Source organism: Nicotiana sylvestris, chromosome 3, assembly GCF_000393655.2.
Source record: "Nicotiana sylvestris chromosome 3, ASM39365v2, whole genome shotgun sequence".
NCBI lineage: Eukaryota > Viridiplantae > Streptophyta > Magnoliopsida > Solanales > Solanaceae > Nicotiana > Nicotiana sylvestris.
The window spans coordinates 15,194,699-15,338,877 of NC_091059.1; the positions used below are offsets into that span (position 1 = coordinate 15,194,699).

At 39.1% G+C, this 144,179-nt stretch overlaps 4 protein-coding genes across 4 annotated transcripts; 2 read left to right on the forward strand and 2 right to left on the reverse strand.

The window, feature by feature from the left end:
* Positions 1-67,047: 67,047 nt before the first annotated feature.
* On the forward strand, positions 67,048-67,932 carry LOC138887074 (uncharacterized). Its single transcript, XM_070168787.1, has one exon. The coding sequence runs from the start codon at positions 67,048-67,050 to the stop codon at positions 67,930-67,932; it is 885 nt and encodes a 294-aa protein (XP_070024888.1).
* A 900-nt stretch (positions 67,933-68,832) lies between these two features.
* On the forward strand, positions 68,833-69,775 carry LOC138887075 (uncharacterized). The gene is made up of 5 exons (XM_070168788.1): positions 68,833-68,923; positions 69,049-69,231; positions 69,326-69,469; positions 69,554-69,700; positions 69,768-69,775. Exons 1-5 carry the CDS (start codon positions 68,833-68,835, stop codon positions 69,773-69,775), a joined length of 573 nt encoding a protein of 190 aa, XP_070024889.1.
* A 2,898-nt stretch (positions 69,776-72,673) lies between these two features.
* On the reverse strand, positions 72,674-87,109 carry LOC104219304 (uncharacterized). Its single transcript, XM_070168542.1, has 3 exons — positions 86,966-87,109; positions 73,311-74,052; positions 72,674-73,227 (listed from the first exon to the last, which is right to left on the reverse strand). Exons 2-3 carry the CDS (start codon positions 73,620-73,622, stop codon positions 72,766-72,768), a joined length of 774 nt encoding a protein of 257 aa, XP_070024643.1. The 5' UTR covers positions 73,623-74,052; positions 86,966-87,109; the 3' UTR covers positions 72,674-72,765.
* Positions 87,110-89,745: 2,636 nt separating this feature from the next.
* On the reverse strand, positions 89,746-95,541 carry LOC104212829 (disease resistance protein RPV1-like). The gene is made up of 5 exons (XM_009762186.2): positions 94,608-95,541; positions 92,697-93,804; positions 91,993-92,268; positions 90,828-91,883; positions 89,746-90,482 (listed from the first exon to the last, which is right to left on the reverse strand). The coding sequence occupies exons 1-5, from the start codon at positions 95,117-95,119 to the stop codon at positions 90,024-90,026; spliced, it is 3,411 nt and encodes a 1,136-aa protein (XP_009760488.1). The 5' UTR covers positions 95,120-95,541; the 3' UTR covers positions 89,746-90,023.
* Positions 95,542-144,179: the final 48,638 nt, after the last annotated feature.

Genomic DNA, 144,179 nt, shown 5'->3' on the forward strand with positions numbered 1-144,179 from the left:
AGAACTTATTAGCAATGCATTCATCATCTCCTTCAATGTTCGATTCTTCCTCTCCGCAATTCCATTAGATTGTGGAGAGTAAGGGGCAGTTGTTTGGTGAATAATGCCATTTTCCAAACAAATTTCTTCAAAAGGAGATTCATATTCGCCACCCCTATCACTTCTTATCATTTTGATCTTTTTGTTTAGTTGCATTTCAACTTCACTCTTGTATTGCTTGAAAGCATCAATTGCCTCATCTTTACTATTAAGTAAATAAACATAGCAAAGTAATAAAATACTTTTTTCCACCGCGAGATGGTGTTGACTTCATGTCGCAAATATCTGTGTGAATTAAGTCTAAAGGACTTGAATTCCTTTCAACGGACTTATAAGGATGCTTAGCATACTTTGATTCCACACATATTTGACATTTGGAATTAATGCAATCAAATTTTGGCAATACTTCTAGATTTATCATCTTCCGCAATGTTTTGAAGTTTACGTGACCTAAACGCGAATGCCATAAAGTGTTTGACTCAAGTAAGTAAGAAGAAACATTCACTTTATTGATAGGAACTGCTATTACATTTAGCTTAAAAAGGCCCTCATTTAGGTAACCTTTTCCTACATATACATCGTTCTTACTAAGTACAACACTATTAGAAACAAAAATACATTTGAATCCATTATTGACAAGAAGTTAGGTAGACACAAGATTCTTGTGAATTTCTGGAACATGGAGGACTTGGTTTAGAGTCACTATTTTTCCCGACGTCATCTTCAACGCAATCTTGCCAACTCCTTCAATTTTGGCCGTAGATGAATTTCCCATGAAGATTGTCTCGTCAGGTCCTGCGGGGGCATAAGAAGAAAATAACTCCTTGTTAGCACAAATATGGCGGGTGGCTCCAGAATTTATCCACCATTCTTTTGGATTTCCTACCAAGTTGCATTCAGATAACATGGCACATAAGTCCTCCATTTCATCTTCAACCATGTTAGCTTGATTCTTTTTCTTCTTATCATTCTTTGGCGCACGACAATCCAAGGCCTTATGCCCAGATTTTTCACAGTTGTGGCAATTACCCTTGAACTTTTTCTTGCTTGGGTAATTCTTTGGTCCAGAAGCCTTCTTCCTCTTCTTATTTTGTGGCGCCTCCTCAACAACGTTTGCCCCCATTATTGTCGAGTTTCCACGTGACTTCTTTTCAGCATTTTTGTTGTCTTCTTCTATCCTCAAACGAACAATAAAATCTTCTTGTGTCATCTCCTTCCGCTTGTGTTTAAGATAGTTCTTAAAATCCTTCCACAACGGAGGTAACTTTTCAATGAAAGCGGCAACTTGAAAGGCCTCATTTATGACCATACCTTCAATAATAAATTCACAATTAATAACACGAAAAATCTTATTAATAAAATTATTGATTCGGGTCATACCTTCAGCAAGGAGATCATGCACAATGACTTGTAATTCTTGGACTTGAGTTATGACCGACCTAGTGTCAATCATCTTGAAATCCAAAAACCTTGCAGCCACAAATTTCTTTAGTCCGACATCCTCAGTCTTGTACTTCTTCTCAAGTGCATTCCATAATGCTTTTGAAGTTTCCATGACACTATAGACATTGTACAAGCTATCTTCCAAACAACTCAAAATGTAGTTTTTGCACAAGAAATCAGAATGTTTCCATGCTTCACTTACCACAAATCATTCGTCATCCGGAGTGCCTTCAGCCAGGACCGGAGGATCCTCCTTGATGAATCGCTGTAAACTCAACGTAGTTAGATAGAAGATCATCTTCATTTGCCAACGTTTGAAGTTAATACCGGAAAATTTTTCGGGTTTTTCTGCTGGTGCCATAGCATGAACATGAGTTGAACGACTTGACGAGGCAACAACACTCGTTACAGTAGCACCGGTTCCCGCAACATTTACATTAGTTTGGTTTTCATTCGACATGTTTCTGTAGAGTTGGAAACAAAACAGAACTTTGTTAAATCAGTGAAGTTTTGATATCTTCAAACTGAATACCAAACCAAACACACAACACGTAACAATGGTGAAGTTTTTATATACTTCAAACCCGTACGTTTCTTATTCTGGTAAAGTTTTGTTATACTTTAAACCGGACAGAACAATTATTGGAGTAGAAAGCACGAAGGCTTTAGTCTCCAAACTAGTATACAAAATATAGATAACAGTTTAATATATATATTTCAACACAGAATTGTTAGATTTTTTAAAATTCCTTAAGCTTGTTAACAGTCCTGTGTGGAAACACAAAATTAGGAGGAAACTAAAGAAAAACTGTTAAAAGGAAAAACTGGAACAAAAAACAGTAAACAATAAGAAATATTCCGAGTCCACAATTTTTTTGTGCGTCCTTAAGGAATTTTAACCCCCTCACACGTTGCCAAGGTAATGGATTAAATCCTCCCAGGATAAAACGGAATAAACCTTCCTGCAATAGTGGCAATACAAACTGCAGGATACCAACGAACTCAAAGAACGGAGTAAAATCACACTTACGAATTTGAGAGAGAGAGACTGCGAATTAGGATGCCGTGTATTCAGAAAGAAAGAAGTTTTGGAGTGTTTTTCGTATTGAAAATGGAGCCTTGCCTCAGAATTTATAGGCAATTATCAGAAGAGGTGTCTGGAAAATGTGCCTTTTCAGAAGAATACACTGCCTGTCGTGGTTCTACCGCGACCGCGACAGAACCGCGGTCAGAGAGCCTCTCTGAATCTGCCTGCCGCGGTTCCATCGCGGCCAGAGAGACCCTCTGAATCTTCAGCAGGATTCTGGCATTTTTTCAGCAGTGATTTGGCATTTAATTAATTATTAAATAATTAAATAAATTTTGTCCAAAAAATAATCTTATCGATCGATCCAAAGCCAAAGCCAAAGCCGAGCCGAACGAGCGACGACGACGACGGCGTGAGGGTTCATTCTCTTCAACTCCTTTTAAGAGCTTTAAGAAGTGATTCTATATATAAGCACACAAATGTGGTTGTCCCTCACCAATGAGGGACAAAGTGCAAGACAAAAGTTCACTTCTTCAAATTTTTTATTTTCCCTCTATTTTATTTCCCTCCATTTCCAATTCACATTTCTTCTACTTTAAAGCCCAATGGCTTAATGTCCAACAAGTATGTCGATAAATATGTTCAACCAGTTTGATCAAAAATAATAATTTGGAAGCTCTCTTCACTAAGGCACCACCGACCTCTATATTTAAGGAGCTGTTATACAAGATAAAAATGTGTCGCCTTAGGGAGAGTTGCTACTTCTTCGAATCATGTAGAGATAATAACCATTCATGCAATTCGGGAATGTGTTTGGTTGAAATAAATAATTAAACATATCTAGAAAATATGTGGACTTCCACTACAAAGGGATATTCCAATAATATCATACGAAGACAATGTTGCATATAGCCCAACTGAAAGAAGGATACATCTTGAGAGAACAAAGCACATTTCACCAAAATTCTTTTTCGCATATGATCTTCAACATAATAATGAAATAGATGTTCAACAAATTCATGGAAGCGATAATTTGATAGATTTGTTCACCAAGACATTGCCGACATTAACATTTGAGAAGTTGAGATTCAAGATTGCAATGCGTCATCTTCGAGATATCAAGTAAAGTTTTCATCAGGGAGAGAAATACACGTTATACTCTCTTTTTTTTTAAATCATGATTTTGTCCCAAATGGGTTTTCCTCGTAAGATTTTTAATGAGGCGGCTCTCTATGCGTATTACTAGAAGTGTGTTCTCTTTTTCCTTCACTAGGATTTTTGATAATAGGATATATTCATGTAGTTTAGCGACCATTTATGCCCAACTTAGCTATACTTTAATGTTATATGAAGGTTAAATGACAACAAATGGCTCTAATTATGAATTTTGTGTTTTGCAGGAGCAAGTCCTGATTATAGGATATTAAACAGTGTTTGGAGTTAATTTGGAGCAAGAAAGGCCAACCGGAGGTGAGTGCCCGTGAAAGAAGAAGGAAAAAAACGGAAGACAGTTGAGCTCCATGAGCGTGGGCCAACCGTGGCCGCGCTCAAACCGCACTTGTCAGGCAGAAAAGAACGCAATATGCGCGGTCCCGCTCGTCACTGCGAGGAACTTTATTTCAGGAGTAAATTTGTAAGTTCGGGGGCAACTCTCCTTAACCTATAAGAATCCCAGCTCGCCAAAAAAAGAAGGCATCAAAGTTTTTGAAGGATTATTGAAGGCAAGAAGAGGCAAGACGGAAGATTCAACTTAGAGTTTTACCTTTCTTCCTCTTGTTTTGATCATTAATGATGAATTCTACTGTTATGATTGTGAAAACGATTATGCGTAGCTAAACTCTTAATCTAGGGTTTTGATGGAACCTCTTGGAGGATAAATTTCTTGATATGTTAATATAGATTTGCCTTAATATTTTCTCCGTTTGTTCAACTATATTGTTATTGTTGTTGATTGAAGGGCCCTCAATCAGCTGTGCCTATTTAGTATGCCTTACTTGGGAGAGAGTGTATATTTAGGTAGTTGTTGAGAAACAACACTCCTAACATATATGAGGGATCAATACGAAGGGTTTAAAGGTGAGATTAGGGATAACGAAACCTTAAGTGCGATCTAAGTGAGCTGTAACTAAGGCCAGCTAGTGTAATTCGGGAGAATATGTCTAGTATATTGTTGTAATTACTCGGGAGAGAGTTACGACAGTCAGAGTGCTCATGATCGATAGAGAAGACTTAGGCAAATTTATAGCAAACATAGCGGAAAAGATTCCAATAAGAGGGAAAATCAGAACCTTAGACCATTCTCATTCTTGCTTACAACCAGTTATAGCTAGTTCTTAATTACTGCATTTTTATTACATAATATTTAGTTAATAAACACCCAATTTGTTACTCAAATATCTCTGAAGATTGAATACGTGAATTTCTGTGAGTCCAATAGTTGTGATCGATAGGTTAATTTTCTGTGGGATTTGACTCCGGACTTGTTAACCGGAATATATTTGTAGCTACCGCTTAGTCCTTTTTATAAGGCATAGTTGGGCGTGATCACTTTTTTCCACATATTTTTCCTAGTAAAACTTTAATGAGACACATTTTCTATTAAAGGACATTCAAAGTGGAGTGTTATAAATAATATTAAGAGTGAATGTTCATGTATTATAAAATATAAATTATATTATACTTGGAAAACAAGTTTTGGTTGGAGACCAATATAACTAGAAGACAACCTAATTACTATAGGACTAATCTATATTATATTAAAAGGATAGTAGTTTGCAATGTGGTTAAGCCAAGTGGCTTATTGAGAAAATGCCACTTGGCACTTTTAAGACAAAATCAAAATAGATTTTAAGACAAAATCTAATATAGATTGACAAGATTAGGATAAAAATAATATGAAATATGGTATATTTAGGAACATTATGCTTATTAGAAGAATACCAAATCTGTAAATTGTTCAAGAAATTTTTATGTAGTAAATATTTTTATTTAAGGAAGATTCTTTCTTTAATTTTGGTCAAAGTGAAAAACGAAAGGATTGAATTTGGACTGATTTTCCTTCATGATACATTTCCAACTAAAATTTAGGTGATATTATTTTTTTAATTTAGGTACATATTAACAAAATATTTAGTTTGATAAATATGATATGAAATGTCATAATTAATCTCTCTCTCTCTCTCACACACACACCCTCTCTCTCTCTCTCTCTCTCTCTTTATATATATATATCTCTATATATATATATTAAAGGAATAAAGTTTGCATTGTAATTAAGTCAAGGGGAAAACTACTATAAAGTCACTTGGCAATTTAGGATAATATTATAATAATATATAAATTAAATTTAAGAGTAAAATTATTTTTTGAATTTAAATGAAAAAATATTAAATAAGATTCTTTTGAATCTTAATGGAAAGAAAGTTAATATTTTTCTAAGATACAACCTACTATCTTATCTTTACTGATAAGATTTTAAAAAAGATAAAAATAATAACTACAAGTAAGAATAAAAATAATCTATATCTATTCTGTTAATTTATTTTCTTAAACTGAATCAACTCAATTCTTTTTCAAGCTTTTGAATTGAAAAACATATAAATCAGATAATATCCAAGTTTTTGAATACGAAAAGAAAACTTCAAGGATGAAAAAATATGAGCAGATACTCTTCTATTTTTTAATATATTATTGACTTAAATACTAAATAGAATAACTTTATAAAATTTATAGTAGGGAAAATAATAAAAGAAGAGTAGTTTGCAATGTGGTTAAGTCAAGTGGCTAAGCCAAGTGGTTTATTGAGAAAATGTCACTTGGCATTTTTAAGACAAAATCAAAATAGATTTTAGGACAAAATCTAATATAGATTGACAAGATTAGGATAAAAATAATATGAAATATGGTATATTTAAGAACATTATGCTTATTAGAGGAATACCAAATCTGTAAATTGTTCAAAAAAATTTTATGTAGTAAATATTTTTATTTAAGGAAGATTCTTTCTTTAATTTTGGTCAAAGTGAAAAACGAAAGGATTGAATTTGGACTGATTTTCCTTCATGGTACATTTCCAACTAAAATTTAGGTGATATTATTTTTTTTAATTTAGGTACATATTAACAAAATATTTAGTTTGACAAATATGATATGAAATGTCATAATTAATCTCTCTCTCTCACACACACACACCCTCTTTCTTCTCTCTCTCTCTCTCTCTCTCTCTCTCTCTCTCTCTCTATATATATATATATATATATATATATATATATATATATATATATATATATATATATATATAAGGAATAAAGTTTGTATTGTAATTAAGTCAAGGGGAAAACTACTATAAAGTCACTTGACAATTTAGGATAATATTATAATAATATTTAAATTAAATTTAAGAGTAAAATTATTTTTTGAATTTAAATTAAAAAAATATTAAATAAGATTCTTTTGAATCTTAATGGAAAGAAAGTTAATATTTTTCTAAGATACAACCTACTATCTTATCTTTACTGATAAGATTTTAAAAAAGATAAAAATAATAACTACAAGTAAGAATAAAAATAATCTATATCTATTCTGTTAATTTATTTTCTTAAACTGTATCAACTCAATTCTTTTTCAAGCTTTTGAATTGAAAAACATATAAATCGGATCATATCCAAGTTTTTGAATATGAAAAGAAAACTTCCAGGATGTAAAAATATGAACAAATACTCTTCTATTTTTTTAATATATTATTGACTTAAATACTAAATAGAATAACTTTATAAAATTTATAGTAGGAAAAATAATAAAAGAAGAGGGGGCGGAGATAGTGTATGAAAATTTATAATTTACATTTACATAATAAATAAAATAAAAATAATAAATAATACTAAATAATATTATTAATAAATTTAAATATTAATCTAAGTAGTAGAATAAAAGTTAACAAAAAAATTTATTACAGTAAAAAGAAAAACTAAATTCATCCATAATATATTATAATCTATTTATATTATATTAAAAGGAGGGTAGTATGCATCTGTATCTTCTATATTATCTTCTATATTTGCTTATTGCATGTAGTACAAAAATAATAATTGTTAAAAATAAATAACTTAATCGTAAAGATCACATTCAAATTCACAATTTAACACTGAATATTGATAGGTGAAATTCTAAGTGAGACTAATCAATTAAAACATCATATAAAAATGTACAAAGTGAAGGATAGAGACAATTTGTTGATATTTATAATATTTATTAATTTATAATAACTTTAGAGTTTTGAAGATGAACGTAACAATGGAAAAAAGGTTTCGAGAAAAAATTTTAGGAATAAGAAAATAGATATTTATGTTATATTAAAAGGAGAGCAATTGAGAAAAATATTAAGTCAAGTGACAAGCTAATAAAACGTAATGAGATAATATTAAGTATAGCAGATTATGTAATAAAGTAAAATAATGAACTGAAAGTAATTCGATGACTATATGAATCCTTTTATAATTTTATAAGATTCTTTTATTGGATATGTTTCCTTGGGTAACAAGAAGGTAATTTGAATTTGATTCAAACAATATGATATAATTCACATTCTTTAATATTATCTGCACACCGCACGAATACTAATACTAGTATAGTTAGGATCTAACAAGTTACTTGGTGATCAAATATTTTAATTCCTATAAATAGGAATGTTCTCTTATCATTTGGGAGATGAAGAAAAGTTTATTAATTATCTCTCTCTAAATTTTTCTTATTTTACTTTGTTTCATATTATTTCATAACAGTGGTTATATTACACATTGCATGAAGATCAAAATTTTGCTCCCGTAGGGTGGGGTTTTCTGAAAATTTTGCGTGTCAATTTCACTATAAAGATCCAAATTTAAGACTCAAAATTGTACTATAAAAGAAACTTTTGCATTGACGTACTATTTTCTACCAAGAAATTTCCTTTTGGTTTCGTTGGTGGGGTCTTATTAGTCTTTGCAAATTGCATGGAAACTGGGACATGTTTTTGCAAACGTACTTTTTTCAGTTACAATGACCCCTCCATTTGCCCTCACATGCAATGAACTAATATTGGTTGGGGATAGGATGCAAAATAGTACATAAGTTACTTTTTTCCATATTCTAATTGGACAATCCAACTATCGAGATTCAATTGGTAGGCCTTGCTTTCATTGGCTATACCCTTTTAACAACGAGCTTTGCTCAATACAACGGTGGGAAGAGGGGTTGCGATGGTAAGCCACCTCCACTTCCAACTAAGAGGTTGTGAGTTCGAGTCTCCCCAAGAGCAAGGTAAGAAGTGTTTGGAGGGAAGGATGCCGAGGGTCTATTTGGAAACAGCCTCTCTACCTCAGGATAAGGGTAAGGTCTGCGTATACACGACCCTCCCCAGACCCCACTAAATGGGATTATACTGGATTGTTGTTGTTGTTGTTTGCTCAATACTATCATCATCTTTCATTTTCTTTCTGAAAATTCATTTGAAATCCAACGGTTTATACGCCGGAAGATCAACTAGCTTTCAAGTATAATTGTTTAATATGAATTTATATCTCACTATTGATTGTCTCTTTTTAAAATTGTGCTTCTGAGGAAGAAATAATTTTGTTAAAAGGATTCAACTTAAATAGGAGAACTGTATATTTACTGTATTTCCACCTACAAATTTCATTTCGGGATTCCACGGTGGCGTCTTATTTTCTTTTTAGAGTCCTTGCAAGCCAATTGAGATGTTTTGCCAGTGTCCTTTTTCGGCTCCATATCCCCCCTCCATATCATCCCCCCAAATTACCCTCACATGCCATCAACTAAGTTTTGCACGCGATACGATGGTGAGGGACAAAAGACAGTAGCGCACGAAATGTTAAGTAAACTGTATTTGTAAAATAATTGTGGAGAAAATAAAATAATATAAACAGAAATATAAACAAAACAAAAATTAATTCGAGCTCACTGAATTTACAGTGTTTCCTTAAGGAATTTAATCCCCTCCTAGTACCCAAGATTATGGATTATTTCTTCCCATGATAGAACGAATTATACACGGGTGTAGTGGTACTTCAAACCCCAGTGTTTCAGCGAACACAAAGTTCGGTAGCAAACCATACTTACTGTTGCTTTCTTTGAAGTTAAAACAATGCAGAAGAAGGAGGAGAAACTCAGAAAATCGTATGGAAAATCTGAGAGAATGAACTTGTATTTATAACAAATGTTGGGCTGAAATCTGAAGAGGTGCAACTCTTCAGAATGGATTTTTATGCAAAACGGCCATAGCATAAATGCCATAACATAAATGGCTATTTACTCAACAATAAAGAGGGAAAATTGAAGAGAGTAGTTAATTTTCTGTTACAAAAACAGAAAACGGAAAAATGGAAACCGTTGGATTTTAATATTAATATTTTTGGATTTAATATTAATATTGTGTTATTAAAACGAATATTTAATAATATTTATGTTAATATTTACTATTAACAAACAAATTTGGTCCAAAAAATTAATCAATCGATCGATCATTTGACCAAATCCAAATCCGAATCCGAAACCGAAGCCGAGACGAGACAAGACGAGACGAGCCGAGCGACGACGACGACGACGCGAGGCTTGCCTTCTTCTCAACTTTTTAAGAGCTAGAAGAAGAGTAATTGCTTATATACCCATTAAATCTTTCTCTAGGGGGGAGGGGAGGGGGGAACTTCAAATTTCACTTTAAAATTTCATTTCCCTCCATTGTCGATTCACCCTCTTTTAAGCTATATTAATGCTTAAAACCCGACAATCCCCCACATGAATGAGGAATGGCTATATCACGGAAATATGTATGAAAACCTGTGTGATTCGCAAGCAAGGATTAATTGCATCTTGATAAGTAGGTTTCCCTTTGAACTTTTCGTAGTGAACTTATGTCGGATATACTCGGTCAATCGGTAGATTTGATATCTTTGAACCGTCGAACTTTGGTGTATACCTAGACAACCATAAGTCACACAACCTAGATTTGATATTTTTGAACCGTCGAACTTTAGTGTATACTTAGACAACCATAAGTCACACAACCTAGATTTGATATCTTTGAACCGTCGAACTTTAGTGTATACCTAGACAACCATAAGTCACACAACCAACCGTTCACTCTCTTTGGTTCTCATTGTTGTGTTCGTTTCAGCCATGAATACCGTCTGGTTTCATAAGTGCGTAGAGAACTGGTCTTACAAAATTCTCCTTGAAGCGGCTAACACTTCACACTTACAAAGGTGATTCCTAACGTGTCATCCCATAGATACACTATTTGATATAGCTCGTATTAAATTTAGAAATAATTAAAAAGCCTTAATGCTTTATCCTTGGTATTGAACATTGTCTCATCACGAGAATGGACCAAAATTTTAGTTGACAATGTTGAACCGTCATTAATGACTTTGTTTGATCTCCTTGAACCTAGATCTTGGGATCTCCAGTCTTCTAGGTAGAGTTACCACCACAATAACTTGTTCTCGGCCATAGTCTCATTCCCCTTGATGATTTCTCAACTACCTCTCTAGTTAGGCCTTTTTGTAAGTGGGTCTGACACATTATCACTTGACTTTACATAGTCTATCGTGATAATTCCTCTAGAGAGTAATTGCTTAACGGTTTTATGTCTTCGTCGTATATGACGAGATTTACCATTATACATAATGCTTCCAGCCCTTCAAATTGCCGCTTGACTATCACAATATATGCATATTGGTGCCAATGGTTTGGGCCAAAATGGAATATCTTCCATGAAATTTCGGAGCCATTCAGCTTCTTCACCGGTTTTATCTAAGGTTATGAATTCATCCTCCATTGTAGAGCGGGCAATACAAGTTTGTTTGGATGACTTTCAAGATACCGCTCCTCCACCAATAGTAAATACATATCCATTTGTGGACTTTGAATAAGCTGAACCGGTGATCCAATTTGCATCACAGTATCCCTCAATCACCGTAGGATATTTACTGTAGTGCAAAGCAAAGCCCTAGGTATGTTCTAAATATCCCAAAGCTCATTTCATTGCCATCCAATGAGATTGACCTGGATTGCTCGTGTATCGACTCAATTTACTTATAGCACAAGTTATATCTGGTCGTGTACAATTCATGATATACATTAGGCATCCCAACACACGAGCATAATCCAATTGTGATATTCTTTGGCCTTTGTTCTTTGCTAATGTAAGATTCACGTCAATTGGAGTCTTTACAACTTTAAACTCTAAGTGCTTGAATTTTTCAAGTATTGCCTTAATATAATGAGATTGTGACAATGTCAGACCTTGAGGAGTCTTATGGATCTTAATCCCCAGAATTAAATCAGCAACTCTCAAGTCCTTCATATCAAACTTGCTAGTTAACATACACTTAGTAGCATTTATATTGGCAATGTCATTATTCATTATCAACATATCATCCACATATAAGCAAACAATGACTATGCGATTTGGAACAATTTTTAATGTACACACATTTATCACATTCATTTATCTTAAAATTATTTGACAACATTGTTTGGTCAAATTTCGCATGCCATTATTTGGGTGCTTGTTTTAGTTCGTAAAAGGGACTTAACAAGTCTACAAACCTTCTTTTCTTTACCTGGAACTACAAACCCTTCAGGTTGTTCCATGTAGATTTCTTCCTCCAAATCTCCATTCAAGAAGGCCGTCTTAACGTCTATTTGATGAATTTCAAGACCATACACCGCAGCTAATGCTACTAACATCCGTATGGACGTAATTCTTGTAACTGGAGAGTATGTATCAAAGTAGTGAAGACCTTCTCGTTGTCTATACCCTTTGACTACAAGTCTTGCCTTAAATTTATCAATAGTACCATCATCTTTCATTTTTCTCTTAAAAATTCATTTAGAACCCAAAGATTTATTTCTCGGAGGAAGATCAGCCAATTCCCATGTATGGTTGTTTAATATGAATTCTATTTCACTATTGACTGCCTCTTTCCAAAATAATAATTCCAAAGAAGACATGGCTTTTTTAAATGTTGAAGGCTCATTTTCCAACAAGAAAGTCACAAAATCTGGTCCAAATAAAGTAGACGTTCTTTGACGTTTACTACGTCTTGGATCCTCCTGATTAAATGTACTTTCTTTTATTTTTTCCTGAGGTCGTTTAGATCCTTCACCAATCGACTTGCATTCATTTTTATACGGATATATATTTTCAAAGAACTCAACAATATCTGATTCTATAAATGTATTATAATGAATGTCGGGATTTTCTAATTTATGTAACAGAAATCGATATGCTTTACTATTGGTCGCATATCCTATGAAAACACAATCAACGATTTTCGGTCCTATTTTTACCCTTTTGGGTTTAGGTACTTGCACTTTTACCAAACACCCCCACACTTTAAAATAATTCAACCTGGGCTTCCTTCCTTTCCATTTTTCATATGGAATGGATTGTGTTTTTCTATTGGGTACTCGATTTAGTATTCGATTAGCCGTAAGAACGGCTTCCCCCCACAAGTTCTGTGGTAAACCGGAACTTATCAATAATGCGTTCATCATCTCCTTTAATGAACGATTTTTTCTTTCTACAATCCCATTGGATTGGGGCTTGTAAGGGGACGTTGGTTGATGAATAATTCCATATTCTAAACATATTTGTTCAAAAGGAGATTCATATTCACCATCACTATCACTTCTTATCATTTTGATTTTCTTGTTAAGTTGCGTTTCAACTTCATTTTTGTATTGCTTGAATGCGTCTGTTGCTTCATCTTTATTATTAAGTAAGTAAACATAGCAATATCGAGTACTATCATTAATAAAAGTTATGAAATACTTCTTTCCACCGCGAGATGGTATTGACTTCATGTCGCAAATATTTGTGTGAATTAAGTTTAAAGAATTTGAATTCCTTTCAACTGATTTATAAGTATGTTTAACATACTTAGATTCCACACATATTTGACATTTTGATTTGTCGCATTCAAATTTAGGCAATACTTCTAAGTTAATCATTTTCCGCAAGGTTTTATAATTGACATGACCCAAACGTATATGCCATAATTCATTTGACTCAAGTAAGTAAGACGAAACTGAAATTTTATTATTACTCTCAAGAACCATTACATTTAGCTTGAAAAGTCTCTTAGTGAGGTAACTTTTTCCTACAAATATTTTGTTCTTACTTATTACAACCTTATCGGAAACAAAAACAGACTTAAAACCTTTCTTAACAAGAAGTCCAACAGAGACTAAATTCTTCCTAATCTCTAGAACATGAAGGACGTTGTTCAAAGTCACCACCTTGCCAAAAGTCATCTTCAGAAAGATCTTCCCACATCCTTCAATCTCGGCGGTTGCAGCATTTCCCATAGAAAGAGTCTCTTCGGGTCCAACATAAGCATATGTTGCAAAGGCTTCCCTAATAGCACAAACATGACGAGTGGCTCCAGAATCAATCCACCACTCCTTAAGATTTCCCACCAGGTTGCATTTAGAAAGCATAGTACACAAGTCATCAACATCTTCATGCTTTTCAACCATATTTACTTGACCCTTCTTCTTGTCTTTCTTCGGAGCACAGAACTCCTTAGATTTGTGCCCAGCTTTCTCATAGTTGTAGCAATTTCCGTTGAACAGCTTCTTGCTTGGGTTGCTTTTCGGTCTAGAAGCCTGCTTCCTCTTTCTCTTATTTTGATAAGTATCCTCAACAATGTTTGCTCCCATTATTGTTAAGGTTCCACAACCTCTCTTTTCAGCAGCTTTGTTGTCCTCTTCGATTCTCAACCGAACAATGAGATCTTCAAGGGACATCTCCTTGCGTTTGTGTTTCAAGTAGTTTTTGAAGTCCTTCCACAAATGGGACAACTTCTCAATCATCGCTGCTATTTGGAATGCTTCATTGATGACAAGACCTTCAATGAAAATTCTGTTAGTAATAATACTAAAATTACTACTTTCAACATCAATATTAATTTGATTTATACCTTCAGCAAGGAGATCATGAATAATCACTTGCAATTTCTGGAATTGGGTAATAACAGACTTGCTATCTACCATTTTGTAGTCCAAAAATTCAGCGGCAACGAATTTCTTCAACTCGGCATCTTTAGTTTTATATTTCTTTTCAAGCGCTGTCCACAATTCTTTTGATGTCTCCACGCCACTGTAGATATTATACAAATCATCCTCCAGTCCGCTAAAAATATAATTCTTGCACAAAAAATCAGAATGCTTCCACGTCTCAATCACGAGAAAGCGTTCATACTCTGAAGTTTCTTCGGGCATAATAGGAACATCTTCCTTAATGAAATTATGCAGACTAAAAGTAGTCAAGTAGAAGAACATCTTCTGCTGCCACCATTTGAAATTTAACCCGATTTTTTTTTTGGGTTTCTCCGTTGGTGCCAATGTCGGTGTTCGGCTTGCCGACGCATTGGCAGTCACCATCGAAATAACTTGGTTTCTGTTATCATTAGTCATTCTGTAAAAGAATGACACAAGCAAACGTTAAAATCACGCAGATTTTAATCTCCAACGGAGTAGAAAACCACAAAGGTTTTAATCTCCAGAACAGTGAATATAATACAAATACAGAAAATTATTAAATTCCTTAAGCTTGTTAGTAAACTGTATTTGTAAAATAATTCTGGAGAAAATAAAATAACATAAACAAAAATATAAATGAAACAAAAATTAATCAGAGCCCACTAAATTCACAGTGTTTCCTTAAGGAATTTAACCCCCTCCTATTACCCAAGGTTATGAATTATTTCCTCCCAGGATAGAATGAATTACACATTGGTGTAGTGGTACTTCAAACCCCTGTGTTTCAGCAAACACAAAGTTCGGTAGAAAATCACACTTACTGTTGCTTTCTTTGAAGTTAAAACAACGCAGAAGAAGGAGGAGAAACTCAGAGAATCGTACTAAAAATTTGAGAGAATGGACTTGTATTTATAGCCAATATTGAGCTGAAATCTGAAGAGGTGCAACTCTTCAGAATGACTGTTTATGCAAAACGGCCATAACATAAATGCCATAACATAAATGACTATTTACTCAACAATAAAGAGGAAAAATTGAAGAGGGTAGTTAATTTTCTATTACAAAAACAGAAAACGGAAAAATGGAAACGGTTGGATTTTAATATTAATATTTTTGGATTTAATATTAATTAATCAATCGATCGATCATTTGATCCGAAGCCGAAGCCGAGCCGAGCGAGCGATGACGACGGCGCGAGGCTTGCCTTCTTCTCAACTCTTTAAGAGCTAGAAGAAGAGCAATTGCTTATATACCCATTAAAAACCTCTTCCTCTTCCAATATGGAAAAATGTCCCTGTGTGTGTGTGTGGGGGGGAGGGGGAACTTAAAATTTCACTTAAAATTTTCATTTCTCTCCATTTCTCATTCACCCTCTTTTAAGCCATATTAATGCTTAAAACCCAACACAAAATATTCTGTATTCATGCAGGGTTCGGGAAAGAGCCGCACCTTAAGAGGTATGATGTAGACAGTCTACCCTAATGCATGTATTTATGGCTGCTTCCATGGCTCGAACCGTGATCATAGGTCACACGAAGATAACTTTACCATTGTTGCGAGTGTTGCAACATAGTACATGAAAAATTTATTTTATCATTGTGATACGTACTATTTCATCATAAACTAGAGGTCTCGAGTTTGAACCATTGAAGTAAAATTATCTTTAGTAGGCATTGGTTTGCCCCCTCCCTTTAAATGAGATTTTCTGATGCGAATCTAAATTTTATTATACTAAAGCGAATATCCAACACTGAACAAAAAATGCAGATTCATTTCACTTTTTCTTTAGTTCCAGGTGAAAGAAGTTTTCACGACTTAAAGCTGTGACAATTTTTAACAGCAGTATTACGAGTTCTAGTTCAATAATCAAAAGTAATTTGTATGTGATACCTATTAACTTTGTCAGAAAATAAATATTATACGAAAATGGAACTCTACCCTAACTTCTCTCCCCTTGCCCTAATGGCCACTCTCAACTAGCTTTTCAAATACTCTCTCAACTTGTCCCCTAACCTTAACACTTCGCAAAAATTAAGGTATGGATAATGGATATTACAAGTTTGAAATGCGGAGAAAATTGAGACCATGGTTCGATGAAAATATTAATTTGGAAAAGAATAAACAAATCATACTACAAAAAAATAGAAATTAATCATAGAGTTCTTTTCTTTGAAAAGAAAATACGAGGAGGAAATAAAATATAATAGAACTCAACGTATCGTCTGAGTTAGTTTAAGTGAAAATATGAAAATTAATCTAATCAAATAGTTCTTGAATTGAAATTCCCTTTTCTTATCAAACAGTTCAAATAAAAGAAAGTCGGAATTTTTGTCATAGATTGATTAATCCATCGTGTTTAAATGACCAACCCGAGTCAACCGAGATAGGAGACTGCCTTAATGATTGTTCGTGATGAGCCTGTTCGCTTCTTATTCTTACTCCCTCCATTCCAAAATAAATGATATATTATTTGAAAATAATTTAAATTTAAACTCTTCATTTTAACCATTTATCCTTAATGAGAAATTTTTATAACTATACAGATGTTATGGTCCCACAGAGCTTTTACCCCTTAGTTTTAATTCCATAAGTTTTAAAAGTCTCTTTCTGTTTTCTTAAATTCCGTGTCAAGTCAAAGTACCTCATCTAACTTAAAACTAAATAACTCTTATTCAAGCAAGTTATTTTATTCGGATACACGCTTATTGTCTTCCCCCTCTCTTTTCTATCTTAATAGATGACAATTCTTTTTAATACCACCTTTCATTTTTATTTTTTCAAAAGACTTGTAGGCCAGTTGAAGATCGACTTACGTAAATCTGATAATAGCAACTGTTCAAATTAGGAACTCTTCAAATCCTTCTTTTATTTTGCACTTTATTGTATTTTTCTAAATTTTGCAATTAAAAAAAGAAGAAGAAGGTTTTGGCATATTTATGGAGTCGGAACCAAAATATGGTATTTTTAGATTCAAAGTACAAAAATAGGTGAAAAAATAACCTGTGACCATTTTATGTATAGCGCATGCAACCCATGCGCTATATTTGAATTTTAAATGTCCGTCAAAATATTAGTATAGCGCATATACGAGATGCGCTATACCTGAAGTTAAAAAGACAGGTAGGTATAGCGCATCGCATATATGCATTATATTTATATTAAAAATGGCTTAGCCATCTTCCTCGCGACAGCCATACTTATATTTGTTTTCAATTTTCTCGCACGCAACATCCATCTACAACCTTGAAACCATCTATGACAAATAACGTTATATACTTCCGGATATTACTCATGAACCTCGATCTCACGACACTTTTCTATGTTGTACATTCGAACCGCCCTGCTAAGGCGAGCTTTATCAGCAAAAAGCATATTCTTTGACAGCACAATTGGTCTGGATTCATCCCACATTACTGTCCGAATGTCATCAGGATCCCTTGTGCGGGCATCCACATCCGGCATACTGAGCAACTGATCGTGTTAGGGAATCACCCTTAAATAAAAGGACAACTGGACTCGTATACTCTGGGTCTAACGGGAGGTGTAGTATGCATATATGGAGCATGCTCATTGGTGGCATCATGGTCTCTCGACAAATCAGGTTGCTCATTCTCAAAGCGCATTTTCTCATCTTCATCGCCCTCATCTGGAAAGGGTGTATCATCTCCAGACTCATCAACATTGTTGTCATAATCACTATCATCTTTCTAACACTGTGCATATGCCAAATCCTGATTAAATATATCGTCTTCGGGCAACTGAGTAATGACATGACCTTCAAGTTGCTCGTTTTCACTGCACAACCAATAAAATAATGAGTTTCTCAAATCCAACCCAACATTATATATTAACTTTATCTCTTAACTTACAATTCATAATCTGTTGATATCCCATTATGCACATTATCGAGCTGCTGATGACTCCCGGATAGACCATTATGATCCAAAATACCAAAATTGGGCATATTCCAACTGCCCGTTAGTTCATATCTGCTCGGTACCCCCTTTCGAATATATGAGTGTTAGTACGAATATGATACATAAAAAAACTAATATTAAGACAAGGGAAAAATTGAAATTTGCCACTCGACGTGTGGATTATGTAAACTTGGGGAGAAATTATGTCCCCGCTCCTCATTTGCCCGTGGAGATAAGTTTAGATCTGGCCAAACTCTTTCAAACGGAGCCTGTTCGGCTACAACTGTTCCAAAAACACCACCCAATGATTGAGGGTTATCCCTATTTTGCGGAACCTCAATATTGTAAATGTCTTTAGGTTTGACGTACATTTGCAACATTTTTTATCACAAGAAGTTTCTGGTATTCATTCGGAGTCTTCAAAAAATCTTTCAGAATTTCATCGTCTTCGATGTTAAGCTCAGCATAACAAGCAACCCCTTGCGGAGTAAGAGAATATGGATATCTTCTGATTACTTTAATATTAACCGAAGGTGTACTCACACTCATTCTTTTACATATCAACGATACCAATCTATCGTACTCCACTATAAGTGGAAACTTAACAATACACTATGTAGAACAACTATAACGTACTAAGTTTTTATCCACGACAACCTCACCCCCCAATATAATGCAACCCTAATTTTTCGCTCTTCAGACATTATAGAAAAATGCTGAAAAAGTTAAGTAAACAAATATTTTGGAAGAGATTTTTGTAGAAATAATGAAGCTCCTTAAATAAGCAAAAATGTTGTGCGAAGGGTACAATAATGGGAGGTATAGCGTATTAATTAAACACACTATATTTATAGCGCAGTAAAGCTATGCGCTATACACATCAATTATTGTGGGTGAGTCAATTAAGAAGTATGGTGCATGCAATGGATAAACGTACCGTTAAAGTATAACGCATGCAACCCATGCGCTATACATAAAATGGTCACATATTTTTTCCACCTATTTTTGTACTTTGAGCCAAAAAATATCACACTTTGGTTCCGAACTCCATATTTATGTCGTCTTTCAAGTTTCAATTTCTATTTCAGTTTTAGGGTTATCTCGTGATTTCTCTTAATTTAGCTATGTTAGGCTTTTTAGCTATTGAAGTAGCTCGCCATAAATATTCATGCCCATTTATTTGTATCAAAATCTTAAGTTTGATAGAATTGGCCATTTCGCATTGTGTTTGCTCTTTGTTTAGGTGCGACTCAGTGATATTTGAGGTCTAAAGCCGAATGTCAGTGAGGCGCTCTAAGCTTTTTTGTATTTAAAGAAAATTCATATAGTATACGTTTATTTGAACTTTATTTAGTTATTTGAGATGAAAAATTATTAAGAATTTATTAATAATCGATTATTTTAATAACTTTTCAATTAATAATATAGCTAATCTATTTAATCTCACTTGAGACATTATTGATCTTAAATATGATTGAATTAAATTTAAATCTTGAAAAACTTCTTTTCGCTGAGTCAATTGTTAGAGGAGATGTTAATATTATTTTATAAATAGTATAGGAATTTTAAAAAGAATTATTTTTTTTTATTTGATTGAGTATAACGATCTGAGTTTTCTAAATATACTATTTTTCTTAATACTTTCAATTCAAAAAGTAAGTCTAAACCAGCAATATTAGAATGATTATTATATTTGATAAAACATTCAAGATTAAGGCAATACATTTTCAAATTTCACCATCTAGAGATCTCATTTTTTTTTTACTAAATAGGTAATTAAAGATATTTTATACACTTTAAATTGTTAAATCTATTTTGAAGTAAAAAGATGACTTGGTCTACTATTTGTCACACCTCCTTTTTCCTACACTCCCCCGGAAGGAGTGTATGAGGGAGTTTTTCCAATTAAAGGACAATCGAAACAAGATTATTTACATTAAATTTAGAGTCGCCACTTGGGAGATTTATGGTGTCCCAAGTCACCGGTTTAAAATCCCGAATCGAGGAACGGTTGAATCTGTAATACAGTCCGCGAATCAAAAATCCTGGTAAGGAATTCTGTTAACCCGGGAGAAGGTGTTAAGCATTCCCGGGATCCGTGGTTCTAGCACGGTCGCCCAACTGTCATAAATGGACTAATTATCTGATTTAAAACATTTTGAACATATGTGCAATTTTAACTTTTTGACCGCTTTATTTAATTAATTAAAGGAAGATTTAACGTCATTTAAAATATGTTTCAAACCACGTTGCATAAATGCACCCACAGTCCGCAACACATTTTATCTAATGTTGAGATTTGGATTTGGGTCACATAAATGCGCACCCGAGTTTAGGAAGGTAATATTATTAAAATAACGCGCCTAAAGCAACTACGCGTTTATAAGGTTGCGAGGGCCATGGAAATTTATTAAATGGCACGCCTTGAATTCTAAGGATTTTAAAAGAAATAATTAAATGAGGGCCATGCATTGGAGATTTTATTTGGCTCGACACACTCAATTCCAATTTTTAAAAAGGAATTCAAACTACATTTGGAGGGTCATAAACTATTTGTGTTATCTAATACGGCTTGCCTCTAATCTATTCTTAAAACCCAATTAATTAACTAAAGAAAGTTTGCAGGACTTCTACTTACATAAACAAAATCGCAATCCTACTAATTAGCAACTATCAAATTAAAGGGTCATATTTATTCGTCCAATTTGTATGGTAATCCATTTTAAAGAAACTAAACACAATTGATTTGTAACATTGGGGAACTGGGCCAGTCTTCAAACGAAATTATACCAACCCCGACTAATAGTGAAGAACCCTGTTTTGAAGCAAATATAAAAAAACTCATGCAGCATAGCCTATCACTTTCATTTCTCATTAATTTTAAAATTATGGGCCCAAATTGAGCCCAAGCAGAAGGCCCAAATTCTTTAAAGCCTCAGAACCGACACCAATTAGACTCGACATCGAGTCTGTATCGTGCTCAAGTGATGACTGAGCAGCAAAAGTTCAGAATGAACCTGAATAGCTAGTCACAAGATTAACATATACAAAACATACAAACAATGCTACGATTTTGATATAGAAAACAATTAAGGATCCAATTCTTGAGAAACTATACAACATATGATTCTAAATTTTTAAGGCCCTAAATTAACTTGAAATGTTGATATTTAAACCTTAATTAAAACTCACGTTGACAAAACTTGTAGAATTTAAAACCATGATCTTAAAACAACCAAATCTGCTCAATTGACATGCAAGCAACAGTAGACAACCAGTGAATCATTTTCAACATAACTAAACTAACTTGAATTTCTCCTAACACTGATAGTCACCAAACCAGTACATTAGAATCTGGTTCTCCCATGAATTCCAGAAAATCATACTAAAGCTTTCAATATAATCTTTGGACATTTTAAACTCATTTAGGAGCAAATGTAAACACAGAACATGCTTGCAAAATACTTCGAACCATACTGATCTCAAATAAGAATCATACGTACATGTCCAATTACCTATACATACAACTACTGAACATACACAACAGAATCATACATACATGTCCAATTACCCATACATATAACTACTGAATAAACACAACATTAAATGTACAAATGATAGCTTAGATAACATCTAAAACTACATATCTATTACAGAATATTAAAGCAATATGAGAAACAGGGGAAACTAAGTTCAAATGCAGCTTGTATTCAATTAATATTCCACCTGATTTACATGTTCAACAATCACTCATTATTCATGGGCTAAGAAGGTACCTGAGATTGAGGGGACAAAGAAATAAAGAAGGATCAGCAATTTTTAAACAGCAGAAATCGACAGCAGCAACAACACAGCCCAAATTCAGCAAATGAAACCAGAAAATTGATTTACAATCCAATGGAACAATAGTCTTTAACACAATTTGATCAAAACATTCCAAAAAACTAGTATCAAACCAATCAAATCCCATCACTGCATATTATTGTTTTCAGAATTTAAAAGAATCAGGAATTACTGAGGCTCAATGATACAGTAGAGAGTTTTCAGCCGATTTATTGGATTCTTATTTCTTAAAAAAAATCTGTATTTTTCAATACTTTCAGAATATATCTATGAACTCATTAAATAGGCAATGGGAATGCCCTTTGATTCACAAGATGGCCTTTCAACATTAAAAAATTGATTCCACTCAACCCCTATTGAATTAAATTTTCCAGTAGTAAAATCTAAACCCTACCACTATAGAAGCTTCTTAATTAGGTGACTACATTAAACTTATACTAATCAATTCTTACCAACATAATTAAACAAGAAGTTAAACCAAATTATTGAACTAATCCTAATTACTCTGACTAAGTGATTAAACGAGATACAATTTCACAGTCTTAAAACAAGCCGATATCCCAATTATACGAAACAAATCCACAAAACCAATCTTAAAGAAACAACAATGAATAGAAATAATTTATACCAAAGAATTGGTCGGGTTTTCAATTGAAATCGACCAGAGAAAAGAAAAAGAGATGGGGACGAACAATAGAATAATACTAATGAAAATAAACAAAAACTAGGAAAGAACTCACTGGACAGGCTCGAACTTGGATTTGGCACTCTGAATCAACCCAAAATAATACCAAACATTTGTTCTTGGTGCAGAACAAACGAGTGTTATTATTTTGTGATGAAACAAGCTTGAATAAGCCCAGAAATCTAGCCAAATGATCTTTCATGCACTGGTTAGAATTTTAGGGTTCTAAGGCTCGAACTCAGATTCGATATTTGAGGAGTTCTGGATACATTCAAGGGAAACTAATGATATATTGGGCATGAGGGGGTTGTGGAGTTTATGGGGTGTCAGTTTGGGGTCGATTGGGTAAATTAGGGTTCAGGTCCGATCTTTGATCTGAAATTTGAGGGATTCTAGGGATATTTGAGGGATAAGGTTTGTGGATTCGGAAAGAGGGGAGTGAGGGGATTCTATGGTGTAAAGATGGGGTGATTTGGGCTACCAGAACCGCCGTGAGGCAATTTTCGGTGGGCGGAAGGAGGCGGTTCATGGTGGCGTTACATTTGGTCTCTGATGAGAGATGGGGGATGAAATGGGAAGGGTCGGTTTTGGGGGGGGGGGGAGGTTTGATATATTAAATGTTTGATTTAATTAGGGCCGTTGGATGATTGGAATCCAACGACTCTGATTAAATCGTAAATGGGAAACGAGATCGTTTTGGTTTCATGGGGCAAGACCGATTTAGGGGCGGGTCAGGGTCGGATACGGGAGATGGGGCGAAGTTCTAGTCGTTGGATGTAGATGAATGGATGGTTGAGATCTGTTGAAATCAAAACGACGTAGTTCTGTCCCTATACTACGTCGTTTCGCTGGTCTCAGAGACCTGAAAGTTTGGACCGGGTATGGGGCGTGTTTTTTGGGCCTGCAGATTTGGGTTTAAAGAACAGCCAAAACTTTGATTTTTCATTTCTTTACTTTTCAAATTAATTCCTTCTTTTCTTGTTTTATTTTTTCAAAAATAAAAATCCTAAATTAAGTTATAAAACCAAAATTAATCTTAAAAATACTGATTCACTCCAAATTATAATTAACAAGAATAATTAAGCACTAAATTACAAGAAAAACACACAATTTGACTAAAAATATGTTATTATTATTATTTTTTTATTTTTGTAAAATTCCTAATTATTAATTAATCCAAAAAATATAAAATCAAATCCTAAATGCAGATACTATATTTTTTATATTTTTTAATGTGTTAATAAAATTAAACATGTACATAAACATATGCAAATAATCAGGAAAATAACGTAATAATTCCTAAAAATAACACATAATTAAAGAAAAGACCTAATTTTAGGAATTCTTTTGGAGTAATTCGTGTGAGGCAAAAATCACGTGCTCACAGCTGCCTCTCTTTGCCCGCTAACACGAAGAGTTTTCGTGCAAAGATAAAGTGAGCGGATACGAGCGATTTTTGCCCGTTTGAATACTCCGTGGGAAGCATTTTTTGAAAGATTTGACCGGATCTCTGCTTCAAAGGTTTCCTACACATCCTTGGCTATAAAGGAATCAGGTCAATGTAGTTCAGGAAGTTTCGGTAGCTGGGACTACTATGAAGCTGTGATTTCACTTTTACTGATGATGCTGCTGATACTGCTTACTGACCTCCTTATTACACCATGACAAAATGAAGAAGCTAGACTAAGCTATAATCTATGCTTTACAAAGATTTATTTTCAAACTTGGTCTTGTGACTGTTGTTGCCTTGTTGACTTGTATTTTCTTAAGAAGTTCCTTTGTTGCTGACTTGAATTGTATTTTTGAGATGCTTTCCCTCTCCTCTAGGCGGGTACCTGATTGCTGAACTTTTTAAATGTCTTCCTTTGACTATTGTTTCCTTTCCTCTGTTCTCCAGACGAGCACCTGATTACTTGAAATTTGAATTATATTCCCTTGCTCTCCAGGTGGGCGCTTGTTGTCGAAACTTGAAGTGTATTCCCTTGCTCTCCAGGTGGGCGCCTGATTGCTGAAGCTTGAATTGCATTCCCTTGTTCCTCAGGTGGGATCCTGACTGCTGAAACTTGAAATGTATTCCGTTGTTCTCCAGGTGGGCTCCTAATTTCAACAAAAATAGACAAAACAAAAAAAAAAAATCTGCCCCAGTTTGGTGGCTGGGCACATATGTGAGTATAAACTAAATCATGTTACCAAATATTAGTAAGAACTTGAAAGCTGAAACTTGAACTGTACTCCCTTGCTCTCCAGGTGGGCGCCTGATTGCTGAAACTTGAACTGTTGTTCCTTGTTCTCCAGGTGGACACCTGATTACTGATACTTCAACTGTTGTTCCTTGTTCTCCAGGTGGACTCCTGATTGATGATACTTCAACTGTTCTTCCTTCTTCTCTAGGTGGACGCCTGATTGCTGATACTTCAACTATTCTTCCTTGTTCTCCAGGTGGACGCCTGATTGCTGATACTTCAACTGTTCTTCCTTGTTCTCCAGGTGGACGCCTGATTGCTGATACTTCAACTGTTCTTCCTTGTTCTCCAGGTGGACGCCTGATTGCTGATACTTCAACTGTTCTTCCTTGTTCTCCAGGTGGACGCCTGATTGCTGATACTTCAACTGTTCTTCCTTGTTCTCCAGGTGGACGCCTGATTGCTGATACTTCAACTGTTCTTCCTTGTTCTCCAGGTGGACGCCTGATTGCTGATACTTCAACTGTTCTTCCTTGTTCTCCAGGTGGACGCCTGATTGCTGATACTTCAACTGTTCTTCCTTGTTCTCCAGGTGGACGCCTGATTGCTGATACTTCAACTGTTCTTCCTTGTTCTCCAGGTGGACGCCTGATTGCTGATACTTCAACTGTTCTTCCTTGTTCTCCAGGTGGACGCCTGATTGCTGATACTTCAACTGTTCTTCCTTGTTCTCCAGGTGGACGCCTGATTGCTGATACTTCAACTGTTCTTCCTTGTTCTCCAGGTGGACGCCTGATTGCTGATACTTCAACTGTTCTTCCTTGTTCTCCAGGTGGACGCCTGATTGCTGATACTTATCTAATGGAATGCTTAAAGTTACGTCCCGTTATTCGGGTGGGTCCTAAAAACTCTTATGCGAACTTTGAAGACAACTTATTCCTTTTGGTGCACATTTGTCCGGTATTCACTACTTATGTTTGTTTTGGATTTTAACCTAGGTCCCATTTTCCAGGAGGGTCCTGAGAATTTTGCGATCAAACCTGCATGGTACTTGTTTTCCTTATAGGGTGATTCCTGAAATAAATGCCATCTTTGCCCCTGTTTCAAATCAAAGAAAATCTTGTCAGTTTAAAATGTGGCAGTTAGTTGTGGCATTCTTGCTGGGGGTGGTTTTCTCTTTGCCATGCTTTGCTTCGTCCGACTGCCTTGAACTGGTCGAAAAGACTGTTTTGACCTTCTGACTGATCCTTGACTGCATGATCCCCCAACTGTTATTCTCCCCTCTTGACCTTTTTGCCTGAACCCGTATATCTCCCACGACATTACTGAACCATTCCACCGATATAACCTTTGCTTACACCCCATGTCCCACTTTTTATCATATTATCTCCGGCATGTTCTAGCTGCATTTTGCTTTGTGCAATTTCGAATCTGGTAGTACACTCTGACATTCCTTCTTATTTGTTGAAACAAGGCTAACCTTGGAAGAGCTTTAGAGGAGTAAAATTAACAGTAATGAAATGCAACGATTTTGAGAATTAAGAATAAAGAGGAAAATCCAAATTTGGATGACTGCTGGAGATAAGAAAAGAAACTTATCTGAGTGGATTCACTGGCACCAATGATCATGGTATGTATTTTGGATTAATCAGCCCAGTCTATTTAACCAATCTCCTTTCCAATTGTTTTAATTTGTTCTCCAAGATTTCCACAACCCAATTTTACTTTCCGCCAACTTACGGACCTTGTTCGACTTGCAGTGCCCTGAAGGGTTTTCACCGACAAACCTTTCTCATTTGTTTGTTCCTCAATTCCTTGTCACCTTATGGTGCCCGCGAAGGTTTTCACCAATAAGACTCTCTCATTTTTATTTTCTCTCGGCTTTCGTCGCCTCATGGTGCCTATGAGGGTTTTCGCCAATAAGACCCTCTCATTTTTTGATTTCTCTTGCTTAAACCGGAGTGTTGCCCCTGATATGAATTCTCTTTACATTGCTTGACTTGACATCTCTCGAAGACTGATCGGGAGGTCTTTCTTTGGACAGATGTGGGTTTTTGGAATATGTTTGGAAAGAAAAGGGTATAAAACGGGCTCAAAACAACTTCAAAAGGAGTTAGAATTACAACTTTTGGAATCACATTTCTTATTACAATCACAACTTCTGCCCCAGTTTCTTGCTTGGGGATCTTTTGATTTTTATTTTACTATGACCGAGCCGTGAGGTTGCCTACGTATTCTTAACAGGAATCAGGTCAAACGTAGTTCACAAATGAATTTCTTTGTTTTCTTGTACTTTCTCTTTTCACTTCTTTTCTTTTCTCTATTTTTTTCGTTATTGATTCCAAAAGAGGGGTATGAAAGAAATAAATAAGGCTAAAAAAAGGGGAACAAAGGGTAGAGTGTTTAGATAGCAGAACAAATTGCCTTCATCATTTCATTCTTCGAAACAATGCCAAGTGCAAACAATCAACAATTATAACAAAGAAATCATACATAATATCTCTTGACTACATCAGAACTTATAGCCATGTCTATGCATTTTCCTTCGATATTTGTTAAACATAAAGCACCATTGGACAATACTCTGGTCATAATGAATGGCCCTTGCCAATTCGGGGCAAACTTGCCTTTTGCTTCAGCCTGATGTGGAAGAATACGCTTCAGCACCTTCTTGTTGTATGCTCTTGCCATTCTCTTTTGATATAACTGGCCATGACACACTGCTGCCAATCTTTTATCATCAATCAAGTTCAACTGCTCTAAACGGGTTTTGACCCACTTATCATCATCAATCTTAGCCTCAGCGACAATCCGAAGGGAAGGGATTTCAACTTCTACAGGTATTACTGCTTCAATGCCATATACCAACAAATAAGTAGTTGCACCTACTGAAGTATGGATAGTAATGCGATAACCCAACAACACAAATGGTAATTTTTCGTGCCATTGCCTCGAACCTTCTACCATTTTTCGAAGTATCTTCTTTATGTTTTTATTGGCTGCCTCGACTGCTCCATTCGCCTTGGGACGATATGGGATAAAATTGCGATGTGTAATCTTAAACTATTGACATACCTCTTCCATCAAATTACTGTTAAGATTAGCACCATTATCTGTGATGATCACCTTTAGGATTCCGAATCGACAGATGATATTTGAGCGAACAAAATCGACCACTGCTTTCCAGGTCACCGATTTGAAAGTTTTGGCCTCAACCCACTTGGTGAAATAATTAATGGCTACCAGAATGAATCTATGCACATTGGATGCTGCTAGCTCAATTGGTCCAATGACATCCATTCCCCAAGCAACAAAGGGCCATGGTGTTGACATTGTGTGCAATTCCGAAGGTGGAGAATGAATCAAATCTCCATGTACTTGGCACTGATGACCTTTGCGCACAAAACTGATACAATTTCGCTCCATGGTGAGCCAATAATAACCTGCTCGGAGAATTTTCTTCGCCAGCACATATCCGCTCATATGTGGTTCGCAGACTCCCGAATGTATTTCGGACATGACAGCTGTAGCTTGTCTAGCATCTATGCATCTTAATAATCCAAGGTCTGGTGTTCTTTTATATAAAACTCCTCCACTTAAGAAGAATCCACTTGCCAACCGTCGAATTTTTCTCTTTTGATCCCCCGTGGCTTGCACTAGATATATCCCCATTCTGATGTACTCCTTGATATCATGGAACCATAGTTCGTCATCAAGTTCTTCTTCAATCATGTTACAATAAGCATGCTGATCTTGGACTTGAATATGCAGAGGATTGACATAAGCTTTGTCCGGGTGGTGCAACATTGACGCCAGGGTAGCCAAAGCATCGACGACCTCATTATGGACCCTTGGAATATGCCTAAACTCCACTGATCGAAACCATTGACAAAGATCATGCAAACATTGTCGGTACGGTATGAGCTTCAAATATCGCATTTCCCATTCTCCTTAAATTTGATGTACCAGAAGATCTGAGTCTCCCAAGACCAAGACTTCCTGGATATCCATGTCTGCAGCTAGCCTTAGACCCAAAATACAGGCCTCATACTCAGCCATATTGTTGGTGCAATAAAACCGAAGCTGAGCCATAACAGGATAGTGATGCCCTATTTCAGAAATAAGCACAACTCCTATTCCGACTCCTTTCATGTTGACAGCCCCATCAAAGAATAGTTTCCACCCTGGTTTTTCAATTTGCTCCAGTTCATCGATATGCATCACTTCTTCATCAGGAAAATAAGTTCTCAATGGCTCATAATCTTCATCGACCGGGTTCTCGGCCAAATGATCGGCCATTGCTTGGGCTTTCATCGCAGTCCGAGTCATATAGATGATGTCAAACTTTGTGAGCAAGATCTGCCACTTTGCAAGTCTTCCTGTCGGCATAGGCTTTTAAAAGATTTACTTCAACGGATCCAAGCGCGAAATGAGGTAAGTAGTGTAGGATGACAAATAATGTTTCAATTTCTGAGCCACCCAAGTTAGGGCGCAACATGTCCTTTCCAGATGAGTGTACTTAACCTCATAAGCCGTGAACTTCTTGCTAAGATAGTAGATGGCCTGTTCCTTTCTGCCGGTGATGTCATGCTGCCCCAGTACACAGCCAAATGAATTTGCCAGGACTATCAAGTAAAGAATCAAAGGTCTCCCTGGTTCTGGTGGAACCAGCACGGGTGGGTTTGACAAGTATCCTTTTATCATAACAAATGCTTCTTGACACTCATCAGTCTACTTGACCGTAGCATCCTTCTTCAGCAACTTGAAAATAGGCTCACAAATTATCGTGAGCTGAGCAACAAACCTATTGATGTAGTTCAACCTCCCTAACAGACTCATCACCTCAGTCTTGTTCCTCGGAGGCAGAAATTCTTGGATAGCTTTGATCTTTGACGGGTCCAACTCAATGTCTCGATGGCTGACTATGAATCCCAACAATTTTCCGGATGGAATACCAAATGCACACTTGGCAGGGTTGAGCATGAGGTTGTACCTGCGAAGCCTCTGGAAAAATTTCCTCAAATCCCCAACGTGGTCGGCCTGATGCTTTGAATTTATGATCACATCATCCATGTATACCTCAATTTCTTTGTGTATCATATCATGAAACACAGTAGTCATCGCTCTCATGTAAGTAGCCCTGGCGTTCTTAAAAAACCAAATGGCATTACCCAGTACCAATAAGTTCCCCATGGCGTGATGAATGCCATCTTTTCTGCATCTTCTTCATCCATTAGAATCTAATGATACCCGGTATATCAATCCACAAAAGATCCAATCTTACGCTTGGCACAATTATCGATCAAAATGTGGATATTGGGTAGTGGAAAGTTATCCTTCGGACTTGCTTTGTTGAGATTGCGGTAATCGACGCATACTCTGATCTTGCCATCCTTCTTTGGCACAAGCATGACATTAGCCAACCAAATAGGATATCGAGTGACCCGAATAACCTTTGCATCCAATTGCTTGGTGATTTCTTCTTTAATCTTCACACTCATATCAGTTTTGAATTTCCTCAACTTTTGCTTGACGGGAGGAAACGCTGGATCAGTGGGCAATTTGTGGACCACTAAATCGGTGCCCAAACCTGGCATGTCGTCATACGACCATGCAAAAATATCTTTGTATTCGATGAATGCTTTGATTAACTCTTCTCGGATCTTTGGCTTGAGATGGACACTTATTTTAGTCTCTCTGATATTATCTGTGTCCCCTAAATTGACGGCTTCTGTTTCATTCAGGTTGGGTTTGGGTTTTTCTTCGAAGTGAATTAACTCCTTACTAATTTCTTCGAAGACTTCATCTTCATCGTATTCTGATTCGTAGTCACAATCTACTTCTTGAACTATTATTTCGGAATCATACTGATTTTTAAGACTGGGCTGAGGATTCCTCATGCTTGCCATGTCATTAGAACCAGCGTAAAAAGAAAAACAAAAAACTATCAGGAATGATAAAGAAAAGGAAACTGCATTTCATTGAATGTTGAAAGATAACAAGGTTTGCACACTTTAAACAGACTGAAAGATAAAACAAATCTGGATTACAACCCTGAAATAACCTAGAAAAACTGAAGGAAACTCAAAATAAACTACCAAGACTCCTTCCAAGGGGGGAGAGGAGTAGCCTTCCAATTGTTAAACTTTGTTTTTAGCCCGACAAATTGCACTTCCGTGTTGCTAGAACCCTTTCCTATTTCCACCATGTTCACACTGTCGAACAATTTCTCAAATCTTTCAATTAACTCCTTGTCAGGATCAATCACAGAACTGGGAATTGCTGTTACTGGTCGACTTCTGGTACCGGACTTGACAAATAATTTGGAAAGACGTGGGACTGGCTTTGCAAGGACCCATGCCTTTTGTTTTAGCTTTCTGGCCTTTCTTATGTCTGCGGCAGTGGGCTTGAATCCCAGACCAAATGTTCCCAAGTTTTCAGGAAGGGACACCAGCTGTATGATGCCTTGCAAAGATGAGCCCAAACCTTTACCGAGTACAAAACCATTCTTCAACATCTCATAGGCTACCATGACTGATGCGGCGGTTATCTTTGGATTTGGAATGTATTTCCCCTCCGGAACTTTTTCTACCAACATCGTCAGAAACCTTGTAGACCCATGGTCCCTGGACATCTTCCACTTCAATGACCGGTACAATGGCATTGCTGCGAGCGCATAAACTGTCTTCCCCATGCATAACTATTTCTTGTCTATCCCATTCAAATTTGACTACCTGGTGTAGTGTTGATGGGACTGCTTTAGCAGCGTGGATCCATGGTCGACCCAACAACAAATTATAGGAAACAACTATATCCAGCACCTAAAACTCCATTGTGAACTCAATTGGCCATATCGTCAGCTCCATCACTATGTCCCCAACTGAATTTTTACTTCCGCCGTCAAATCCTCGCACGCAAATACTGTTCTTATGGATTCTCTCATCTTCTATTTTCAACTTGCTTAGAGTGGAGAGAGGACAGATGTTTGCGCTTGACCCGTTGTCAACCAATACCTGGGTCACCACAGAGTTCTCACATTTTACTGTGAGGTAAAGAGCTCTGTTGTGCTCAGTACCTTCTACAGGTAATTCATCATCGGAAAACGTGACTCTATTTGCTTCGAAGATTTTGTTGGCTATTTTTTCCAAGTGATTCACGGAGATCTTATCGGGAACGTGCGCCTCATTCAAGATCTTCATTAAAGCTTGACGGTGCTCATCCGAATGGATCAATAATGACAATAGGGAAATATGAGCAGGCGTCTTTCTTAATTGTTCCACGATAGAGTAGTCCTGTAGCTTCATCTTCCTCAAGAATTCTTCTGCTTCTTTTTTGGTTACGGCTTTCTTTACTAGCGCTGTATTATCTTTAGCTCTTCTTAAATCCTCGGGAGTAAAACACCTTTCTGAGCGAGTCAAATCCTGTACTTCACAGATTTCTTCTTTGACTTCCTTCCCTTTGTACATCACTGTTACCCGTTCGTAATTCCACAGAATAGACTTGTTGTTGATTATTGGTAACTGGGTTACCGACTTGATAATAACCCGATCTGCACGGGCACCTTCCATGATTATGACGGGTTTGCTGGCTGCTCCTGGTACAATCACCTTCACCCCTTCCTTTTTCATTGCAACTTTTCTTAAAGACCCCTTCTCAACTGCCACAGATGGCTCAACACTCTTTTTGCTCGGCTTGAGCACCAACTTCTCACCTGCTGATTGTTCATCTGTCTTGACTCCACTAGACCAAATCATCATGATAGTTTGTGATGGCTTCTTGGTCTCTCCCTCCGCATGCACTATTTCGATCATATTTGCCTCCTGGTGGGTTGGCATTGGATTCCTGTTAATATTGGGTGCCTCGGGAGCTTGAACTTCAATTCTATTGGTATCAATATAGCACTTTTCAAGTGCCAGCACTTTTCAAGTGCCAACACTTTTTTGTATCATGACCAGGAGTACCAGAACAATACTCACAGCTGACAGTATAGTCAAGATTCTTTGGAGGAGGATTTGGCAGTTTGGATTGTATCGGCCTTAGCATATCTAGCTGTTTTAGCCTGTGGAATAGACTAGTGTATGATTCTCCCAACGGAGTAAAAGTTTTCTTTTTTTGCAACCTTTCACCCTTGAATGCTTGACTAGGCCGGCAACTTGGTCCGGGAATGTTTTGGTAGGCTCATAGATGTGGGTAAGTATTTTGTGGAACGGGAGCACGCCATTGCGTGTGGGTGGGAGGTTGGTTGTATGCTTGTGCATGGTGAACGAAAAAATGAGGTTCTGGTGGGGGATAGTAGTGTTGGGGTAGATTGTGGTGATACGTTTGTTGGTGGGGTCGAGGTTGATTGTAGTGGTAAGGTGAACCTCTGGATCTGGACCAAGTTCCTGAATCAACCATTGCTGCTTCCTCTCTCTTCTTCTTCCCAATCCCTCCTATGCCGCCCTGAATAGCCTGAGTAGTCGCTTTGATAGCCGAATAGCTCATGATTTTATTCTACTTGAGGCCCTCTTCTACCATGCCCCCCACCTTTACCACTTCGTTGAATGACTTTCCCACGGCTGAGACCAAATGGCCATAGTAAGTAGGTTTCAAAACCTGTAGGAAGTAATCGACCATCTCACTTTCCTTCATTGAGGGATCTACTCTTGCTGCTTGCTCCCTCATTCGGAAACCATATTCTCTGAAGCTTTCACTATGCTTCTTCTCCAGTTTAGTAAAGGACAGTCGATCTAGAATGATCTCAAGATTGTATTAGAAGTGACAAGCAAATGCTTGCGCCAGATCATCCTATGTGTACCATCTTCCATGGTCTTGGCGGGCATACCATTCCAATGCTGATCCACTCAAACTCTGACTGAAGTAAGCCATTAACAACTCATCTTTTCCTCCCGCTCCCCTCATCTTGTTGCAAAAACCCCTCAAGTGGGCTACTGGATCACCGTGCCTGTTGTATAGATCGAACTTGGGCATCTTGAAACCTGCCGGTAATTGCACATTCGGGAACAGACATAGGTCCTTGTAGGCCACGCTTACTTGCCCTCCCAACCCCCGCATGTCTCTGAATGATTGTTCTAAGCTTTTAACTTTTCTGAACATCTCCTCCTGTTCAGTATTTTTGACTGGTTTATCAGCTTCTATCGGGAGGTCAAAGTGAGGAGTATAGTAATGGGTTTCTGGAGCTTTGAAAGTGGGCTCCGAGGGGTAGTAATGGTTGTCCTGGTCCTGGAACATAGGCTCGCTAGGAGATTTGTGGAGTGTAGCTGGTCGAGGTGCTACGAAGACAGGAGTTACTGGTGGAGGAGGGTATAGAATTGGTTTAGGGGTGGAGATTGTAGTGTATGAGAAGTGGTGCCCCAGTAGTGTTGGTAAATGGGAAAGCTCGGGGATAGATCGGTGGCAGGTTGATCCTGAGTTTGAGCAGGTGGTGGAGTGAAGGTAGGGTTAGTCGGGTAAGTGGATGGTGGTTGTCCTTTAGACCAGGCCTGATACATTTCGGCCATTTGTTGTTTTAATTTGTACATCTCTTCTTTCATGGCGTTAACGTCCAACTCTTCTCCTTCAATGACACTTGTGTCTACATCTGGGATAGACATGATTATTTCTCCTTTGGATCTGGTTTGGTATGGGTGGGTTTCCAGTATGCTTAGGTGAACTAATTGCTTGAATTCTGAAATAACAACCAAACTTGTTAGTAATTAGAGTTTTAACAAATAAGTAACCACACATAAGAATGCAATGCACCTAGGCAATTAGTCATTTCTATCATGTATTTGCTCGATTGCTTGTGTCATCTCGATTTTTCCTGACCTTTTCCTTTTATTGTTACTCACGCCTATCTTTGCCTACGTATCATGACCCCGCATGAATTATAACAAAACCTTTTTTTTGGGATGTTCGAATTTTCACAAAAAACAACTATTTTGATTATAACGACTCAAACTAATGGACTTTGATGAAAGGAAAAACAAGCCAACATATTACAATAGAAGAAAATACAGGTTTGAAAACAAACTGACAGACTCCAATAGAAAGAAAATATAGACTCAAGTGAAAATCACGAATACATCAGTGTCTCAACTGTTCTTGGGGTCTGCGGGACATCATTCGGTCTCGCCTCGGGCCGACGTGCTAAATCCCCTTGGAGGTGGTAGAGACTTTCCATTATCCGGTGGACAATGGTCATCACAGTGGCGAAAAACATAGATCTAGTCATATACTCACAACTACTGCACTTCATTGTGATGTAGTCGGCGATCTTTCTGACTCTATCTCTTATGATACCCTTTTCTTGCAACAAACACCCAATCTGCCGTGCCCTGGCTTCCAGAGTTTGTTCGGCTGCTTGATTTTGTTCTTGAAGTTGTTGCAAATCTCTTTCCAAATGTTTTCTTTCAGCCTTGAATTCTTTCGCCTGTTTGATCATTTTGTCCTCAATGGTGACAACCCTTTTCTTTAACCCCGCAACCTCATTGTCGTATCTTTCTTTTAATTGTTTAACCGAGCGTGCTTGTTCTTCCACAATTTTAGCCAATTGCTTTCGAGCTCTAGCTAGTTCACCTTCTGCTTTGTTCAGATCAAAACTATATTCACCCATTTTCTACCTCAGGTTATATATGAGATTTTCATCTTTGGCACTTCTGACAGGATTTTCTACCGCTATTTTCATTTTCTGAATCTGGGCTCGAAGGGCCTTAATTTCTTTGGCTATCCTTTTCTTTTCACCCTCATCCGCCGCTTCTTGTAAGCCATTCTCAATTGAAGGTCTTTGACTTGCTTTTCCAGCTTTCCTATTGTGGCTATGTACTCATTTTCTTTGGCCAACCAAGCCCACGGTTCTTGCGATGCCTCGACGAATTCCTGAATGTGCAGTTTTTTGGCCGGTCTTTCTAGTTCGGCCCTTGTAGTGTTCTTCTTTCTGTACCAGGAAAGATAGGCGGGTGAGACCTCGCCTCTAGATAGGTCCCGCACTCGAGTGTTCGCCGTTAAATACTGGCACTCGTTCCAAATAGAACGAACTATTTCTTCGTGAAATTGGCCGTCGGAGCTAATCTCAACCGCGTAAATACTGAGATCTTCATCTGGATGCATCACCTGACACCTTCCCAATTGTCTCATCACTCGGTAGGGAGCATAAGGCTGAATACCTCGAAGACCCATTAGGAGAAGTAAGGACCAGTGGCGGGTATATACGCAATTTGTTCAACAGGAAGCCAACCTAGTTTCCATTCTATTTGTCCCGTAGTGATGGCGCGAAAGCGGGCTATCCATTCTCCAAACCCCTCTGGTAACTTGAACCCTGAAATCCTTGTGTCGAACTCTTCAATGCAACTTTTCTCTGCAGACCCATAACTCATATACGGAGGGTGGTGACACAGGTGTTCGATCATCCACATTTATAGTAGCAAATTGCATCCCTCGAAGAAATCTGCCCCAGCTTTACAAGCTGTAAGAGCTCGGTATATCTCAGATATTATCATAGGGGCAAGGGTGTTCTTGGCATTGGTAATTAAGACTTTGACGACTCCAGCCACCCGCAGATCAATATTCCCATCTTTCTGGGGAAATACCACAAGGCCTAAGAAAGCTACCATGAAATCGAAACACCTATGTTCATCCCATTTTGCTTGGTTCCCTTTGTTATAAACCCCTATTTTTGGATCGTTGAACCCTCCTATATGCCCGTACCTCTGGTATATAAAATGTAGAGTGGAAAAACCACCCTCCAACTCGGAATATGGGACTTCCTTGCTTATTTTTAAAAAATTCATGAATTTGTGAGAGTTAACGACTCTTGGAGTGATCAGATACTTATGCCTCAGCCCTTCAGTACTTCCCATGTAACCTGCTATCTCTTCCAAGGTGGGTGTGAGTTCAAAATCCGAGAAATGCAAGACGTTGTGATCCGAGTCCCAAAATGTGACCAACGCCTTTATGATGTCTCCCCTAGGCCTTATCTTCATCAACCCGGTGAGACCTCCCAAATGCAGTTTGACCTTATCTTGCTCTGACTTGCCCAGATCTTTCCACCACATACGCAACTCTAAAGAGATTTTGTTCATAACTGTTGCAGGCAAATTCTGACTCGTGCTCATTCTGCATGTTTATTAGGGTGTTTAGGCAAAATTAAGACTTATTTGACTCAAAAATAAAATTAACACACATTTTTTTTTCAAAATAAAATAAAAACCCGATTTTGCAAATACAACCTTTCAGCATTTTGAGAACGAAGATTTTAAAGCTGCGTCGGCTAACCAGCCAAAACTTTGAAAAATGACCAAAGGTGGATGTTCTTGCAAAAGCAACCTTCCGGCGCCCTTTTGGGGACATTCGACTGTTTTTGACAAGAATGACATTACTTTAATTATTTTCAAATGAAAAATAAATTTTTTGTTCTTTTTGGGCTATTTTGCAAAAAAAGGCAGTTGGACCCGATGAGGGTTGCCTACGTATCCCACATCCGATGAGAATCAAACTGGCGTAGTTCGGGCAATTTTGACAAAACAAAAGACCAACTTTTTTTCTTGAAAACAATAAAAATTCTCTTTTTGTTTTTTTTTCTTTTCAAATTTTCGGCAGAGTTTCGGTATATTTCGGGATATAGGTTTTCAAAACAGGTAGTTACCTCCCTTATCCCTCACACTGCTAATTTCTTTTCCAAACTCTTTCCTTTTATTTAAAAGCCGGTCAACATGCAAATCCGAAGCAAATAAATGCACAAGTAGCAAGTAAGATGCATCAGGATGGTCTTTTTCATTTTTGGTACACCTGTCCTAGACAGACCCAACCCCTGTGTTGAGTCTCCAAAGTCAAAATGCACGTGATGCAAACAAACGTGCCTACTAAGGATCCGGCATGAGGTCTTGTTATACTAGGTTTAAAATCTGGGTTTATTTGTTCTAGACCTGGCTTACCCGAGCGGACAACTCGAGCCGGGGGGGTTGCGTACCGATAACTAAAAGATCATCCAGCTTTGCAACTCGTCCGAATCTCATTCTATTTGGAATAGGACACTAACAGAAAGAAGTCATGACTAGCCACTCCTCAGGAGAGAGAAGAGAGGGATTTCGTAGCAGTTTATATACATTTCAAATAATATCAAAGCGGTAAAAAGCAACATTTAGCACATTAGTCCCAAACATGTAACAAAATCAGATAAAGCCAAATATAACAATTTATATAAGCTCGAATTTTGAACCCTGAACCAGAGATTCTAGGTTCGCTCCCTAGTAGAGTCGCTAGAGCTGTCATACCTCCTTTTTCCTACACCCCCGGAAGGAGTGTATAAGGGAATTTTTCCAATTAAAGGACAATCGAAACGGGATTATTTACATTAAATTCAGAGTCGCCCCTTGGGATATTTATGGTGTCCCAAGTCACCGGTTTAAAATCCCGAATCGAGGAACGGTTGACTCTGTAATACAGTCCGCGAACCAGAAATTCGGGTAAGGAATTCTGTTAACCCGGGAGAAGGTGTTAGGCATTCCCGGGATCCACTGTTCAAGCACGGTCGCTCAACTGTCATAAATGGCCTAATTATCTGATTTAAAACATTTTGAACCTATGTGAAATTTTAACTTTTTGACCGCTTTATTTAATTAATTAAAGGAAGATTTTAACGTTATTTAAAATATATTTCAAACCTCGTCACATAAATGCATCCGCAGTCCGCAACACATTTTATCTAACGTTGAGATTTGGATTTGGGTCACATAAATACGCACCCGAGTTTGGGAAGGTAATATTATTAAAATAACGCGCCTAAAGCAACTACGCGTTTATAAGGTTGCGAGGGCCATGGAAATTTGTTAAATGGTACACCTTGAATTCTAAGGATTTTAAAAGAAATAATAAATGAGGGCCATGCATTTGAGATTTTATTTGGCGCGGCGCACTCAATTCTAATTTTTAGAAGGGAATTCAAACTACATTTGGAGGGTCATAAACTATTTGTGTTATCTAATACGGCTCGCCTCTAATCTATTCTTAAAACCCAATTAATTAACTAAAGAAAGTTTGCAGGACTTCTACTTACATAAACAAAATCGCAATCCTACTAATTAGCAACCATCAAATTAAAGGGCCATAATTATTCGCCCAATTGGTATGGTAATCCATTTTAAAGAAACTAAACACAATTGATTTGTAATATTGGGGAACTGGGCCAGTCTTAAAACGAAATTATACCAACCCCGACTAACAGTGAAGAACCCTGTTTTGAAGCAAATATAAAAAAACTCATGCAGCAGGCCTATCACTTTCATTTCTCATTAATTTTAAAATTCTGGGCCCAAATTGAGCCCAAGAAGAATGCCCAAATTCTTTAAAGCCTCAGAACCAACACCAATTAGACTCGACATCGAGTTTGTATCGTGCTCAAGTGATGGCTGAGCAGCAAAAGTTCAGAATGAACCTAAATAGCTAGTCTCAAGATTAACATATACAAAACATACAAACAATGCCACGATTTTGATATAGAAAACAATTAAGGATCCAATTCTTGAGAAACTATACAGCATATGATTCTAAATTTTTAAGGCCCTAAATTAACTTGAAATATTGATATTTAAACCTTAATTAAAACTCACGTTGACAAAACTTGTAGAATTTAAAACCATGATCTTAAAACAATCAAATCTACTCAATTGACATGCAAGCAATAGTAGACAGCCAGTGAATCATTTTCAACATAACTAAACTAACTTGAATTTCCCCTAACACTGATAGTCACCAAACCAGTACATTAGAATCTGGTTCTCCCATGAATTCCAGAAAATCATACTAAAGCTTTCAATATAATCCTTGGACATTTTAAACTCATTTAGGAGCAAATGTAAACACAGAACATGCTTGCAAAATACTTCGAACCATACTTGTGACGACCCAAGGGGTCATCACCGTAATTCTTCCTTGTTCCGTGCTCCCGAGGCCTTGAAAACCTCGCTTTTAGTTGCCTCGATTGGCGTGCATAGTTCAGGTGCGTAGCCGGAAAATTTTTATGTTAGAATATGTGAATTATGTGAAACATTTGATGAATTTTGGTATTAATATGCATAATGTTGACTTCGGTCAACATTTTAGGTAAACGAACCCGGACCTATGATTTGACGGTCCCGGAGGGTTTGTAGAAAAATATGGGACTTGGGCATGTGCTCAGAATCAAATTCTGAGGTCCCAAGCCCGAGAAATGAATTTTTGAAAGAAATTGTTTTTCTGAAATTTGATATGAAAATTTGAAATGAAAAGGAGTTAGAAAATATAGGTATCGGGCTCGTATTTTGGTTCCGATGTCCGGTACAAGTCTTAAATATGTGTTAAGCACTATCTATAAAGTTTGGCTAAAAACGGACGTCATATGACATGTTTCGGACTAAAAATGGAGAATTTGAGTTATGAAAGTTGAAGAAAAGAAAATCATGTGTTTGAGACTTGATCCTATGTATATGATGTTATTTTGGCGATTTGATCGCACGAGTAAGTCTGTAAGATGTTTTTAAGGTTGTGTGCATGTTTGGTTTGGAGCCCCGAGGGCTCGGGTGAGTTTTGAATGGGGCCTGGGAGGTCTTGGACTTAAGAAAATGCAGGTTCAGGTGTTGCAGACACCAGCGCGGCCGCGGTCATTTCCACGCGGTCCGCGCTGGAGCCGCGCGGCCGAGATGCATTTTTGTGCGGTCCGCGTGGCTAAGTCTGACGGCTAGGGTTTCAGGTTAGCCAACGCGGTCCGCGCTGGAAGGGTTCAGAGAAGCCCCACTTTTCTCCCACTCGGCGCGGCCGCAACACATTTTTGTGCGGTCCGCGCCAGGTCCTCAGAAAGGTATACAAGTTCGGAAAATCTCAGTCATTTTTCACTTTTCAAAAACCCAAAACCCTAAGAGGCGATTTTCCAAACAACCTTTTTTCTCCAAAACGATTGGTAAGTGATTTCTAACTTAATTTCTTTATTCCTTAACATCTTTTAACATAATTTCAACTTCAAATCAAAGATTTTCATGGGGAAAATTGGGTGTTTTGGGTAGAACCTAGGTTTTCTACAAATTGAGAAGTTGGACCTCAATTTGGGGTCCGATTTAAAAACAAATCATCTATTGGGATTCATGGGGGAATGGGTAACCGGGTTTTGGTCCGAACCTCGAGTTTCGACCACGTGGGTCCGGGGGTATTTTTGACCTTTTTGGGAAAAACCTTGAAAAATCTATTTTCATGCATTGGGGATGATTCATTTAGTAATTATTAATGTGATTAAGTAACTTATGACTAGATTCGAGCGGATTGGTGGTGGAATCAAGAGGTAAAGCTATACTAGAAGCGTGAGTTGAGTTTGGAGCATTCGAGGTAAGTGTTTGTTCTAACTTTGGCTTGAGGGAATAGGATTAGGATGATATTTGCTACTTGCTAATGTGGAGTACGGTGTATAGGCATGGTGACAGTTATCTATGCACCGGAGTCTAGCATGACCGTAGTCTTGATTGCTTTTAACTCGAATAATGTGACACAAGCTCCTTGTTTATTTGATAAGTTTCATATAATGTGAACAGTTGAGGAAGAATGATTTAAAAGGAGAATGTGTTGTGAATACTCCCTTGCCGGGATGTGTAGACTGATATATATATTCTCCCTTGTCGGGATATTTTGGGCTGCTAGCTGTACCCTTGCCGGGTTAAAGGTATTGAGTTGTTATTCTCCCCTGAAGGGGTCTACTATATGAAGTCAGATATTATGAACTATCATATAGGATCGTGTGGCACGCCGTCCACTTATATATGATATTATGGGATCGTGTGGCACGCCGTCCACTTATATATGATATTATGGGATCTTGTGGCACGCCGTCCACTTATATATGATATTATGGGTTCGTGTGGCATGCCGTCCACTTATATATGATATTATAGGATCGTGTGGCATGCCGTCCACTTATATATATATGATATTATGTGATCGTGTGGCACGCCGTCCACTTATATATGATATTATAGGATCGTATGGCACGCCGTCCACTTATATATGATATTATAGGATCGTATGGCACGCCGTCCACTTATATATGATATTATGGGATCGTGTGGCACGCCTTCCACTTATATATGATATTATGGGATCGTGTGGCACGCCGTCCACTTATATATGATATTATGGGATCGTGTGGCACGCCGTCCACTTATATATGATATTATGGGATCTTGTGGCACGCCGTCCACTTATATATGATATTATGGGTTCGTGTGGCATGCCGTCCACTTATATATGATATTATGGGATCATGTGGCACGCCGTCCACTTATATATGATATTATAGGATCGTGTGGCATGCCGTCCACTTATATATATATGATATTATGTGATCGTGTGGCACGCCGTCCACTTATATATGATATTATAGGATCGTATGGCACGCCGTCCACTTATATATGATATTATGGGATCGTGTGGCACGCCTTCCACTTATATATGATATTATGGGATCGTGTGGCACGCCGTCCACTTATATATGATATTATGGGATCGTGTGCCATGCCGTCCACTATATATATATATCATGGAAACCGGAGTTTCTTCTATTTATTTCAGATATTTCATTTTTATCTGTTACTCCCCGATAACATGTCCCTCCCAGTTTTACTTTTTATTATCTTTTTATTGTTTTCTTGCACTTGTTATATATATATATATATATATATATCTTGTTATTGTTTTCTTGCACTTGTTGTATATATATCTGTACAGGTTAATTGTGGTAGGTACTGTCTAGCCTCGTCACTACTTTGCCGGGGTTAGGCCAGACACTTACCAGCACATGGGGTCGGTTGTGCTGATGCTACACTCTGTGCATTTTTGGTGCACAGATCAGGGAGCAGCTTACGAACCGCAGCAGTAGGACTTTTGGGAGCTATCTTCAGTCCAGGGACTCTCGAGGTAGCCTAGCTAGGGTTCGCAGGCCGAAGTCCCTTTCCATGTTTTTTTTTGTTTATCTTGTATCAGACAAACATGATGTATTTTCCCTTCAGACATTGATTATGGTATTCTGTAGTAGTCCGTGAGCTAGTGACACCAAACTCTGAGTAGCATTTTGGTTCAAACTTCCGCACTTTTGGTTTTCAGTTGCTTTAGATTTAAAGTCTTCCGCTTAGATTTTGTCTCGTTTATTTTATTGTTTGAAAGAAAGCAGGAAAGGTGTTTTAAATATTTGGCTTGCCTAGCTCCGATAGTAGGCGCCATCACGACACCCGATGGCGGGAAATCCGGGTCGTGACAAGTTGGTATCAGAGCCCTAGGTTACGTAGGTCTCACAACTCACGGACAAGCTCTGTAGAGTATGAAGGATCGGTACGGAGACGTCTGTATTTATCCTGCAGAGGCTACTGAGTTAGGAAAACTTCACCTTGTTCATTCTTGTCGTGCGATTCTGTTTCTCAAGTACTGATTGTCTTTCCACTCTGTTCTTTTGCAGATGGCGAGGACACGTGCTTCCTCTTCTACCGCGCAACAGCCTGAGCCCCCAGCAGTAGCCCCTATTAGGGGCAGAGGGCGAGGCCGAGGCCGTGCCAGAGGCCGAGGCTAGGGCAGAGGTCAGCCCCGAGCAGCATTTCCAGCGACGGAGCCTCAGGTCGATTTTGAGGAGGAGGTTCTAGCCCCAGCTGTTCCAGTGGGCCCAGCTCAGGTCCCACAGGGTTTTATAGCCACTCCAGTGTCCAGGACGCTTTGCTCCGATTGGTAGGCTTTATGGAGGGCATTTCTAGAGCGTGTTTGCTTCCCGTAGCTCCAGCCACATCTCAGGATGGGGGAGGAATTCAGACTCCCGATACTCGTACTCCAGAGCCGGTAGCTCCTCAGGCTCAGGTTCCAGCAGTTCAGCCAGCCGTGGCAGTTCAGCCAGCTGTGGCAGCCCAGCCAGGTATTGTAGCTCAGTCCAGCGATGGTGCGGCTATATCCGCGGATGCTTTGTGGAGGCTTGATCGTTTCACCAAGCTCTTCACAACCACATATAGTGGCACACCCTTAGAGGATGCTCAGGATTTCATATTCATCTGTCATGAGGTTCTACGAACTATGGGCATTGTAGAGACCAATGGGGTCGACTTCGCCACTTTTCGCCTGGCAGGATCCGCCAAGACTTGGTGGAGGGATTTCTGTTTAGCCAGGCCAGCAGGGTCGCCATCATTGACCTGGGATCAGTTTTCAGAGTTATTTCTGGGGAAGTTCCTTCCAGTTACTCAGCGAGATGCTCTTTGCAGGCAGTTTGAGCATCTCCAGCAGGGTCCTATGACGGTCACCCAGTATGAGACCCGGTTCATTGATCTCGCTCGTCATGCCATTGTGATACTCCCCACCGAGAGAGAGGGTGCGGAGGTTTGTTGATGGGTTGGCCCAGCCGATCCGTGTTCAGATGGCCATGAGTGCCGGTAGTGAGATTTCATTTTAGGAGGCGGGAGATGGTGCCCGCCGGATAGAGATGGCACTTGCTCAGGGAGGTGGTCATGGGTCTGATAAGAGGCCCCGTCATTCTGGTAGATTCAGTGGTACCTCGTCTGGAGGTAGGGATTCTTATGGTAGAGGCCATCCTTCGAGGCCCTTTCAGTCAGCTCTCCAGGCTTCTCATGGTACACCAGGTGGTCGTGGTTCTCAGCCGCAGTATTCTGACCAACAGCTCTTTAGTTCTCCATTAGCACCTATCAGTGCACCACCACTTCGTTATTTTCAGCAGCCGAGGGCTTGTTATACTTGCGGCGATGTGAGTCACATTTCCAGATATTGCCCTCGAGTTTCCAGCAGCTCGCAGCAGCAGGGTTCTCGCCCGATGATCCAGGCACCAGTTGCCCCACAGCCTGCCCAGCCAGCTAGAGGCCCAGAGGACATAGAGGTGGAGGTAGAGGTTTTAGAGGTGGAGCTCAGACCGCTAGAGGTAGGGGTCAACCAGCAGCAGATCGTCCCAGGGATATGATTCAGGGAGGTGGGGCCCAGCCCCATTGTTATGCTTTGCCAGCCAGGACAGAGGCTGAGTCATCAGATGTTGTGATTACAGGTACTATTCTGGTCTGTGATAGGGATGCTTCTATGCTATATGATCCCGGATCTACGTATTCATATGTGTTGTCCTATTTTGCACCCTATTTGGTTATGCCTAGTGACTCGTTGAGTATTTCTGTTTATGTGTCAACACCGGTGGGTGACTCTATTGTGGTCGACCAAGTTCATCATTCTTGTATCGTAGTGTTTGGGGGTCTTGAGACCCGTGTTGATTTGTTGCTTTTGGACATGGTCGACTTTGATGTTATATTGGGGATGGATTGGTTATCCCCGTACCATGCTATCTTGGATTGCCATGCCAAGACCGTGACCTTAGCCTTACCGGATTTACCCCGTTTAGAGTGGAGAGGGACTTCTGGTCATTGTACCCGCAGTGTTATCTCGTATGTGAAAGCTCGGCGTATGGTCGAGAAGGGATGTTTGGCCTACTTGGCGTATGTTCGCGATTCTAGCGCGGAGGCCCCTTCTATTGATTCTGTGCCCGTTGTTCGGGAGTTTCCTGAGGTTTTCCCTTCAGACTTGCCGGGTATGCCGCCTGATAGGGATATCGACTTTTGTATTGATTTAGCCCCGGGCACTCAACCCATTTCTATCCCGCTATATCGTATGGCCCCGCCGGAGTTGAAAGAGTTAAAAGAACAACTGCAGGATTTGCTTGAGAAAGGTTTCATTAGACCCAGTGTTTCGCCTTGGGGTGCGCCGGTGTTGTTTGTTAAGAAAAAGGATGGTTCGATGAGAATGTGCATCGATTACCGGCAATTGAACAAGGTTACAATTAAGAATAAGTATCCACTGCCGAGGATCGACGATTTATTCGACCAGCTTCAGGGTGCGAGGGTGTTTTCAAAGATAGATTTGAGATCTGGCTACCACCAGTTGAGGATTAGGGCATCTGATGTCCCTAAGACAATATTTCGCACTCGGTATGAGCACTATGAGTTTTTGGTCATGTCATTTGGATTGACTAATGCCCCAGCAGCGTTCATGGAGTTGATGAACCGAGTGTTCAGACCTTATTTGGACTTGTTCGTGATAGTCTTTATTGACGATATTCTTATATACTCCCGCAGTCAGGAGGAGCATGAGCAGCACCTCAGAGTGGTCCTTCAGACCCTAAAGGATAGTCAGTTGTATGCTAAGTTCTCAAAGTGCGAGTTTTGGTTGAGTTCGGTCTCATTCCTGGGTCATGTCGTATCAGCAGCAGGTATTCAGGTAGACCCAAAGAAGATAGAGGCAGTCAAGAACTGGCCTCGACCAGCTTCAGCTACGGATATTCGGAGTTTCCTGGGGTTGGCAGGTTACTATCGTCGGTTTGTGGAGGGGTTTTCATCCATTGCAGCCCCTATGACCAAATTGACCCAGAAGGGTGTCCAGTTCAGGTGGTCAGACGAGTGTGAGGCGAGCTTTTAGAAGCTCAAGATGGCTCTGACTACGACACCGGTATTGGTTTTGCCCACAGGTTCAGGACCATATACGGTCTATTGTGATGCGTTTCGTATTGGGCTTGGTGCAATGTTGATGTAGGAAGGCAAAGTCATTGCCTATGCTTCGAGGCAGTTAAGATCCACGAGAAGAATTATCCGGTTCATGATCTCGAGTTGGCAGCCATTGTTCATGCCTTAAGATCTGGAGGCATTACTTATATGGCGTGACGTGTGAGGTTTACACTGATCAGAAGAGTCTTCAGTATCTGTTCAAGCAGAAAGAGTTGAATTTGAGGCAGAGGAGGTGGTTAGAGTTGCTAAAGGATTATGATGTTACTATCTTATACCACTCGGGGAAGGCCAATGTGGTGGCCGATGCATTGAGCAGGAAGTCCGCCAGCATGAGTAGTCTTACTTATATTCCAGTCAGCCAGAGATCGCTTGCTTTGGATGTTCAGGCCTTGGCCAATCATCTTGTGAGGTTAGATATTTCTGAGCCTAGTAAAGTGTTAGCTTGCATGGTTGCTCGTTCCTCACTATTAGAGCGTATCCGCGAGCGGCAGTTTGAGGATCCTCATTTGTGTGTCTTGAGAGACACGGTGCAGCGTGGAAGTGCCAAGAAAGTAACCTTAGATGATGATGGTGTATTGAGATTGCAGGGGCGAGTTTGTGTGCCCAATGTTGATGGGATTCGAGAGTTGATCTTAGCGGAGGCCCACAGTTCTCGGTATTCTATTCACCCGGGCGCCGCGAAGATGTATCAGGATCTGAGGCAGCACTATTGGTGGCGTAAGATGAAGAAAGACATCGTTGCGCACGTGGCTCGGTGTTTGAATTGTCAGCAGGTTAAGTACGAGCATCAAAGACCCGGTGGTCTATTTCAGAGGATTGCACTTCCCGAGTGGAAGTGGGAGAGGATTACGATGGATTTCGTTACTGGACTTCCGATGACTCGGAAAAAGTTTGATGCATTTTGGGTCATTGTTGATAGGTTGACCAAGTCAGCGCATTTTGTTCCTGTTGCAGCAACCTATTCGTCTGAAAGGTTAGCCGAGATTTATATCAGGGAGATTGTTCGCCTTCATGGGGTGCTGCTATCTATCATTTCGGATCGGGGTACGCAGTTTACCTTGCATTTCTGGAGAGCGGTTCAGCGAGAGTTGGGCACCCAGGTTGAGTTGAGTACAACATTTCATCCCCAGACGGACGGTCAGACCGAGAAGACTATTCAGATTCTTGAGGACATGCTCCGAGCCTGTGTCATTGATTTTGGAGGCTCGTGGGACCAGTTTTTGCCTTTAGCAGAGTTCTCCTACAACAACAACTACCAGTCCAGCATTCAGATGGCTCCGTATGAGGCGTTGTATGGTAGGCGATGTCGGTCTCCAGTTGGATGGTTTGAGCCGGGAGAGGCTCGATTATTGGGTACGAATCTGGTTCAGGACGCCTTGGACAAGGTCAGGATTATTCGGGATAGACTTCGTACAGCTCAGTCCAGACAGAAGAGTTATGCAGATCGCAAGGTCAGAGATATTGCTTTCATTGTCGGTGAGCGGGTATTGCTCCGTGTATCGCCTATGAAGGGCGTGATGAGATTTGGGAAGAAGGGCAAGCTCAGCCCTAGGTTCATCGGTCCGTTTGAGATTCTTGATTGTGTGGGAGAGGTGGCTTATAGACTTGCCTTGCCACCTAGCTTGTCAGCTGTGCATCCTATGTTTCATGTATCTATGCTCCGAAAGTATCATGGAGATCCATCGCACGTGTTGGATTTCAGCACTATCCAATTGGACAAGGATCTGTCATATGAGGAGGAGCCGGTGGCTATTCTATACCGGCAGGTTCGACAGTTGAGGTCGAAGAGTTTTCCTTCGGTGCGTGTTCAGTGGAGAGGTCAGCCTCCTGAGGCATCGACTTGGGAGTCCGAGTCCGATATGCGGAGCCGTTATCCTCATTTATTTCCTGACTCAGGTACTTCTTTCTTTTGTCCGTTCGAGGACGAACGATTGTTTTAGAGGTGGAGAATGTGACGACCCAAGGGGTCATCACCGTAATTCTTCCTTGTTCCGTGCTCCCGAGGCCTTAAAAACCTCGCTTTTAGTTGCCTCGATTGGCGTGCGCAGTTCGGGCGCGTAGCCGGAAAGTTTTTATCTTAGAGTATGTGAATTATATGAAACATTTGATGAATTTTGGTATTAATATGCATAATGTTGACTTCGGTCAACATTTTGGGTAAACGGACCCGGACCTGTGATTCGACGGTCCCGGAGGATTCGTAGAAAAATATGGGACTTAGGCATATGCCCGGAATCAAATTCTGAGGTCCCAAGCCCGAGAAATGAATTTTTGAAAGAAATTGTTTTTCTGAAATTTGATATGAAAATTTGAAATGAAAAGGAGTTAGAAAATATAGGTATCGGGCTCGTATTTTGGTTCCGATGCCCGGTACAAGTCTTAAATATGTGTTAAGCACTATCTGTAAAGTTTGGCTAAAAACGGACGTCATATGACGTGTTTCGGACTAAAAATGGAGAATTTGAGTTATGAAAGTTGAAGAAAAGAAAATCATGTGTTTGAGGCTTGATCCTATGTATATGATGTTATTTTGGCGATTTGATCGCACGAGTAAGTCCGTAAGATGTTTTTAAGGTTGTGTGCATGTTTGGTTTGGAGCCCCGAGGGCTCGGGTGAGTTTTGAATGGAGCCCGGGAGGTCTTGGACTTAAGAAAATGCAGGTTCAGGTGTGGTAGACACCAGCGCGGCCGCGGTCATTTCCGCGCGGTCCGCGCTGGAGCCGCGCGGCCGCGATGCATTTTTGTGCATTCCGCGTGGCTGAGTCTGACGGCTAGGGTTTTAGGTTAGCCAGCGCGGCCGCGCACCAAAACAGTGTGGTCCGCGCTGGAAGGGTTCAGAGAAGCCCCACTTTTCTCCCACTAGGCGCGGCCGCAACACATTTTTGTGCGGTCCGCACCAGGCCCTCAGAAAGGTATACAGGTTCGGAAAATCTCAGTCATTTTTCACTTTTCAAAAACACAAAACCTAAGAGGCGATTTTCCAAACAACTTTTTTTCTCCAAAACGATTGGTAAGTGATTTCTAACTTAATTTCTTTATTCCTTAACATCTTTTAACATAATTTCAACTTCAAATCAAAGATTTTCATGGGGAAAATTGGGTGTTTTGGGTAGAACCTAGGTTTTCTACAAATTGAGAAGTTGGACCTCAATTTGGGGTCCGATTTAAAAACAAATCATCTATTGGGATTCATGGGGGAATGGGTAACCGGGTTTTGGTCCGAACCTCGAGTTTCGACCACGTGGGTCCGGGGGTATTTTTGACCTTTTTGGGAAAAACCTTGAAAAATCTATTTTCATGCATTGGGGATGATTCATTTAGTAATTATTAATGTGATTAAGTAACTTATGACTAGATTCGAGCGGATTGGTGGTGGAATCAAGAGGTAAAGCTATACTAGAAGCGTGAGTTGAGTTTGGAGCATTCGAGGTAAGTGTTTGTTCTAACTTTGGCTTGAGGGAATAGGATTAGGATGATATTTGCTACTTGCTAATGTGGAGTACGGTGTATAGGCATGGTGACGGTTATCTATGCACCGGAGTCTAGCATGACCGTGAGTCTTGATTGCTTTTAATTCGAATAATGTGACACAAGCTCCTTGTTTATTTGATAAGTTTCATATAATGTGAACGGTTGAGGAAGAATGATTTAAAAGGAGAATGTGTTGTGAATACTCCCTTGCCGGGATGTGTAGACTGATATATATATTCTCCCTTGTCGGGATATTTTGGGCTGTTAGCTGTACCCTTGCCGGGTTAAAGGTATTGAGTTGTTATTCTCCCCTGAAGGGGTCTACTATATGAAGTCAGATATTATGAACTATATTATGGGATCGTGTGGCACGCCGTCCACTTATATATGATATTATGGGATCGTGTGGCACGCCGTCCACTTATATATGATATTATGGGATCGTGTGGCACGCCGTCCACTTATATATGATATTATGGGATCGTGTGGCACGCCGTCCACTTATATATGATATTATGGGATCGTGTGGCACGCCGTCCACTTATATATGATATTATGGGATCGTGTGGCACGCCGTCCACTTATATATGATATTATGGGATCGTGTGGCACGCCGTCCACTTATATATGATATTATGGGATCGTGTGGCACGCCGTCCTCTATATATATATATATCATGGAAACCGGAGTTTCTTCTATTTATTTCCGATATTTCATTTTTATCTGTTACTCCCCGATAGCATGTCCCCTCCCAGTTTTACTTTGTATTATCTTGTTATTGTTTTCTTGCACTTGTTGTATATATATCTGTACAGGTTAATTGTGGTAGGTACTGTCTAGCCTCGTCACTACTTCGCCGGGGTTAGGCCAGGCACTTACCAGCACATGGGGTCGGTTGTGCTGATGCTACACTCTGTGCATTTTTGGTGCACAGATCAGGGAGCAGCTTACGGACCGCAGCAGTAGGACTTTTGGGAGCTATCTTCAGTCCAGGGACTCTCGAGGTAGCCTAGCTGGCGTTCGCAGGCCGAAGTCCCTTTCCATGTTTTTTTTGTTTGTTTATCTTGTATCAGACAAACATGATGTATTTTCCCTTCAGACATTGATTGTAGTATTCTGTAGTAGTCCGTAAGCTAGTGACACCAGACTCTGGGTAGCATTTTGGTTCAAACTTCCGCACTTTTGGTTTTCAGTTGCTTTAGATTTAAAGTCTTCCGCTTAGATTTTGTCTCGTTTATTTTATTGTTTGAAAGAAAGCAGGAAAGGTGTTTTAAATATTTGGCTTGCCTAGCTCCGATAGTAGGCGCCATCACGACACCCGATGGTGGGAAATCCGAGTCGTGACAATACTGATCTCAAATAAGAATCATACATACATGTCCAATTACCTATACATACAACTACTGAACATACACAACAGAATCATACATACATTTCCAATTACCCATACATATAACTACTGAACATACACAACATTAAATGTGCAAATGATAGCTTTGATAACATCTAAAATTACATATCTATTACAGAATATTAAAGCAGTATGAGAAATAGGGGAAACTAAGTTCAAATGCAGCTTGTATTCAATCAGTATTCCACCTGATTTACATGTTCAACAATCACTCATTATTCATGGGCTAAGAAGGTACTTGAGATTGAGGGGACAAAGAAATAAAGAAGGATCAGCAATTTTTAAACAGCAGAAATCGATAGCAATAACAACACAACCCAAATTCAGCAAATGAAACCAGAAAATTGATTTACAATCCAATGTAACAGTAGTCTTTAACACAAGTTGATCAAAACCTTCCAAAAAACTAGTATCAAACCAACTCAAATCCCATCACTGAACATTATTGTTTTCAGAACTTAAAAGAATCAGGAATTACTGAGGCTCAATGGTACAGTAGAGAGTTTTCAGCTGATTTATTGGATTCTTATTTCTTAAAAAAAATATGTATTTTTCAATACTTTCAGAATATCAGAATGTTCTTCTCCTCTCTGTCCTCTTTCAGAATACTATGAACTCCTTAAATAGGCAATGGGAATGCCCATTGATTCACAAGATGGCCTTTCAACATTAAAAAATTGATTCCACTCAACCCCTATTGAATTAAATTTTCCAGTTGTGAAATCTAAACCCTACCACTATAGAAGCTTCTTAATTAGGTGACTACATTAAACTTATACTAATCAACTCTTACCAACATAATTAAATAAGAAGTTAAACCAAATTATTGAACTAATCCTAATTACTTTGACTAAGTGATTAAACGAGATACAATTTCACAGTCTTAAAATAAGCTGATATCCCAATTATACGAAACAAATCCACAAAACCAATCTTAAAGAAACAACAGTGAACAAAAATAATTTATACCAAAGAATTGGTCGAGTTTTCAATTGAAATCGACCAGAGAAAAGAAAAAGAGATGGGGAAAGACGAACAATAGAATAATACTAATGAAAATAAACAAAAACTAGGAAAGAACTCACTGGACAGGCTCGAACTTGGATTTGGCACTCTGAATCAACCCAAAATAATACCAAATGTTTGTTCTTGGTGCAGAACAAACGAGCGTTATTATTTTGTGATGAAACAAGCTTGAATAAGCCCAGAAATCCAGCCAAATGATCTTTCATGCACTGATAAGAATTTTAGGGTTCTAAGGCTCGAACTCAGATTCGATATTTGAGGAGTTCTGGATATATTCGAGGGAAACTAATGATATATTGGGCATGAGGGGGTTGTGGAGGTTATGGGGTGTTAGTTTGGGGTCGATTGGGTAAACTAGGGTTCGAGTCCGATCTTTGATCTGAAATTCGAGGGATTCCAGGGATATTTGAGGGATAAGGTTTGTGGATTCGGAAAGAGGGGAGTGAGGGGATTCTATGGTGTAAAGATGGGGTGATTTGGGCCACCGGAACCGCCGTGAGGCGATTTCCGGTGGGCGGAAGGCGGCGGTTCATGGTGACGTTACATTTGGTCTCTGATGAGAGATAGGGGGGATGAAATGGGAAGGGTCGGGTTTGGGGGGAGGTTTGATATATTAAATGTTTGATTTAATTAGGGCCGTTGGATGATTGGAATCCAACGGCTCTGATTAAATCGTAAATGGGAAACGAGGTCGTTTTGGTTTCATAGAGCAAGACCGGTTCAAGGGCGGGTCAGGGTTGGATACGGGAGATGAGGCGAAGTTTTGGTCGTTGGATGTAGATGAATGGACGGTTGAGATCTGTTGAAATCGAAACAACGTAGTTCTGTCCTATACTAGTCGTTTCGCTGGTCTTAGAGACCTGAAAGTTTGGACCGGGTATGGGGCGTGTTTTTTGGGCCTGCAGATTTGGGTTTAAAGAACAGCCCAAACTTTGATTTTTCATTTCTTTACTTTTCAAATTAATTCCTTCTTTTCTTGTTTTATTTTTTCAAAAATTAAAATCCTAAATTAAGTTATAAAACCAAAATTAATCTTAAAAATACTAATTCACTCTAAATTATAATTAACATGAATAATTAAACACTAAATTAAAAGAAAAGCACACAATTTGACTAAAAAAATATGTTATTATTTTTTTTTGTAAAACTCCTAATTATTAATTAATCCAAAAAAGTATAATCAAATCCTAAATGCAGATACTATATTTTTTGTATTTTTTAATGTGTTAATAAAATTAAACATGTACATAAACATATGCAAATAATTAGGAAAATAGCGTAATAATTCCTAAAAATAACACATAATTAAAGAAAAGACCTAATTTTGGGAATTCTTTTGGAGTAATTCGTGTGAGGCAAAAATCGCGTGCTCACACTATTAACTCTAAAAGATTCTTGAAGAGAATTTCTGATTTCATAATCAACATTCTCATCAAATTATTCTTTATATATATTACCTCTTTATTACGTAATTCAGATTTTGTATTCATTTCAGAAGCAATTTTCTTAGCATAATTATGGCAGTTACAAATCTTGCTTCTCTATATTCTTTTAAAAAAAGAAATCATGCATCTAAGTTGATCTATTGGAACATCAATATGCATATATATATTGACTGTAAACTTTTGCTAACTGAATTAATCGCAAAGAATATATCTACCAAATAGTCATATCCAATAGAAACTCAAAATTTTCAAGCTCATAAGTTGCTAAACAACGCTTTTAGTTTTTAGATCATCACTAACTTTTACTAATTTCAATAAAGTATCTCTTATTCGTGGACCTTAAAATTTTATTGCTTTAGTACTTTCAATACGACTTTTCCAACGTGTTTGTGTGATAATGATTTAAGAGTTAGGTTGAGTACTCTATCTTTTATGACTTTTCATCGTTTAGTAGAAGAAGAAAACAATGAATATATATATTAGTACTACTCCAAAATATGATATACCTTTCGTACAAGAATTAGCCATATCACAAAGTACAAAAGTTAGATTATGACAATCACATGGTGATCTAATATTTATGTCGAGCTGCCTTTTTGTACTCCTTGGTGTTTTCACTTTATATTTGATCCATTATTATATCCTTGTCCTCTTAAACTATCAATATCAAATCCAATATTTTTATCTCATTTATAATAACTTCAAAAAGACCTTTTCGACTTGCATCATTCATTTTTAAAAATTTTTAAAAATATATTCAGTATTGTTATTAGAGTTGTTAAAATATCTACACTCTGCAATGTGAAAGACATTGTTCTTGCATGATTGCATCATATTCTACAATTTAGTTAGACTTAATATTTTTTTGTTCTTTCTTGATAGAGCTTTATATTTTTTCTCCTCTAAATTCCAAATTATTATTTTTAAGAGTTTTTATCACGACAATAATTTTGATAATATATATTTTGTAGTGCTCTCTTGTTACGATCCTCCCTCCGTGAGATGTCGTGAAGGCACCTAGCCTCTACGACTAGGTAAGCCTAACATTTACAAAAATAACAAAAAAATGAAATAAAACCTCAAAAACTAACAACAACAGATATTTAAATAACTGATAGAAATGCCACTCGGCATGTACAATAACCAACTCTCGAAATATACACAAAATTTTTCAAGATCCGGAACACCATAAGTCACATGCTTCTAAGAATTTATCTAACTATTTCTATCAATAACTAGAAGGAGTAAAGGAGGAACAACATAAAAGGGATAAAGGGGGACTCCGAGGTCTGCATAAGCGGGCAGATGTATCTTGAAGTCTCCGGAGCAGCAGCAAGTACGCAACTAATAGCGGGGTTTGTAGGAGGTACCTGGATCTGCACACACAAATATGTGCAGAAAAGTAGCATGAGTACGCCACAAAGATACCGAGTAAGTGCCAAGCCTAACCTCGGTCGATAGTGACGAGGTCAGGTCAGGTCCCTACTGGTATATATAAATTAATAAGACAAAATAAAAATAAAACATTGTAATAAGAGACTGAAATATAACAAAAAGCAAATCATAGAAGAATAACAGTACAATACACATGGGAAAAACAACTGGGGATCTCCTAAGACACCGTCTTGTAGTCTCAAAAATAAATGTGTAGGGGGATCTCTCGGCATACCATTCCGTAGTCCAAAAGTAAATATGCAGGGGGATCTTTCGGGATACCGTCCCGTAGTCCGAAAGTAAATATGCAGGGGGATCTCCCGGGATACCGTCCCATAGTCCCAAAGCAAATATGCAGAGGGATTTCCTGGGATACCGTCTCGTAGTCCCAAAGTAAACATGCAACTCAAAACAATAGAAATAATAGGTAGAACAAGAAAATCGTACAGTTTAGACTAAGTACAAGTCAAGGAAGAATAGGAAAATCCACTAAGCACGCTGCACAGAGTTCAAATAAGCATTTAAGATAAGTAGACATGCTATACTAGGCTAAACATGATAACTACACATGCTGGTATAACTCAATTAAGATGAAATAAGTTATTACTCAGTAAAAGTTGAATTTTACAACAAATAGCCCGTGCAAGCACTCATCACCTCACCTACACAGTGCTCACATATTACAACAATACCAAATCCTAAGGGGAGTTCCCCCACACAAGGTTAGACAAACTAATTACCTTGAACCAAGCTCAACTAATCGGTAACAATGCCTTTTCCACGATTTTTCAACTCCGAATAGCCCAAATCTAGCCAAAAGCAATTACATACTATAAATACAACTATAAGAAACTAATCTAATAAATGAAATCAAGGCTTAAAATATGAAGACTCATTCACTCACGAGTTCACTCGTACCAAAATTATCCAAACCCAATATCAAAATCCCAATCAAAACTCAAACACTTAGTTGAAGAACTTCTCCCATTTTTTCCAAAATTTTCAACCCAAATCCGAAATTAAAGGATGGAACTAATGATAGATGAGTGGAATATAACTAAAAATAAGTGAAGAATCATTACCCAATTGATGACTCTGAAAATCTCTCAAAATTTCGTCCAAATCCGAGCTCTTTATCTCAAATTTTGATAAAAATAGCCAAACTTTCGATTTTGAAATGTTTAATATTGCTCAGGCGTTCCTTCTTCGCGAAAGCGGAAGAACCCTCGCGTTCGCGAAGAGCAACTTACTCTTGCCCAGAAATCCTTCATCGCGAACACGATGTCCTTATCGTTAATGCGAAGGTCAGTCAACTCGATCCTACGCGAATACGGGACCAACATCGCGAGTGCATAGGCAAAAGGGCCCGGGGACCTAGTTGGCCAATTTCTCTACGCGAACGCGGGACCTCCATCTCGAATGCGTAGACCAACTACCTCAATGCTTCGCGAACATGAGACCTCCATCACGAACGCGAAGCACAAAATCCCACCTGCCTCCAGTTCCTCTTCGCGAACGTGGGACTCCTCTCGCGAACGCGAAGAAGGAAACCAGAACTGGAGAACACCAGAAAATGTGCCATCTTTCCTAAGTCCAAAATGATCCGTTAACCACTCGAAATCAACCCGAGGCCCCTAGGACCTCAACCAAACATACGTACCAGTGCTAAAACACCATACAAACTTAGTCGAGCCCTCAAAACACATCAAACCAAAACAAAAACATGAATCACCCTCCAATCCAAACTTAATGAACTTTGAAACTTCAAACTTCTATAACCAATGCTGAAACCTATCAAACCACGTCTGATTGACCTCAAATTTTGCATACAAGTCATATTCAACATTATGACCCACACCAACTTTCGGAATCAAAATCCGACCCCGATATCAAAAAGTCCACTCCGGTCAAAATCTCTAAAAATTTGACTTTCGCCATTTCAAGCCTAAATCAGCTACGAACCTCTAATTCACAGTCCAGACATGCTCCTAAGTCCAAAATCACCAACAGAGCTAACGGAACTGACGAAACTTCATTCCGGAGTCGTCTTCACACAGTTCTAACTACAATCAAAATCCTAAGACTTAAGCTTCTATTTTATGGATTAAGTTTCCCAATTCACTCCGAAACCACAAATAAAACCTCCTGGCAAGTCACATATGCATAAAAAGATATGGGGGGAAGCAGTAAATAGGGGATCGGGGCTATTAGTCTCAAAACGACTGACCGGATCGTTATATCCTCCCCCTTTTAAAATAATCGTTCATTCTCGAACGAGCATAGAGACATACCTGAAGTGGTGAAAAAATAAGGATAACGGCTGCGCATATCATGCTTGGTCTCCCAAGTCGCCTCCTCGACCGACTGACCCCTCCACTGAACCTTCATTGAAGCAACGTCTTTGACCTCAGCTTTCGAACGTGTCTGCCTAAAATAGCCACCGGCTCCTCAACATAAGATAGATCCTTGTCCAACTGGACTGAGCTGAAATCCGACACATGAGACGGATCACCGTGATACTTGCGGAGCATAGAAACATGAAATATCGGATGAACTCCTGCTACACTGGGAGGCAAGGCAATTTCATAAGCGACCTCCCCAACTCACCGTAACACCTTGAGTGGACCAATAAACCTTGGGCTCATCTTTCCCTTCTTTCCGAACCTCATAACGCCCTTCATAGGAGAAACCCGGAGCAAGACCCACTCATCAACCATGAATGCAACATCCCAAACCTTCCGATCCGTATAACTCTTATGTCTGGACTGGGCAGTGCGAAGTTTATCCTGAATCACCTTAACCTTCTCCAAAGCATCCTAAACCAAGTTTGTACTCAGTAATCTAGCCTCGCCCGTCTCAAACCAACCCACTGGAGACCGACACCGCCTACCATATAGAGCCTTATACAGTGCTATCTGAATGCTCGACTAATAGTTGTTGTTGTAGGTAAACTCCGCAAGTGGCAAGAACTAATCCTAAGAACCTCTAAACTCTATCACATATGTATGGAGCATATCCTCTAGTATTTGAATAGTGCGCTCGGACTGTCTGTCCGTATAAGGGTGAAATGTTGTGCTCAACTCAACTCAAGTACCTAACTCATGTTGTACGGACCTCCAGAACCGTGATGTAAATTACGTACCCCGATCAGAGATGATAGATACCGGCACGCCATGAAGCCTGACAATCTCGCGGATATAAACTTGAGCTAGCTGCTCGGAAGAATAAGTAGTCATCACAAGAATGAAATGAGTTGACTTGGTCAGCCTATCTATAATCACCCAAACTGCATCAAACTTCTGTTGAGTCTGTGGGAGTCCAACAACGAAATTCATAGTGATTTGCTCCCATTTTCACTCTAGAATCTCTAATTTCTGAAGATATCCACCCAGTCGCTGATGCTCATACTTCACCTGCTGGAAATTTAGTCACCGAGTTACATATTGCGCTATGTCTTTCTTCATTCTCCTCCACCAATAATGCTGCTTCAAGTATTGATACATCTTTGCGGCACCCGGATGAATGGAGTACCGCGAACTTTGAGCCTCCTAGAGAATCAACTCACGCAATCCGTCTACATTGGGCACACAGAGCCTGCCCTGCATTCTCAATGCACCATCAACTCAAACAGTGACCTCCATAGCATTCTGTGCTGAACCATGTCCTTAAGGACAAGCAGATGGGGGTCATCATACTAACGCTCCCTGATACGATCATAGAGACGACTGGGAGACCACATAAGCCAAAACTCGACTCGGCTTAGAAATGTCCAATCTAACAAACTGGTTGGCCAAGGCTTGAACATCCAATGCCAATGACCTCTTTGCTGCTGATAAATATGCTAAGCTCCCCAAACTCCCCGCCCTAGGACTTAAGGCATCAGCCGCCACATTGGCCTTTCCGGGATGTTATAGAATAATGATATCATAATCCTTAAGCAACTTTAATCACCTCCACTAGCGCAAGTTAAGAACCTTCTGCTTGAACAGATGTTGCAAACTCCGGTGATCAGTGTAGATATCACAAGGGACACCGTACAAATAGTTCTGCCAAATTTTCAAGACATGAACAATAGCTGCTAACTCAAGGTCGTGGACAAGATAGTTCTTTACATGCACCTTCAGTTGTCTGGACGCGTAGGCAATCACCCTACAGTCTTGCATCAACACCGCACCGAGACCAACCCACGACATATCACAATATACAGTATAAGACCTTGAACATGTAGGATATACCAATACTGGGGCTGTAGTCAAAGATGTCTTGAGCTTTTGGAAGCTCTACTCACACTCATCTGTCCACCCGAACGGAGCACCCTTCTGGGTCAGCCTGGTCATAGGTGTTGCAATAGATTAAAAACCCTATATAAATCAACGGTAATACTCCGACATACCAAGAAAACTCTGGATCTTTGTAGCTGAGGACGGTCTAGGCCAACTCTACACTGCCTTAACCTTCTTCGGATCCACCTTGATCCCTTCACTCGACACTATGTGATCCAAAAATGCCACTGCGTCTAACCAGAACTCACACTTTGAGAATTTTGCATATAACTTCTTTTCTCTCAAGGTCTGAAGCACAGTCCTCAGGTGTCGCTCATGATCCTCTCGACTCCGGGAGTATACTAGAATGTCATCAATAAACATAATGATGAATAAATCAAGATAGGCTCGAAATACATTGTGCATCAAATGCATAAATGTTGATGGGGCGTTGGTCTGCCCAAATGACATCACAAGGAATTCGTAATGAGCATACCAAGTCCTCAAAGCAGTCTTCGAGATATCTGGCTCCCGAATCTTCAACTGATGATAACCTGAACGCAAGTCAATCTTGGAAAACACTCTGGCACCCTATAACTGATCAAATAGGTCATTAATACGAGGTAAATGATACATGTTCTTCACTGTAACTTTGTTCAACTGGCGATAATCAATGCATATACGCATAGAACTATTTTTCTTTTACAAACAAGACCGGAGCACCCCAAGGTGATACACTGGACTGAATGAAGCCCATATCAAGCAATTCCTATAACTGTTCCTTCAACTCCTTCAACTCAGGAGGAGACATACGATATGGAGGAATAGAGATGAGCTGAGTGCCCGGCGACAAATCAATACCAAAGTCAATATCTCTGTCGGACGGCATGCCCGAAAGATCAGCTGAAAAAATATCGGGATAATGCCTCACTACTGGAACTGACTTAACTGTAGGGGTATCAATACTGACATCTCTCACATAGGCTAGATACGCGTCATACCCCTTCTCAACCATTCGTTAAGCTTTAAGAAATGAAATAACTTTGTTGGGAGTATAATTGAAGGTACCTCTCCACTCTAACCGTGGTAAGCCTATCATAGCCAGCATCATAGTTTTGGCGTGACAATCAAGAATAGCATAATGGGGCGACAATCAGTCCATGCCTAAGATAATATCAAAATCTACCATATTGAATAATAATGAATCAGCTCTAGTCTCAAAACCACTAAGAACAACAAAACACGATCGATACACATGGTTAACAATAATAGAATCTCCCACAAGTGTAGACACATAAATAGGAGAACTCGTAGAATCACGGGATACACCTAAATACGGAGCAAAATAAGATGATACATCTCTATGACAGACCAAAACAATACCTGTAATGACAGAGTCGGAAGCAACTATCTTTGTACGAGCAGGAATAGCATAATATCTAGCCTGGCCTCCCCCTCTAAGGTGACCTCTGCCTCCCTGACCTCTACCTTGAGCTAGTTGAGTAGGTGGAGTGGTAGCTGGTGCTGTAATTATAACCTGAGGACCCTATGGAGCACGCGGTGCCTGAGAAGTCTGTGAAGGTGCATCCCTCATAAGTCTAGAGCAATCCCTCACCATATGGAGAGTGTTGCCACACTCAAAACAAGCTCTCGGAAGGCGTGGCTGTTGTGGATGGCTCAGGACGGGTCTGCTGGACTGACCGCTGAAAGCACCCCATGTAGGAGGCGCACTAGATACTGGAGGTGCATAATATAGCTCCTAGGGCCTAGGAGTAGCCGGAATACCAAAGGGGGATGGAAGTGGTGAAAGAAGAGGGCAACTCACATAGCCTCTACCATGGCGAACTGCAGCTAGGGCACGAGTACCATTATAAGAGCCAGACTCTCGAGACCTCTTGGCCTCCCTCTCCTCTCTCTCTCCCGAGCAAGCATGCCCTCCACTCTCCTAGCAATACTCACAACCTACTGGTACGAGATATCCATCTCCAACTCCCGGTCCATGCTAATCCTGATGCTGGGATGGAGCCCCTCAATAAACCAACGGACCCTCTCTCGAACTGTAGCAACCAAGGCTGGTGCATGTCTAGCCAAATCACTGAAACGAACCGCATACTCTGACACAGTCATAGCACCCCAGAGAAACTGCTCAAACTCAGTACGCCATGCATCTCTGAGGCTTTGGGGAACATACTCCCTAAAAAACATATCCGAGAACTGATTCCACGTAAGTGAAGCTGCCTCAGCCGGACTGTCCTATTCATAAGCACGCCACTAATGATAGGTTGTTCCTCTAAGATGGAACGTAGTGAAAGAAACCCCACTCGACTCTGCTATGCCCATAATACGGAGGATATAATGGAATTCCTCAAGAAAACCTTGAGAATCCTCTAACATCAAACCACTGAAAGTAGGAGGGTGGTACTTCTTGTACCTCTCGAGCCTACGCTGTTACTCCTCAAATATTGCTGCCCTTCCCTTAGGCTGAACTGGGGCTACTGGTGGCACCGATATAACCTCTGGAATGTGATAGACTTAAAACTGCTCCTCTGGGGTGCGGTCATCGGGTGTCTATGCTCCTCCCCCGGCCTGAGATGTGGCAGGAGCAAGGGAATCAATCCTGCCTGAGCTAGACTGCCCAACATGCTCAAGAACTATGCAAGGGTCTCCTAAAGAGTTGGTGCAGTAGTAGGCGTCTCAGGTGCCTACGCTCTGAGTGAAGCTGCTGGTGGATCCGCTGTAGCAGCTCGTGCGGGTGCTCTGGCTGCACCACATGGACATCCTTGGCCTCTACCCCGACCCCGTCATCTCGCGGCTCTAGCAGGGGGCGTGGGTGCCTGGTCATCTGATCCAGCTGTACGTGTCCTCACCATCTGTGAGAGAATAGATGACAGAAATTTAGAATTTCGAAGCCAATAATTTCGCACGACAAGGAATCAAAAGAAGTGAAATTTGCCTAACAGTTCCATAGCCCCCCGAAGATAAGTACATACGTCTCCGTACCGATCCGCGAGACTCTACTAAACTTGCTTGTGACTCACAACACCTATGAACTTAGAGCTCTAATACCAACTTGTCACGATCCAATCCTCCTCCGCAAGATGTCGTAACGGCACCTAGCCTCTACAACTAGGTAAGCCTAACATTTGTGAAAATAACCAAAAATGAAAGCAAAACCTTAACAACTAACAACAATAAATATTTAAATAACTGATAGAAATGTCGCTTGGCATGTACAATAACCAACTCTCGAAATGTACACAGAATTTCTCAAGACCCGAACCACCATAAGTCACAAGCTTCTAAGAATTTATCTAACTGTTTCAATATATCAGTAACTAGAAGGAGTAATTGAAGAACAACATAAAAGGGATAGAGGGGGACTCCGAGGTCTGAGTACGCAAGCAGATGTACCTTGAAGTGTCCGGAGCAGTAGAAAGTACACAACTAATAGCAGGGCTGGCAGGAGGTACCTAGATCTGTACACGAAAATATGTGCAGAAGAGTAGCATAAGAACACCACAACGATACCCAGTAAGTGCTAAGGCTAACCTCGGTCGATAGTGACGAGGTCAGGTCAGGTCCCTACTGGTATATATAAATTAAATAAGACAGATTAAAAATATCGCAGTATAATAAGAGACTGAAATTTAACAAAAATAAAATCCCAGAAGAATAACAATAGAGTACACTGGGGTAAAACAACAGGAGATCTCTCGAGATACCGTCTCGTAGTCCCAATAGTAAATGTGTAAGGGGATCCCTCGGGATACAGTCCCGTAGTCCCAAAGTAAATATGCAGGGGGATCTCCCGGGATATCGTCCCGCAGTCTCAGAGTAAATATGCAGGGGGATCACCCGGGATACCGTCCCGTAGTCCCAAAGTAAATATGTAACTCAAAACAATGGAATAACAAGTACAACAAGAAAATCCTACAGTTTAGACTAAGTACACGTCAAGGAAGAACAGAAAAATACACTAAGCACACTGCACAAAGTTCAGATAAGCATTTAAGACAAGTAGACATGTTATACTTGGCTAAACATGATAACTACACATACTGGTATAACTCAATCAAGATGAAACAAGTTATTACTCAGTAAAAATCAAATTTTACAATAAATAGCCCGTGTACGCACTCGTCACCTCACGTACATGACGCTCACATATCACAACGGTACCAAATCCTAAGGGGAGTTTCCCCACAAAAGGTTAGGCAAGCCACTTACCTCGAACCAAGCTCAATCAATTGGTAATAATGCCTTTTCCACGATTTTTCAACTCCGAATGGTCCAAATCTAGCCAAAAGCAATTACATGCCATAAATATAACTATAAGAAACTAATCTAATTAATGAAATCAACGCTTAAGCAAGAAATTAGAAAATTGCCTAAAAAAGTCAGCCCAAGCTCACGTCCCGGATTCGGGTAAGAGTCACAAAATAAGAACACCTATTCAGTCACGAGTTCACTCGTACCAAAATTATCCAAATTCAACATCAAAACTCAAAAATTTAGTTGAATAACTTCTCCTATTTTTCCTAAAATTTTCAACCCAAATCCGAAATTAAAGGATGGAATTAATATAGATTAGTGGGATATAACCAAAAACAAGTGAAGAATCATTACCCAATTGATGTCTCTGAAAACCCTCAAAATCTTGTCCAAATCTAAGCTCTCAATCTCAAGTTAGATAAAAATGGCCAAACCCTCGATTTTGAAATGTTTAATACTACTCAGGCATTCCTTCTTCGCGAACGTGGAGGAACCCTCGGTTCGCGAAGAGCAATTCACTCTAGCCCAGAAATCCTTCATTGCGAACGTGGTGTCCTTATCGCGAATGCGAATGTCACTCAACTCGACCCTATGCGAACGTGGGACCAACATTGCGAACGCGCAGGCAAAAGGGCCTGGGGACCTAGTTGGCCAATTCCTCTACGCGGATACGGGACCTCCATCCTGAATGCGTAGACCAACTACCTTAGTGCTTCGTGAATGCGGGACCTCTATCGCGAACGTGAAGCACAAAATCCCACCTGCCTCCAATTCCTCTTCGCAAATGCGGGACTCCCCTCGCGAACACGAAGAAGGAAACCAGAACCGGAGAATACTAGAAAATTTGCAATCTTTCCTAAATCCAAAATGATCCGTTAACCACCCGAAATCAACCAGATGCCCCCGGGACCTTAACCAAACATACCTACCAGTCCTTAAAAACCATACGAACTTAATCGAACCCTCAAAACACATCAAACAATAACAAAAACACGAATAACCCTCGAATCCAAACTTAATGAACTTTGAAACTTCAAACTTCTACAATCGATCCGAAACCTATCAAACCATGTCCGATTGACCTTAAATTTTGCATACAAGTCATATTCAACATTACGGACCTACTACAACTTCCGGAATTAGAATTCGACCCGATATAAAAAAGTCCACTTCTGGTCAAAATCTCCAAAAAATCGACTTTCACCATTTCAAGCCTAAATCAGCTACAGACCTCCAATTCATAGTCTAGACACGCTTCTATGTCAAAAATCACCCAACGGAGCTAACGAAACTAACAAAACTCTATTCTGGAGTCGTCTTCACACAGTTCCAACTACAGTCAAAATCCTAAGACTTAAGCTTCTGTTTTAAAGACTAAGTGTCCCAATTCACTCTAAAACCACAAACAAAACCTCTTGTCAAGTCACATAAGCAGAAAAAGATACGACAGAAACAGTAAATAGGGGATCAGGGCTACTCTTAAAACGACCGACCGAGTCGTTACATCTCCATCTCCATCTCCATTAATTTGTTCTTAAACATCTTCATCTATTATTTTATTTTTGTGAAATCTCATTTCTAAATTAAAACATGCACCCATATTAATAATATGCTCTTTTGATGTTTTATAAGCTTTAAGCTTAACACTTATATTTCTCAGTCTCTACTACTATCACTAGCTAATTTACTGCTACAAGTGCTAGAAGTTGTATTAAATAACTTACAACAATAATAAAATATTTTATTCAGATCTTTAGAATAAACTAACCATATTTTCCTTTTTCATGAAATTATACTTTTTTAATATATTAGAATATTTTAAAATAAAAAATGAACATATACATCTATTTAATATTAAGAAAATTTGGGCTCCCCATAGGGGTGGGGCCTCAAACAGTTGCTCAACTTGGGCCGTCCCTGTCTTTGTTAGTGAAAATGGCGTGTAGTAGCCACTAAATAAGGGTGTATTTAATTTTTATCCACTATTTAAAATGCTTATCAAAAATAGCCACTACTAAGGGAGAAAAGACACAATTACCCTTTCTATATTTCTTGTATAATCCCAAAATCGACGAAAACCCTTATTTTCATTCGTTCAGAGTTCAGACGAGAGCGGTTCAGGGTTTCGTATTCTGCGCTTCTTCATCTTCCTCGCATGCAAACTGCAATCTCAGTTAAACTTCTGCTCATTCATCTTCTCCGTCATCTTCTGTCAATCACGACTGGTAATATGTTTTTTTTATGCATTTTTGTTTTTCTTTATGTGTAAGTTGGTTCAATGTCGTGTGAAGTATGTGTGAAATTTCAAAAATTAGCATTATATGTTGATTCAGTGTAGTATATTTTGTGTGATTCTGTTTTTGATAAATTTTTAGTGTGTGAAATTTGAAATGTGTTTGTGGTTGATTCAATATATTTGATTATGTAGGTATATTTCATAAAAATAGTCGTAGAAATTCATAAGCTTACTGTGATTATGAATTTTCAGTTAACTGTGTTCATTAAATGTAAGGAAGAAACGACATTAAATTTTGTAGTTGGAATTCAAAGTTAAGGACTGATTGTCCTTAACTTTTGCACATGAAACTTGAAGTTAAGGACTAAGTGTCCTTAACTTTGGATGTTGAAAGTATAAGTTAAGGACTGTATTTCCTTAACCTATGCACTTACAATTTAAAGTTAAGGACTGATTGTCCTTAACTTTTGCACATGAAACTTGAAGTTAAGGACTAAGTGTCCTTAACTTTGGATGTTGAAAGTATAAGTTAAGGACTGTATTTCCTTAACCTTTGCGCTTACAATTTAAAGTTAAGGACTTATTGTCCTTAACTTTTGCACATGAAACTTGAAGTTAAGGACTAAGTGTCCTTAACTTTGGAAGTTGAAAGTATACGTTAAGGACTGTATTTCTTTAACGTTTGCACTTAAAATTTAAAGTTAAGGATTGTATATGCTTAACTTTTAAACTTGAAATTTTAAGTTAAGTCCTAATCTTTGTTTGTTTTTCCTTCTTTTCTAGTGTTATAATGGAAGGCGATCATTTGTTCGATTTTGATGATTGGCGTAATTTTCTGGTATATTGGAAAGGAGATTTTCAATATAAGGAAACAATTAAAAGTTTTCTGTCGAATAGCCAATGGAAGAAATTGAGGGAAAGTATTTTTGGCAACTTCTTCAGATTACAAAGTGTGAAGTTCTCGGGTAAACTTATGCACTGTGTATTGCTTTCTGAAATTGTTAGTAATGAACCTGATTCGATGACCTTCAAGGTATTTGACCGCGATATTAAGTTTACTCGTGATGCATTCCATATTATTACTGGTTTGAAGTCTTATTCGTCGCTTGACATGAAAGGTTTAAATGAGAAAGAGAATAGGCTTTTAAGAGTCTATTTCCCTGGAAAGGACAAAATTGAGTTGGCTGATTTGTATAGTTTTATTTCTAGTCACCCACATGGTACAACTTCATCATTTGCTGGCAGTGATGATGATGCTTTGAAGTTGGTAACACTCTATTTTATTGAGTCGGTTTTGATGGGCAAGAGGAAAAATAGGAATGTGTCGGAGCAAATAATGAAAATTGTTGACGATGATGCACTTTGCGCTTCCTTCAACTGGGGCTGTCTTGCTTATGAGACGCTATTAAAATCATTGAAGAGTTGCTTGAAATCAAATGAGAATGATGTTGAGAAGGAGAAAGAGAAAGAAAAAGATAGTGATAGCTACAGTTTAGTTGACTTTCCTTTTGCGTTTTGTGTCTGGATTATGGAAGTACTTCCTATTTTCCAAGAGAAACAATTTGTGAACTTCAAAGAAGCTAGTTATCCTCGAATGTTATGTTATTCTGAAATGAAGTCTCCACAATTTGATGCTCTTTGTAGAAAATATTTCCATAATGAAAAAGTAAGTTAATGTAATTACTATCTCTTTTTTTGTTTATTTGTTTTAGTTATGTATACTTATGTTTAGTTTTTCTTATATAATAGGTGTTTAAGTTGATTGAGGTGTCACTCTTTATTCCCGTGGAAGAAGAAGATACAAAGCCATTTGTGTGGAGGAGCCAGTTTCACAAGATCGAGGCTCAAGGTCTTCTTCCACACAATTTGACGAAGGCGTACTTAAGGAAATTGTTAGAGTATGTGTTTCTGCCTTTGAATAGTATTAGTTTTTTATTTGATTATTTCTTGCTTACGAACACCTTTTTTTTATATTATGTTTTTTGATTCAGAGATTATCAGAGAGTTTTAAGAAGGATTTGCAAGCAGAAGTTACCAGAGTTAATCAGAAAATTGTTGTATCAGAAAAAAGATTGAGAATGAAATCAAGGTAATTTCAGTTAGTCCAACTTTAGGATTTTGTGTCCTTAAATTTTGAACTTGGAATTGAAAGATAAGGACTTCTTGTCCTTAACTTTTGAACTTTGAAATGAAACTTAAGGACATCATGTCCTTAAGTTTTGAACTTGGAATTCAAAGTTAAGGACTTCTTGTCCTTAACTTTTGAACTTGGAGTTCAAACTTAAGGATTGCATGTCCTTAAGTTTTGAACTTTGAGTTCAAACTTAAGGACTGCCTGTCCTTAAGTTTTAAACCTGTCATTCTCTTTGTAACTTAGTTGCTTTCTCAGGATTTAAAGAAAACTCTAGGATCAAAGCTTGATACTTTGATGAACATGTTTGGGAAAGTTGATCAGATGAACACAGATAGAGAATCTAGTGTTCCAATTAGAAAATATTGAGTTGATGATCATTGTCGTGCTACTGAGCCTACTGGCATATTCAACCAAGATACAAGTGGTGTTGAACGTAATGATATGGATGTGCATGCAGAGGGTCAGTATGAAAGAGAATTTAGAGATGCACATCTAGATGATGAAACTGAAAATGTTACTGATATTGGGAAAGGTTAGATATAGATTTTGATTTTTTTTCGTTGAAATGTATATTCAGTAGATTAATACATATAAACTATGCATGTGCATGCAGAAGTTGAAGATCTAGGAGAATATAAACTATGCATGTGCATGCAGAAGTTTGTGGAGTGCCGGAGAAAATTTGTAGAGTTTGTGGATTGCAATCACAGGAGGATTTAACAAGTCCATTGGGGACAAGTGTCAGCGAGATTGTATGCAAATGCTTAGAAGGAACGTATGATCTCTCTACACCGCTGTCATACAAAGAAAAATTTGGAGTTCAAACTTGTGCCAGTCAAGGTTAGATAAAATTTTCATTATATATTGTATCTTTATTTTAGTGAATTATTAGAATGGGTATTAATTGCAAATGTTACAGTATCTTTTGAAGCAGCAAGCGAAGAAGCTGGAGTGCAGTATCAAGAGAAAACTGGACTACAATCTCAAGACATAGGCAGAAGTGAGATTGGTTCCAAATCTATAGATGCAACATGTGATGATGATGATGTAGCTGGAATGATCTTGGATATTGCAAATGGTTAGGCAGTGCTTTTTTAATTTTATATATGTTTGTTTTAATTAAAGATTATTAACATGTTAGCTCTTGTAAATATTTTTGCAGAATCTTGTCAACAAGCATCTAAAGATCATGGTGAACAACTGCAAGATAAAGAAAATGTGGAATTGCAAGAAAAAGAAAATGTTGCACGCAATATTTTAGCTGAGTTGTCTCTTGAAAAAATACAAGAAGGTACTGCGGAGAAGACAGGTACTGATTGTGCCCTAATTATTATATGTACAATTGAAATTTTGTCTCTTCATTTGACCTGTTGTAGAAAACTAATATGAATATGTGTGTGTATATATATATATATATATATATATATATATATATATATATATATATATATATATATATATATATATATATATAGTGTCGCCAACAGAGGAAAACAAAGAGGACACCAATGATGACGATTTTAACCAATATACAAGGAAAAGAAAGAGAGACAGTATTGGTTATGATGGTCCGTCATTTTCTCTTCTTACTCCTACTCCTCCAAGTACACAAATGGACATTGATGCGACTTTGACTATGGAGGGTGAAGGAAATATTGAAGAAGAAGTTGGTCGAGGTAAAAGGAACAAGAAGTTAAGCTGGCAGTTGAAATCTCCTTTTGATAAGGAAGGAAAAGCAGTAAGTTCCAAGGCAGACAATCAAAATACTCCGAAGAGTTCAGGTTGGATAAAATCAACCTATACTCGTAGGTGTATTATTCATTATGCCACAAAAGATGAAAACTTAGTGAAGAAATTCATTGTGTGGTTGGGCAAGGAGAAAAGGAGAGGTCGCAGAAAAGAGTAATTCTCTTAATGTGTTTCACTACATCCTTAACTTCTGTGATTGTAAGACTAATTTTAGGACTAACTGTCCTTAACTTATAGATTCAAGTTTAAAACTTAAGGACTTCTTGTCCTTAAGATTTGAACCTGGAATTCAAAGTTAAGGACAGAAAGTCCTTAAGTTCTAAACTTTAATCTATAAGTTAAGGACCAGCTTTTGAATTTGATACTCAAACTTAAGGACTGCATGTCCTTAGCTTATGAATTTTGAATTCAAACTTAAGGACAAACAGTCCTTAAGTTTTAAACTTGAATCTATAAGTTAAGGACCAATTGTCCTTAGTTTTTGAACTTCTAATTCAAATTTAAGGACTGACTGTCATTAATTTTTCAGCATGAAAGGCTAAGTTCAGGATTAAATTCTAACTTGACATTTTCAAAATTTTCAGGGGACAAATTGATTTATATGCTGATGATAATAGTGTGAGGAAAAAACCATACAAATTGTATCATCAAAAAATCAGTAGCAAAATATTTTTCCTTGAGCTTTCAGATAGCAAATTTGTTCTTGATGATAAGGTTAGATAATTCACAAGGCATTTATTTTTTCTATTATTAATTTATCATTTTTTCATTATTTTATGACTGATTTGTTATTGATTTGTTTTATTTTTTGCCTTTTTATGAAGCATATTGACATTGCTCTCTATTAACTGAGAAAGAAGGAATGCTACCACTCTCGCGATCATCCTTTTCGATGCACAACTACTGATGTTCTTTTTGATAATTATATGGCACTTGTGTATAAAGATTTTAGTGAAGATGCTAGTGATGAGTTTTGGTGTGCTGGTGATAATCAGTTATTTCTGACACCATATGTGTGGGGGACAGCCGTAGATGTGGAATTGCATGGACTGAGGTTGACAAAATCTTTTTTCCATGTCGGCTTCCTTCAGAAGATGATAAAGCTATGACACACTTTCTGTTGGGAGTATTGGACTTGAATCAGAAAAAGATTGATGTATACGATTCCATATACAATGAGCCATATGAAGCAGGAATGAACTACATGCAAATGCATGCACGCATGATCCCCCATTTGCTAAAGTTCTCACAGTTTGACAAAAATCATAAGTCTTTTGGGAATGTCTTCAACAAATTTGATATACAGTGGCAAAGATCACCACACCAAACTGGATCATACGTGTTGTTATTTGTTATATTATTTATATGTACTTAAGATTTATTGTTTAATTCACTGCATATCTTACATTTCTCTTAGGACTGATTGTGGTGCATTCCTGATCAAATTTGCCGAGTTGCTGATGATTGGAAAGGACGTGCAGCAATTCCAACCCGAAGACATAAAAGACTTTCGAAAAGAACTTGCTGCAAATCTTTGGGCACATGGTGAATGGAAAAGAAATTCTGGTTATGATACTCCACCAGAAAATGTTGGTGATGATTATGAGAGTGAAAATGAAACATTCTGTCCAAAGGAGTTGTAAAGAAATTGTGGTGTTATTTTGTATAAAATTGCTGTAAAGGTGACATCTGAATTCTGCCAGTTTAGGATAGTTCTGAAATATTCTGTAAATTTGTGAAAAGGCACTTATATTTTGTTTTGTTGGCATAGCGTAATTTTTTGTAACAGCTATGCAAAATTACAATTTCAAAAGTTATGTCAAGGCATTTTGTTATTTATTTCGTTGTTTCTCTCAACTGTTGATTTGTCCATTGAGTTTGTTAGTATTTGTTCATGACTAAGTGTAAGTGAACTTCAAATTCAAAGTTAAGGACCAAATGTCCTTAACTTTTGAACTTGAAATTCAAAGTTAAGGACCGACAGTCCTTAAGTTTTGAACATGGGACTATAACTTAAGGACCTCATGTCCTTAACTTTTGAACTTGTATTTCAAACTTAAGTACTCCTATAGTTAATGAAAAACAGTCGTCAAGTTTTTAACATGGGACTATAACTTAAGGACCTCATGTCCTTAACTTTTGAACTTGAAATTCAAAGTTAAGGATAGATAGTCCTTAAGTTTTTAACATGGGACTATAACTTAAGGACCTCATGTCCTTAACTTTTGAACTTGAAATTCAAAGTTAAGGACAGACAGTCCTTACGTTTTTAACATGGGACTATAACTTAAGGACCTCATGTCCTTAACGTTTAAACTTAAAATTCAAAGTTAAGGACAGACAGTCCTTAAGTTTTTAACATAGGACTATAACTTAAGGACCTCATGTCCTTAACTTTTTAACTTGAAATTCAATGTTAAGGACGGACAGTCCTTAAGTTTTCAAAATTGCAAGTTGAACTTACTGACTCCTGTTAATAACTTTTAATTGTTGAACTCAAAAGAAATTAAAAGAACGTAACAAGATATAAATATTGAAAATCTAGGCATCCGCTCAAATTAGAATAATAATGAATACAATCTATAGCAAAAACTTAAAAGAGTCGATAAACATAAGTGTATATTTCTACTCTTCTCTATGCTTTCTTGAAAATGGATGGAGTGCCGGAGAATATATACAAGTTGTTCTATTATGACCAATTCTTCTGCAACGACCACATTTGAATGTTATTTTTGATGGCTCGGTAGCAGGAATATGCCTTTTCTTTTGCCTTCTACCTGGTGGCACTTTGAAATCTGGAGGTTTAACAATTTGTGACTTAACACTCTCTGGTACAATCCAAGAATCAGTATGTCCTACAGGATGTATTTGTCTTTCATATGTTTTCAGCCAAGATTCCTTTAAATACCAGTGCGAACAAAAGTCGGACTTCTTGATGTTTCTCTTCTCGATAGCTGCAATTGCATGTATGCATGGTAATTCATCAAGTTGAAATTTAAAACAATCACATGTTCTTTTGTTTAAGTCCACCAAGAAAGTTATTCCTTCTTCTTCAACTCTAGAACACCATGAATCAACAGGGAAGACCTTCAATATTGAAAAATTATAAGTGAGTACATTATGTTAAAAAATGTTAAAATCATAATATAAACATAAAACATAATACTTACGTTTAAAGTAAATGCTAAATCTATTCTTTTCTTCAATTCCTCCTCTACCCAACAAGAAACATCATAAAATGTTCCTTCTGCTTTCTTTCTTCTTTCATAAAACCAATGTTGTAGCTTCACTTGAATCAAATCCATCATTCTTAGTATAGGCAGCTCCCTTACTTCTAATAGCACTGAATTCATTGACTCAACTATGTTTGTTGTGAGCATGTCATATCTTCGTCGTGGACTACAAGAACGTGCCCATCTTTCTGGTGGCTCTTCCATCAAGTAGTCATAAGTTTTCTTATCTACATTTGCAATATCTGACATGTATATGTCAAATTCTTTACGCCTGTATACTCTTGCAGCACTTTGGAAAAGTTTTATGACCTCACTTTTACCTTTCTTCGCTTTAGGTTCTGCTCCAAATGATAGATGCAAATCCCATGATGGCTTTCAGGATATACCTTTACAATGCCATTTGCAATAGCTTGATGCCTGTCTGATAAAAAATCAAATTCTCACGGCTCCCAATTGCATTGCGAAGCTGACTAAAGTACCACTCATAGGAATTGTTGTTTTCAGATTTGCTATTCCAAAGGCTAATGGGAAAATTTGGTTATTTGCATCTTTTGAAACTGAAATCATTAAAACACCACGATATTTTGACTTCAAAAAAGTTGCATCAACAGCAATCACTGGTCTACAATGATTCCAACCAGCTATCGATGATCCATATGCATAAAACATATAAAGAAACCTGAAAATACAATATAAAACAAGGTTAAAATACCTGAAGTTTAGGACAGTCAGTCCTTAACTTACATTTATAAGTTATAAAGTTAAGGAATGTTGTCCTTAACTTTTAAATTCAAAGTTCAAAACTTAAGGACCGAAAGTCCTTAACTTTTAATTACAAGTTCAAAACTTAAGGATAGGCAGTCTTCAACTTCTGGTTACAACTCAAAAGTTAACAAGGCTAAAGATAGCATGTCCTAAATTGTTTACCTGTTGTTGTCGTCTATCTTTATGTTAGTATAAGTTCCCAGGTTCTTACTTGTCATCATATACAAGTACGAACACAATAATTCATAATTTTCTTCGGGACTTCCTCTTATTAAAGCGGAAGCATGTTGAATAGCACGCCACGCCTTGTGATATCCAATGTCTAGTCCATGCAATTTTTGCATCTCTGCCATGACAAAAGCTGGTGTAACTTCAAATCTTGGGTCCCGAAGATTATCGATAATGTAACCACTAATCAACTTTGAAGTAGCATGCCTTTGATCTGCTTTCCTAGTGTTAACAGAGCAGTCATGCTTTTTCTCAAGCTTTACTATCTTGAATAATGTTGAGTCTTTAATTCTGAAAGCACGCACACACCAACGACACCTATCATCATTGCATGTCAACGAATATCTTGTTGAGCTTGATCTAACAACTTTGAATTCAAAATGTCCTTTGATTGCTATATTGGAAAAAACAGTTAATTATGCTCTTCTTCTTGTCAAATATTGATCCGACTTTTATTTTATCCAAAGAAGCATTTTCTCTTAATATCGTAGTTGGGGATTCTTTTTGTTTCAAATTTGATCTTCGTCTAGTTATTTGAGTGCAGGTTTTGTCAGCAACTACTTCGATTATCGGTGCACTCTCTAAGACTTGAATACCTAAAGCTTGTTCGTTGTCAATCTCTATAATTCTTTGTCCTTCTACTTGAATAGAATCAAATGTTTGATGCACCTCTTCATTTAATGGTTGAGCTTCAACCATATCTACTTCAACTATCTGTTGGCATCGCTCTTGATTGTCATGTTGAGTTTTTGTGTTGGCATGTTCATTGCTTGTTGATGCAAAAACTCTTTCCGAAATATCAACTATGAAACGACAGCTCTTGAAGAGTGAATGAGTTTTTAGCAACTCTATACATGTGTGAAGATCTAAATCTTTGGATACAAGCATTCCTTTGCTTGTTCCAAGGTTGATATCAAACCATATCACTATTTCAAACTTTTCTCTATCCAATTCAATAAGCTCAAAAATCTGTTTAACGAAATCTTCAAACTGAATTGACTCAGGTGCTAGGAAAAGCTTTGTTTGATGATCAAGATATTTATAGTCAAGAGAATGGGAAACAAAGGACATACGCTATAAAGCAATCCTTGTAGAATTAAGAACAGGTGTACTGTAAGTGCAAGACCAAGATAAGGACTGCCTGTCCTTAACATTTAAACATGGAATTAAAAGTTAAGGACTGTCTATCCTTAACTTTTGAACCAAAAATTAAAACTTAAGGACTGCATGTCCTTAACTTTTGAACCAGAAATTAAAAGCTAAGGGTTGTCTGTCCTTTAACATTTAAACATATAATTAAAGTTAAGGACTGCCAATCCTTAACATTTAAACATGGAATTAAAAGTTAAGGACTGTCAGTCCTTAACATTTAAACATGGAATTAAAAGTTAAGGACTGCCAGTCCTTAACTTTTGAACCAGAAATTAAAAGCTAAGGACTGCCTGTCCTTTAACATTTAAACATGTAATTAAAGTTAAGGACTGACAGTCCTTAACATTTAAACATGGAATTAAAAGTTAAGGATGGCCAACCCTTAACTTTTGAACCAGAAATTAAAAGCTAATGACTGCCTGTCCTTTAACATTTAAACATGTAATTAAAGTTAAGGACTGCCAGTCCTTAACATTTAAACATGAAATTAAAAGTTAAGGACGGCCAACCCTTAACTTTTGAACCAGAAATTAAAAGCTAAGGACTGTCTGTCCTTTAACATTTAAACATGGAATTAAAAGTTAAGGACTGTCAGTCCTTAAGTTTTAAACATGGAATTAAAAGTTAAGGACTGTCAGTCCTTAACTTTTGAACCAGAAATTAAAAGCTAAGGGCTGTCTGTCCTTTAACATTTAAACATGTAATTAAAGTTAAGGACTGTCAGTCCTTAACATTTAAACATGGAATTAAAAGTTAAGGACTGTCATTCCTTAACATTCAAACATGAAATTAAAAGTTAAGGACTGTCAGTCCTTAACTTTTGAACCAGAAATTAAAAGCTAAGGACTGCCTGTCCTTTAACATTTAAACATGTAATTAAAGTTAAGGACTGCCAATCCTTAACATTTAAACATGGAATTAAAAGTTAAGGACTACCAGTCCTTAACTTTTGAATCAGAAATTAAAAGCTAAGGATTGCCTGTCCTTTAACATTTAAACATGGAATTAAAAATTAAGGATTGCTAGTCCTTAACATTTAAACATGTATTTAAAAGTTAAGGACTGACAGTCCTTAACATTTGAACCAGAAATTAAAACATACAATTTGAAACTCAAGCTACAGGACATTGTATACAGAAGAACAACAACAAAGTGAAGGACATTTTGTCCTTAATTTTTTTTATTCAATTTGCAAAATGAGGCCAGTAGAATCAAAGTTAAGGACATAGTGTTCTTATTTTTTTGAATTCAATTTCCAAAATGAAGACACTATGTCCGGAATACAGAATTATCATAGGAGGCGATGTCTATAAATTTATCAATACAGAAATTAAAAAAAATCAAATTCTTATCTAATATATAATCAAATCAATACAGATCTAAAAAAGTATAACTATAGCGAAATAAAAATCGATTGAAACACATGAAATTACAACTTACTGTTTATATATGTCATTTTTTTGGATTAGAATGCTGAATTTTTGACATCGGGAAGAGAAATGGTGGTTCGTCCTCAGTTGATCGCCACTGTGGTAACTGCTGCTGCTGCTCGCTTCTTCTCTTTGTGTAACTGTTGCTTGTGTTGATAGCGTAGGTATAAGTTATACCAGAAGGGTATTTTCGTCCAGTCAAGTATAAATTTTTTAAAGAAGTGGCTAAAGTCTAAATACATTAAAAACAGTGGCTTTAAAATAAAAGCCACTGCTTTTAGTGGCTATTTGTGTCGTTCGCCCCCAAAGAGATGCCTAACTCTGAAAGGACCATTTTTTTTAATTATGAATTTAGAATTTGAAGTTAGTGTTTAGAAGTAGATATTGTTTATTGTATCTGTCTACTTTGTATTCAGCTTCTTGCCCCCCAAGATTATTACAGGAGATGTTTCAGTTATCCTCCACTTATTTCCAAAATTGGTGCCAAAATAATCATAGGCACATCACACATGCCCTTTACAAATGTAATGGATCCCACAATAAATAAAATATACCTTTGGGATGTTGCCCGGCTATGCAAAAAGAATTGAAGAGCTTATGTATGCCACCACCGGGCTTATAATCAGGGGCGAAGCGATATTTACTTAAGAGTGCTCAATTGACCATCTTTTATTAAAAAATTACAATATATATAGCTAAAATATTATATTTTGAAGGTAAATAACATATAATAAAGACCCTTTATCGAGGAATTATTTTCACTTCTTTCAAGTTTAAATACCATTAGAGGAATTTCTGACTCCGTCCCGTCAAAAGAGATGAAGAGTGCAGTCTAACTCGTAATGCCGGTAGGAGCATTTGTATCTGAAAAATCTGAACAATGGAACGAGTCTAACAGCTTGTTTGGATGATTGTTAAATGTTAGGATTGTATCGTATTGTTATTTTAAATACAATGTTTGTTTTAAATGTTACTTAAATTTTATTGTACCGTATTGTTAAATCCGTTATTACGTTACGACGAAAAGTGCCACTTTATGGAACGAATGATTTGGTGTGATTGCGTCGTTTCCTTATTTTATTCTTCTCATTTTGTTCTTTTTTATTATTATAGAAAATCTTATTTTATCCTTTATTCTACCTTTTTATATAGTAATATTACCTCAAACCTTTACTTTTTCTTTATAATATTACAAGTTTATTCTTCATATTGTTGGTGCATGACTTCATGAAACGATGACAAACAATACAATCTATCCAAATATTATATATATCAAAACAATACGGTACAATATTATACGATCCATTATGAGACAATACATAACAACCATCCAAACAAGCTGTAAAATATTAAATCTGTCTCACCTACTTGCCTCCTTCCAAAAGGAGGGAGGACAAGTGTTTGAGAAAACAATTGTACATAGCAAATCATAATTCTTGTGAATTCAATCTTTTAAATGAGATCATTTACGTATCATAAACATTCACATATATTATCATAAACATGTAAACTCACATGCATTTGATAAATAGCACTCTGTTCCAATTTATGTGAATCTATTTAATTATATGTGAATCCATTTGATTGAGCACGGAGTTTTAAAAAGAAATTGAAGACACTTAAAACTTGTGATCATCAACAAACCATTACATTTGTGTGACTAACTTTTTTGAAATTTGTGGTGTTAAACATGCCTAAGTAATTATGTGACTAAAAGTTTCTCATTAAGGATAGTATTAGAAGTTGAAATTAAATTATTTTCAAATTTAAAAACGAGTCTTTCTTTTTTGAATGGTCCACAAAGGAAGTAGGTACTTTTGGGTCCACAAAAATTTAGGTCTACAAAACTGTGAGACAAAAAAGATGTCTCATACAACTAGTGTAAGTTGTATAAGATACAAAATAAAATTTTCCTTAGTTTGGATATTGTTGAGTCCGAAACCTTTTTAATCATTTTTTGGACAAAAACACTTTTGTACTACTTTAAAAAAAAAGTTACATAAATGAGTAAAACGCAGTATTATACTGCGAATTACTTTAACGGAAATTTTGTCGTTAAAGTAATTCGCAGTATAATACTGCGTTTTACTTAATAAATTATTTTTTTTGTAATTCGCAGTACTATACTGTTGAGACTATATTTTATTAAAGCTGTTCGCAGTATTATAAATGCAGTATTATACTGCGAACAGCTTCAATAAAATATAGCCCCTTCTTCTTCCTTGGACCATTAAACCGAAGAAAACCAAAAACCTTCGATTCTGTTGCACCCCCCCCCCCCCCCCCCCCCCCGCGTCAAACTTCAAAAAAAGAAATTTGGGACCCACCCATCACCTAAAGAGCAAGGAGTGTAGGTCCCACATACAAGACAAACTTTGGATTCCTTCTTTCGGGTGCAAAAATTCGATTTCAATCAAATTCATAAAACTTAAATCGAGGTATTTCAATTTTGTTTATGTCGAAACTCGTATAGTACATGCATATTTGTATTGTTTAATGTGTTTCCATGTTAATTTGTGTTATGTTTGTGTTTAAATTTGTATCTTATTTATACCCGGATTGATTTATTAGCTTTGGTACAAAAAATTGTTAAAATTTGATAAATTATTTGTATTGTTAAAAAATTAATATTATTTATTTTGTTTGTTGTTCATATTTGTATTTTATGTTAGTTGTTTTTATATGTAATAGTGACCTTTTAGCGTAGTAAAATAGATAGCCTTTTAGCGTAGTAAAATATAGAGCCTTTTAGTGTAGTAAAATATAGAGTCTGTTAGTGTTGTAAAATATAGAGCCTTTTAGCGTAGTAAAATGTAGAGCCTTTTAGTTTAAGTATGTAGTAACTGCAAACTCTATCCAATTACACTTTACAAAATTAATTATTAATTTATAACAATAAACTTACAAAAGTAACAAATTTCTATATGTTGTAAAATTAACTCAAATATCGAGCCTGGAACCCATACATAATTATTCAGTCCAATTTTAAACATAATTAATTATTTAATTTATTAAGCTAACAGGCACAATTCTAAAAATGTTGAAATTAACACGCATAATAATTAAGGATAACTCGGTGCTACCGGGCCTCAAATATCGAGCCTGGAACCCGTACATAATTATTCAGTCCAATTTTAAACATAATTAATTATTTAATTTATTAAGCTAGCACACACAATTGTAAAAATGATAAAATTGACACGCATAATAATTAAGGATAACTCGGTGCTACCGGGCCTTAAAAATCGAGCCTGGAACCCATACATAATTATTTAGTCCAATTGTAAACATAATTAGTTATTTAATTTATTAAGCTAGCACACACAATTCTAAAAATATTAAAATTGACACGAATAATAATTAAGGATAACTCGGTGCTACCGGGCCTCAAAAAATGAGCCTGGAACCCATACATAATTATTCAGTCCAATTGTAAACATAATTAATTATTTAATTTATTAAGCTAACTCACACAATTCTAAAAATGTTGAAATTGACACGCATAATAATTAAGGATAACTCGGTGCTACCGGGCCTTAAAAATCGAGCCTGGAACCCATACATAGTTATTCAGTCCAATTGTAAACATAATTAATTATTTAATTTATTAAGCTAACACACACAATTAATTTTGTTTAAATTAGAGTAGACGACATGGACTTTCCTCCGCCTGCGCATCCCGGACCTGCCGAGGATCAGCTACTAGTGTTGCAGGGCGACCATAGGTCCTTCTTTGTATGGGAGGGACAACTATTGATGCAGCCTCTCCGCCCCAGGAGACCTGACGATTTGTGGGAGTTCATCGGGGAGCATCCTTTCCATGCCCGTGTAGTCGCGCGCCTACAGGCTACGGGCTTCTATACGATTTTTGAGCTTGGACGGATGCAGCTTGATTGGTCTCTCATCACGGCCTTGGTAGAGCGATGGCGACTGGAGACACACACTTTTCACTTGCCCACTGGAGAGGCCACCATCACGCTGGAGGATGTTCAGGTTTTGTACGGGCTGCGCGTAGATGGACAGGCCGTAGCACTGCCCCAGTACATTAGATCCATGACGCGTGCACATTTTTTGGATATGATGGGGTATCTCACTGGTTATAGACCTCAGGGTGACGCTAGGGGCAGTCGCGTTGCTTTGTCAGCCATCAGAGATCATATGGCATTTTTGCACCCAGACATTACCGGCGAGACTGATGATCTCCACATTGAGAGGTACACGTGGTTGGCGCTGCTCCTGCTTTTCGGGTGTGTCTTGTTCCCGAACACTTCGGGAAGTAAAGTGAGTATGAGCTTTCTCCATCATCTTCAGTAGCTGGATGGTTTACCCCAGTACAGTTGGGGTGCTGTTGTTCTCGCATACCTATATAGGAGCATGTGCCGGGCGAGCATGGGCCCAGCGGTGGACATATGTGGTTTTCTGCCCCTCCTACAGGTGACAACATTTTCAAATACTCTGTTCATTTCTCCGAATTCTATATGGTCGAAATGACTCATAAATTTTACATCAACATTTTATCTTAGGTTTGGCCCTGGCAACAGATCATGCCATTGCAGCCACCTCTACCACCACTTGCGCCTGGTGAGGCTTATCCGTTTCTCCCTCTAGCTTCTAGGTGGATTCTTCGGCATGGGAACTACCGAGTGACAGATGCTCATCATAATCTCCCCCTTATCAGGGATGTGCTAGATATGCTGGTGGACGGACAGGTAGATATGTACCTACACTTACTTCTTTAAATTGAGTTGTGTTGCGCATACTCACTTTTTTGTTATTATTTGGCAGTTCATCTGGACGCCATACAGCGACGAGTTGGTAGCTCAGCTGCCCTTTTATTGCTCAGTCGATCGAATGCTTTGGAGCACCTATGTCCCGATGATCTTTTTCGATATGGTTGAGTATCACGCCACAGAGCGTGTGATTCGCTAGTTTCACCGTCCCCAGCCTATACCGAGGGATCCTGGATGGGTGGCTATACACTATCAGTGGGATGACCGTGCCAGGCTAGACGATATATATGGGATGGCTAGAGCAGCAGGTCCATATTTGGGAGGAGCAGTGAGCTGACCGTATTCCGCCAGCACCTACATTTACCCAGCAGGCCACTATTCATATGTATGCGTCATGGTACCGCTGTCACACCCGACTGATTATCGGGAACCCCATTCATGTACTTGGCGAGCGCTACAGACCATACGCCGGGAGACACGAGGCACTGGTATGTTTTTTGGCTTATTAATATCGTATAATTGTGATATTGCATTATTTAATTAATATTTTAAATATTTCACAGGCTATTGGGCATCATCACCTCTACCAGTTGGGACAGGAGATGCAGCAGCATACCGACATCCCTACAGTCGTTGACTATGGCCGGCGGGTGGCACAGTTGGCTCGTCGGACCCTGTTTCAGGCGAGAGATGCCGCGAGGTTGGACCACGAGGCTCAGTATGCGGCGCCAGATGACTACCATCGGGGTAGGGGTGTCCCACGAGGCAGGGGTTGGGCACGAGGGAGGGGTGCCCCATAAGGTAGGGGTGCCCCACGGGGTCGCGGGGGACGGCGAGGAGGTGGTCCCCAGCAAGGGGGCATTGAGGCACCTGTCGACCCACCTGTTGAGGGACATGATGAGGACTTTGGAGTTGTGGCGCTTGGAGATGATCAGCCGGGTTATATACCTCGGGAAGATGAGCCTTCCAGCAGTATGCCTTCGTACAGCCTTCAGTTATCTCTGCCAGCATCGCAGGTCACCCCGTCAAGAGCATCGATCACGGGTACATTCGACGGGGATGTATACCAGTACTTTGCATGCCCATCTACCGCAGCTGAGGATCGGCGCACCCGGGACGTGGATGGCGGGCACATGGTGAGTTATGCCTCATCCCCGGCGGTTGATGCGGATCTATCACAGCCGCAGGTATGTTTGTATTACTTTAAAATTTTAATTTGTTTTCTTTTCCTTAATGAGTTTCCATTAATTAATTTTTAACTTTCTTATGAAGGCATCGTCCCAGCCCATCTTTGAGGCCACTACATGCTTTGATGAGGACACCACTGATGCGTATATTCAGGAGGCCGACGAGACCACGGTGGGAAAATATTTTTTGACTTAACACGTACAATACAAATATACTTTGTCACATGCTAAGTTTAGTACTTGTTTTGTAGGTTGCTGATGGCCCGACGGCCTATTCTTCCGATCCTGCCAGTTGTGGTGTCGATGCTGCTGCACATCCTCACATAAAGAGGCAGCTTGATGATGATGATTCAGATAGTGTACCCGAGCGACAGGGGATGCGACTCAGGCCAGCAGCAGCACTGAAGCACACAGGCTGCGGGACTCACTGATTTACTTAGGTTTTTAGTTTGTGTAAATAGTGCATTATGTATATAATGATAACAATTATCTTTTAACAACATTTATATTTTAATTGCATTTGAACAACATTTTTATTTAAACAGTACACAAGAAACACAAACATTGCAAAACGTAGTACTATACTAGAACTAAAACCATCACTGCACAAAGGATAACAGTACACAGAAAAACAAACAATAGAACTAAAACCATCACTGCACAAAGGATAACTAAAACTAGCTTTTTTCACATGGTTTTCATCTTTTTTAGAACGACAAGACAACTCCATAAAACGTAGTACTATACTACGCTTTATGTGTTAAATTTTTCTGTAATAAACCAGCTTTTTTCACATGGTTTTCATCTTTTTCAGAACGACAAGCCAACTCCATAAAACGTAGTACTATACTACGCTTTATGTGTTAAATTTTTCTGCAATAAACCAGCTTTTTCACATGGTTTTCATCCTTTTCAAAACGATAAGACAACTCCATAAAACGTAGTACTATACTACGCTTTATGTATTTTGTCTCGCCTATAAATAACGGCATCATTATAGTTATTTTATGTGCTCAAAAATTAGTAAAAGCAAATATTTCATTAAAAGTAAGGTTTTTTTACTAAAAGCAAATATTTCATCAAATGGCTCAACCTCTTCGTGCACCAAAGTGCAACTGTGGAAAAGAATGCTCGATGCAAAATTGTTGGGACGATGGTGAAGTTGGACGCCGCTACTGGTGCTGTATGAACCAGTTATACAAGGTTCCCGGCGAACCTATTTGTGATTTTCAGGAATGGGTTGATGAACCATGTTATCAGGAATGCTACAGAGAACAACTGCAGTTTCTTCATAATATGTGTTTATGCCAACGGGAAACACAAAGAGAAAGCGATAGAATTATTGTAGAAATGAGGGCGAAACTGAAGGAGGTGGGAGAAGAAAAATGGAAAGCACAATAGGAATAAAAAGAAAAATATAAACGGGAACTTGCGGAGGTGAAGGCGAAACTGAAAGAGGTAGAAGAAGAAAAAGAACGAATGGAAGAACGATTTAAGTGGTTGGAGCGGAGAATAAATGGCAACCGGGACTAAACATTTGCTTGTATGTGCTTAGTGTATTTTTCATATTTCATGTATTTTTATTATGTTGTCATGTTATGTTTGTGTTTGTGCTGTAATAATGCTTTATTTTAATTGAAGTGCAAGTTAAGTTTAAGTGCTTGTGTTGTTATATGAAACTATCAAACCACGCTTTACATATTACATTTCCTACAATTAAACAGCTTTTTCTTCACTCATTTCAAATTGTGGAACATAATTTTATTTGATATATATTGCAACATACACAAGTAAAAACATGTATTACAAAAAACAATACCAAAATAAAAGACTAGGGGTATCCTTGATAGTTGGGTACATTCGACGAACTTGCACCAGGAGCCGGATTACCACCGCCACGCACACCACCTGAAAGACATTTACGACGGTCGTTCCCTGTTTGCGAGCATATGCCACATTTACGCGCATAAACGGTGTCACCAACATCCATTTGGTTCCGTATACGCGTTCTCTTTTGCACTTGCAGCTTGCACAAATAGTCCTTGTTACATACCATCTTAAAAGGTTCCGGCAGCCAATAATGCTCAGCACCTAATGGCTGCAACTTCCCACTATACGTGTCTATGTATGCAACAACATTGTATTGCCTATCAATATAGTTTGTTGCCCCATATCCAACTTGTTGAAAGCACTTCAACGCATGTGCGCACGACATGTGGTAGATGGTCCATTTCCCACATGAACATAACCTTCTATTTTCATTCACCGTCTGTAGATTATTCCCACGGTGTCCGCGGATAGCGATCTTAACTTCAAAAATACCCCGTTCATGATCGTACTGAAGAAATGAATGTCACTGTGCTCGCCTCCTGGACCTTTCAAATCTTCTCATGGGTATTGGCATAAATTGAACACCCCTGTCCATCAATGCTGATGCAGCTGCATGTCTTTCAACAAACCTCTCCGCACTCTGTTTGAATGTCATGCGGACCATGGTAGTGACAGGCAGTCCACAGGCAGACTTCAACAAGTCGTTGAATGACTCTGACACGTTTGTAGTGAGGGCTCCCCATCGTCTGCCGCCATCAGCATGCAATGTCCACATGTGAAGCTCATGCCCCATCAACCAAGTATAGGCTCGTGGTTCTAATTGCCGGATCGCTTCCATGCGCCTCATGAATTTGCACTGCTGGTGCTCAGTTGCAGCCAGCCACATTAAGTCATGCAATGACTTGTCAGGATATTTCTTCTGGAAATTGGCCTTCAGGTGACGCACACAGTAACGGTGGTATGCATATGGTTCCTGCCATTCAGGCAAGTGACGTACAGAACTTAAAATACCACCATGCCGATCAGATATTAGACAAATACATGAACGCTGTTTGACAACGTGCTGCTTCAAGTGGTTCAAAAAAATCGTCCATGTCTCTTCACTTTCGTTGGCACATATGGCAAAAGCTAGTGGAAATATTTGCCCGTTGGCATCTACTGCGACTGCAATCAAAAGCTTAATATCATACTTTCCATAGACATGAGTACCGTCTATGGAAATAACAGGACGACAATGCATAAAACCATCAATTGCTGGTTTAAATGACCATAACACATAGTTGAAAATATATTCGGGTCTGTCCGGACTCCGCTCACGCCTCCATTCAACAACAATCCCGGGGTTAAAGTGTTGCAGTGCGGCCATGTACCTGGGCAAATTTGAAAAAGACTTATCCCAGTTGCCATAAATAAGTTCAAAGGCACGTTTGCGATCGAGATATGCCTTTCTTTTGGTTATAGTACAACCATACTCCTGGTGGACGGCTGTAATACACTCTTTAATCTTGAACCTAATGGACACTTCCAAATATGGAATCAAGATAAGAGAAATCAAGTCCACATCCAAGTTGAAGTGATTCTCATTGTATGTGTCCATTTCACATCTGTGCTCGCTAATAAATTTACCCACTTTCCACAAACCTGATTTCTTCTTGGTGGCACGCAACATCCAGTGACAACCCATAAAGTCTCTACGACATACAACCTTGTATTTCTCCATAGTTGACTCACTTACCGTCATCTCACGACACTCTCTTATACTGTAGATTTTTACAGCCCTAATTAGGCGAGCTTTATCGGGGAAATACATGCTCTTTGTCAGAACAGCTGGTCTAGACTCATCCCACATCGCTGATCGAAATTCATCATCATCCCTTGTGAGGGCATCCACGTTCGGCATGCTTGGCAAATTATCAAGGTAGGGAATATTCCGCTCATGAAATGGCACGTGGGACTCGTACACTCTTGGTCTAGCTGGAGGTGGAGGAACATGCTCCCTCGTCAACTCAGGTTCAACGTTCACTTCCTCCTCATCATCACCCTCATCATGGAAGGGTGTGTCATCCCCAGACTCATCCGCATTGTTGTCATAATCACTATCATCTTCCTGACTCTACGCATCTGCCAAATCACGAGTAAATACGTCGTCTATGGGCAACTGTGTGAGGTCAGGAGCTTCAAGAAGCTCGTTTTCACTGCACATAAAGAACAAAATGATAAGTTACCCAACTAGATAAATACTTTAGATATAGCTATATCACTTTACTTACAAGTCGTACTGTCTTGACGTTTCATGATGGATATTTTCTTGTTGGTGATGACTCCCAGATGGACCACCATGGTCCAATACTCCAGAACTACGCATATTCCAACTAGGGGCAGGGTCATAACTTGTAAAATATATCCGGACGGTACCCCCTATGAAAAATATGAGTGTTAATACAAATCCAATTAAAACATAAATTAAACATCGCTAAAGCGTAGTAAAATTGAAGTTTACCAGCCGCCCAGTCGTCTTGTTGATTATCTAAAGTCGAAAAATTATTTTGTGGATGTTCATTCGCCGGTGGTGACAAGTTTAAATCAAGACAAGCTCTTTCATCACTAATCTGTCCGGCAAAAACTGCTCCAGAATAACCACCCGATGATTGGGGGTTATTCCTACTATGCACACCCTCATTATTAGGAACGTCTTCCACCTTGACGTACATTTCCAATAATTTTATTACAATAAATTCCCTATATTCATCCGAAATCAGCAAAAAATCTCTAAGAGTTTCATCATCCTCGATGTTAAACTCAGAATAATAAGCAAACCCCTGCGGAGTCACTTAATACGGAAATCTACCGGTTATTTTAAGGTTAACCGAACGCCTCCTCTCATTCATTTTTTATGTAACAACGATACCAATTTATCGTACTCCATAGTAAACAGCAATTTAACATGACATTGTGGAGGTGAGCTATACCTCACAGAGTTATTCTCCAACACAACCTCACCCCCCAATATAGTGGAACCCTTATTTTTGCCACTTCAGACATTGTAAAAAAATAATTGAAGAAGAAGAGAGAAGTATGAACGTAAGTTTGAAATAAAGTATTGAATGAATTTTTATAAAATTGAAACGCCTTTAAATAAGGCAAGTCCGACGTTGGGGTGTAGAATTTTTCTATGTAAAACGCAATACAATACTACATTTTATGTATTGAATTATTGTTATGTCAGTTCATTATTGGTGGGGGCAAAAACCAGAGTACAACGCAATTACTTAATGTAAAACGCATTATTATACTGCGTTTTACAAATGTATCTTAGTAAAACGCAGTATAGTACTACGAATTACAAAAATAAATAATTTATTAAGTAAAACACAGTACTATACTGCGAATTACATTAACGGCAAAATTTCCATTAAAGTAATTCGCAGTATAATACTGCGTTTTACTCATTTATGTAACTTTTTTTTTAAAGTAGTACAAAAATGTTTTTTGTCCAAAAAATGATTAAAAAGGTTTCGGACTCGGTTTATATAAACCGGAACGAAATGAGTATTTAAGAGAGGTTTTGAAAGCCATAACACTTACCTGTAGGTCTAAAGCATGTCCACTCTTACACCGGGGAAATTCCTATTAGAAGCCAGCATTCCATCATATGTACATTATGATGTCCAATCAATACCCACGGGATCGACTATGGAATAGTGTCAAGTGGTAGTACAATACTGTCAAAACTAGATTGCTAACAATATCCAAACTAAGGAAAATTTTATTTTGTATCTTATACAACTTACACTAGTTGTATGAGACATTTTTTGTCTCACAGTTTTGTAGACTCGAATTTTTGTGGACCAAGAAATGTAAGATTGAGGCCCACAAATTTGTGAGAAAAAAAAAAGCCGCGCACAACAACTAATGTCCGTTGTGTGAGGCATTCAATAAAATTTCTCCCAAACTAACCCCAAACATCAGCTAGATATGCTAGCAAGGATAATCATAAATGAAAAAGCCTAAAGGCTAATTTTAGAAATAGATAGCACATAAACAACTAGGTAGCATGATCTGGTTTTATTGCCTGCAATTAGGAGTGGCAAGCGGGCGGGCGGGTCGGATATGATTCGGGTGGAAAACAGGTAATGAAAATACGGATAAATTATCCAACCCGACCCATATTTAATGCGGATAAAAAACGGACTAACCAGCGGATAATATGGGTAACCATATTATCCGTGACTTCTTGCATATGATTACTTTTGAGAGAATTTTTAGCTAGCGTTTGGACATAAATTTAGTTGAAACTTGAAAAAATAATTTTTGAAGTAGTTTTGAAAAATAATTTTTGGAAGTTGAAATTATGTTTGGACATGCATTTTATTTGAAAAACAATTGATGTTTTGTGAGTGGGAGAACAAGTTTCACCCAAAATCCCCTAAACTAGATTTTGGGAACTTGAAAAATAATTTGAGAAATTTTTCAAAAATATATCATTAATCTATGAACAAACAATGTTTTCAAAAAAGATTTGAAAAAACGTTGCCAAAATGTATGGCCAAACGGAGCCTTAGTCTCCCTAACTTGAGTAACCTCCAATTTGAGGTTTTACAAATGTAAAAGTTAGACCCATTGGCTACCCATTGATTATCCATTTTCTAAATGGTTAATATGGTTCTCATCCATATTTGACCCGTTTTTAAAAAGTTCATTATCCAACCCATTTTTTAGTGGATAATATGGGTAGTTAACTGTTTTTCTTTGAACCATTTTGCCACCCCTACTTGCGACCAACATTGTGTTATAAAGACAAACACATACATCTCATTCCCTTCAGTATCATTAACCCTTTTAAATTTTAGACACACTCATCTACAGACAGAACTCCTACTTATTAACAAAATAAATAAATGTTCATCCTAATGATTCTTTTTTCTTCTTGTGCATTTTTTTTGGGGGGGGGGGGGGGTGGTGTTGTGGTTTGATCCATATTGGTAATACCGGTTCTAATCTAACGTATGAAACCTCAAAAGTAATCAGTAGATCAGTAAAAGAAACCAAATTATCAAATGTCAATAATGTGAAGCTTCTATATGAATCAAGTGTCACATTTATGAGAGATCTCCTATAAACATTAACAGCCAAAAATATGCAGGATACTGCGATAAGTGTGACAAAGAACCAATCAGTAATTTAGTTGACGGGATGTAACAATTTTTAAAAGCAGAACGAAAACATGTCGATTGTACCAAAATCAAAGAACACAAGAGAAGATGACCATCACACCTGAAATTGCAGAAACCAGCCTTAACTTCTCGTTCACAAGCCCGTGTTGCGATTCTAAAGAAAACCAGGAGAACTCACAGACAAAGAATGAACCTGGCCATTCTTGTCTTTGTACAACAGATGAACTCCACATTTCTTAACAAAATCTTCAGTTGGAAAGTCATAGCATTCAATAAGAATGCTCATCATTTCTCTGCCTTTAACTGGACATTTGAAGTAATTTGGTGGTATGTAATGGATGGACGAATTTTCTGCAAAGGATATGGTCGTCCACAGACGATGGTTAAACTCAACGCCATTTGTTTGATTGACAATGGTGGCTTTAGGATAAACATTTTTAGTTTCATCCACTGTTCCATAAACAACCCAAAGGAACATGCCCAAGAATGTACTCTCCCCCTGTAGAGGCATATTGAAGCACATTGAACATCCATCTACTTTGTAGCTAAACCAATTCGGAACATTGCTGTTGCAAAGCCCTAGTTGGAGCTCACTACCATGTTCATAATGGGCCTGTTTCATGCCAATCAATGATAAGTAATACAATAAGATAGATTAAATACAAGAATGACCCATACTATTTCAAAAAGTTTCCGGTAAAAGGTGCACTAAGTTCCCGCTATGTGCGGAGTCCGGGAAGCGCCGGACCACAAGGGTCTATTGTAAGCAACCTTACCACCCTACATTTCTGCAAAAAGGTTGTTTCTACAGCTCGAACCTATGACCTCCTGGTCACATTACATCAACTTTACTAATTACGCCAGTTATAAGTAATACAATAAAATAGATTAAACACAAGAATGAACCAAAATGTTTATAGGAAGGGGGGGGGGGAGAGGAGGAGAATTATATACTTACTTTGAAGAAGTTTTCAGTGAAAGGATTTTTGAGAGCCTTGCAATTGAATAAGTTGATGTAGCGTATGGAATGAAGGTTGTCCAAGCCCCGAATCTCTATCAATCTTTCGCAATGACTAAGTTCCAAGTTCTTCAATTTACTCAAGTTAGATACATCGAGTAGTCTTCCAAAACTCTTGCAGCTCCATAAGCTTAGTCGTCTGACAGAATCAAGGTTCTCCAAGCCTTGAATCTCCATCAACATTTCACAACGACACAAGTCCAGTTCCTCCAACCTTTTCAAGCCTGACAAATTTGGAAGTCTCTCTAATGACTTGCACTTATAAGCTCTGATATTCTGAAGAGTGGGAGGAATTTCAGGAATACTTTTAAGATTCGGACATTCGCTTAAATTCAGATACTTTAGACTGGAAAGGTCACAAAGGTTGAAAGGTATAGCACGAAACTTATTTTTGCTAAAACATAGATTCTGTAAAGATGATAAGCTCGCAAGAGAAAAAGGAATATCATCTTCAGTCATATTCCAGTTCTCAATTTGTAAAACTTTTAAAGCACTTAAATTTGAAAATGAAGAAGGTAAATATCCCACTCTACTAAGGCTTCTTTTTGGTTGCAACCAAGTTGAGAATATGTCTGAAAATTTGGATTGTCTTTTCAATAGGAAGTCCTGTGATAGCAATAGCATCTCCAAGTTCTTTAAATGTCCAACAGAACCAGGTAATCTTGTGATAGCTGTTGCAACTGCACTCAATTCTTTCAGACGTTCCAACTTTCCCAAATCGTCAGGCAATTCTTCTAGTTTTGAGCAGCCATAGAGATATAAGATTTCAAGTGATTTTAACTCACAGATTCTTCGTGGGAGTTCTCGTAGGTTCATACAATTAGCTACGTCTAAAATACGAAGTCTCTTCAATTCTCCAATTGTTGAATCCAATCCCATCAAATTTGAGCAATAACCAAATGATAACTTCTCAAGACTATGTAAACCAACGAACTCTGGGGATTTCTTGAGATTCTCACAACTGTAGAATACCAACATCTTCAAACACTTGAAATACTGATTCCCAAAAGTAGAACACAAGTAAGAATGATAGTAATAAGATTTCTTCTTTGTTTAATTTACTATAAAAAGATCAGAAATTCAGTACTCAGAAGACATGCCAAACCTTTAATGGCGCTTGGGATTCCTTGAAATTGCCAAAACTCATGTTGAGAATGACAAGATTCTCCAGACAAAAGTCAGATGGCAAGCATTTCAAAGGGCAATAGTGCCAATGCAAATATTTTAGTGACTTTGGTAGATACTGAAAACTTCCATATAACTGCAAATGATTGATGCGTAGGAGTCTTAACTTGGCCATTTTTTCAAATGCTTTTGTACTAAAAGGTACATCCTTCAATGCTGAAGATTCAAGGACTATTCCTTCAACTGCTTTTGTGCCCTGTAGCAAGGAACAAAAAAAAACCTTGGTGACTATAAATCAGACAATAAGAAAATCAGGACAAAATCCTAACAACATTAACATACTAATGGCGTCTATGGGAAGAGAATTATTGAGAAAGGAACAACTAGTGGCGGAGGCCGGACTTCTTGGTTCAAAAAGAAAAAAAGAAGTTAAAAAGATTGTAGCTAGTGAGACTTGAACCTATGACCTTACAAAGGTTTTGAAACCCGTTAACCACTAAGCTATGCTTTTGGGCTGTGTCAAGGAGATTCAAAACTTAATATATAGAGGTAAAAAATAGATTTTGCCTTATATATACAGTGTAATTTTTCGGCGAAGGGGGTTCGGACGAACCCCCTTCCGCCCTCCTAAATCCGTCCCTAGGAACAACCTCTATAAAGTAGCTGAAGGGAATAGTATGATACCTTGTGTCCTATTAATACATCAGAAATGTCTTTAGGGCACCATAATCTGCTACGCTTCCCCGGGTTATCGGGTGATTCCCTATGAACAATTTCTCGTCCCATATCCCGGATCAAATTATGCACATTCAAATTCTTATTTTCATCGATTGCTAACAAAGATTTGTCAATCAATTCGCAAATTTCAACCTCAGGGTAAAAACCGCATGCTGTGAATATACCTACGACCTCACTCTTCTGGACTTTGAAGCAGAAACAAGCAATATCAAGGAAAACAGCTTTTGTAAAATCATCAGGAAGTCCATCAAAGCTTATTCTGAGTTTTTCATGAATATTGTTAGAAGGAATCGTCTTTAATTTCTCCAAGGCATTTTTCCATTCTTCGATCTTTTTATCAGACAAATAAGCGCCCAAAACTTGAAGAGCTAATGGAACTCCTGCACAGTAAGTTACAATACCTTCCACAAGCATACTATAGTCTTCAGCCGGTGGTGCATTTCTAAAGGCGTGTAAAGTGAAGAGTTGTAAAGAGCTTTCGTGATCCAATTTCATGGCTTCATATTGCTCATTCAATTGTAGTTCTTTGAGCAAATGCTTGTCTCGGGTTGTTATAACAACTCTACTACCCGGGCGAAGCCAATCACGTTCTCCAAGTAATGCATTTAACTGGCATTGATCGTCCAAATCATCAAGGACTATGAAAACCTTTTTCTGCCAAATCCCTTCTTTGATCAATGTAATACCCTCATCCACATTGTGCACTTTGATCTTTCTCCTAAGAATCGTTCGAAGAAGTTGCTCTTGTAAATGAACTAATGCATTATGTCTTTCAGAAGCCTCTGATTTCACATTTTCAAGAAAGCAACTTGCCTCAAAATGCTGAAGAACTTGGTTAAACACAGCTTTTGCAAGAGTTGTTTTGCCAATTCCACCCATGCCGTGAATCCCAATCACACGAACATCATCACAACCTCCTTTGAACAATAACTTCTCTATTTGATTAACACGGGGAAAAAGTGCCACAGGGTACTTGGTAACATAGAGGGGTGTTCGAGATTTGACTTCCTGTAAGACCTCCTCAATAATAATATGGATAAATTTGGATTCAAACCTGCAAGTGAAGCAAAGCATCATTTTTGTTTCTTTAGTGAAAACAAAATCATCCAACTATAGCTTTTTCATTCAGAAAATAAAGTGCACCACAATAGCGTCATTATCTCCCTGTTGGAGTGCCATGTCATATTAAAAACTCATTTTTTATTGATATGACCCATTTAACTACATGAGAGCCTGATCCAGTAACTTCTTTCCACTTTTTTAGGGATCAAATAAATGAAATGCGCCTTCAACCTTTCTTAAATAGTCGCTGATCATACAAGAAGTTCATTGCCATCTGATCATCGCATCCCAAAATTGTTGAAGAAGGCCGTACTGAACTGGACATTCTAACAGCTAATTAAAAGCTTCCGATTTTTCATCATTCTCTGGTCGCCCCTGTCCAGCTGAACTGGACATTCCGAAGTTTGTTGCTAGACATGAATATGGGACTACCGTTTGTGAGAAGTAAAGTGTTCTGCTTGGCTGCCACAATAGTACTCTTGTTCAAACCACATAGGAGTGCTTGTAGAGGACTATGAGAAACTATATCAAGAGGAGCTGATTGCAACAAAATTTCAGAATGTCCAGTTCGGTTGGACAAGGTCAGTTTAACATGGTATTAGATCAGATAGAGAGACGTCCAGAGTTCAATTCTCAGTGTCACACATTATCAAAAGGAATTTCCATAGGCTTTGCCCATAGTTTTAGATGAGATACTCAGAGTTAAACATGTTTCCCCCTTCCCCAAAAAAGGAGATGAAAATCTATATACAATGTCACAAAAAGAAACGAGATTATAATAGAAGGAAATATTACCCTTCAGCAACATGCTTGAGATCCCATCCTGATAAATTACCAACTCTACTGAGTGCAGCTCTCCATAGTTGAATGTTTTGCTCTGATTGAGAACATGTTCCATGCCTTTCAAAGGCTTCAGCGAAAATTCCTGTTTGTTTACGCACATCAGAAGGGTCAATATCATAGAATATAGGAAGAACTAACCGTTTGGAATTCTTTTTGAGCTCAAGGATATGTAGAAGCTCATTAAGACACCTTCTAGATGAGGCATAGTTTTTGGAAAGAACAATAATAAAAATGATTGATCCTTCAATTGCATTCATGACTACTTCAGAGGAAACATGTCCCCCCTCATCATCAGTTCTGAATGTATTGACCCCAACTTGGCAGAGTGTTAAGTATAGTTGATCTGCAAAGTATTTTGAAGTATCACCACCTCTACAACTCAAGAAGACATCATATTTCCAAGGGCGAAGTGCAAGCGAAGGCTGAGAATTAGACGATTGATCTTTGCCTTTCTGATCAGCCATGTACCGAAGTTGGAGTAAATAAACTTGTTCTGATGCAAATTGCAAGATAGTTTTTGATACAGAGACAACTCTATAACTAAAAGTGCCTCAAAATGATGACTTCAGTTTCTCAACTATTGTATTGAGTACAAGTAACTTTACTAAGAAAAGAATCACCTACTATTTTTGAAGCTCTCTTGAATTTAAAGGATCTCTCGTGATTTACATTCATTTAACTGTTAGACACAACCCCTTATAAGCTTTTCATTTTTCAATTATAACCTGCTTCTTTTGTCCCTTCTTTCATTCTCCTTATTTAATTAATTGCTTAACTATCTTCCTTTTAGTAGTGGTATATGACTAATTAGGTTGGTAAACTTGGTCTTTCTGGTTGATTAAATTAAGAAAGATGTTCCAATTTTTTAAAGTGATTATTCTTGACTGTGTTGGAGACCTCAAGCTAAGTTGCTCTAACATGGGTACGGGTCTCCGATACGGGCGCAGATCTAGAGGTCGAATCCTTTAAGATGAAACTTTTAAGATTCAGAGATATGGATCCTAGAACCGACACGGATGCAGGAATTCGGCTAAAAATAATTTAAAAATAAAATTAAATATATCTCTAAATTATTTGGAGTAGTTACCTATAAGCTATAACTTGTTAAATGTGAATTTCTTCTTCATTCGTGTTTTTGCAACTGTTCTCTTACTTTACATAGTCAAAAGAATCAAAAGCTTAAAGATTTCAAGCAAGCTCCACGTATAATTTTTTGGGATAAAGAAAAACTTGTTCTTTTATGGTCAATTGAAATGTATAAATAAAAGTAAATCAAATATAAAAAGTTAGATAGTGGTGGGCGCGAGACAAAAAAGATTGCACACGGTCATGACAGCTAGAAAGCATATCAGTTTTCAAGAGGAAAGCAAATCACTTTTCAAAAAGCATATCCTAATTTCTCTTTCGTCTCCGTCTATCTGCACTTGCCTCTTCTTCTTTCCTTAGTTTCTTCCCCAGCAAAACTTTTTTCATGTCTCTGTTTTTTTTCCGGTATAAAACCTTTTCCTTCTTTGTTTGGTCAAGATGATCGAATCCGACACAGATCCCACACCTTTGTCTGTATCAGTGTCATGTCGATACGAATACGACACCCAAATTACCGTGTCCGAGCAACTTAGACCTCAAGTCCTCAACTTTCTTTCCCTTTCCCCATATATTTTAAAGTGATTATTTGGAGTTGGAAAGACAAACATAGACACTTCTGGCATTTAAAATCAGATTGTGATTTACATCTTGCTTGGATGGTTGTTACTGTTATATTGTATTGTTATTTAAATATAATTGTTTTGATTTAAATTTTATTTTATCGTATTGTTAAATTCATCATTACGTAAAGATGAAAAGTATCACTTTATGGAACGGTCGATTTGGTATGAAAGCATTATTAACTCATTTTTTTCAATTATCTTGCTCTTCCTTATTATTAAATAATATTATTTTATTATTTATCTTACTTTTTTATATAATTATTCTACCTCGTACCTTATTTTTTATTTATAATATAGCAAGTTTAAGACAAGAGGGGTTGCTCTGATGGTAAGCAACCCCCACTTCCAACCGAGAGGTTGTGAGTTCGAGTCTCCCCAAGAGCAAGGTGAGAAGTTCTTGGAGGGAAGGATGTCGGGTTTCTATTTGGAAACAGTCTCTCTACCCTAGGGTAGGGGTAAGGTCTGCGTACACACTACCCTCCCCAGACCCACTAAGTGGGATTATACTGGGTTGTTGTTGTTGTTGTAATATAGCAAGTTTATTTTTCATATTATTAGTGCATCATTTTATAAAACAATAATAAACAATACAATCTATCCAAACATTATATACATCAAAACGATACAGTATAATACAATACAATGTCATATGATACATCATGAAATCATACATAAAACCATCCAAACAAGTTGTTTGGCGGTTGTACTAAAAGCAGAGAAAGTTGTACCTTTTTGGTCTTGACGAGGCAAAAATTGCCTGCTTATTCTTAATTGCGCAGCTTAATGAGTTGTTCTCTCACTATTAGGGGCGTCAATGAATATTGAAAAATCGACTAAATCGACCGAATTGTACCGTACCGAAATGATTTTTAGGTTTCTTTTAATAAAACCGTAGGTTTTTATATAAATCTATAATCGTACCGATAATTAGGGTAGATTTTTTATTTTATAAAAATAAACCGAAAAAATACCGAACCGTACCGAATAAATTTACATGTGAAAAATATATTTATTATTAAGTTTAAAAATAATAAAACATTAAATTTTTCCTTGGATTTTGGAATTACGAAAACAATTACAAGCCAACAAATAATAAACACAAAATTATAATTCTCAAACCTATTATGTCACTCTCATCGAAAATAAATTATTTTCAACATATTCACTAGCAAGACACAAGACATTATAGCAATTATGAGTAGCAAACTACAATGTATTGATTATATTTCCTTTCGTATGATTTAAGTTTATCTTTTTGAATATTTAGTCTTCTATAGACTTTATTTTTCAATTTGAGTCCCAGTTTGATTAATATCTTTCCACTTATGTAATTTATATTTTCTTTATATTAATTTGTTTAGTTTCTTTTACACTATTGTAGAGTAGTTGACAGATTTATACTCTAGCCATCTTTCATATTTTCTTAATTCATCGCCCTTTAAAATGTAAAAATGTCTAGAGAGTTTTGCTAAGTCCTATAAAAGTATGGATGTTATTGCATTCTACTTCTACTAGTGACTTTTACATGACATTTTAAAAAAATACCGAAAATTAATCGAACCGTACCGATACCAAAGAGAAATCGATATAATTGGAACGGTTTCGAAAAGTCTAATTTTTGTTATACATAATAAATAACCGAAAAATTGGTATGGTACAAATTTACAAAATAACCGACCGAACCGAACCATTGACGCTACTACTCCACCGCCACCGTATTGTTCTTAATCTCCCTATCGTCTATCTCATTTGTTAATTGTAATGAACTCAACCAACACCACCTGCGAACCATCCTTCTCCGCCAAATGATAAACTCATTTCCATTTCGCTCTCTTCTCCATAGAAAAGCCGCCATCCACCAAGTCAATTCATGGATCAATCGAAACAGGCTGACTAAGTTTCTCATTTCCCTCAATTTTTCACAAAAATGACGATTCCAGTATAATCATTGCAAGTGCTCAGCTTGAGGATGTCTCTGAACTTGCAGATCTTTGATTTTTTGTTGTGTGCAATTCTATTTCTGGATTTCTGATGTCACACTAATTCATTTCATAAAGGAAGATACATATAGTTTATCTCCAAACTTAGAGCCAAATCCCACGACATATCTTTTTACTATAAAAATTATTTTATATACTTAATTTTTCTAAAGTGTAGCTAAGAAACGCTTCTTCAATATTTGACCACCTTTTTTTTGAGCAAGCGTAGTCACACACCAATAATAACATGACGTGTGATTACACAATAACAACAATAATAATATATTCGGTTTAATCGTACAAGTGGAGTCTGGGAAGGCTTTACTCATATGTTGTTCCCTCGGCTCAAATACAAATGCAGAGAAGAATTAGCAACAAGTAGTAACAACAACAACAACAATAAAAATATAATAAGATAATTGAAGTGAAACAAATAACCAATAAAAATATAACTTTACAAATAAAAAATATAAGACTAATACTCATGCAACTGGTATCGAAAAGAAATATAATCAACTAGTTTGACGTATGATTAACTTTAAAAAAGATACTTGAAATTACAATTATATCTCTAATTATCAATATCTTCCATTTTCTTCATTTTCCCCAGTTATACCACCATGGCTGCCAAAAAAACCTACCACCTCATTATTGCCACATTCAAGACCCACCACCCCAAATGTAAAAATTTACCATTAATCTTCATATTCTTTGCCACATTCAACACCCCGATGTTTAAATACACCACTATTTTTTATTTTTTTTTTCACATTAAACGTTCCAACCATGTTATAATAAAACCTGGATTTTTGTGAAATGTTTTTGGAAAGTGGTAGTGCAATAAATGTCACGCCCGAACCTTAGGAGGCGCAGCTGGCATTCGGTGTCGTACTAGCCCGAGCGAACCACTCTGCAACGTATGATCATTCGTCAAAAACTAGAACATACATAAGCCGACTTGGATGAACTGATTCTTTCTGTGACTATCATGGGCCAACATAGCCACAACTTGTACTATGTAACTATAAGTGGGCAAATATTGTATTAGTGAGCCATCATACTCAAAATATTAATACACATGAGCCGTCAAGGCTTCTGACATAATGTACATACTGAACATGTGTCTACAAAGCCTCTAAGAGTATCTGGCAATAAAACATGATCAACACAAGACACTAACCTACCCATAAGTGCGCGCGCGCGCCCCCCCACCCACACACACACACACACACACACACATACACACACACACATATATATATATATATATATATATATATATATATATATATACACACACACTGTAGTCTGATAACATCTAGACTCGGCTGTACTCCGGATGAAATGGAACTTTGCCAATCCTTAGCTGGATATCAACTCTGTCTATGATAAGAGCCTGCCAAACTGGATACCTAAACTTGCAGGCATGAATGCAGTGCGCTAACTATGGGACATTAGTACAAAGAAGTACTAAGTATGTAAGGCAGATAACATATGAATAATTGAATTGAAACTGAACTGATATGTATATATGATATATTGAAAGTAATCTGGAGGGTCAATGAGATTCGGGAATCATACTTACCTTATTCTAACTCGTAACATATCTAAGCATTAAATTATCCAACTTATCTTACAAAGGATGTAGACTGCAAATGGAAGACTCCGCTGGCCGAGAACATCTAATATTGTATATACATCTAATTTGTGTCACGATACACCTAAACTTGTTCCCATATGCTATCTATACTGGAAACCATCATATTATTGAACTTTATCTATAACACTCTTCTAGCAATCATACCTTATATTTTGAATACTTACCTTAGATAAATCAAACATCTCTAGGGCCACACTAAAACATAAAAGTGGCGCTTATGCATTTCATAAGAGACCGTTCGTAAGGCTCACTCATAAACATGAATAACCAATGGCTCGTATGCGTAACATAGTAGAGCGTCTGTACAACTCATAATACTAAGGTTTGGCTATGCGTGCAACTGAGACCGTCCATAACCAACCTTCATTATGCACCTATGCGTTCATAGACCATCCATAGGGCTTCACTGTAAACCTATGTGTTCATAGACCATCCATAGGGATCATGTCTTATACCATTTATTTCATATCACTCATGCAGACGTCATTCAATCATCAATAGATAAACTCGTATTCATAAACATACAAGTTCGTGACTAACTCATTACAATAACCAATCCTTATTCCTTAGCCACTTTCTACGTCATGCTTCATATTCTATATTATTTAGCCATAAATAACATTGTAACTATTTTTAAATCGTTCTTCTATCCTTATTTACCTCATCACTCATTTTCGGGGATTACATGATTCTTTCTACTTCTAGATATGTAATATTCTTAGCTTGTGATATATATATATATATATATATATATATCCATTCATCAATACGTAACAAGATTTGCAGAATTTACGCTCTATCAACTTATGTTTTTATTGCTAAACTTATCATATTTTATAATTTATGACTCCATAGGCAACATATATCGTCTCTTAACATCACTCTCATATACAAGCAACTTTATTTAACTTGAGAGCAACATAACTATCTCAGTGGGTCTTTATTAGTTTCGTAAACATAAACATGTAAGTATTGGAAGTTGTGTCATTCATTAGGTCGAAACATTCTTATCATTCTAGAACTATACATTATGCTACCTTGTTGAACTATTCATATATAGCTATCCCTCAATATACAGACACTATATTGCTTCTGATTCATCAGACCATTCGTACGTAATGTTTAATTAACATCTAGATGTTTTGTTACATATAAAAGACAAGGACCTTTCAGAAGGCTCTATTTACTCCTTATGAATACATGAAACTATGACCAACACAATCCATTTCAACATTCATATGACTATACTCATGAACGGGCCATAAATCGTCGGTGTAGTACGTATACAAAGTCTCGTCCCCTTGAATTCCTTATAAGGGCAATATAACTTACAGAATCATGCCAAAGAAAAGAAAGGAAGATCTTACATACCTTTAAGTCGATCCTTCGACGAAGATGATGGAGAAGTCTCCTCTTCAATATAATCTTTAAACAACAAGAAAAACTCTAAGAACAACTCTCCTTAAACTTGAAAGAACTCACAACACATCAACAACATCATATAAGTGATCTCCACCACTTCTATTACACTTTTGATGAAGAACTTAGGTGGTTTGGCCTTAGATTTGTGTATGAATCTTTAGTATATGCTTAGAGAGAGTTTAGAGCTTCTTGGAGATTTGATTTGGTCGAAAATGATCTTTAGAAACGAAATTTATCACTTTATATAACAAGGTAAGCTTCCACCGACTTTGTGGGTCCCAAGGAAGCTGCTTGTGCAGTCTCGCAAAAATGCAAATATCTCTCTATTCCGACATGAAAATATCTCTCTATTCCGACGTCGTATTGACGAACAGTTTGATGCATTGTAAACTAGATTCGTAGATCTTTAATTTTATGGGTGTATCACCCTGTAACTCAAAGTATATTTGGAGAAAAGCTCAGTGACATTAGACCCAAATTTAGGTCAAATTATAAATATAACTTGCGACAACTTTTGCCGTGTTTTGTTTTACAACTTGCTTGACTTCAAAACTGTTTACCTTGAAAATGGTAACTACATTTATATTTCATTTTGTGGTTCTAAATATACGTGATTTATCTTAATGCTAGCTGTTAGGCAATAGATGCTAAATGTGAGTATAGAAAATAAGAAATGCAAACCAATAGGGTTATGATGCTGGGCCTCGAGCTGGCTGGAGCAGGGCCTCGAGGTCTAAATGGGCTAATAGTGATGAGCGACCGATAGAGGATCAATGGTAACGAGGGCCTCAAAGATGGACTTTTACGGTTAATAATGAGCAATAAATGAAGAGTAATAAATGAACAATGAAAGAATAAGCAATAAATATGAAGAACAATTGTTTAAGCAAAGAGCAGAGAATGCTGTATTGTATTCAATATGTTGTGTAATAATCGAATCCTTTACAAGATGACAAGGTTCCTCTTTATATAGGAGGGGGAATTCCAACATAGTACATGTCTAATAATAATGAGGGAATGCTATTGGTACAGCTGTATAATGACTTAGTACAGATTAGCACTATCCTTTGCAAACTTGGTCAGCTCTAATCACGTGTATTTGGGAATTTTCCTGCCTCTCCATGACGATCATCGATTGTACTGCTCCGAGGTTGACCACAATGAGCCTTTGATGTGCTCCCTCGAGGGACGCTCCTCGGGGTTTCACCTTATTCCCCACTTCGAGCTTCTTCGAGGTTAGGCGTGGAGCGACATAGTAGCCCCAGAATCGAACTCTCTAATTTTGGCTGTATACAGATAGTCCCCGCATTTCTTAAAATGAAATGATAAGGGACGATCTTGAGTTCTTGCTTCTTCGATACCCCCATTATGACGTCAGCCACATGAGATCATTAAATGGCATGACAGAAAAGTTATACATGGGTCTTATCAAACACGGTTCTCGAAAAGCCCATGAACCGCTATTGGTTGCCCTTTCAACTCCTCCTAGTGACTTATAAATACTCCAATCCTCTATCTTTCAAATTTTTGCAACATCTTCAAATCTTCAAGTCCTCATTAACAGTTTCCTGCCTTCACCCTTCTTCCGTGTTCAGTTCTTTGTCAACTTGCTTTGAAACCTCTGTTACAACCATGGCAAAACCTTCTAAAACAGTACCTCAAAAAGGGGAGGCCCCTTCTTCATCACGCTCGTCTAAGAGCAAAAAGGTAGTGCCCCCAACGTCGAGGAGTGCATTCTTGGGACCTTCGATACAGCCTCCGATCTTCAAGATTGATAAACCCTCTTCGGTACCGGGCCGGTGCGAACCCATGTCTCGGTATGTTAGTCTAATAACTGACATAAAGAAGGTAAAAATAGATTGTCGTTGGGAAAAGGCGGTACAAGTAGAGATCCCTTCTCCAGAAAAGGATATAACTATGCATAAACCTGGTTTCCTCAGCGTATATATATATATATATATATATATATATATATATATATATATATATATATATATATATATATATATCCCTTTGCTTTGTGTCCTGTAAGCTTTTCTTCTCCATCGATAGACCCGGTGATCCTTGATTTTTGTCAAGAATATCGAGTGACGGTCAGTCAGATTTATCCTTCCTTTTAGAGAATTGTCTACTTGCTTAGACATTTCTCGAACATGGTTGAGGGGATGTCTTTCACCCTCAATTACCTGATTAGATTGTATAGCCCTCGCCTTTATTGAGGGGGTCTGGTCAAACTACGACATTGGTCTGCCAAAGCATTTTTTGCCAATACCGAAAATAAGGGGCAGGGGTGGATGAGCCGCTTCATTAGGGTCAGAACTTCAGACCTCAACCGAGAAGATGCCATTTCCCGAGGAATGGGATATGAGGCGTAAGTATTTTTACACCGAGCATGTTTTGTCATCTGAATGTCCTCTTTTCCTCTTTCGAACTAACTCATTTGTTGTGTGAATTGATTTTTCTCTGATTGCTTAGCCACCGTGTGGTTCCCTGGCGCGGTCAACAATCTCCCCAGCTGGGTTAAACTTTTAGACTCTACCTCTCCATATGATAAGCACGTTTGGCATGATCTGGCCAAAACTTGATGGGAGGCCAAAAATCATGGAATGCCTTCGCCACCATCACTTCCAAATCCCTTATAAATGGTTTTTTTGGTGGTGTGTTTGACATTTTATGCCTGTGTAGGCCTCGGGGAAGCTATTTCAATGAGACCACCCCCTCTAGCAACGAGGAGACTCAAAGTCCTGCCAAAGATAGAAAGAGAAAGGAGGAGACGCTGGCGGAGACCCCAAAACCAAAAAGAGCCAAGGCTTGAAAGCCCATAACCGATGCAATAGTCCTAAATTCGGTAGGGGCTGAGAGTCTTCGTGCTGAAGATGATGACGTCTGCTCCATTGATACACAGGTCAAAACGAAGCACTGATGTTTCGACGGTTCTCGGGCAGAAGACTGTCGAATTAGAGGCAGCCGATGCGGTCCCACCTCGTATTGAGGAATCCTTCGGGGAGGGTTTGGGTGCAGTTCTTGAGTCGATTACTGAACAGGGTTCAACTTGTGCTGATGAACAATTTTTCGGCGCATTTGTATGATCTGGCTCGGAATCCCTTTGAGGGCAAGAAGAAGCCTCGATAGGGAGAACACCGATATGGGGGCATCCCGGGGGAAGGATGAGATGTTTGGAGATTTATTTGCCGAAGTCGAAGAGGATGATGATCTCGATGCTCCAGTCGCTCTCGAGGAGGATGCGAAACTCTAAAAACAGCTGATATTGACATAATCTTTGCGCATTGAGCTTTGATCTTCGTTTTCCTTACTTCTTTCCTTCGTGCTATAGGTCATGATGTTGTATGACCAGGCCTTCTCTAAGTTAAAAGCTGAACTGACTCATCGCGAGGAGGAGTTCGAGAAACTTTCCACGGAGTTAAAAGAGCTAAAAACTCTATACGCCTGAAGGGATGAGGAACTGAACAGCCTTCGAGCAAGCTCGGAGAAAATGCTCCAAGAGCGGGCCGACTTCACTGGGCAGGTAGTTCAGTATTTATGAGCTTGCTTGTTGTTTTCGTAACTTGGTGTTTACTATCTTGGCTCAACATTTGCAGATTGAGCGAAAGAATGCCCTAGCGGAGCAGCTTCATGAAGATATTTCCGCCAAAGATGTCGAGATACTTGAGCTGAAGCGGTGCAAGGATAGCACGGCCTTGGAAAGGAATACTCTCCGAGGGGAGCTGGCCTCGACCTAGGGTCTTCTTCAAGCTGCTAAGGAGGAGGCTCACAAATTCTAGGTGCTTCATGCCGAGTCTACTGCTATGTTATCCGTGGCTATGTCTGATGCCGATGCACTCTTATCCTCATATCGGAAAGACACTGCTACAGTAAATGCTCGAGCCAAGGAGATATCTGAAGAGTCCGAGCTCAAAATGGCTCACGTCCTTGTACACGCTCAGTTAGAGGCTCGGAGAAGGGCCTTCGAGGAAATGCATGCCAAGGGTTTTGATCTCTCTGCCGAGGTCGAAGAAGCGAAGGCCTTGGAAGAGGAGTCATCAGCTCCAACTTCTTCGGACGAGGGCTCGACGAGTGGCGAAGACGAAGACTAAACCACTTTTGCCCCCTTTTTTCTTTGCTTCTTATTTTCTTGTACATGAACTCTGCGTGGGAGTTTTGTAAATGCACCTTTGTAGATATATTTTTGGAATGCAAAGGATTTTGATGTCTTCAAAGTTTAGCCCTTTAGTGTTTACACCGAAGTCAAGATTTGAACTTAATTTTAACTTCCTCGAGCTCGGTCTCAGATCAACAGAGACCCTCTAGATCGGGTGGCTCTGGTTCTGATCATACCTTCCCTAGGTCGAGTTGGTGAGGACTTGACTTGACCCTTCAGTGTCTCGAACATGGGGCGACAACGTCATTCCTCTGACATGACAATGAAGTGACCGAAATGGCCCCGTTAGTACATTTCCCAAAAAGTCATAATTGCATCATGAGAGCTGATTGGCTATCAAAGTTAATGAATAGTCGCCGCTCTTGATATATATATACATACTTTCCCTGTTTTGAAGGCTCTGCCACTTTGTATAACTACCTGTCTCTGTATAGTTCCTTTTTTGCGCTAGTTTTAGTGCCACATCAGATCAAAGCTTTCGCCTGAGTTTTCATCTTCCCTTTCTTGTGTTAAAGGAGCTATGGCTAACATGCCCGAATCTGCTCACCAGGAAGAGGAAAATCCTACCTCTACTTCCCGTCTGGTCGGTGGTACATCACCTGCGTTAGGTGGCTAACTTCAAACTATTTCGTCTTGGAGAGAGATTTTACGATGGAGAAGCCTCTCGACATTCTGGGTCATCGAGAGTATGCATCGAGGTTCATTCGATCAATAAAAGAGAAACACCTCGAGGCTGTGAGGAGAGACTGCGGATGGGGAGAAAAGGTGAGGTTGTAATTGCCCTCCTGGGAGGAGGATATCATGGCCCGCGTAGAAGGGTTTCTGAACGTGTACACGTACCCATTTATGTTGGGTCCTCTTGATTGACTCGTGCTTGAATTATGTCGAAAACATCGAGTTACTTTGTGGCTCAGATCCATCCGTCTTTCTGGAGGATTGTGTTGATGATGAGATTTTTTACTGAAAAGGCCGAGCTCGAGTTTACTCTTAGCCATATCCTCAGATTGTATCGGCCTTTACATTATCGAGGTCTAATCACACTACGACGCCGATCCACCAGGCCCTTTATCTCCAGTGATAAGGAGGACAGGGATCGAGGATGGATGAGTCGGTTTGTCCGAGTGAGGGCTGTTGATATATTCCTGCGGAGTTCCTGCCGTTTCCCGAGAAATGGAATTTCAAGCGTAAGTGATGCTTTGTAGTCTATTATTTTGGTTCTTGGTGGAGCCATACTCCATAACAACATTTTCTTTCCTTTACCGCAGCAACCTCGTGGATGCCAAATGAGGTCCCCGACCTTGCGAGCTGGGCCCGCAAACTGGCGGCCTCTTCGACTTATAATGAGTGCAATTGGCGAGATTTTTCGAAGGGAAAATAGGAGGCTAAGCACCATGGTATGTGCTATGTAGCCCATTTCTTGAGGAGTATTTTCCCTTTCTTTTGAACTAATTTCTTAGTTGTAGGCATTAGCGACTTTTTTGAGGTGAGGTCGTCCCCTTTCGAGGAGGAGGAAGGACCTTCGATTTCTGAGGCAGAGAAAGATAATAAAAGAAAAAGGACCTCTGAGGATGAGGATCCCCACAACAAAGTAGGATCCTCCCGGAGGCGCGAGGAAGGCATTACCGCTGACGACGACTTCATTTTTATCGGTTGTTCTTTGGACGTCAATGCATCCAGAGAGGATGACTCTGTATTGATGGATCGAACCAGGACACCTCTTGAGACTGTTGAGCCTGCTGGGCTCGAGGCCCTTAGTCTCGAGGGGGAGATTCCACAAGCGAGGAAAGGTAAAGGTTCTCTCTTAGTTGACTCGGTGGCTGGTTTTCGGACGTCGAGAAGTACTCCTAGGGGAACGGGTTTCGACATATCTACGCCCAATCAGAGAGCCTCAAGTGACTCTATCGGGGTCGATGAGACCGAGCCGGTAGATGCGAAGTCGACCTTCGAGGAAGCTCAACGGCTCTACTCCATGGTGAGTTTTAAAGTTATTATTATTTTTCCAGCTTCATACTTTCTCCTTTTTAGCTAAATTTTTCTTTCTCGTAGGCCTTAAATAAGCTCAAGTCTGGGCTTATTTGCTGTGAGTCTAAGTTACGTAAAGATTTGAATGGGGAGAGATCTCTCAGGATTCTTTGTGACAAGAAGACAAGAGAGATGATACATCTTTGATCGGAGTTGGACCAAAGCCGAGATTACGAAGGCAACCTCGAGAAACAGGTAAATTTTGATTTAAGGGAATATAGGCTTCTTCTCCCATTATCGGAAACTTATGTTTTGGTATCTCAGTTGTAGAAGAAGACAGAGACGCTGGAGCGCCTTTGAGGCGAAGTCAACCAGGTCAATTCTGAGTGCAACGATTTGAAAGCACATATAGATGTTCACGTTGCGGCAAAAAGGAACTATTTGGCTAAGGCCTATACCCTTGAGATACAGCTTTATAATTATCGAGAACGTGACTCAGTCTAGATGAGCAGAATTGCTAAGCTTGAAATAGGTCTTTTGAAGCTGAAGGCCTAAGTCGTGGACGCTCGAGCCAAAGTCGAGGAGGTCCAATCAAAGGTCGATAAGAAGGTGCCATCTATCTGAAAGATGCCGCCGAAGCTCGTACAAAGTTAAGGGGGGCTTCCGATTGAGAGAGGAGAAGCAATGAATATGCTCGGTGCAAATCCCGTAGGGAAACTCTTGAGGAGATTCATGGTAAGGGCTTCGATCTCTCGAAGGAGATAGAGCAGGCCAAGGTGGATGAGTTCAAAGCCAAGTTCCTCATTTTTGATGATGAGGAGGGGACCGTTATGGGAGCTGGTCTCGATGGGGCCGACGTTGACATAGTCCCCAAGGGGAAAAGGCTAAGTCCCCGAGGGTAGACTAGTTTTTTCTTTCTTGTTCTTTGTATGGGGCTCCTTGCGGGAGTGGTGTAAATGTTCCTTCGTACCATCATTCATAATAACAAATGAAACCTTTGGTTTTCCCTTCGTATGAATTTCCGCTTGTTTATGCCTTTGTTTATGTTTTGAGTGTTGATGTTTTGTCAATAATTAGTCCGATATGTTGGAATTTTAAGATAGGAACCCTTAGGTTATGCTTGATGAGTAATTGATGATAGTTAACCGTTCAAGGCTCAGTCCTCGAATCAAGTTTTGACTCGGGCTCATTGACCCTTAGGTTTTCAACATGTCGACCCTTAGGCTTTTTTAGGCTGGCCCTTAGGCTGTTACGCATTGGCCTTTAGGAGCTTTTTTTAGGCTGGCCCTTAGACTCTTATGCATTGGCCCTAAGGCGCTTTTAGATAGGGTCGAAGCGACCTCTAATATGGCTATTGTTTCCCCATTTCGACTAAAGGCTTTGAAGTTTTGTTATGTCTGGGCATGTTTCGAGTTCATCCGACTCTTTGATGGCTCAAATAAGAAACTCGATTATGGGTTAATATGTGACGATAACTGAGTACCTTGGGAGGTTCTCTTGAAGGCTAATCTTTTGAAGCCTTTTGCTGAAGGCTGATTGTCTCGAAGCCTTATTATTATTTGGAGCTGATATGATCGAAGCTCTTTTGCTTATGTCGGGGTAGCCTGATTAACCAGTTCTTTTAGAAATATTTTTGAAGTATTTGGAGGCCTTTAATTTTACGGCGGCAGTCGGATGTCTCTGAGCCGCGTTAATTTGGCTGGAGCCTTTTGATATGACCGTAGTCTTTATGTTCGGCTGTAGCCTTTAGTCCCAGGGTGAGATAACCTTGGCATCTATATCGAGGGTATGCCTTTTTAGGGGTCTTACAAGTTCAATATATACCCTTGGTTTTAATATCAGGGTTATGCCTTTTGAAGGTCTTATAAGTTTTGGCATGCCTTGTTGAGGTCTTACAGATTCGGTGTTGCCTCACTGAGGGATTACAAGCTCGAAGTTGCATGATCGAGGCCTTGTGAATTCGAGTTTTCGATGGCTCAATGAGCTGGCTATTGCTGACTGTCCCTGAGTGTTTGAGAGTTTTTTTGGCCCTTGAACCGTTTTGCGTGAAAATATTAAATTTCTTCTAGTGTTTTGATAAGTAAAAGAGGCTTCCTAAATTATTTGATGTGTTTGTACATGTTTTTTGCCTTTGGAAGCCCAATTATTCTACATGGACACGGGTCATTCGACCGTTTGGCCCAATACATCATTCTCCTATCGGGGTCCTCCTAGGCATAGTTTGAGTTCTTTAAGAAGGCGACCTCCTAGGGTTATGCCCCCCCAGTATTTGAGGTTTACTGAATAGAAGCCTCGGATACTTGACGAGTTCTCCTTAGGTATCATATGGATGTTGTTTCGTTAAAAACCTTGCCGGTAAAATCCGTTCGGGATAAAATCCGGTCTAAGGGAAAAAGAGCGCAACACATGCTTTAAAACCTAAGGTTTTTGAGCTAAGGGGTGCTTCGATTCTTCTTAATCGAACACATGCAATAAGTTAGTACAAAACATAAATGAAAAGGGAGAGGGTTGTACCTTAATGATGGCGCTCGAGCTTTGATAAATTCCAATTGTTTGTTCCGGGGATGCGGCACGGTCCTTTATTCACTCGTTTGGATGTAGTCGAGAATGTAGGTTGTGGTTACTAGCTGATTTTTTACTCGCCTTTTGGCCTCTTTGATGTAGAGGGAATTGATGACGGTGCCATGTCGTGCACCGCGGACATCTCTCTTGTTGCATGCTACTCCCCCTATATTGTTTTGACTCCATCATTAGTCGGGAATTTCATTGTTTGATGGAGGGTCGAGGGTACTGCCCTCATACTATGTTCTTCCAAGTAAGGCGTTGTATCTCATGTCACCTTCGATGACATAAAACTTGGTATCTTGTATTGTACTAGCTACGCTGACCGGGAGGACGATTTCTCCTTTTGTTGTCTCACTTTCTATGTTGAATCCATTGAGGACTTGAGAAGCGAGTATAATCTCGTTAAGCAGTCCAAGCCACCCCACCACCCTCAACCTGATTATGTTGGTTGAGCTACCTAGATCCACGAGCACACGTTTAATCTGAATTTTATTTAAAAGGAAAGAAATTACCAGTGCGTTCATTACGAGGCTGAGACAAGGTCTCAATGTCCTCTTCGCCGAACATGAGAGCATCTTCTGGTATATGACTCCGAGTTCGCCTTTCCGTGGTGATGGATATTTTTGTCCGTAAGAAAACAGGCTCCTGTGGGGGGTCGACCCCTCTAACGATCATGTGGACGACGTGTTGTAGCTCTTCTAGTTCATTTTTTCTGTTCCCCTCTCTTTCCCGAAATTGGTTTTTAGCTTGGTCGCTGAGGAATTCTCGAAGGTGACCTTCGCTGATCAGTCGGGCTACCTCTTCTAAAGTTATCTGCAATCTTCGGTCCTATGACTGTGAGTGCCGTGATATTTGCACGTCAAGTTAGGGTTCCTCTGTGAAGGGTCTGATAGTATAGGTTTTGGCCACCTGGTATATTTGATTTTACCTATGGCCGATATGATATTTGAGACATCGACGTTGAAGTTGTACTCGGATAACCGGGGCGCCTCTACTGGCCCGATGTGTCTATCGAAACTGGCTTTACTCATGAGTCCTCAGGAACTGAGACCTCAATCCGTTCTTCGATCATCCCAAGGTGTATTACGCCTTGGTGCATTTCTTCGATCTTCTACATACGGCTGGTATCTTTCCTTGTTTGACCTTGACTCCCTTTCCGTAAACCATTGTTCCTTCGCTAAGATCCTGCTAGGATACACTGAGCCCGAATGGGCTCCCAATTGGTCGTCTTCGACCCTGATCTTCGATTGATACCTGTTATGCATATCCGCCTAGGTCGCGGCGGGATATTCGATCAAATTTTGTTTTAACTTCTTCGAGGCTACCGAGCTTTGCTCTTTCAAGCCTTGAGTGAAGTCCTGTATTGCCCAGTCATCGGAGACTGGTGGTAATTCTATTCGCTCCATCTGAAAGCGAGATGCGAATTCCCTTAGCATCTCGTTCTCTCTCTGTTTGATTTTGAAGACATCGGACTTCCTGGTGGCGGCTTTGATGGCACCAGCGTGCGCCCTCACAAAAGAGTCTTCCAACATGGCGAATGAATCAATTGAATTTGGGGGTAGGTTATGATACCACATCATAGCCCCCTTTGATAGTGTTTCTCCAAATTTCTTCAACAAGACGGACACAATTTCGTCGTCCTTCAAGTCGTTCCCTTTTATAGCACAAGTATAAGCGGTAACGTGCTCATTGGGGTTCATGGTCCCGTTATACTTCAAGACATCAGGCATTCTAAATTTTTTTAGGATGGGCTTTGGAGCAACACTTGATGGGAATGGCCTCTGCACAAACTTCTTTGAATCTATACCCTTCAGAATCGGGGTGCCTCGGGGATCTGATCGACCCTCGAGTTATAAGTCTCCACCCTTTTATCATTAGCTTCTATCTTCTTTTCTCCTGATTCAATTCTTTTGGTAAGGTCCTCGACCATCTTCATAATAGCGGGGTCTGTTGCTGACCCATTGTTGCTCGATCTCTCCGGTACCTGCTCGGCTCAAGGAGTCGTTTCTGTTTCTACTGTGCTTGAGGTTTTTTATTGACTTTGCAGCGGGGCAATAGCCACTTGTTGTGCTTGCAACATTTCAAAAATGACTTGGAGACTGACTCCTCCTTCTTCCACTCCTCGTGCCTCTTGGCCTCCAGCCTTGTGGGAGCTGATATCAACTGGCTCCACGTTTGGTACTCCTTCAGGGTTTACAGGTGGTACACCCAACCCTATGCCACTATTCTCTACAAGTTCTTCACTATTCTGAATAGGTGCATTTTGTGTGCTAGACATGATTAAGCCTGAAATCAAAGAATCTTTGACAAGAAAAAGTGTGAAGAGTAACGTGTGTTATCAGAAAACTAGGATCAAAACAATCACTATTATTTTTAGCCCCACGGTGGGCGCCAAACTGTTTACCTTGAAAATGGTAACTACAATTATATTTGATTTTGTGGTTCTAAAAATACGTGATTTATCTTAACGCTAGTTGTTAGGCAATAGATGCTAAGTGTGAGTAAAGAAAATAAGAAATGCAAACCAATAGGGTTATGATGCTGGGTCTCGAGCTGGCTGGAGCAGGGCCTCGAGGTCTAGATGGGCTAATAGCGATGATCGACCGATGGAGGATCAATGGTAACGAGGGCCTCAAAGATAGCTTAATAATGAGCAATAAATGAAGAATAATAAATGAACAATGAAAGAATAAGCAATAAATGTGAAGAACAATTATTTAAGCAAAGAGCAGAGAATGTTGTATTGTATACAATATGTTATGTAATAATCGAATCCTTTACAAGATGACAATGGTCCCCTTTATATAGGAGAGGGAATCCCAACATAGTACATGTCTAATAATAATGAGGGAATGTTATTGGTACAGCTGTATAATGACTTAGTATGGATTAGTATTATCCTTTGCAGACCTGGTAAGCTCTAACCACGTGTATTTGGGAATTTTCCAGCCTCTCTATGACGATTATCAATTGTACTGCTCCGAGGTTGACCACAATGATCCTTTGATGTGCTTCCTCGAGGGATGCACCTCGGGGTTCCACCTTATGCCCCGCTTCGAGCTTCTTCGAGGTTAGGCGTGGAGCGACATAGTAGCCACAAAATCAAACCCTCCAACTTTGGCCGTATACAAAAACATAACACACGACTATCATATGACTAAAATAAATCATAACATAACCTTCTTATCATGTTAAGAACCTTAGTCTCACCCAAAAGTGCATGTTATAACATTGCCAACTTGTCGACTTTCGACGAAACGTATTTTCATTAATTCGGTTAGCTTCTAATCCTCCCAACCATCTTGGTACTTGTTATTCAAGATCTTAAATATTTGTAACCTCCACAGTAACATGATTAACTTACTTTATGTACTTCCAAAGATGATCTCATTTCTAAGCTAATATCACTTGACTTGCTACATACCCTTACGTAAGAAAACATGGGATATAACAATAAAGGACTGACGAAGACAAAATTAATCAAAATTTAAATATGAAAAACACCAAATCTCAAAAATAATTGCCGATTTAGTGAATTTAAATCACACGTCATAACCAAAATCAATTGACAATGAGTGTTATTATATTATTATAAGTCCGTTCAAACCAAAAAATGAGAAAATCACAAAATAAAAAATATATTTTGAGCTCACAATTTTCTTGTGTATCCTTAAGGAATTTAATCTCATCATTGTTGCCCAAGGTATTTGGATTAGTTCCTCTCTGTATAAAATAAAAAAACTACTCTTGTGATAGCGGCAATGCAAATTACAGAACTTTGGTGAACTCAAATGGCGATGCAAATCATGCATTACACACTTGCGTTTTGCTTTTGAAAACGATACAGAAATGCAAAAAAGAGGGAAGAGTCTTTTTTAGATTTTCGGTGATTTCAATTTATTGAAAATAAGGCCAAGCCTTTGAATTTATAAGCAATGAAAGGGTGAGATGAACATGTGCGATCTAAAAGGTGTTTTTTCCATTCACACCATGTTAAAAATCAAACAATCTGCAACATAATTTGGAATAGCTATATGATGAAAAACATGCATGAAAACATTGTATTATTCGCAAGCAAGGATTACTCGCATCTGGATAAATAGGTTTCCCTTTGATCTCTTTGTAATTAATATATATTGGATATATTTTATTAATTAGTAGATTTGATATCTTTGTACACTCGAGCTTTAGTGTATACCTAGACAATACAAGTCACACAATCAACCCTTAACTGTCTTTATTCTCATTATTGTGTTCTTTTCAGCCATGAACACCGCCTGATTTTATAAGTGTATAGAGAATTGTGTTAACAATCAGTACGCGAGAGAATTTGATAAACAAGATTAAGGTTATAGAAAAGTATTTGAGAGATAGAGAGAGAGAGAAGAGAAAAGGGAGAAGCTTTCATATATTTTCTATTAGAAAGAAAATAGTACTGTATGAATCGGTCCTTGTGCTATTTATACATGAGCCTTTGGCCCAAACAAATTAACAACTAAATTGGGCCTATTACATAAAGAATAAATACACTAGGTCTGTACATGACTAAAAATAGAAATCAGTGCATATATGTAGTTCCAACAGCCACCCTCAAGTTGGAAGGTGACAAAACCCCCCAACTTGCGAATGTGCAAAAGATGAGCAGGACCAAGCAAGGCTTTGGTGAAGACATCAGTAAGCTGGGAGGCACTAGAAGTGTGAGACAAGGAAATCATCCCTTCAGCAACCTTGCTTCGAACAAAATGGCAATCCAGTTCAATGTATTTCGTCCTCTCGTGAAAGACTGGATTCCTAGCAATGTGAACGGCTAACATACTACCACAAAAGAGAGGAACATGAGGAATATAAGTAATGCCAAAATCACCCAGCAACCTGCAAACCCAAGTAATTTCTGCCACAACTTTACTCATGGACCTGTATTCAGTTTCAGCCAAAGATAAAGAAATCACAACTTGCTTCTTGGATTTACAACCAATCAGACTCCCACCAAGGAAGATACAAAAGCCAAAAATAGACCTTCGGCTATCAGGACATGAATCCTAATCACTATCACAGTAAATTTTAAAGACAAATCAGGAGAATGGTTGAAGAAAATGCCAAAATCAGAAGTACCCCGCAGATATCTGAGAAAAAGTAAGGCATCCTTCATATAAGGCACACAAGGCTACTGCATAAACTGACAAAGGTACTGCACAACAAAGCTAAGATCTGGCCTAAAATGAGTAAGAAAATTAAGATTACCAACTAGGATTCTGTACTCTTCAATTTTAGGAAGGGGATCACCAACTCCAACCTTCAACTTAACATTCAGCTTAGGAGGACAAGCAACAGGAGAGCATTCAGAGGAATAAAACCCAATTAAAAGGTCAAAAACAAACTTCCTTTGACGTAGGAGAACCCCAGAATCAGTATGCAATACCTCAATACCAAGAAAATAGTTAAGAGACCCCAAATCTTTGATTTTGGACTAATAATCTAAAAAACACTTAAAAGAAGAAATTTCAGACATATCAGCCCTTGTAAGAATGATATCATCTACATAGACAACTAGAATGACCAGAGAAGTACCAGAAACTCTTGTAAACAAGGAGTAGTCATTGAGAGAATGAACATACCCTCTAGAATGCAAGGCTTAAGACATCTTGGCATACCATTGCCTAGAAACTTGTCTCAAACCATATAAATATTTCTGTAGTCTACACACCAAGGGAATAGATGAAGAGGAAGGGGAACAGAAAGACCAGGAGGCAACTTCATGAAGACTTCCTTATCATGATCACTATTTATATGATATGATACCCGAGTAGATCTCTTGTTGCTCAGTATGGTTGATTTTGATGTGATATTGGGCATGGATTGGATATCTCTGTGTCGTGCTATTTTGGATTGTCATGCTAAGACAATGACGTTGGCTATGCTAGTGGTGCCATAGATTGAGTGGCGAGATTCGACGGATTATGTTCCCAGTAAGGTGATTTCATACTTGAAGGCCTAGTGGATGGTTGGGAAGGATTGTATTTCTTATTTGGCCTTCGTGAGGGATGTTAGTGCAAAGACTCCTACTATTGATTCAGTTTTGATAGTGAGGGATTTTCTGGATGTGTTTCCTGCAGACCTGCTAGGCATGCCTCTAGATAGGGGCATTGATTTCGGTATTGATTTGTTGCCGGGCACTCAGCCTATTTCTCTTCCACCATATCGTATGGCACCGACGAAGTTGAAGGAGAAGCAACAAGAACTCCTTGATAAGGGGTTTATTTGGCCTAGTGTGTCGCCTTAGGGTGCGCCTGTCCTATTTGTGAAGAAGAAAGATGATACGATGAGGTTGTGCATTGATTACAAGTAGTTGAACAAAGTCACAATCAAGAACACGTATCCTTTTCCTCATATTGATGATTTATTCAACCAGATTCAAGGAGCGAGAGTGTTTTCCAAGATTGATCTCCGGTCAGGGAATCACTGGTTAAAGATCAGGGACTCGGACATCCTTAAGACAACTTTCAGGACTCGATATGTTTATTATGAGTTCCTCGTGATGTCTTTTGGGCTAACCAATGTCCCAGTAGCATTCATGCATTTGATGAACAACGTGTTTCAGCCTTATCTTGACACGTTTGTGATTGTTTTCATTGATGATATTTCGGTGTACTCACGTAGTTAGAAGGAGCACGCTGAGCATTTGAGAGTTGTACTACAACGGTTGAGGGAGGAGAAGCTTTATGCAAAATTCTTAAAGTGTGAGTTTTGGCTCAGTTCAGTGACATTCTTAGGGTATGTGGTGTCCAGTAAGGGTATTCAGGTTGATCCAAAGAAGATAGAGGTGGTTCAGTGTTGGCCCAGACCGTCCTCAACCATAGAGATTCGCAGTTTTCTTGGTTTGGCGGATTATTACCGTCGGTTCACTCAGGTATTTTCATCCATAGCATCACCCTTGACCAAATTGACTCAAAAGGGTGCTCCTTTCAGGTGGTCGGATGAGTGTGAGGTGAGCTTTCAGAAGCTCAAGACTGCCTTGACCACAACTCCAATGTTAGTTTTGCCATCAGCTTCAGGTTCTTATACAGTATATTGTGATGCTTCTAAAATTGGTATTGGGTGTGTGTTGATGCAGGAGGGTAGAGTGATTGCTTATGCTTCTCGTTAGTTGAAGCCCCATGAGAAAAACTACCCTGTTCATGATTTGGAGTAGGCTGCCATTGTTCACACATTGAAGATATAGAGGCATTATCTCTATGTTGTGTCTTGTGAGGTGTTTACCTATCATCATAGCCTCCAACACTTGTTCAAGCAGGAGGATCTCAATTTAAGGCAGGGGAGATGGTTGGAGCTGCTAAAGGACCATGATATTACCATCATGTACCATCCGGAAAAGGCCAATGTGGTGGCCGATGCTTTGAGTAGGAAGGCGGTGAGTATGGACAGTCTTGTATTTATTCCTGTTGGGGAGAGACCTCTTGTAGTTGATGTTCAGGCCTTGGCCAATCGGTTTGTGAGGTTGGATATTTCGGAGCCCAATCGGGTCTTAACTTGTGTGGTTTCTCGGTCTTCCTTGTTTGATCGCATCAGAGAGTGCCAATATGATGATCCTCATTTGCTTGTCCTCAAGGACAAAGTTCAGCACGACGATGCCAGAGATGTGGCTATTGGTGATGACGGAGTATTGAGAATGCAAAGCCAGATATGTGTTCCCAATGTAGATGGGCTTCGGGAGTTGATTTTGGAGGAGGCCCATAGCTCGCAATATTCCATCCATCCTGGTGCCGCGAAGATGTATCAAGATTTGACACATCATTACTGGTGGAGAAGAATGAAGAAAGATATAGTGGGATTTATAGCTCGGTATCTCAATTGTCAGCAGGTCAAATATTAGCATTAGAGACCGGATGGCTTGCTTCAGTAGATGGATATTCCAGAGTGGAAAAGAGAGTGGATCACCATGGATTTCGTATTTGGACTCCCACGGATTCTGAGGAAGTTCGATGTTATTTGGGTGATTGTGGATCAGCTGACCAAGTTCGCGCACTTCATTCTTGGCTGTTCTACCTATTCTTAATAGCGGTTAGCTGATACTTATATCAGAGAGATTGTTCGCCTACATGGTGTCCCATTTTCCATTATTTCAGATAGAGGTACTCAGTTCACATCGCAGTTTTGGAGGGGCGTACAACGAGAGTTGGGTACTCAGGTTGAGTTGTGCACAACTTTTTATCCTCAGACGGACGGGCAATCCTAGCATACTATTTAGATATTGGATTACATGTTGTGCACTTGTGTCATTGATTTTGGGGGTTCATGGGACCCATTTTTACCGCTCGCGGAGTTTGCATACAACAACAGTTATCAGTCGAGTATTTAGATGGCTCTATATGAGGCTTTATATGGGAGGTGGTGTAGATATCCAGTGGGTTTGTTTGAGTCGGGCGAGGCTAGGATTTTGGGTACAGACTTGGTACAAGATGCTTTGGACAAGGTGAATGTGATTCAGGAGCGGCTTTGTACAGCTTATTCGAGACAAAAGATTTATGCGAACAGGAAGGTTTGGGATGTGTCTTATCTAGTTGGGGAGAAGGTTCTACTGAAGGTTTCACCCATGAAGGGTGTTATGAGATTTGGGAAGAAGGGAAAATTGAGTCCTTGGTTCATTGGACCTTTTGAGGTGCTTTGGAGGATCTGGGAGGTGGCTTATGAGCTTGCTTTGCACCTAGTTTGTCGAGTATGCATCCGGTATTTTATGTGTCTATGCTTCGTAAGTATGTCGCCGATCCGTCTCATATTTTGGATTTTAGCACGGTTCAGTTAGATGGTTATTTGACTTATGATGTGGAGCCAGTGGCTATTTTGGAGTGACAAGTTCGGAAGTTGATATCAAAGGATATAGCTTCAGTGAAAAGGCAGTGGAGAGGTCGGCTCGTGGATGAGGCTACTTGGGAGACCGAGTGGGAGATGCAACGTAGATATCCACACCTATTTGAGGCTTCAATTATGTCTCTTGACTCGTTCGAGGACGAACGTTTGTTTAAAAGGGGGAGGATTTAATGACCCGGCCCGTTGTTTCATGAGTTACACCCCCGCTTCCCTCATTTCTGCTTCTTTATGTGTTGTTCCACTGTATTGTATGGTATCGGGTTGGTTGTTTCAGGTTTGGAGTGGTTACGGAGAGGAATGATACACTTAGTCTCTTTTGAGTAGGCTTAAGTTAGAAAAGTCAACCGGATGTTGACTTATGTCTAGAAGGTCTCAGATGTGAATTCTGACGGTTCGGTTCTGTTAGGTGATTTTGGTCTTAAGGAGCGTGTTCAGAATGTAGTTTGGAGGTCCGTGGTATATTTAGGCTTGAATTGGTGAAATTGGAAATTTGGCGTTTTCCGGTCGGCAGTGGAAATCTTGATATCGGGGTCGAAATGGAATTCCGAAAATTGGAGTAGGTCTATTATGTCGTTTGTGATGTTTCTGCAAAATTTCAGGACATTCGGGTAATGTTTGATAGGTTTTGGCATCGTTTGTGGAATTCGGAAGTTTAGGAGCTTTTAGGCTTGAATTTGAGGGTGATTTGGTATTTTGATGTTGTTTTGAGTGTTCCGAAGGTTGGAATAAGTTTGAATGGTGATATGTGACTTGTTGGCATATTTGGTTGAGGCCCCGAGGGCTTCAGGATGATTTTGAGAGGTTGACGGATCAAGGATAGGATTGAGGAAGTGCTGAAGAATTTCTTTCAGCTGTCATAACCGCACCTGCGGAGTGGGGACCGTAGGTGCGAGGCCCGCAGAAGTGCGTAAGCAGCCGCAGATGCGGCCATAGGTGATAAGGGCAGGAGCCGCAGGTGCGTGCATGGGACTGCACCTGTGTGATCACAGATGCGGGTATTTGGACGTAGATGCGATTAAGGGAGAATAAGTGAAAACCGCAGATGCGGTTGGTTTGATCGCAGAAGCGACTTGTGAACCGCAGATACGGAAGTCCTAGGCAGAAAGTATATAAGATCTCCTTCACGAATTTCAGTCAATTCTTCACCATTTTTGGACGAGTTTGGAGCTTAGAGTTGTGATTTCAAAAGGGAATCAAGGGGTATCAGCGAGGTAAGCTACTTGGGCTTTGCATTTTGTATTTGTGATGATTTTTCCACTATTTAATCATGAAATTAGTGGAGGATTTGGGGTGAAGTTGTAGGATTAGGGCTTGAGTTTTGGAGAGCTTTGATTGGGGATTTGAGGGTCCATTTGAGGTCCTATTTTGATGATTTTGGTATGTATAGACTCGGGAGTGAAAGGAGTTTATATTTTTGTAATATTTGTTAGATTCCGAGATGTGGGCCCGGGGGGCGGGTTTGAGTCCAATTCGGGATTTTCGGTCAAATTTGATTATTTTCGTGTGGAATTCATTCCTTTAGCATATATTGATGATAATATACAGATTTTGGTTAGATTCGGAGCATTTGGAGGTCGATTCCAGAGGCAAAGTCATAGGAGTAGGATTTGGGCTTGGTTTGAGGTAAGTAACGCTTCCAAACTTGGTTCTGAGGGTTTGAAACCCCGAACTATGTGTTATATGATTAATATTGAGGTGACACAAACGCAATTGATAGGCATGTGGGCGTGCTCCGCGAGAATTGTGATCTGGTTCATTCCATGGCACCGATTAGTGATTCTTTCTTATTGATATCTGTGTTGTGATTATATGATTAAGGGAATGAACTGTAAATCATGTTAACTATCATGTTAGGGCTTCACGCCAATACCGTTGAGACTCGAGTGATCGTTTTTTGCTGTCATCTTATTAGTTTCATTGATATTCTGTACTCAGTTTTATTCATGCATAATATGTCATGTCTCCGTCTCGGTTGTTGTTATTTGACACATTATATCATTGTTTCGGGCTAGTTTCATGGCATTGTGAGCCCATGTGTGTAAGACTGGAGAGTGATGACTGAGTGAGGCTGAGAGCATGATTATTAATGATAGTTATGGGATCGGGCTGCATGCCGCAGTAGATTATTGATTATGCCTTCGTTGGCTTGTTATAGCGCTTGGGCTGAAGGAGCCCCTTCGGAGTCTATACACCCCCAGTGAGCGCGGATGATATTATGGAGGGATGGATTTTCCTGGACATGGATTTGTCCGAAGTATTGATACCTGGAGATGGATTTCTCCTCAGGGTTGGATTACCCTTGTTCCTTGGTACCGGTTGACTTGAAGTCAGTGTTATACATATTCCGGGATAGATTTCCCTAGGCCGAATGGCCATATGTGGTACCGAGTGGTTGAGCACTTGAGAGTGGGAATACATGGTGCATTTTCATATATTTCTAGCATTTACATGTAGATATTTACTGAGCTTTATACTTTACATTGTTCAGATTGGTGTTTTACTTTACTGCTGAGTTGAATAATTAAATTGCCAGCATGCCTACTTTACTGTTCCATTTAAATGAGTTATAACTGCTGAGGTTTAGTTCGTCACTACCTATCATTCCATAGTTTGGAATGTTACTTACTGAGTTGGTGTACTCATATTACCCCATGTACCTTATGTGCAGATCCATGCACTTTTAGATCCAGTGGCAGTTGCTAATCGAGGCTTCTGACTTAGGAGATTATTGAGGTATCTGCACGTCGTTCGCAGGCCTTGGCTCTCCTCCTTATCCCCCAATTGTATTTCGGTTGCTCTTTTAGACATTATAATAGACTATGTATTTTCCGTAGACGCTCATGCACTCAATGACACCCCGGTTTTGGGCTAGATTGTATCTATTCTTGGAATTTCTTATGTTTCGAATAGTTCTTTAACTGTTAAAAGCTTCCGTTAATGTTTTCAAACTTATTATTATTGTGTTGATTATTGAGTTGAGGCTGGCCTAGTTCCACGATAGGCGCCATCACGACGGGTTGGGTTTTGGGTTGTGACACTCCTAATGACCATATCTAGTGTTTACCATGAAAATGGTAATAACAATTAAATTTGTTGATGGGACTCTAAAAATACGTGATCTATTTTTATGCTAGTTGTTAAGCAGTTGATGCTAGATATGTGAAGATAAAAGATGAAATGCAAGCTAAAATGGAATTATAATCAAACCAAGGGGTTAGCTATTCTGGCCTCGGACTGACCGATGAGGGGCCTCGAGGTCGATGCCTGGCTCGGGCTCGAGCTATTGGGGATAATCGGGAAAGGGATAACAATTAGAATATAATTAAAGGAGGCTCTGTATGACCAATGACAAGCATTAAATGAAGAACAAGTATGAACGTAATAAATATGAGCAATGATACTGAGAGAGAATATGTTAGAGAGAAAAGAAAGAGTTCTTGTATATTTCATGTAGAATAGTTGGGGCAACATGGTTTACAAAGTGCCAAGGATTCCCCTTATATAGGAGGGGAAATCCCAGCATAGTACAAGATACATTAATGATAAAGAAAGCGGGATGGAACATCTGACTAGCTTTATGATGCAGGCGCAGACCAGCTCTTAGACTAGCCTGATAGACTTAACCGGCCCCGGCTGCATTCTTCGGAAACTTCTCATGCCCGTTGAGGTCTCGGACAACATTATCCTCAGGCTGGGTGTCGATAGATCTCGAGGGGAGGGGGGCACTCGGTCCGTGGTCCCGAGCCTCCGAGGTGAATTCCCGAAATGCCTTATTAATGAGAAATTGGTTCCCCAAATTTCACCATATACAGATAGTCCCCGTGTTTCTTAGAGAGAAGCGAAAAGAAATGATTTTGACATCCCACTCTTAGGGATTCCCATAATAATGTCGTACTGATGATGCAAGCCTCTATGACTACCGAAATGTTTCGTCGTTTCGCTTTTCCAGGACCATTTAATGCATCGTGGTTTCTCATTCTTCAGAGCCATAATGTCACTGTCGATTCAGCTCCCATGGATGCATTGAATGCTCCTGTCGTTACGTTTTTCGAGGGCAATAATAGCGCCGTCGGTTACGTTACCCCTTATTCTATAAATGGGGGTCTCCTGGGATCAGGCTTTTACCCAAGTATCTTTCCATACCTATTTATTCCTCCTTTCTCGCTATCTTTATTCTTTGTCATTCACCATGTTTGGGGCCCATGTCCTCTAGATATTATGGTGATATCGGGCATGCAACGGCCTATCTCCTGGACCTTCTCTGGTCAAGCGAGATTATGTTGTTTTCATGTTGTTGTTGTTGTCATCTCCGTTGGCTCGGGACGACGAAGAAGAGGACCGATTTCCTCCGACCCGAGAAAAATATTTGGATTATACACCGCTGCTCAAGAGGGGGCTCGGATTATACACCGCTGCTCACCCCCTCCCCCGGCTTGGCGCATTATACCCCTTTTGTATTCCTTGGGGTGTGGAGGCACTGTCTACTAACTATTGCCTCCCATGCTGGGGCAACGTCTCAAGAAGTGGCTTTACAGTAACAGCATGGCGAAATCCATAGTAGCCAGATTTTTCACCCAGCCACTTCTTCATTCCTTCTTGCCTTTTCCGCGTCACTTTGCTCTTATCCATCGCTTTCCCCTTTATCATCTCTCCTTTTGAAGATTCCATTCTGGGAATCGAGATAAGACTCCTGAGGGGATTGCGCTTGGAAGATATTGTCTTTGAGGACAGTGCTTGAGGAGATGATATCGAAAATGTTGCTATTGAGGATGTACCTTTGAGAATAGGCTAGGTTCTTAGGCTTTAATTGCATGTACACCCTTCTGCTTATTTGTTCCCATGTAAAGACTCCTCGTGGGCTTTTGTAATCATATGTAAGGACCCCTTGTGGGATTTTGTTATGGAATATTTCATGAATACATAGATTTTTTCCCGATTTGTCTTCGATGCTTGCTATATTCTTTTATGTTTGTGGAGACTCTGAATGCATGACTCTGTCTGTTGTTGCTAATACCGAATCTGGATGCGAGTATACCTTCCGGCCTTTGGTTGATAAAAATGGCTTTACGCGGAATCCTTTTCGATCCCTTGGACCGAACCTGAATAGGGTCGATAGACTCGGGTCGCTGGGACCTTCACTTCGAGTAAAATGAGAATAATGTTTCGGGCCTTGGAATCATGACTTACTAGTTTAACCCCATGGTAACCTTTGAGAAGAAATTTGCTCGGGGGCCCGCAGATGGGGGCTGCCATTGATCTCTTGAGGGCAGTCCCCGAGCGGAGGTTCGTTCGAATTCGGACCACCTGTAAATACGCGCTGGGTTTAGTGTGAATAGCCTTATGGTACTGTAGCTAGATTTTTAAAGAGGGCCTGTCCGATCTTGGACGGTACCAGGGGTCAAGCCCATACAAGTGGAGTTCAAATGCTTATTTCATAGGAGCCTTTTTCTCTTTTGACAAAAATCCCCCAAGGTCAAGTATCACCTCGGGTCTTGTCATGATGTTATTGGCTTCCGGAAGCCTATACTTCCCTTTGACAGAGATCCTCAAGGTCGGGTACCACCTCGATGTTGGCAAAGGCTTCATCGGCTCCCTGGAGCCTAGCCTTGTCTTGATGGAGGTCCTCAAGGTCGGGTACCACCTCAGGACTGGTGATGATGCTAACGGCTTCTTGGAGCCTAACCTTGTTCTAATGGAGGTCCTCAAGGTCGGATACCACCTCGGGATTGGAGAAGGTGTTATCGGTTAGTGTTCTTAACCGACTTTGAGGTAGGCGAATCATCGTTATTTTTTCCATTTATAAATAGGGTTGTTTCTGCCTTTTCGAAGGTTATCCCATTTTGAGTAGTTGTCCTTCTTTATCTGCGCCAGCCTTTCGGCATTCCAGTACTAACGCGTTTGCACATATTCTTGCTTTTTAGTTCTCTAATTTTGTGACCGCTACGAAGGCTATGTCGGGGTCTATCCAATGGGGAGGGGGAGAGCTCCGCCTCCGGTCTTCAGGATCATCGAGGTCTACTAACTTTGCGGTGTTGATCGACTACGCCCTTTGTTGTTATTTTCGAGGAAAAGGGAGACCGGGTATGGATGAGTCGCTTCGTCTGAGTGCAGACCGCTGACATTATACCCGAGGAGCTCATGCTATTCACTGAGGAATGGAGCTATACTCATAAGTGGTGCATCTCGTACTTTATCAGTTCTGTCTATGGCGAAAGCCGGTTTCGTAGTCTTTCCTTGCTCTCTTCCTCTGCAGCGATTTCATGGGCGCTGGGTGACGTTCATGATCTGCCGGACTGGGTTTGAGAATTGGCGACCCACTCGACCTGTGAGTAATGTGAGTGGCGAGCTTTGTCTCGGGGTAGGTGGGAAGCAAAATATCACGGTGAGCGTTGTGCTATTCCTTCCTTGCTATCACCTTCCTTTTCCGTTGACGACATTTCGGGAGATACTAGAAACTCGGGGTCACATACACTGAGTGACCGTGCTTCGACCAGAGCAGTCTCTTTCATAGCCGAAGGGACTAGATTGGCAGGAGTGCATTCGGCCTTCGAGGAAGCCCCACGGCTTCACTTTGCAGTGAGTTTTGGCACAGGGTTTTCGAGCTTTGCGCCTTCCTTTCCTTATCGAGTTTTCTTTTGTAGGCATCTGACAAGATCGAGCCCGGTATGCTTTGTTGTGAAGCCAGGCTATAGAAAGCTCTAGATGGGGAGAGATCCCTGAGGCTCCTTTGTGATGAAAAAGAGGTCGAGTTGGTGCATTTTGCAGTGTGAGGCGAGCCGGAACTTAAACTGCGAAAACCACCTGAAGGAATGGGTAGTTTTCTATCCTGGATGAGTGTGTATTCCGCCTTCTGACTCCTGGGATAATACTTCATTTATTTCAGTTGCATAAAAAGACAAAGGCCCTGGAACGCCTTCGAGGTGAAATTAGTCGGGCCAGGTATGAGCGTGATGAGTTGAAAGCTCAGGCGAAGGCTCAGGCTTTAGGGGGGATGAATGCTCTGGCCAAAGTTCCTACTTTTGAAGCTCAACTTCGCCTAGCTTGCGATAGTGCTTTGGCTTAGACAGAAATGATTGTAGAGCTCGAGTCTGATCTTTCAAAAGACGGGGTTGAGGTCGTTAATGCCCGGCAGAAGCTGCAATAAGCCAAATTAAGGCTGACCGGGAGATGGCGATCTATTCAAAGGATTTTGCTGATGCTTAAGCCGAGCTGACAAAGATCTTCGATTGCGAAGGGAGGATTGAAGAATATGCTCGTTGCAAGTCTCAAAGAAAGACCCTTGAGGAGACCCTTGATAGGGGTTTCGCCCTCCCAGAGGAGCTGGTGCTAGCAAAGGTGGATGAGTGTGATGCTCGATTGCTTTTGCCTGATGCAAAGGAAAGCGAGGATGAAACCAGCAGGCCGTGGCCCCAAGGGGGAGGGCATAGATTTTGTCATCTGTATTTCCAAAGCACGCTTTTAGCTGGAGGTTGCATCTCTTGCATGTGTATGAAAGAAAACCTTGCAGCTTTACTCTTTTCGCATCTTTTTCTGCTCTGATCTTGGCTAGGTGATCCAGTTCTTGAGTTAGTAGGAATCCTCTAAGTAGTGGTGTGGCCCTGGGGCTCATTGGATTGGTGACAATGACTCTCACGCTTTGGGTCGATGAGACCTTTAGTGTAAGCTGGCGTTAGAGCTCTTATGCTTTTGCTCAACTATTTTGGGTTTAGTCTCCGTGTCGGGCTTTGACTCGAGCTCATTCAACCCTCAAGCTTTTGTGTTTGCATGGGCGGGCGACAACGGCTTTTACGCCTTGGGTCGAAGTGACCTTTTATATGCACGACCTTGAGGCTCATTAAGTTGGCAACAATGGCCCTTACATTTTGCACTTAGGAATGGATAGTTATCTATTTTGGGTCCGGTCTCTGAATCGGATTATGACTAAAGCTCATTTTGACCCTCAAGATTTCAAATTTTAAGTTGGCGACAGTGGCTCTTACGCTTTTGGTCGATGCGACCGTTTAGTGTGTGTGGACCTGAGGCTCATTAGGCTGGCGACAATGGCTCTTAAGCTTTGCCCTTAGGCATATGTAGGCTTTGTTTTCCTCTCGTTAAGTACTTTTTGAAATGATTTTGCCTGACCCATCGTCAGTTCGGGAAGAACCTCGATTTCAAGTTGTTTATGGCGATGTTCGAGCACCTCAGAAGGTTTGGCTCACAGGTTGAGTAGCTCGAAGCCTTGTGAGTTAGAGCTGACATGGTTGAAGCTTATTTGCCTATCCAGGGTAGCCTGTTTAACCGGTTCTTTTCGAAGTAGATTCGAAGTAATGGCCTACGATTTTGTAGTGACGGTCGGGCGTCCCCGAGTTGCATTAATTCGGATGGTACAGTCGTATGACCGTAGTCATTTGTGTTTGGCCAGAGCCATTTTTGGTCCCGAGTGTAGTAGTTTGGGTGTCTATATCGAGGGTATGCCTTTTTAGGGGCCTTACAAATTCGATATATAGCCTAAACTTCGGGATCGAGTTTATGCCTGTAGTAAGGTCTTATAAAATTTTCATGTCGTTGAGGTCTTACAGGTTTTTCATGCCATTGAGGTCTTACAGTTTTTTTCATACCGTTTAGGTCTTACAGGTTTTTCATGCCGTTAAGGTCTTACAGTTTATTCATTCCATTGAGGTCTTATAGGTTTTTCATGTCGTTGAGGTCTTACAGTACAACTTTTGATATCGTTGAGGTCTTATAGTTTTTTCATGCCGTTGATGTCTTACAGGTTTTTCATGCCATTAAAGTCTTACAGTTTTTTCATGTCGTTGAGGTCTTATAGGGTTTTCATGCCGTTGAGGTCTTATAGGTTTTTCATATTGTTGAGGTCTTACAGATATAGTTGCTGCCTTATGTAGGTCTTACGGGACCGAGTCTACCCGCTCGGGGTCTTATGGCCTCGTGTTTTGATGAGTCAATAGAGGTGGCATTTTGACGACAGTCCCCAAGTCGTTGAGAGCTTCTTGACTCGAGAGCCATTTTTTGTAAACTTTGCATTGCCTCGTCGAGGGCTTACAATTTTAGAGATCCCGACCCTGAGGTCGTGCGCTTTTCTTTTGAGATTTTGATGCCAGTCCCCGAGTATTCGAGGTGCTTTTGGTGTTGGAGATGTTTAGCGATTCCTGCATTGCCTTATCTGAGGGCTTGTGATTTTGGAGTCCCGAGCTGGAGGTCGTTCAAGTGTTGAATTATTGGTGCCAGTCCCCGAGTATTCGGGACGTTTCCGGTGGAGGAGTTGTCTTTGCGAAGGTGCCAAGTCTCTTTTGGAGCGCGAGATGCCTTGACAAAAGATGTTCTTCGATTATTTGATACAAGTGTACATGTGTTCACTGTGGGGGGCCTGACTATATGGACACGGTTCGTTCGACCGTTTGTCCCGGTACATTACTTTCCTACAGGGACCCCGTTCGGTGTTTCTTGGTTTTTTCAAGCTAGTGGCTTCCGGGTGGATGCCCCCAGTGTTTGGGGTTGACTGTAAAAGAAGCCTCGAACATTTGTTGAGTTTCCCTTAGGTAGTAAGCAGATGTTGCCTCGTTAAAAACCTTGCTGGTAAAACCTTTTTTCTGGATAAAAACTTGATCGAAGGAAAAAAGTGCAATGGATGCTTTAAAACCTTAAGGTCTTCGAGTTGGGTTAGTGTTCTGATCGCGTCGATTGGGTACATGTATAAAGTTAGTCTGAAATACGAAATGAAAAGGCAGACGATCGTACCTTAATGTGAGACGCGTCGGTGATGTTTTGAGGATCGATATGTTCCAATCACTCGAGATGAGGATGCGGAACAGTCCTTTACTTCATTTAATCAGGTTTGATCTAGGGTGTGGCTTGATTACCTTTCAACTCTTTTACAGGCGGAGGTGCGAGCATCGGTGCCATGTCATGCACCGCTAACATTTCCCTTACTGCATGCTGTTCCCCGTAGACGGTTTTAATTCCATCCTTTGTTGGGAATTTCATCATTTGGTGAAGAGTGGATGGTACCGCTCTTATGCAGTGTATCCACAGCCGTCTGAATAAGGCATTATACCTCATGTCTCCTTCAATAACATGGAATTTGGCGTTTTGGGTTGTGCCGGCCACGGTGACCGGGAGGATGATTTCTCCTTTCGTTGTTTAACTTGCCATGTTGAATCCGTTGAGGACTCGAGTAGCGGGCACGATTTGGTCGAGCAGTCTGAGCTGCTCTATCACCCTCGACCTGATATTGTTGGCCGAGCTACCTAGGTCCACGAGTACACATTTTATTTGAAAAGAATTTACAAGGAGAGAGATTACCAGTGCGTCATTGTGAGGTTGAGATAAGGTCTTAGTGTCCTCTTCGCTGAATGTGAGGGCGTCCTCGGGAATATATCGCCTCTCTTTTCCGGAACTAATTTTTGGCTCTATCGCTAAGGAATTCCCGCAGATGCCCTTTGCTAAGTAGTCTAGCTACTTCTTCTCGGAGTTCGTGGCAATCCTTGGTCCTGTGGACGTGTGTGTTGTGAAACTCGCACACTAAGTTGTGATTCCTTTATGAGGGATCCAATTGTATAGGCCTGGGCCACTTGGCGTCTCTGATTTTACTAATAGCGAACACGATGTCCAATACATCGACATTGAAGTTGTATTCCGACAAGTGAGGTGCACCCATTGGTCCTGCATTCCTATCGAATATGGCTCTTTTGATGAGCCCTTGAGGATTCTTCCATCGATCTATTCTCCGATCGTTGCGAGGTAGGTTGCACCTCGGGGCGTTCCTCTTATCTTCGATGTACGGCTAATACCTTTCTTTGTTTGGTTTTGGTTCCTTAGCCAGGAGCCTTCTTGGGTATACTGAGCCCGAGGGGGCTCCCAACTGGTCATCCTCGGCCCTGATTTTTGACTGGTACCAGTTGTGGACGTCCGACCAGGTCACATCTGGATACTCGATCAAATTCTGCTTCACCTGTTTTGAAGCCACCGAGATTCGTTCATTCAAACCTTGAGTGAAAGCCTGCACTGCCCAGTCATCGGAGACTAGCGGTAGCTCCATCCGTTCTATTTGAAAGCGAGACACGAATTCCCATAGCATCTCGTTCTCCCTTTGCTTAATTTTGAAAACGTCGGACTTCCTCGTCACTACTTTGATGGCACCGGCATGTGCCTTTACAAAGGATTCTGCTAGCATGGCAAATGAATCTATGGAGTTTGGATCCAAGTTGTGATACCACATCATTGGCCCCTTCGAGAGTGTTTCCCCGAACTTTTTCAGCAATACAGACTCGATCTCATTGTTGTGAGCACACAATTTTTGCCTTACGAAAAACTACTCCAAAATAAATCAAAATAAATTTCTTTTACTGTGTAATTTCTGAATTTGCATAGTGTTAAATATTTGTTTATGTCCGTAAATGTTTACTTTGTCATGATAAAATGAAAAATAAAATAAAATACATGTTGCATGCATATAGGATTTAATTATACATTTAAGAGATAATTTAAATAAAATCACAAAAATATGCATTGGTTCTATTTCAAATGTTTCATTGTGTGATTGATGTTTTGACTACGTGTTAAATAATTGTTATGAAGTAATTAATATTTTTGTGTAAGGTTAAAAATTGTTTTATAATTTTTATTAGGATTTTTTATAATTTAAATAAAATTAGAAAATATATGTAATTGTGAAAGAAAATTGGACCTGGATTAAAATCCAGGCCCAAGTGAATTAATTACCCCAACAGCCCAAACCAAATTACCCCCTTTAGCCCAGGTCCGGTCCAGTCCGAAAAGAGTCAATACGACAGCGTTTAGTCATGGTTCAGCATGGACCGTTCGATCAAATCCAATCAACGGACGAGATCTCCTACCCTTACCCGAAACCCGTAACCCAACCCTTTGACCCAATACAGGCCGACCCTGAACTTAGACCAAACGACGTCGTTCGGATTAGTGGATTAATCCTGGCCCTTAATCTTACTTGATCGGACGGATAAAATCAATCCACCCCACCCCTATATAAGTCCCCATGCCTTACCCGGCCCCTAACTAAACACCCCCCACATCCTACACTGTTCATCATCGTCCCCCAATCTCCCACTCCTAACCCTAGCCGCCCTAGGATTCCACCGCCTGAAACCCGGCGGCATCAACGCCGCCGGTCACCACCTTACCCTAGGACCTCCTGAACCTCCCCTACACGAATCCAACCTTAGTTTCCTTCGAATCAGGCCCCAACTCTTCGAATCTTAAATCGAAGGTTGGCCTGAAAACCTGATCTAAACCAATCAGCCCCAAATTAACACCATGGCTTCCCCTAACAACCCTTGTTATGGATCTGAAGTTAGTTTAGTTCGAATCAGCTTTGAACTTCTCGAATCTTCTTTTGAAGATTCGGACCAAACAAGAACAAACTCAGATTCGTTTCAAATTAACACCAAATGACCCCTAGGCTACCCTCACCCTTGTATCATGTTTGGTTCCCTTCGAATCTGCCCTGAAATGTTCGGATTTAAGATCCAAGAACCTGAAACCCTAAAAAATACCAAACTTTTGGATTCCGTGCATATTAAATGAAGATTGAGGTTTAATCGACCTTAGTCGAAGTATTTTCAGTGGAAAATACTTCGACTAAGGTCAGTTTGATTTCAAACAAAAAATCTGAAGTCCAAGTTGAGTTCGAGTCGGAATGAAATTGAAGATTCAAAGGTATTTTTTCTATTTATTTTGTGTATTATACATGTATTTTTGTGTTTGTTTTAGTCTGTGTAATTTTCCCATCTTTTATTATCATATTGTTTCCTACCCGTCTACCTGATTTCAAACGTGAATTGTTTCTGTTGATTGTGCTTAGTTACAATGTGTGTAATTGACTCGATCAAGTTCGTCGATTAGTTATATTATGAATTCTCATTCATAATAATACTGATTGAAACAACCTGTTTTCTATTATTATGTACTGTTTGTTGACAGATATTGTAGATAATCATCAGTTAAATCATCCTGGTTTATATGAATCTGTCAAAATAAGTGTTGTATATATGTTATTGTCTGAATATTAAAGTTTCAGGGCATTGTCAGTATTGGCAATGATCCTGTATGTGTCTGATTTTGGTTCAGTGATTAATCCAGTCTGAATTGTTATGATAATTTCAGTAATATGTTGTTATGATGTTAGTTCTGAATTCAGTATAATATTGCTGTAATGTCCAGTTTGAATTCAAGTTTACAAAAGTTGGTCAAATACAATTGTGTTAGGAGGTTAATAGGATTGGTTTTAGCTGTAAATCAGAAAGATAACTAAGTTTGTACAGATTTTAGAATCTGTTTTGCTGTAGGTTCTGATTTTTCAGTAATAACATCAGGATTTCAGGGGCACTTCTGGGAATGAAACATGTAAAAAACAGGGTGTTAGTGCTAGTGTATTATAATGTAATGTTAATGGCTATATTTAAGTAATAAAGGGGGAACAAGGGATAATGGGGCTGCTGAAAATCATGTTAGGATCACATAAAGTATTAAAAAGAAGTTTCAATGGAAACTTTCTGGTTGTTAAAGGGATAAAGGGTCCCTCCAATACTAATTAGTATAGAACCAGCCCTGTATAAATACAGGAGCTGGACAGACCTTAAGGTGGCAGTCTTTTCTGAGTTTGGACAGACAGAGAGAGAATTTTTAAGAGAGACTTTAAGAGAATTTTAGAGAAAAAAAATCTGGAAAGGCAGATTGAGAAAGAAAAACAGAAATCTGAGAAAGATAGAAAGAAAGGAAACAGAAAATAGAGCAATCACATACACACTCACACATACATACAGCAGCAGAAATAGAAAATCAAAAAAAAAATAGGAATTTGAAACTGAAAAGAAACTGAAATCTGAAATGTTGTTCTTTTGTTGAATCTGCTCAACTTTATGTGATTCCACTGTTCAGTTAAAAACTGAAGTGTCTTTTTAAAAAAAAACTGTATTGTGCATCTGACTTCCTCGGGTCGTATTATCGCTCAAATCTGTGGAAATACTGCTATTCTGTTGAATTTGTTACTGCTGCAACTGCTGAAACTTACTTCTTCTACCTCCATTTCCAGGTACATATCCTCTTAAATTCTATGTTGGAAAGAGATTCAGCATGATAAATCAATGAAGCTTGAATTGCATTTCTATTTTTCCATTTATCTAAGTTTGTTATTATAAATTTCAGTTTTTTTTTGTTTCATGTTGTTTCATATAGAAGTATGCTTGACATGTTAATTGTCAGCTGATTATTCTCTTTTAAAATTCATATGAGTGTTGTAATAATATTACTTATTCTAGAATTTCATTATAGTTAAGATTGAATTGTTAAGATAGGGAACATGGCATAAAGTTGGCTATTAGTTAAATCATATGACGTTGTTAGTCAGGTATAGAGTATTCTAAAAATGCATGGTTAATGTATTTCGATTGTTTGGTTATGGATTAAGGTTAAATATTGTTAGTTGAATAAAGAGTAAAAACCATGTTGCTAGTTTATTCTAATATATAATTTAGTTATGGATTGAATGATGTGAGTTGTACGTTCATATATGGCATGACAATAGGTATATATAGGATCATTAATGGATGATGAGTTGATGTATCTCATTATGATGTTAAAATGCTAGAAATGTTTCAGACATACAACTATGTTGCATGAAAGGCAATATTGTTAATCGATTTATAATTCCCTTTCTTATCAATTTGATACCTATTTACCGTCGTAAATAAATTAATCTAATTTCGCCTATTAAATTAAAACAAGTGTAAGAGAATGAGATGAGAGGTATAAGCATGAATCGTAACATTTTATATTAAGGGTGAGTAGAAATAGAATTTTCATTAAATAAACAATGAAAAATTCTTTAAAAATATCCCTTCCATTTATAAAACATTTTTTTGTGTAGTTGCTCATGTAATTCATTCTTGGGGTATATACATATATATATGTCATATTTATGAGAAAGTGGTATATTTTTTTTCCACACTTCGTTATTTTGCTCCTAAAATTTGAATAGTCTTGAATGATCATGTTATATGCGGAAATTATAATCAATGAGCAACATTCAATAAATTGTGAATTCTTTTTTCAAGAATTAAAGGATATCTTAAAGGAAGATTTCTCATAATATAATAAACATTTTGTGGAAATTCCATAATATCATTACAGTATTTTGCGCAATTAGGGATACGTTCGCGTACCCTGATTATATTTAAAAGCTAAATTCGGATTATGCGTACGCGCAATTTCGAATGAATATTTAATAAAAGGATTTTTCCAAAGGCGTTAAATCAATTTCATAAAAAACCGAGATGTACGGTTCACTATTCAAAAAAAAAAGTATTCTTGATTCGACACAATTTCGAAAAATGATTGCTCAATAAATATATTATCAAAAGTTATTGTGTACACGTACGCGTGACACAATTCCGCAATTTTTTTATATAAACACGAATATACGTACGCGTAATTCGATTCAAAGAAGGGTTCTTAACTACAATAAGTAAAAGCGGTAGAAAAATCATGTAACAAAAAAGTATTTAATAAAAATCAAGATAATTAAGCCAATAATAAAAACAGTTAAGCGACCGTGCTAGAACCACGGAATTCGAAAATGCCTAACACCTTCTTCCGAATTAACAGAATTCCTTACTCAGGATTTCTGGTTCGCGGAATAATAAACAGAGTCATATTCTCCTCGATTCAGGGATTATAATTGGTGACTTGGGACGCCTTAAAATTCCCAGGTGGCGACTCTAAAACAAATAAACAAATCCCGTTTCGACTGTCCTTCAATTGGAGAAAACTCCCCACGCGCCCCGCGGGCGCGGCGAAAAGGAGGTGCGACAGCTCTGGCGACTCTGCTGGGGACCTGTAACCCAAAACCATTGGTTCAGGGTTTAAAGAATTCGAGCTTAAAATATCTGTGTTAATTGGCTTTATTTACTATGAGATTTTCAACTGTTTATATGCTAATATGCTAAATGTTGCTGTTTACCGCTTTAATATTATTTGAATTGTGAATATATACAACTGCTACGAAACCCCCTTCTTTCTGAGTCTTCTGAATTTATGGTGTACACGTGCGCGTGACCCACCTTTCTGTTAGAGTCGTACCAAATAAGACGGAGTTGGGACAAGTAACTAGGCCGGGCAGACTTTCGTGCTCCCGGTACGTTGCCCCCGCTTCGGCTCAAACTGTCCCGTTTGGGTAAGCCAGGTTTAGAACAATCAACCTAAGGTTTTACACTTAGAATAACTCAGCCATGTACCGGATCCCTAGTAGGAACGAATATTTGCATCATATGCATTTGGCCTTGGAGACTCAACACAGGGGTTGGGTCTGTCTAGGACAGGTGAACCAAAAATTAAAAGACCATCATGATGCATCCTACTTGTTATTTGTGCATTCATTCGCCTCGAACATGCTTGTTGACCAGCTTAAATAAAATCATGGTGAGAAGCAAGGAATAAAATGGGTTGCTTTAAAAATTTCGAAAAAATATATAGTTTTAAATTTTTTTTATGAATAAAAGAAAAATTTCGAAAATGATTTTTAGTATAAATTTTGACTTTATTAAAATTAAATTTCAGATACAAAATGAGCACTACACAAAGCCCCTCATTCACAAGTACGGAGGAATTTCTATGTCAGCTTCAAATGTGGTGGTATGATTTAGGCGAAGACGGTCAAAAATGGGTCGTCAAGCATTTGGGAAATCTCACGGACATTATGAAAGTTGAGCCTCGGGATGATCTGATTACGGCATTAGTAACTTTCTGGGATCCTGTTCACAATGTTTTTCGTTTCTCTGACTTCGAGCTTACTCCTACATTAGAGGAGATAGCTGGCTATGTTGGTTTTGACGGAAGTTTAAGAAATCAAAGCTTGATATTCACAAAAGCTCCTTCAATACATCGATTCTTCGGTCTTCTGAACATCAGCAGTCAAATCAGGAAAAGCAATGTCATCAATGGATGTTGTTCCTTCAATTTTTTGTATTCCAGGTTTGGAAAGTCAGATGGGTTCGAAATTCATGAGAAAGGCCTTACTAATAAGCAAAACAAAGACACTTGGCAGATACACCGTCGATTTGCTTTCATGGTGGCTTTTCTAGGAGTCATGGTCTTCCCAAATAAAGAGCGAACAATTGATATTCGCACCGCAAAAGTTGTGCAAATCCTCACCACTAAAGAAAATCACACCCTTGTCCCCATCATTCTATCAGATATTTATCGGGCTTTGACTTTGTGCAAATCAGGAGCGAAAGTCTTCGAAGGATGCAAAATTTTGTTGCAAATGTGGGTGATTGAACATCTCCAACAACAGCCCAAGATCATACAGTATGGGTCAAACAAAGCTAATTGCATCGAGAGCTATGAGGAAAGAACAAAAAATTATCAGGCTCCAGAAGGGATAGAAGCATGGGTATCTCGTCTAAAGGCTTTAACGGCAAATCAAATTGAATGGACTCTGGGATGGCTCCCGATGAGAAAAGTAAAACATATGTCAACCTCAAATAGTTATCTACTACTATTGGGATTGAGAAGCATTCAGCCGTATGCACCACTAAGAGTCCTAATGCAACTAGGGAGATATCAAATAGTTCCTGATGAGGAAGATTTGAGTACGCAAGTAATCGAATTACACCCAGAAGCCACTATTCCCGAAGCTTTACTTCAGCAAATGTGGAATGAGTGCCGATACTTGAAAAGTGATACTCAAGTCCTAGACACTACCAAGGGTGAGATAAATCCTGGATATGCAAGGTGGTTCGAAAAGTGGTCTCGCGTGGATGATGTACCAGAACCTGAGCTAAAAAGGCCAACAAAAAGACCCCACGTTCAAAACTTCAATGATAAAATCCAAGAGCGGTTGATCTGGGGAGAAAAAGAAAAAGGGTACAAAGCAACTATCCATGCCCTAAAAGAAAATCTAAGAAGCCTCAGTTTGGAGAAAGATTTGCAAGAACAAGAAGCCAAAGGCGAGAAAAAGAGTCTAGTTTGTGAGAATGAAAATCTTCATGCTCGATTCCAAAAAATGAAAAGAGTCTCTGAAACGCCAAAGAGGAGCTGGAAGGATCAAAAAACCATCGCCAATCTCTTCGAAAAATACAAGATTATGATTCCATGCTTGCAGAAAACGAAAGGGCATTGAGCAAAGCAAAAGAAAGGATCCAACAATTAAACGAAGAAGCCAGATCTAACAAGGAACGCCAAGATAGGCAATCCAAAAAAGACAAGGCTCAATTCAAGAAGGAAAAAGATTATTGGATGCGATCAGAAGACCAGCTTCGTGCACAACTAGAAGAGGCAAGAAGATGCAACAGAGAATATCAACAAGCAGACCTCGACAGGGAAAGATCGCAAGCAAGATTAGAGCAGGCCAGACTCCGAGCTCTATTAGAATCAGCTTTAGATCGTGAAAACCGTGTCAGAGATATAGCCACCACTCGTCAGCAGCAATTGCAAGACCAAGACCAACGTCTCCAAGGTTTCAGGGCACAAATCCACGACCTGGCAGTCTTCACATCTCAAAGTTATGTAAACTGCCAAGGAATGGATTATGAAAGGTTTACAGAGCATGCACCCACTTTTGCTCGTCATCTAGCAATGGAGTTGGAAAGGATGTATCGTACGCTGGGAGGCCATCCAGGTCAAGCCCCACATTGAGCAGATAATCCAATATTAGAGAACAAAAGTGGAAAGTGGGGCATGTTGTGAGATGTTATGAATTGTATCTTTTATTTTGATTTAAGTGTGTGTATTTCAAGCTATTTTCTTAAAATTTTCAAAATTCCATCTTTGTGTAATTAATAAAAGTGATTGCCTTCAGTCCGAACTACGCAAGGTCTGATTCATGTTTGGCATGATACGTAGGCAATCTCTAAGATTCGACCACTACGATAAAGATATATATAGTAAATAAAAGCGAATGACAATTTTTCAATTTCAAGAAAGCTGGGACGACACAAGCAACCGAGCGAATGCATAATAGAAAGGGATTATTTGTCTAGGAGCATTGCATCTCAACGTGTGATTATATATGTGTTAAACTCTCAAAACTAACAAGTTTGTCCATTTTCAGAATTCAGAATTCAACCAGTTAGTTTCTCTAAAGAGTATACTGGCATATTATCACTATCACACAAGATCCAAAGGACCAATACCCGAAAGTATGTCTATCCCAGATGTTGACACAGGTATGGAGATAGAAGAGATGGATGTCGGGAAAATGAAAGAAGAGATGTTTAAGCTCAAGCAGCAAATGGCTGAGATGTACCAAGCTTGGTCTACAGGACAGTTACCCCCATCTTACCCAAATAACCCTGCTCCATCAATGACCCAAACTCAGGATAATATCACCACTGAATTATCCCCAAGTTTCCCCATTTATCAGCACTACCGAGGCACCACCTCTCAGACACCACAGTCTCCACCTCCAAAACCAGTTCCGTACCTTCCTCCACCTATGACTCCTGTTTTCGTAGCACCTCCCCCTGCTACATTTCACAAATCTCCTAGTGAGCCTACATTTCAGGCCCAAGACAACCAATATTACCCCCCGGAGCCCACCTTCAAAGCCTCCGAAATCAATTCACCTGCTCCTCGGTTTGATCTCCCAACCGAAATTGACAAGCCAGCCAAAAATGCTGAACAAGAAGAGATGTTCAGGAAGGTCAAAAGTCTAGAACAATCGTTCCGATACATGCGGGGATTAGGTGGGCCAGTCAATGTAGCATACAAAGATTTATGCTTATTCCCTAATGTACAATTGCCATTTGGCTTCAAGATGCCCAAATTTGACCTATACAGCGGGCACGGCGACCCAGTAGCCCACTTAAGGGGTTTCTGTAGCAAGATGCGAGGAGCTGGGGGAAAGGATGAATTATTGATGGCTTACTTCAGTCAAAGTCTAAGCGGATCAGCTTTGGAGTGGTATACACGCCAGGACCATGGAAGATGGTACACCTGGGATGACCTGGCACAGGCATTCGCATACCATTTCCAATACAATCTGGAAATCATCCCAGATCGGTTATCTTTGACCAAATTTGAGAAGAAACACAATGAGAGTTTCAGAGAGTATGGTTTTCGGTGGAGAGAACAGGCAGCAAGAGTAGATCCTCCTATGAAGGAGAGCGAAATGGTAGACTACTTCCTCCAAGCCTTGGAACCAACTTACTATGCCCATTTGGTTTCAGCGGTTGGGAAATCATTCAACGAAGTAGTGAAGATGGGAGGTATGGTGGAAGAAGGCCTCAAGACAAATAAAATCATGAGCTATTCAGCAATTAAGGCAACTACTCAAGCCATTCAAGGCGGGGTAGGAGGAATCGGAAGAAAGAAAAGGGAGGAAACAGCAGTAGTTGATTCAGGAATTTGGCCGGGACCCAGAGGTTCACCACTTTACTATAATCAACAACGACCTCGCCAATCAGCTTACCACCATGATTCATCCCAACACTACTATCACCCTTCAGAGCCTCATTTTGCCATTAACCATGCTCAAGCATACAATCAGCCACCTGTTCACACCAATTGGCGTGCTCCTGTCACACCAAATACTTACCCCCGAGCTTATCCCGGACCAGGTTTCAGGCCTAGGCCAGCATTCAGGGGAGAAAGGGAACAGAAAAAGAAAACTTACACTCCATTGGGAGAGTCTTACACTAGTCTGTTCCACAGGCTGAGACAGTTAGACATGTTGAGACCAATACAATCCAAGCTACCCAATCCTCCACCAAAGAATCTGGATTACACCATTAGCTGTGAATATTGCTCCGGTGCACCAGGCCATGATACGGAGAAATGTTGGCATTTGAAAAATGCAATACAAGAGCTGATTGATACTAATAAAATCGAGGTTCAAACCCCCGAAGCTCCAAATATCAATAGAAATCCAATGCCAGCCCATCAAGAGGCTAACATGATAGAAATCATACAAGCTGATGGGGAGACAAAGAAACCATCACAAACTGTCATGATGATCAAGTCTCATGAAACCAAGCCAGATAAGCAGTTAATGGAGGAGAAGCCGGTGTCTAAGCATAACAAGAATGGTGATGAACCGTCTATGATAGTCGATGAGGGATCTTCGAGTAAAGTTGCCGCAAAACAAGAGAGGCCGAAGGTGATAGTACCAGGGGTTGCTAACAAACCCGTTGTATTCGTGGAAGGAGCCCGTACAGATCAGGTTATTATTGCACCTGTAATCCAGCTGCCAATCATCAACAACAAAACCATCCCATGGAACTATGAATGGGTGACCGTAATGTACAAGGGCAAAGAAATCAAGGAAGAAGTGTGTGAGGTGCAAGGCTTGACTCGTTCGGGAAGATGTTTTACTCCCGAAGAGCTGAGAAAAACTAAAAACAATCCAATGCCAACAAAGAAAGCTGTGACGGAAGAAGAGGCGGAGGAGTTTTTAAGAAAAATGAAGCTCCATGATTATTCTGTTGTGGATCAATTAAAGAAGACCCCCGCTCAAATTTCATTGTTGTCATTACTGATCCATTCAGAGGAACACCGTCTGGCGTTGATGAAAATCCTGAATGAAGCTCATGTTCCTGAAAAGATCTCTGTAAATCATTTGGGCAAAATAGCCAACAGAATCTTTGAGACAAACAGAATTACATTTGCTGATGATGAATTACCTGTGGAAGGTACCGAGCACAACAGAGCTCTTTACCTCACCGTGAAATGTGAAAACTCCGTAGTAACCCGGGTATTGGTCGACAATGGGTCCAGTGCAAACATATGCCCTCTCTCCACTTTAAACAAATTAAAAATTAAAGAGGAGAGGATCCAAAAGAATAGTATCTGCGTACGAGGATTTGACGGTGGAAGTAGAGATTCATTTGGCGACATAGTGTTGGAACTTAACTATAGGGCCAGTTGAATTCACAATGGAATTCCAAGTGTTGGACATGACTGTTTCTTACAACTTGTTGTTGGGTCGACCATGGATCCATGCTGCTAAAGCAATCCCGTCAACACTATATCAGGCTGTCAAGTTTGAATGGGACCATCAAGAAATAGTCGTGCATGGAGAAGAAAATTTAAATGCTCACAACAGCACCATTGTACCAGTCGAGGGAGCAGAAATTGACCAAGGACCATGGGTATACCAAGTGTCCGACACGGTGACGGTAGAGAAAATTCCAGAAGGAAAATACCTTGTGAATCCAAAGGTATCCTCTGCATCAGTCATGGTAGCTTATGAAATGCTGAAGAATGGCTTTATACCCGGCAAAGGTCTGGGCTTATCTTTGCAAGGAATTGTACAACCAGTATCTCTCCCCGAGAACTGGGGAACATTCGGTTTAGGGTTCACACCTACCACCAATGACGTGATAAGGGCCAGGAAGTGGAAACACCAAGCATGGGTTCTTCCAAAACCAGTACCACAACTGTCGAAGTCTTTTGTCAAGACCGGTGCTAAAAATCGCCCGATAACAACAATTCTTAAATCCCAGGTCAATCCTGAGGAGGAATTAATTGAAAGGTTCGAGAAATTGTTTAGTGATGTGAATATGTTGGAAGGCGGAGAAGGGTGTAGCAACGCAGAAATTCAATTCGTTGGACCAGAAACAAAGCTCAATAATTGGAAAGCCACTCCTCTCCCAATTCGAAAGGAGTCTTGGTAGTTTATTTTGATTTTCTTTCAGTTTGTTTGGGTTATTTCAAGGTTGTAATCTCAAAGTTTATCTTACAGTTGGTTTGAAGTGTGCAAAACCTTGTTATCTTTCGTTATCCAATAAAAAGCAGTTTCCTTTTTATTATCATTCCTAATAGCTTTCTTTTCTTTTTCTTCTTTTCTATACAGTTCTTTTTACGCTGGCTCTAGTGATATGGTATGCATGAGGAATCTTCAGCCCAGTCTTAAAAATCAATCTGGTTCTGAAGTAATAATTCAAGAAATATATTATGATTACGAATCAGAATATGATGAAGATGAGGGTTTTGAAGAGATTAGTAAAGAGTTAATTCACTTTGAGGAAAAAATCAAACCTAACTTGAGTGATACCGAGGACATCAATATAGGGGACACGAGTAATATCCGAGAAACTAAAATAAGTGTCCATCTGGAACCAAAGATCCGAGAGGAGTTAATTAAAGCACTCATAGAATTCAAAGATGTTTTTGCATGGTCGTATGACGACATGCCGGGCCTTGAGCACTGATTTAGTGGTCCACAAATTGCCCACCGATCCAACGGTGCCTCCTGTCAAGCAGAGGCTGAGAAAATTCAAGCCTGAAATGAGTGTGAGAATTAAGGAAGAAATCACCAAACAATTGGAAGCAAAGGTCATTCGAGTCACTATATATCCCGTTTGGTTGGCTAATGTCGTTCCTGTGCCAAAGAAAGACGGCAAAATTAGAGTATGCGTCGACTATCGCAATCTCAACAAAGCAAGTCCAAAGGATAATTTCCCATTACCCAATATCCATATTTTGATCGACAATTGTGCCAAGCATGATATAGGGTCTTTCGTGGATTGTTATGCCGGATATCATCAAATTCTAATGGATGAAGAAGATGCAGAAAAGACGGCATTCATCACACCATGGGGAACTTATTGCTACCGGGTAATGCCATTCGGTTTAAAGAACGCCGGAGCAACCTATATGAGAGCAATGACCACAGTGTTTCATGATATGATACACAAGGAAATTGAGGTATACGTGGATGATGTGATCATAAAATCAAAGCATCAGGCCAACCACGTTGGGGATTTGAGGAAGTTCTTCTTAAGACTTCGCAGGTACAACCTCAAGCTTAACCCTGCCAAGTGCGCATTCGGAGTTCCATCTGGAAAATTGCTGGGATTCATAGTCAGTCGACGAGGCATCGAGCTAGACCCATCAAAGATCAAAGCCATCCAAGAACTGCCACCCCCAAGAAACAAAACTGAAGTAATGAGTTTGTTGGGAAGGTTAAATTATATCAGTAGGTTTATTGCTCAGCTCACAACAACCTGCGAGCCAATTTTCAAATTGTTAAAAAAGGATGCTGCAGTCAAATGGACCGATGAGTGTCAGGAAGCGTTCGATAAAATAAAAGGGTACTTGTCGAAACCACCCGTGTTGGTCCCGCCAGAGCTAGGAAGACCTTTGATTCTTTACTTAACGATCTTGGAGAATTCATTTGGTTGTGTATTGGGGCAGCATGACCTCACGGGCAGAAAAGAACAGGCCATCTACTACCTTAGCAAGAAGTTCACAGCTTATGAGGTTAAGTATACTCATCTGGAAAAGACATGTTGTGCCCTAACATGGGTAGCTCAAAAATTGAAACACTATTTGTCATCCTACACTACTTACCTCATTTCTCGGTTGGATCCATTGAAATACATTTTTCAAAAGCCTATGCCAACGGGAAGACTTGCAAAGTGGCAGATATTGCTCACGGAATTCGACATCATCTATGTGACTAGAACTGCAATGAAGGCTCAAGCACTGGCCGATCATTTAGCCGAAAACCCGGTCGATGAGGAATATGAGCCGTTGAAGACTTATTTTCCTGATGAAGAAACAATGCATATCGACGAGGTGGAACAAATTGAAAAACCTGGCTGGAAACTTTTCTTTGATGGAGCCGCCAACATGAAAGGAGTCGGAATAGGAGCTGTAATCATTTCTGAAACAGGGCATCACTATCCTGTTACGGCTCAATTGCGATTTTATTGCACCAATAATATGGCTGAATATGAAGCTTGCATTTTGGGGTTAAGGCTAGCTGCAGACATGGGTATCCGAGAAATCTTAGTCATGGGAGATTCGGATCTTTTGGTACATCAAATTCAAGGAGAATGGGAAACCCGAGACTTGAAGCTCATACCATACCGACAATGTTTACATGATCTTTGTCAGCGGTTTCAATCAGTGGAATTCCAACATATTCCAAGAATCCATAATGAGGTTGCCGATGCATTGGCTACCCTAGCATCAATGTTGCACCATCCAGACAAGGCTTATGTAGATCCAATACATATTCAAGTCCACAATCAGCACGCTTATTGCAATATGGTGGAAGAAGAATTTGATGGAGAACCATGGTTCCACGACATCAAAGAGTATATCAGGATGGGTATATATCCCGCACAAGCCACAGGAGATCAAAAGAGGACCATTAGGCGATTGACAAATGGATTCTTCCTAAGCGGGGGAATTTTGTATAAAAGAACACCAGATCTTGGATTATTA

Bases quoted from the DNA above. Each gene is read 5' to 3' on its own strand.
- LOC138887074 (XM_070168787.1), top strand. From the start codon at position 67,048: ATGGAAGGCGATCATTTGTTCGATTTTGATGATTGGCGTAATTTTCTG.
- LOC138887075 (XM_070168788.1), top strand. From the start codon at position 68,833: ATGGATGTGCATGCAGAGGGTCAGTATGAAAGAGAATTTAGAGATGCA. The intron at 68,924-69,048 runs GTTAGATATAGA...ATGTGCATGCAG, and splicing joins TGTTACTGATATTGGGAAAG to AAGTTTGTGGAGTGCCGGAG. The intron at 69,470-69,553 runs GTTAGGCAGTGC...ATATTTTTGCAG, and splicing joins GATCTTGGATATTGCAAATG to AATCTTGTCAACAAGCATCT.
- LOC104219304 (XM_070168542.1), bottom strand. From the start codon at position 73,622: ATGTCAGATATTGCAAATGTAGATAAGAAAACTTATGACTACTTGATG. The intron at 73,228-73,310 runs GTAAGTATTATG...TCAATATTGAAG, and splicing joins ATTTAGCATTTACTTTAAAC to GTCTTCCCTGTTGATTCATG.
- LOC104212829 (XM_009762186.2), bottom strand. From the start codon at position 95,119: ATGGCTGATCAGAAAGGCAAAGATCAATCGTCTAATTCTCAGCCTTCG. The intron at 92,269-92,696 runs GTATCATACTAT...TCCTTGCTACAG, and splicing joins ATGTATTAATAGGACACAAG to GGCACAAAAGCAGTTGAAGG. The intron at 91,884-91,992 runs GTTTGGCATGTC...TTTGGGAATCAG, and splicing joins AATCCCAAGCGCCATTAAAG to TATTTCAAGTGTTTGAAGAT.